Source organism: Neltuma alba, unplaced genomic scaffold, assembly GCF_004799145.2.
Source record: "Neltuma alba isolate B1F8T4 unplaced genomic scaffold, ASM479914v2 tig00013354_pilon, whole genome shotgun sequence".
NCBI classification, from domain to species: Eukaryota; Viridiplantae; Streptophyta; class Magnoliopsida; order Fabales; family Fabaceae; genus Neltuma; species Neltuma alba.
Genome location: NW_021637620.1, coordinates 1 through 113,475, shown reverse-complemented (window position 1 = coordinate 113,475; position 113,475 = coordinate 1). Strand labels below are relative to the sequence as shown.

Here is a 113,475-nt window from a genome sequence, read left to right as displayed (position 1 = left end):
AGGAATCGATGATGGTGCTTTTTTTTTTTTTGGGACCAAAGGTGATGGTGCTTTCTACTTATTAGCAATAGAAGGCCACAGTATTCTCTTCCATTATTTTCTTCGATTTCAATTTGTTTATATTTGTTTTAATTTACTAGTTATTAAGTTATGTTGTTTCTACCTAAAACTTCTTGATTATTATAATTTTACAGATCTAGTATTCAATCAAATGTTGATGATGGATAACCAACCTCTAGTCTTTGATATTCAATTTGGTCATTCCCAATTTACGACCTTTCGGTGAAATTCAGCTAATGGCATATAGGGAAAAAAGCTTTATAAAAATGATTTGGAAAAGGCCTCATCATGTTCTGTCAATGCTGCTGATCATTTGTTTTTTAATTGTTTGTGCACTGCAAATGATATTGTTGCTTTAAATGCAGGAGGTATGATGCAGCAATTGTTTGATTAGATTGAAACTTTGGGGCCAAGATTATGGGACGAGATGGACAGAGAAAAATGACCGAAATGGTTCAAGGCTTCTCCTCAGCTGCTGTAGGAGTGAAGGATTGATTTTAGTGTTTTCACTGTTTTAGTAGGGATGAACGTGATTCTGCACATTTGGTTGGTTTGCTTTGCAAATGCTGTATTGCACGGTTCTAGTCCTTCAAGATCATTGTATGGTTGATCATATGTATTTTGTAACATGACAAAGTTAATTCAATTAATTGAAATGTTGCTTTGCTCTCCCGATTTGACACGAGATGAATTTCTGCGCAGTTATTCCTTCACTTTTGGAACTCTTTGTTATGCATTTTGGCATAACTATTTGGAAGAAGAATCAACTATCTGAACACCAAAACAAAGGCATTCCATTGAAACAATCAACTGTCATGTTACTGCACCAATTTAATTGAAACATGACATACATGCATGAAACATTTTTGGACAGCAAGTTACATGTACTAAATAGCGGCAACCTATACCAACAACTAACTAGTCAGCACCAAGCTCATCGAAGTCAAACTGAAGTCATTATCCCCTTCAATTCTCAAAAGCTTTCCACGTCAAAATCACATTGTTAGCCATTATGCCTCCTGTAATGAAAGATTTCAGCAAGGCCACGTCCTCCTCTCACCTACCCAGCTTGCCATGATGCATATAAATCTCCTCCCTTGAAGTTTCATACCTACACGAAACCATAATGCCAATGCCACATTTTGATGAGGTGACCAAAAGAAGGTTTAACACTGATTGTTAATTACAATGAAAAAGCAAAGGCTGTCAAGCCAGAAAGCCATACAGACACTAACTAGGTAAGTTTCTTTATGATCTTCATAGACAACTCACTCAAATGGAATTTAGGCCTACAAATTCTGCAAAGAGTCAGAAACAAAATAAACATCACAAAATTTCCAAAAAAAATTATCACCAGTCTTGACAACCATGACAACCACATCATATAATATTTTGGAACAACCCACCTCGTATTTTCAAAAGCAAGAGGAATTTATGTGCTTGAAGTACGAAATCAAAAACAATCTATGCGTGCAGGTTGGATAGAAATTATTACAAACATAAGTAAAATGATTTAACATAAACAAAACAAGGTAGCTGAAATTACAAATATAGTTAAACTCACCATCCATGAAGATGCCTTGTAGAAGATATAAACAATGATATTGGTTCAAGGCCCAATAATCTAAAAATATTCAACAGCATTTTGGACCGGCAAAATACAAATACTTGGAAAAATAATAAATAAACTGAATCAAATGCGTTGATGATAGGTAGGATTTGTCTTATTGTACCTCAATTCACTATCAATTAAGTCAAATAACAAACATCTCATCTCAGTGAAGCCTCAAGAATCGCAGTGAAATTATTTTTATTGACAGAGGCTCTGGTGATTGCAAGGTTTAGACTTTTGAATTAACGACACAGGGACCGTAAAAGTGTTCTTAAGAGCTCCGAAAATTGATTTTAAGTTAGGGTTCTGGGCTTCAAAAATGATTTCATTACTTATTTGTAACAATAAATAATAGCTTACCAGCAACAAATCGAAGCAAAACATGATCAGAAGAGGATTGTCAAGAGACCTTCAGCTTTCAGAGCTCAAACTTCGTCTCTAATTTATAAGACAGCCACCAGGAAGAGGAAGATAAGGATAAATAGCCTCTTGTTCAATCAAAAATAAGAGAAAAAGGAAGGCACATATTAACTTACCCACCAGGAAGAGCTCAAGCTTCGTCTCAAGTCACCAGGAAGAGGGCAATCATCATTGAATGTAGAGATTAGGGTTCTTCTATGGGAATTTTCTGATGCAAGTTGGAAGCCCTGAGTTTAACTTATAATTATATTTTAATTAAAATCTTAACAATTAGAGATGACCTAGCAGCCACCTAATAAATTAAAATGTGGTTACTTGTTTTATTCTAATTGGCTAGAGCATAGATGAGGTGGTGTACCCAAGAATTCCTCTTATATTATCATCAAAATCCATATGAGTAACATTAAACTAATTTTTCTTCCTATTTTGGGGAGACACAATCAAGGTGCATATTTACTTCTGATACCCAAATGCCATATATGAATCAGATGCATATACAATGATGTACATATAAACATATGTATGGATGTATGTATATTCAACAGGTCGACATTTTCATTTCTTAAAGAGTATAAGATACGATACTTCTAGGATGCGTTTATATATTCATGAAAAAAAAAAATATAGTTGGAATTCAAACCAATGTAGACTAGAATATAGTCCTTTGTTACTACTGAATACCAAAAAATACATAATTTAATATAAGAACAAGTTGGGAGTTTAAATTTGATCCTAAATATAAAATCTTAATTTATTTTGTTTCTTAAATTTATAATTTTCCCCCCAAAATATTCTTAAGGAGTTCCTATCAAAAATCAATTCAAATATATTCCTTTAGTCGTAAATATAAGATCTATTTCTTAAGGTAACCTATTTCGTAGTATAATTTTCACTACAAAATAGATCTTATATTTAGAAGAGGAGGAGTATATAATTAAAAATGATAGTTTAAAAAATCAAGGCGCATTTATTATAAATAATAAACCTGACTAATTTTCTTAATATCTATTAGTTATCTAGTTCTTCCATTAAAAAAATGGAGGTAATATCAATCTTTTTTTGGAGCCTTTTGAAATAGTTTATAAATAACTTTTTAATCGTGATTTATGAAATACAAGATAAATATACGAGAGAAGTTTTGTTATATGAATTGTGCTTATAAGTTATTTTAAAACCATCTTCCCTTGCTTGACGTCATACGCAAGCAAACATAATAGTATTCTAAAATTTTCTAGCGCCATCAAAGTAATTCCGTGCATCCCCCCTTTTTGCCAGGTAATTCCATGAATTTCCGCTTATTCTTTTCCCTCCTATATAAAATGAAAAGCTTTAACATCATAATCTTTAGCTCAGGCAAAAAAAAAAAAACATCATAATCTTTAGCAGAATTTAATTTCTATATAAAAATTTCTTGAAGTATCCACTAAGATTCTAGGAGTATCCGACATGTATAAAAAATTTTAAATTTTTTCTTAAAAAAGTATTTCAATTTCGATAGTATGTATCTGCTCCCTTGATCTTATAACTATATGAATATTAAGTAAATTAATTATTTATAATAAATAGGTGTTGTCTTTCCTACAATATCATTATTAATCATGTGTATTGAAACTACTACCTCTGGTCCTTAATATAAGATCTCATTTGATTTTTATTTTGATCTTAATTATGAGACTCTAATCCACTTTGTCTCTCATATTTATGCATTTTTTCCAAGATAGTCCTTCTAATAATAGTAGTTCTAGCCAATACACTTGATTGGCAAGGATATTTTAGGAAAGACAACATCTATTTATTACAAATAACTAACTTAACTTATTTTCTTAATCTCCTCAAATTAGTCAACTAGCTCTTATAATTAGGACCGGAGGTAGTATCATTTAATATAAATTCTTTAACACATGCAATCAATATAAGGATTACTTTGAAGAAAAAAAGGACAAATATGTGAAATGAGGTGGATTTATGTCTTATATTTAAGATTAAAGTATTGTGGTGTATGATTATCTAGTATAATACAATACCAATACATCAAACAATTTGAAGTATTGATGCTTCATTGGAGTGTTCTTTTAATTTACTCTGAGTACAAAAGGCAAACAATAGACCGTTCCCAATTATGTTACTACATGTACAGGGTTGACATCTAAACTCACAATCGCTTGATTAAATATTTTGGCCAATTTTACTATTTATAAATTATACCCTATGTAACCTATTACTTAGTAATCAGAAAAAGTAATCTAGCAAAAATGTAAAAACAATTGTTGTATAATTAATTTATTTTTTTAAAATAAAGAATACGGGCTAGATATGCATCCGAATATGTAACAATTAGCGGCTTTAAGGAATGACTCAAAACAATGGCAAACTGCCTTAATGGTAATAATGTCACCTTTAGATAAAGTTTTGAGTTTGAGTTGAGTGTTGATATTGTGGTTTTTTTTTGTGTGCGTGGTATTTGAATTGTATAAACCAAACAAAAAAGGGAAGGCACTAAAATAAGAGAACCTAAAAAGGAATTATAATATACATATTTTTGCCAAAAAAGTGAATTATAATATATGATTTTTAATTAATTATTATATATAAAACTAGTGCTAAATTTTAGTAATATCATACGCATGCTATTTATAAAAATTATAGTATATAAAGCTAATATATGTGTGGTTCACATATAACTGATAATTCAAGTATGTTGTCAAAAAAGTTGTATATTTAACACTTAGAAACCGTCAAATATTTAAATCTAATTTAAAGTTTGTTTTATTTGACAGTTAAAAATACTAAAATAAAATTATTTTACATGACGATGATATATTTTACCAAAAAAAACTGTCAAACATAGTTACTTTATTTGAAAGTTTTTCTTATGTGAAACACTGATCAAGGCAAATGACCTGCCCAAGAGTTAATCAACGCTATCTAGTTGACTAGTATTTATATTTTTACTTTTCAAGTGGGATTGAACACTTCTCTATATCATATAGAGACAATTATAATAAAGTCTTAAAATAAATTACTAGTAAGTCTTTGAAACTTATCTTTGTAGCCTGTTTTGCTATTAATAGAACTTTTTAGTAATTATACTTCTTATTTGGAACTTCATAATAATTATCCCTATTATATATTGTCAAGAGCAGTTAAATTATACAGTAAATAATGAACATTGGTTGATCGGATGGGTTACTACTATTTTTATTTTCTTCATGAATAATAATAAAAAACAGCACAGTTCCACCACTTCACTGCAGCCCAGGAACAGCTAAGTTGAAACAACTACACACAGCTATACACTTCCATTATTGTACAACCACTATTCATAATGTTTTTCACAAAACTTCAACAAAAAAAAAAATCTACTGCACTTCTTCCTTCAGAAGCTTTAATTTCATTCAGGGAAACAGTAACCTGCGATTCAGTAAATAAAATAACGATTAATGAAACTTGATAATCTTAATTGTTTAGAGTTTTAAACTGATCAAACTCACCCACATGGATTGCAAATAATTCATGTAAGCCACAGGACTTAACACTAAAAACTTCATCGTCATGGACAACTACTACATTAATGAGGTTAACAATATCATCTCAAATGTACAGAGACACGCAAATGTAGGTTGTTGAGTACTAACAAGTTGTAGAAAGTGAAGCTTATCTAGAGCACTTGGCCCATTCAAAGCATAATCTAATAAAATGATCTTAAATATATATAAGTACTAGATAATTAATTTACAGTTATTGAGAATGATTAACGAGGTTTGTTTTCTATAATAAATGTGTTAGTTTACCTAAAACACCAGATTCATTCATTTGCATTGAAAATTACCTTCATCAATAAACAAATAAAAATAAAAAGCCCCTTAGTATTGCAACCAATATGATTGTTTAAAAAAGAATTATAAATTTGTAAAATAAAATGGATTTAGGACTTACAGTTAAAACCTAAACCATGCTCTTAACTAACTTCTATATTTAGGACAAAATACTTTTGAGGGAGCAAAATAACTAATCTACAGTAACCGGAGATCAAACACCGCTCTCTCATCAGTGGCGTTTATAGCAACTTACCTTGTTGTGGGAGGCGCGTCTGATGGTTGATCTTGTTCATCCACAAGCCATCGGGCCTATCAACACATAATTTCATTTCCCAGTTCGATACAATTCCCAGATCAGTACTGACAAAAACAAAGACCATAAGAATCTGAAACCTGTTCATTACCTGATCTAATCTCTGGTTTTCTTCCATGGATTTGGTGAACTGGGTTGGCATTAAGTTTAAAAACATGGAAAGTGAGACATTATATTATCACTATGAAGACACATTAATGAGAAATTAATTGACAAGAGAATTAGTGACAAGAATCTGACAACCTTCTTTAGCCTCTCGTTTTCTTCCTTGAGTCCGTCTTCCTTTATTGACATCAAAATTAAAACGCATTATTAAAACAAATATGAGACATGAATGAAGACTCACAACGTGCTACAAAGATTAACAAATATTTTATTAATGTAAGATGTTACTATAACTAAAATATGGGATGGAGGAAGTGCCTTAGACATTACTACATTGCATATTATATTACCACAAGACATTAAATGCTGTAAATATAAACTCAAAGTTATGGTTAAACTTAATCAGATGTGCTAAGTTCATTTTTTGTGTGTGTTTAAGTTGTTGACATTGGTAAGTATAGACTTTTTGATAAAGTTATGTGTTTAAAATTTTTTAAAAAAATCTGCTTTAGTTCTGTACGAGTTTATGTATGTTGAATTTACGTGTCTTTAATTTGAGGCATGTCGTTTGTGGTTTTTTGTAATCTCTATTAACTATGGGCTTATTTGAAGGCTCACGGAAATTACTCGCTCCATTCCTTTTTGATGGTCACTTTTTAAGAAAATTCTTGTTTATATTTATCTGTCATTATAAAATTTGAAGATAAAAATAATTACTATTTTCTTCATTCTACCCTTGTCTTTACTAACTTCAGAATTCCAAAGGCAGCATTAATTACTAAAATAAAAGGTTAAGTTAGAAGGAATTAATTCTGATCAATACTTTCTCATTATAACACTGAGGAAAAGGCTGAATATAATGCATAGGATTCTTTTGATAAACAAACATAACGCTAACCTTTTTCTTTAGAACATTGATCTCCTGCTCAAATACTTCGACCTGAAACATATAGAATTAGTTTCTATCTGTTCTAAATATTGCAAGCTGCGTTTTACCCATACCATGGAATCGAAGAACAGATAGAAAGAACAAACGCATCATAACTGTTTACTATCGCTAAATAGTAAAGAAACAAATGAAAAAAAAGAAGAGGCAACGTTATAGTGAACAGAAAACAGTATCAATAAACTCTAATCTTTATAACATAGTGAATAACATTGCATATCATCTCTCCAAAAAATGCTTTTTTGAATCAAACCCATATGAAGCTCGGAAAAGCAAGAAGCCTCAGGCAAGCCACTTACAATTCTTAGTTGTCTAGCTATGTTTAGGTTAAATTTCATTCTTGAATTGACGAAAAATAGGGGGAAAAAAACTAAATTTTAAATTGGCTAGAGTAGTCAAACCAAAGCGTGTCATCTGTATAATCTTACAAGTGTTAAAGTAATAGTTAGCAGGAATATTGTATCCAATGAAGAGGCTAGTTGGGAATGGAATATAACAAGGGAGCCATTCTTATTTGAATCCCTATAGACTGAGTTTGACAATGGGCAAGCAACGCCAACCTCCATTGTCAAGTCCATATTCTTTCTCATTTTCCTCACCTAGTGAAAGAAGTACCACAAGATCAACAGTTCTTCAGCATGAAGATCCTCTAGTGAAATACCGCCAAAAAATTCAATGTCTACTAAAAGCAAATTTATGCATTTTGTAGTTTTTCTGTGTATGTTTCAAACGCCAACACCCAACTTCTTTAGAAGCAATAGAAAAATTTGAGGGCAAAGTGCTACGACGGAGGAGATTCAAGCCATCCATAAAACTCAACATGCGTGGGAGTTAGATGTTCATGAAGGCCAAAATGTTATAAGGTCCCGAGGGGTAGAGCTGTTAGAGCCCAACACATTTAAACCAGCAGGCTTAACAATTAGGTCCCAAAATGAGTAAATGGGCTAAACGTTGGGCCCATTTCGGTCAAATAATTAAAAGGCCATCCCTTAAATATGTTTTTAAATTATTAACTACTAGAGACCAAGAGAGCTTCAGTCCTTCCATCCTCACACCAACTGCCTTCTGATCTCATTGTCAAGCTTCAACTCTTCAATCTTCCTTCAACTCTCAAAGTCTCACTTAGCTTGGTTGTTCTATGCGGGGTAAATTGTTTGTGGTTTTATCCTTCCCCATTCCTCTGCTGACAATGCAGTGTCCTTGACTTCTTTCTCCTAGGTACTCCTTCCTTCCTCTTGTGCTCTACTCTATCCTACTCCTCTTGTTCTTTCATTTAACATGACTAATGTTCTGTTAACATAGAGAAGTTATTATGAACTGGATCAGAGCATGTTTGAATCAATTATTTGTGCTTAATGTTAATTTTGTTTGTTCAAACACGCATGTATTTGTTTAGTTGCTGCTTGGCCAATATTAATTATGAATTAGGAGGATTAGGTTTTCCTTGACAAAGGGAATCTTGATTATGAATATAGATTGGGAAAGTGGGATTAGATGTGTTCTAATTTGCCATTAGGATAAACATATACCTAATGCACCCCATAAAATCATTAAAGAGTAACTTTGGATTTTATTGCCTCTGGAGTAATTATGCTGGGAATGGCATGTTTAAAACATTAAGAGAGGAGTATATGTGAATCAAGAGACATTAATAGCCACTAAAACTTCATATTAACTAAAAGGGGTTACCATTATAGGGTATGTGGTTTTGGAACAAGAACATTACCATTATGGCTTATACATTTTTAATTTGAAAATGTTAAAAAAATAGCTTTTTTGGCCCGGCCCTTACTAATGGAAGCATTTAAGAGTATAAAGCTCGATTTGTTTTCAAGGGATACTAACAACAAGGTATGAATTTTGAGGAGACTTCTCCAACTGCTCAATTTGAAATTGTGAGGGTTGTTTCATTTTTGCTTTCTTAGTTGCAGTTACCTGTTATTAATTTGATTCAAATTCTGCTTTTTAAATGATGAGTTAGAAGACGAGGTTAATGTGACATCCTATAATTTAGAAGGAACTCACATGAAAATTTTGTAGGGACCAACTTGTAAAGAAATATATAGTTTTGAGGTTTTATCCTAATTATGTATAGTGAAGGAGAAGTTGTGGCAGAAATATATAACTTCAAAACTATGGTACAAAACAGTCCCCTCAACATTAGAATGTATAATAAGGGAAAGTAAGAGATTTACAAGAGATTAAACCATATCTTTCTACAAAAGATGTATTTTGATATATTTACCCCTTCATTAAAAAAAATATTTTAAAATATTAATCCTTTTATGGAGCAACTCCTACACATTATAAACCCTAATTTTCTTTTGCCGCTAGGCCAAAAAAAAAAAACAAGGCAATGATAGCTTTACTAAGATGCAAGGAAGGAGAAAGCAAAATGAAAATTGAGAAAGTTATCTACATCACTAACCTAAACTTCTCTCCTCTAATTCTACACACTTGTTGTTGTAAAACACATAGTAAGGAAATCTCTTATGAGTACAAGCCAAAGGAGAGCTCAATCCCAAAAGACTAGTATATTAGAAGAAAGAGCTCATTAAACTCATAAACCACACTACACTTGCAAGACTCCCCAATATGGGAATCACAACAAAATCCTTGATATTGTCAATTCTGCACAAGATAGCAATCCTACTCTTCTTATATGTCTGTCTTGTTTGCGTGCCTAGTTTATTTTACTCAAAGTTAGAGCCTTGAATAGTTAAATATTGCCTCTTTGGCAAAGAATTATACCCTTGTGGTAAAGAAACTTGAAGGCAGAGCCTGTATAGTAAGAAAGCCTTGTGGCTAAGAGATGTCTTTATGGCATAAAAAGCAGGATAGGTAAAGGGGAGAGTGCAGTGGTTCTCTAATAATGAATTCTAGGTGTTTGTGATATCATCTAATTAATATGTATGTCATCTTTTATATAGTGATTCATTTTATGTTATTATATATGTTCATTCCCTTCCTATTGGGATTTTCCCCAAAATATCATCCCATCTTGTCAACCCATACTTGGCGAAGTTAGTGGAACATACAATGACAGGCAAGTTGTCAATGAGTTTTGAGAAGAATAAAGAGGATCTAATTCAATTATGATTCAGTTACGTTTGGAATAATTAAGGGATGAAAAGCATCCCGTAATTGGGTTAGATTTATCAGGTTTCTCATATTGGAGTTATAATGGTCAACCTAAGTCATATTTGGCATATTCGGTAAATTATAGTTATAAATATATAAAATGATTTATGAACAGAGATTTGAGAGGACTATGAATGATTTTCCTATATCTGTACCATTTGGATATATAGGATATGAGGATTATGAGACTGCTCATTATCAATTATAAAAGGAATGCGGATAAGGTTAGTTAGTGTCTTAAATCGGTCATTGTGAGCATTCTTTAATTTGTATCTTACACAGTTGAAGGGTCAAATGAGCATCAAACAGGAAAAATCATTTCCTATAACTAAAGGACATGTAGAGCATTAAAACTAGAATTTATTTAGGTTACGTCGATCCCTGTAGCAAGAGGCAAAGTTGAAACACAATACAAGAGAAAATGTTTAAATTATGCATTTTATTATGAGGATATAGTTGCTTTTTGATCCGCGATTTAAAATTATGTTCACAAAAGGGGAAAGAATTATAGATCATTACTAACATTCTTTGTGGAACCATGGATTAAGGTAGCCTTATGGTAGCCCCCAAAAAAAAAAAAAAAGTAGCCTCATGGTAGCCAAAAAACAAAGAACAAAAAGGTGGCAGTATAAAGAGACTTTAATTGACCTTTCTAATGATAAAAGAATAGGGAGATCTTGACCTTATCTAATTTTTATTTCATTCACTTCCTATTTTTTATGCCGCAATGAATATTTGAAATATAATATATAGTTTTGTCATTATAAAAGGGACAAATCGAATATTATGAGCTAAACAAGATGAATAACTGTCAAATAAGCCTCTGCATATGAGACAGTTGGGAAAACGACCAGAAAAAAAAACATGTTGAATTTCAAAAAGACAAATAGGCCATGGTTACTATTCTTGTAATGGTTTGGACTACTCTTCTAATGACTTTAGCAAGTCAAAATCAATCAAAATCACTTAGCTGTCATTTTGAAATTCAACAGGTATTTTTTTTGTTATTTTTCCTCTTTCTCAAATAAGCCATTGTTTAATTGACAGTTGATAACTGTAATTTACGGGATAAAAAAATCATAAAATATTTCAATTTTTGTATTACTGTCATAAAAGGAAAAGACAAACCTTTGCTTTTGAAACACGATGCAAGCTTGTGCTAAGTAAATCTTCTAGCTTCCTCAGATCTTTTACAGACAGCCCTTGTAGATCTTCTCCATTGAGCTGTCTATTATTAGATGTAGAGCAACATATTTGAATCTATAATAAACACATTGTACATCCCCCATAATAAAATCTTTAACACCATTTAATAATGGTAATAGTAATACCTTATTTCAAGAGTCTTCTCTTCTATTTCCTTGTTTAGCTTAAAATATTCACCTTCAACCTGTCCAATTACCATATGCTTTCCACATTCAATGACAAAAGTTTTGGTATACTCCAAGCATTTTCATATTAGGTATGTATATGGTCCATCATACCCTTGAAAAAAAAAGAAGTAACTGTTGAATAATTATTGCAGTAATATAATATACTTCCTAAATATTAGTTAAGAGGTTTCTTTTGGTTCTAATTGAAGTAGACCTCTCACTTTTTATTCCAAATTTATAATTTTTTGTGAAATTATCTCTATTTTTATAGGCATTAATATCCTCTAGTAGAGACAATCCTAATTACACAAATAAAAGGAGTTTTCATCAATGAGTGTAGTTTCCAATGTCAGTGACTAGAGGGGATATTTCAGGATAACCAACACACATTTTTTAACAAATAACTAATTTAATTTTCTTAATATATGTAAATTACTTATCTAACTCGAATATTTAGGGTGAGGGAAGTATATTGTACTTCCCCTGATCCATATTATAAGACGTTTCTAACTAATTTCCAAGTCCTAAAAAAATAGTTAAAAGCATTAAATTTGTCATAAAATTTAAGAGATTTCTAATATTATCCTTATTAATCACACTAAATTCCAATATCATACTAATTTTTATTCTCTCTCACTATCCTTATTAAATATGGGCATATATGGGAAGAAATATTTAATGCTCATTGAAACTATCAAAATGTCTTATAACCAAAAATATTTTTGTAAGATTTTTTTATATACAGACACACAGACAGAGATGGGAAAAAGAAAGATGAATCAAAACAGCAACAGATGAAGGGGTAGAGAGCAGAAGAAAAATTATACCTGTAGCTCTTGAGATGGCTGGTATGACTTCACAAGGTTCACATCTGAGTATAGGTTTCTCCTTTCAATTACTTGCCTCGTGCTTAAAACAACAAAAATATTGAAAATTAAAATGGAAGTCGTACTTTAAAACTATTTCTAACCGAATTATATAGCATAAATTATCATTTGATGAATTAAAATTATTTATGGAATTTAAATTTTAATGGAAGTCATACTTTTGCTGTGGGGAGGGGCACAATGGAAGTCATAGTTAAAATAAGTGAATTTAAATACAGCATTAAATTTGCTTATGTATCCAATCAGTCATGTATATATATACCAATGAATTTATTCTTAGTGGCTTCCATGGCCAAACATTACAGATGGGTGTTTTATTTAGAGATATATATGTGACAATAATGTGTAATATAATAGCATTTGTTTAATTAACCGAATCTTAACTCTAGATAGACTCATTCAAAATTATAACATTTAAATATTGCCATTAATGGATATCAAAATATGAAGACAACAAGGAAAACGTCAAGAGCAATCTGTGATAAGCTGATAGCCTTACAAAACTTTTAGTATCTTCAAAGCAAAAGTGACCCGACTGTTCTAGTAGCATGTTCTCATAATCCTCTTTAAACTGTTTTAATCCACCTAATTAATCAATAAAAAATACAAAGTAAAAAAAATTATGAACTAAAAGTTAATTTGGGATGTTCTCTATTGCCCAAAAAAAGAAAACATCCCTGCCTCTTAAAAGTATGCCGTATTTGTACTTCTCCAGACCATTTAAATTAAACTAGAAGATTTAAATCTTCTTTTGATATTTTTTATTTTGAAAGCAACATAGTAAAAAAAATATATACAATTTTCCAACACCATTGAAAGTGATTTTGAATAAAAATAGAATTAAAATATTAAGATAAAAACCATCTCATATACAGCCTATATCTCCCTAGAGATGAAGAGAGGACATGCAGTACCGCTTGAACAGCGTATTGTGGGCCTTTTTTTTTTCCCCCCCTGTTTCCAAAAGAAATCAAAGACGAATACATTATTCTTGACTTGTGAATAGCGTAGTTTCTTGTAGATTTTAAATAATTGATATAACTATATTGATCGTTATGGAAAGGATCATATTTTTTTTACAGAAGAAAAATAGCATCTTGACATTAACAAAAGCCTCTGGAACTGAAGCAGCTTCATGAAATCTAATATTCCTCCATATATGTGTCGTTTTCGTTATTTTCAAACCACTATTTTGTACTGTTTTAAGTTTTAAACGTTGATTATTGTACATATTATTCACATCAACGTTGAACAAATTCCATAGTCTCTTCCAAGACTATCAAGATTTCAGTGTTCAAACTATTTTAGCAGCAACCTCAAGACATTGTGTAAAAAGTTAAAGGTATAAGCAAAACACAGTTATGATGAGATTACTCATTATTTTCAATTATACCCACATGATTAATTCTCAGATACACACATATATAAAAGCACACAAAAGGACTATATCACAACTTTTTGGTCAGCACGTCTAGTTCAAGTTTTCTTCTTACAGCAAGAGAAGTACTGTGTGGAAGCAACTTGAACCTAAATCATTTCAATTAGAGAGAGAGAGAGAGAGAGAGAAGATACCTTGTACTGGCACAACAGAAGGTAATTTTCGCCGAAACATGAACATGGTAATTGATGATCAAACAGATGAGATACATAAATGCTGACACTTAAAAAAGAATAGACAAATGAATCATGGGTCAAACTTGGTATGCTAATAATCTGGATTCTAGGTTGAGTATTGTGCTTTTTAGAGCCATTTCATGTGAAATCTCACTCTATCAAAACTGAAGGAGATTATATAGACAAATTTAGAAGAGAGCACAAATGAGACGAATAAAAGCATAGGCTATCACAGCTTCTTTATCAGCAAATAAAGATCAGGATTTATTTTCCTCTAAACAAAAACGAAAATCCCAGACGTGATTAAAATTCAGATTATTCTGATTCCTAGTGATAGAACACACATATACATTATATACAGAGAGAAAAGATACCTTGTACTAGCATAATCAAAGAGTTTGCCCGAAGCTGAAAATACTAAGAGAGCAATCTCAGCATCACAGAGAGTTGACAGCTCCATAGCCTTCTTGAATAGACCTTTCCTTCTCTTTGAGAAAGCCACCTGCCTCGCAGCTACGTTCTCGATCTTCTTTATTGCTATCTTCCTTCTCGTCATTTCAACCAATCTCTCCTTCAAACTAAAACCAAGTTAAATCAAAGAGAAAGAATTAGGGAAATCTAAAGATTTAATCCAGTCTCAGACAAAAATTAATTACGCAGAAGAATATTATCTGCGTGTTAAACGAAAAAGACAAGCATAAAATGAAGAGAACTTGGATTGGGCGTAGGTGGAACAACAAGATAAAAAGAGTTTGAGGCTTGGATAGGATAGATTAGGAAGGATAAGTGCAGATCTAAGTAAGAAATACAGAGAGAAGGGGAGGTTTCTTCTTGAGAAGGAGAGCGAAGTGTTGTTACCTGCAAGAATATTCTGAAATGTGATGACTGAAGAAAGGATGAAAGATAGAGTCTTGGTGAGCAGGAAATTATTAAGGAGGAGACAGGCTTCCCTAAATTAAAAAAAAAAAAAAAAAAAAAGAAGAAACTCTTGCGGTGGGTAAATTGATTGCATTAATTGCAGCTTTATACATGGGCACACGCATTCGCTATTTAGTACGAGTTTGGGATCACTAATTCACTAAAAAAAAAAAAAAAAAGCTACCACTCTACTCCTCATGAAGAAATTTTTTTGTCAAAAACATCGGTAATTTGTAGGGTATTTAACGATTATTTTCTAATTTTGTGAGCTCTTATTTAATTTTTATTGAAAAAAGAGAAAAGAGAGATAACAGGTAAGAATGATTTGTAGATAAAGAGAAATAGAAAATTTTAATGAGGGTGTGTTTAAAAAATTTTATCCATAAATACAGTTTTTGGTATGTGAGAATAAGTTATAAGTAACTTATAATAAAAACTCGAGTAGTATTATATTTTGAGACAAAATTCTCTTTACATATTTATTTTATATAATATAAAATTACTAAAAATAAATTGTGTTAAATTATATTTAGTATTCTAAAGTATTTTTTATGTATTTAGTATCAAAAACTAATTTTTTTTATATTCATTTAGCATTTTAAAGTATTTTTATAGTAGCTCCTAATGTTCTAAAATAAATTTTAGTACAATTTTGTATCTAAAGCATTTTTCTAATAGCAAGTAGTACTCTCTACACTTATGATACTGAATATTACTAAAAATATATATTAATTATGGTGATAGATATACCAAAAATTATTTTAAGATACTATATGTTATTGAAAAATTGTTTTAGAGTGTTGGAGGAGGGGTGAGGGAGGAGGTATTTGGTTATTTTTGAGCACATTGTTCATCCCTCCTGTGCTATAGGATGCATTTTGAAAAATAAAAGTTTAAATTATAAGCTGCCTAGTAAATGTAACGGCTCATTGGGACAGATAAACAATACACCCCTTTAGAAACATATAAGAAGTTTTCTCCTTGTACAGCAAGAAAAATTCAAAATTCTATCTATGTATAGAATTATGATGTCAAATAGATTCATAAAATCATCAAATCCATTAGACTATGATTTAAATTAAATACTTTTTTCTTATTCTTTCCCGAAAAAAGAAAATCACTTGTATTCGCAACCTCACGACTCAAGCTGGATAACTCTCAAATAACTCAAAGGAAAACAAAACCTTTAATTAGGCATTTTATTTCATTTATTGAGGGGTCTCTTCCCCTTTTCTTGTCTGTCTATTAAATTATAAGCTGCCTGGTAATTGTTGGAATATTTTTAAAATGAAAAGATGTGTTTTTGAAAAGTCATGTTCTTATATAAATTTATTAAATTAATAAATTTATATGAGGGGTTCTGTCTTCATATAAATTAATAAATTTATTTGAAGAGTTGTATTCTCACATAAATTAATATATTTATATGAAAAATTGTGTCTTCATGTAAATTAATATATTTATATGAAAGGCTATGTAGGTAGTTACAATACTAAAAGACCCTACATATTAAATACATTTTATTTATTTAAATTATGTTAGTTCATGAACCAACATATGGGACTTGTATTTAATAAAGTATTATTTCAAAAGGCATCTCTTCAAGACATCATTCATGGTCTCTATAAACCCGTCACCATCACTTCATTTGGATACAACACAATTCAAACACAAAGATCAAACTCACTGCCTTTGTCTTTGAGTGAACATAGAGATAGAGTCAAATTATCACCTTGTAAAGGCTATTGTTTTATTCGCTTGAATCTTGGAAGTGCAATCTATATTCAAGAGTCTTCATTGTATCCTGAAAGAAATTTGCCAATCAACCCCACTTGCATCCTATAAGATAAGAATAGGTAGAGACGAATTAAGCCTAAAGAAAAGTGCTGCCCATACCTTGAAACATCGTACACCACTTTCTTTTTCCTCTCTTCTTCTTGTACTCTTCACAAAACCATCCCTACCAGCAGTAATAATATTAGATGATTTTTTATTTTATTTTTATAATTTTAATAGCGACTTCATTTCTCTTTAATTTAATTGAAATGTTACAATATTTTCAAATCAATTAAAAATTTAACAACTTTTTTATTTTGGATAAGAAAGTGGATAAATGACGAGACGGGAACACTTGTCATTTGAGGGGGAAAAAACTAATTATAATTCTTTCTAATTGATAATTATGTCAGATCATATTAACAATTAATATTAAATAAAGTGAGTATTAAAGTATGTATAAAACTATTAAAGTTATTAACAATTTTTAGATAAGATATCGAAATATTATTTTCTAAAAATCCCTTTGACAATTCATATATTTTTGTCCAATGTTGATGACTGAATATATTAAATTTTATTATGTTTGATGTACAGATATTTTCTTATTGGAAGCAATTCTATTTGAGGTATTGGCAGACACTAAACGTTAGAAGACAGTGCTTTGAATATGATTATTTTTAATAGGAGAATACTGATGCCCAGAGGAAAAAAAATACCTTGATTCAAAAAGAAAATAACTTTAAAAAAATATCTAATATCTAGTTTTGAATGAATTCAATAATGTGTATTAGTTTTAAGAGATAGGATGAATGAAAAAATTTACCTATTATACTATCAAAAAGAAACACCAGGCACCGTAATAAAATGTCAGGGGTAAAAATACTCATTAATTTTTCAAAACGGGGCAAAAATGCTATTTTTGTTGACTACCCTTAACATCCATCACTTTTTCTTTTGTGAATCCCACTAAGCATACACGTGTTTCTTTCTCACTACTCACTTTGTCATCTACTCACACATTATCACACACCCTCACTTTTTCTTTCATTTCTCTATCTCTCCCCTCCCCTCTCTTCTTCGCCTTTTATTTTCTCCAAAGTTGGACACACACAGTCATCGGAATCTAAAAGCCATGAACACTAGCATTGCTAACTTCCAATCCATTCTCGACAAACCCCTTAGTTAGCTCACTAGTGAAGATTGTCAAAAGTTCTGTCTTTCTTTCTCTCTCGTACATTTTTTATTTCACTACAAAAAAACAGCTCATTACTGACAAAAAATTATTCCATCGCTAACTTCTAACAGATTACTAATAGAAATTTTGTCACTAAATTTAGCAATGGATTAGTGACAAAATTTCTGTCCGTCGATAATCCATCAATAAATATTTAGCGACATAATTTTTTTCATCAAAAATTTTCATTGCTAATTCTATCACTAAATTGTTTGTCATAGAAGTTTTCATCACTAATTCTGTCACAATTCCGTCGCTAATTTTAAATTTCTTTATTTTAGATTATAACCTTACAACAATTTATATAATAACATGATTAAGAATATAATGATTTAAATATATTTTTAATTGTAAAATAAATTGATATATTTGCAGAGTTGGTGTTAATGAAGGTATCATCATCATTCATGTCATCATTAGGTACATATTGAGAATAGGAAGACAATTTCTTAGAAAACTTGTTTATATTCATTAAAATCAATTCCTCTTGATTATTAATAATAATTAAAAATAAAAAGAATATTAATAATTTTCTTATACAAACTGATACAAGAAAGAAATAATTTTATCATATGTACAATATATTGAAAGATATAATATATAATAGAAATTCAAAACCAAAAAATGAGTTTATATGAACACAAACTAATATTGAAGTGAATTTTGAATTTCAATCATTAAACAATAAAATTTAATTGTGATATAATTAATACGGATAATATAGATTGGTTTTGGTCTTCTATGCAAAAACAAATGATATAAATAAAGAATTTTAAGAAAATAAATTACATAGGATATATACATATACAAGGAGGAGAATATTGTTTATTATAATCTATTCAAATCATTTAATTTTTTAATAGAATAATTTATTAGATTTTATTATAGTAGTTATTTTTTGAATAACTAGATTTTTTTGCTAACTATAAATGGTTTTCATCAAATATATAAAACATATATAGATAATATAATATAATGTAATATAATATATATATATATATAATTAAATTGGATATCTTATCAATGTTAATTAAAAAATAAATTTTAAGAAATATTTAAGAAAAAATTATTTATGATTTAAAATTCAAAATTAGTTTCATTGGAAATTAAAATTATATTAAAAATATTTTTTTAAAATAAAACATTATAATATAAATAGTAAAAAATATTTAAAAATTATTTTGTCATTAAAATAGCTATGATAAAAATTATCATATAGTTTATTTTTAGTTTTTAATAATATATATGTATATAATTTTGTTTGTGTAAAAGAATATTATATATATTTAATTTTGCATAATAAGTCAATAGGTTCGTTGCAGCTCAACTAGTAAAGGCGTATGCGGTGGTAGGCAGAGGTGAGGTGACAGTGACACATGTCAATCATCGCTGAGGTGGTAAGGACACATGTTTAGAGAAGTTCTTTGCTAGGATTTAGAGGTTTTAAAGCTTAGGAGCTTTAAGCTTGAAGTTTGAAGAAGATTTGGAGCTTCATTTCTCATTTTCCTTGGTTTTCTTCTCTCTTCTCATTTGTCTTTGTAATGGCTGGGAAATACCCTTGTATTTGTGGCTCTTTACTGAACATATGTAGCTTGAGTAGTCATTTTAAGATTATTTTGATCTATTGTATGGATTAAAACTTATTTTAACTCTTTCTTTAATATTAATGATAATGTTATTTTGTTTTTACCTTGAGTTTAGTGCTTTCTTGTAATTGGCCACCACTTGAAGTGATTTGTTTAATTGGTTGAAACTTGAGAAAGTTAAATTGATCTTTGATCTAGGGTAAAAACCTGCTATATTGAAAGTTTATTCTATTAAATGGATGGTTTGTTAATAGAATAGAGATATATCTATTAATCTAGCATTGGTCAAAAAAGATTTTGATTTTCAAAGTGTAATGTTGTCAACAAAAGCAAGAGATTGTAAAGGTTTATTAAGATTACAAAATTTGGTTTTGACTTGAGAAAGCTTAATTAACATTTGTAAACCTTAGACTGACTTAACTTATCATTAAAACACTAAATGAGAAGTTTTTAATCAAGTTTTATGAAATACAATAGTGAGAAATAATCCTAGATTCTTATTTGTCTCAAAGTTAAGTTTTTAGCTTCGATTTTAAGCTTTATTTTCAAAGTACCTTTCTGAGACAACTTCATTTACACATTAATTTCACTTAACCTAATCATAGACATAATTGTGATTTTTAACTTGTCTGGCCTTAACCTCTAAGGGAACGATATTTTTTATACTACTAGCGACTCGTGCACTTGGAGTTAAACTAAATGGCGAACAGTAGTGATGATGATATACTGTTGCTTTGATGGTGGGGAGATGACAATCATGGAGATACTTTTTATTTTTTGTCTAACTTAAAATATTATTTTGCCACATCTACCTCTATGTCACTATTTTGAGTCAAAGTATTCTTTCTAAAAAGTCAACATTCATAGTAATGACATTTTAGGCCCCTTTTTGAATCATCATGGGTATTTTTGGTCCTGCCATTCTATTATGGTACTTGGTGCTTTTCTTCAATATTATAATAAGTAAATTTATCCCTTTACCTGATGACATAATATATATGAAGCAAATTAAGAAGGAAAAATTACACACACGTTCCAAGGAGTAGAATTTATTCACCTAAGGTCACAAAAAATGTTAAGATTAATAGCAGGTCCTAAGAGACCTTAGAGTACTATATTGCCATTTTAACATGACATCCCTATTCCTCCTAATCTAAGGGTCCCAATTCAAAGTTCAAACACTCTCTCCCTCTCACCTCAGCGTTTGAACAACTTCCTGCCTCTCGCGTTGGCATCTAAAGTGAAGGAATCAGCCACTAGTAATATACAACTCTCTGATGAATAAACATTTATATGTTTCTATTTGAATAAAGACAACCTGCAATACACGGAAGGCCAAACTCATATTAGTGATATGAAGAATGAACTAATGGCCACATAAAAATCAGTCCCAACCAAGGTAAAAAAACATAATGCTGTATCCTTTTCCCCCCCTAATTTCACAGAATTAATGGACTGTATGCTTCTTAGGAAGTATCCCACTCGAAAATTGATCAGAATTATTTTAAAGAATTGAAATCTTCCTGCAAATGCTAAAAGACAGCAGAGTCCATATTCAATCCAAACCACCAAACATCAAATGCAGATAGTTCAAATTACATTAAACAAAAGCTATCTAATATATAAACATGTATCAGTAGCTAGATAATCTAGTTAATTACCCCAGCCTGAGAGATGCATCAGAACTATCAGTGCCTTGAGGAGGATTGTCAGATGAACTGCAAATGACGATGGAGTCAGAAGATGGCCTCGTTCACGTGCAAGTCTCTGTAAGTGTGTTTGTGTTATGAGATTTTCAATTCTCAACATTTGAGAAGAAAGGCAATACTTTATAATAAGAAAAGAATATAAATCTTTGATCACCTGCTTCAATGTTCGATTTTCTTCCATGAGTTGGATTCCCTGTACATGAAAGCCAAACAATGTAGCAAAGGTGACCGAGAGCGTAGAACATCGTTAGTGTCATAAAATATGCAGCAAATATAGCTTGGATATTTTCTTGAAATCCATCATACTATTTCAAGCCTTTAATATAACACCCAGTTGACTAATTTAGAGAAATTAAGAAAGTTACTAAATTATTTAATTATAGTATATGTTATATGATCTCTCTAAAATACTTATGGGTATCATTAGATTATATAACAATTTATAAGTGAGGGAAATTAGTTGGGAGAAAAACGATAAATATAAATAGTTTAAAATAATTTAGTAATTTTCTTAATCTCTTCAAATTAGTCAATTGAGTCTTATATTAAGAACCAAATGTAGTATCTATGATAGTGAAATCACATACACAAGTTTGTTAGAATGTGGATATGAATCTTCTCATGGGCTAGTTTCAAATTGAAGTGTCATGTGAAGAAAAGAACGAGCATCAAATCTCTTGGAATATATGTATTCAGAAAGGGATTCACATAGAACTGATCATTCAAGTGAAACCTCAAGTGACGCTTTGTATTATATTCTTTTTAAGACATGAAACTTCTCTCATTTCTCTATAAGTAAAACCGTTCAGTCAATTGAGAGAGTTAGTCCTCCTGGGCCATCTTCTTTTTATCCCTTTAACATACATTAACTGTCAAGTGTGAGCCCCTCACATTTAGAAGATTCAGATCTTGTCTTGTGTCAGAAGATAGAGACTACTATATTTTTTTTTAAAAAAAAAGAATGATCTTCTCATCTCTTTATTATGTCGTCACACTTGTGGTTTTTCTTTATGGGGCTAATCACTAAATGGGAAAAAGTGAGGAATGAATTGAACCTAATTGCTATTACAGAGATAGAATAAAGATGTAAAGTCGAGTAGTTTCTAATCGATCGCTCTTCAATCATTTTGTTTTCTCCAATTATACCTACTCTGAAAGACTCATTTTTATGTTTGGAACTACGTTTTAAGTGATTTTATGTATTGACTAAACTTTTGTGCGATTGACATAAAAGTTTTCCCTGCTTCTGGACGTATAGATTATATACAATGAGATTTCCACACACCAATATTAATTGCTTGTATACGAGGAATTAAGTGAACATGACCAGTTGATGAAAGGCCAAATCTGTAGATGAATAATATCTTGCATATGCATAAATAGCATATCCTAACATTCTAAGTTTGGTTTTGTATCTACCTTTCTCTTTAGTGCGTTGATGGGTTTCATGAATCTTTCATCCTGAAACAATAATCATAGTAAACATGTCAAACTCAAAATCTTGAACGCAATAACTACACAAAATCACAACTCACATAGCTAATCGGACAAGGAAGAAAACAAGCCAATTTGTTGTCAGGATGAAAATTAACTAACAGTTTTAATCACTAATTAAATTAGATTTTTTCTATGCACGGTAAAGGCATATCACTTTAAAAATGTAAAAATAAAGAAGTTTGATAAGTACCAAAACAGTGTCTTATAGCTGAAAATGCACACATCAGGTAGATTCCACACCAGCAATGTAGAAGGTTTAAAGAAATATACTGAATCTTGTCATAGAGCATTAAATGATAGTAAAGAAAAGAAAAGATACAATAGATAAAGAAGTTGCTGGCCTCTGAAAATTTATAAGATAAAGAAGTCTGTGCTTTTTGGGCTGTTTTCTTATTTTGGACTAAACCTCGGGGCCCGTTTGATCCATGGAAAGCACGAAAATGGAATCGAATGTTAATAACCATAAATTCAGCAGGTATGATACTGAAAATGATGGAAGAATTTTATGTTTTATATTTGATTAAATAAAATAAATTAAAATCGAATGAACCAAAATCCCCCCCATTGTGGTTTCTCGGGTGAAGGGTATTAAAATAGTGTGATTCTAGCATTTGGGAATCAGGATTGGTCACATTTTTATGGAGAATCATCCTCCCAGCAGTGTGATAATTAGACTACCCATAGAATCAAGATTCATACAACAAAAACCAAACCAAACACATTAACAATGCAATTGAGATTATTAGGAATTGGGGTTCTAAGAATCCAATCAAAGAAGCCCTCACAGTTCAAAAAATTCTATGCAAAATACTAGAATAATACATTTTAATTTCTTTGCATGTAAAATACAAAATCTATAAAACAAAATCTTACTCTTTCTGTCCCAAAATGCAAGTCACTTTGAACTACTTTACGCAAACCAGTAAAGTTGGTTAAAGTTAATTAGACATCTTGTACCTTTCAAAAAGTACTTGAACATTCCAAAATAACCCTTATTAAACTGTACTCTCATATCAATCATATCTCTCTTAGTGTCTCTCGTAAATAGGGGGCAAATTTGGAAGGAAAACATTTAATGCTCACTACATTCTATGAAATATGACTTACGTTTTGAGTATCCCAAATCTTCCAAAACGTGATTTACATTATGAGACGGACAACGGTAGTATTTTGCATAGAACTTCACAAATTTTAGAAAGCCCAAACTTCAGAGGATCAAGGGTCAAGCATAAAAAGATCAAATAAAAACCTTTGTTTTTGAAACGCGGGACAAGCTCTTTGAAGTCTTTCCTCTAGTTTCTGCAATTCTTCAAGTTATTCCCCATTCAATTGCCTTTAGAATTTAGTGCAAGTCATGTGTCTCGTTAACATAATCTTCTCAACATTTATTCGTGGTAGGTATGAATTAAAGTTGCGTGCCTCAATCCACGAGTCCTTTCTGCTACTACCTTGTGCAGCTTATTCTCATCACCTCCAAGCTTGTACATATTTCAAAAAACAAAAAGGATTAACCTTCCATGATTTTCCATTCCTTCATATGTTATCATAAATTGATTTCAATATTATGTCAACCCTCAAAGTAATTCTCCCATCTTTTCAGTTCTCCTGTGGAGTTAATTCAAGACCTAGGGTTTTCTGCAGGGCAATGCAGCCTGATCACTTACTGTTAACGCATATTATGGAGTATGCATAAGATTGGCCCCTATTCAAAGGAATCTATGAAGTATGAACAAGACAAATAGTCAAACGGGATAGCTCAATTTCTTCAATGAGTTAAAATCTTCCCAAGAAGCGGATCCCTTTTCCCATCTGATTCATTTGGTAAGTACTTCCGTAGATATTCAGTTGTCAAATTCCATAATGAATTAAACAAGAAACCATTTGTGCGCCCACGCGTGTGTGAGTCACAATGTGAGAGTAACTAACCAGAAAAGAAGTCAAGTATGTTAACCAAAAAAGAAAAGAAAAGGAATCAAGTTAATTAAAAGGAGCTATGTGCATTGACACAAAACTTGAGATAAGTCATGCTGTGTGATTGATATTAATATATTGATTACCCGCAGATCAGCAGATGATTGGCCTAGTCTTTGAACAGCAGAATGTTGATCGTACCTTTCAATTACCCGCTGCATACTGAAACAACAGAAATAGTAACTCTTTTGAGTGACTTTCTATTTCCCTTTAAGATCAATCAGTGGAAAAGATCTGATCAGATCAATCAAGCACAGTTTTATGTCAAATTGTATGGAGTAACGAAATTCTTTCAGAATCCCAATGGGAAAACTCAGAACCTTCAACTGTGGATATCAATCATGATTCCGTTACTTCAAGTCTATCAAGTTACTTTCTCATTGGTTGACCTTTTAAGTTATTAATTACCAACAGAAACAGAAGTACTGAAACATACACATATAATAATCTTTAAGGTTACAAATGCAACAAGAATTATATAGATTCCAACTAGTGTTTATCAACTGCCAAGCTGGCTAGCTAGTTTAATAGACTACAGAGAATGAGATAATATGAGTTTAAATATAGATAGTTAATGATAATGAGCTGTGCACTTGTGCAGTTTCATATTTCATTCTTAAATCGACCACTGTGATATCATGTAAATCTCTCTCTCTCTCTCACACACCTATAGAAATGCCTGTTTATGTATGTATGTATGAGAAATTGAGACTGATAATATGATATATAAGAACCTTGAGCTAGCATAATCAAAGAGCTTGCCAGTAGAAGAGAAGACTAAGAGGGCAATCTCAGCATCACAAAGAGTCGAGAGTTCCTGTGCCTTCTTGAAGAGACCTTTCCTTCTCTTTGAGAAAGTCACTTGTCTTGCTGTTATACCGTCAATTTTCTTTATCTGTATCTTCCTTCTCGTCATTTCCCTTCTCCTTCTCAGAATCATCAATAACGCGAGGTTATTATATACGGTAAATTATACAGTGAAAAATCCAACACGCACGCACATGCAAAGTTGAATTGGGTGGAAAACTGTACTTGAACTGAACAATAGAGAGGCTATACAGACAGTAAATCCAGTGGGTTTCACATGAGAGAGAATCCCTCCAAGAACCGACATATCGAATATGAAAATCGGGGGAGAAGAGAGAAAAGGATAATGCTTTTGCTGTTAAATATATTAAACTAGAAAGATTAGTGATCTTGAAAGAAGAAATAATTAAAAACAATTCCAAAGGAAAGATATGTAGAACTATATGAGAATTTCAAACTGGGCGACCAAATTGGGTAAAGGGAAATTCATCCGTCTTTAAGGATGTGAAAAATGGAAAGCCAGAAAAAAAATAATGTTTTTGGCCAAGAACCTCGAACTACCAAGTTACTGGGGCAAATAAGAAAACAATTGATAAAGCATTTTCAGAAAGAAGAAGAGTTAAGCTGGAGCTCATGAAAACATGGAACCCTACCTGGAAGATTGTAAGAGATTTCTTGAATATTGTAGGCTTCTAGCTGTTGTCCTCCTTTTATCTTCTCAGCTTTGGTGGTTCCCACGTTAATGGCATTTCAAAGGAAATTGATACATGCGCCTTTTTCTTTTATGGGCAAGTTGATGTGTTCCCTATAGCCACCACTTCTATTTCATTTTCTTCTATTTCCCGTTTTACACAGTTGGCCGTCATAAATCTTTCTGGCTTAGTTTTATAAAGGGAAAGTAAAGGGTAAGCTTTTTAACTACGAGAACTTTGGTTTATGCCTTTTCCTCGTTTTTTTCCCAGTTAAGCATGAAAGGAATTATTTCAGATCATGTTGAGTAGACATATAATCTGATGAGTAATTTCAAGTGACTACCTTGACATGGGTTGTTCAAAGTGATCTTAATCCAAGATCTCAAATTATCAAAGAAATCATAAGAAATTTTGACAGACAATATCCCAAAACAAACAACTGGAGAAAAAGGGCAGTTAACAAAAAAATATGTAGTAAAGATTCCTCTTCTTCACAACCAAATAAACAGAGATCCGAGACATGAAGATGGTGTAGTATTAGAAGAATATCATCAGAAGGCAAATTTTCCAATTTATTCATGAGAAATTATTACAAAATTATCATGGTAATTATTTTTATCTTTATCTCTCATTCAAATGCATTTTTTTAAAAATGTATAAATACTAAAGAGAATGGTAGTTATTAGTCAAGGATCGCATAAAAAATTTAATACTTCCTCCAATTCTCAATATATACAAGAACTATTTCATTTAAGGCATCATATTTGGACTATTTAAATATGAATTTGAATGGTTAGATTTAATTTCTTCTTAATTTTGTTATTTGTTATTAGCTAACATCATCATTTTGCTTTCTATTTTAATTTCATTTTAGACTTAGAAGACTCTAATAATACGTCAGAATGTTTTAAAACTTGTTTTTAATAAAGTCCCATCATTAATAGGACTTAAGTAAGGCAAATTTACCTATATATTGCAAATAGTAAAAAAAAATTACCCAAATCTTATAAAATAAAAAGTATTTATTAAAATGTTATACTTGAAATCGTTCATACAAAAAAAACGATTCTAAATTTGTGAAGAAGTTGTTCTTAGATTTTAACTTAATATTAACTTTTTTTGTTAAGTTGAAAAGCTAAAATCATTCACTTGGTGAATGACTTTCCCATTCCTTCCTCTTTTTTTCCTGTCCTGTCTCTTACTTTTTATTTTTTTCCCCTTTCTCTCCCATCCCACTCTCCCACATTTAGATAAAATGAATAAATGAGGTATGAAAATAACAAAATATGAAGATTCATAAGATAAAGGATTAAAAAAAATATAAAAATGTAAAAATCAGAAAAACAATCAAAAAAATATTTATCAATTTTTTAAATCAATTTATTTAACTTATACATTAACATATAATTTAATATTACGTATGAGTATTTTAAGAAAATCAAATCATATTTGTTATAATTAATTAATTAGGTGATAGATGTTAGTTGTCACCCCACTATTATTGTCTTTTTCAGGGTAACAGAGTAAACATGGACTTGCTAATGTCACTTTCAGCACCTGTATAGGATCCTCGTATTGTGATATATTTATTTGAAACTTTTTCACACTATAATATTTTGACCTTTTTCTTTTCTTTTCCGTCTAATTTTTTGTAGCGTATGGCTTAATCTATAAGCCTGATGTGATCTTCATTTGAACGTTCATGAGTTGAAATAACTGTGTCTGGTCCCCATGTCAGATCTTTTTAAGGTGAGAGAGAGAGAGAGTCCTTTACTCATCACATTTATATTTATAGTTACTAGTTAAGAGTTAATATCATGAATTTTCTTCTACCAAAAAAATGTCCCCCTAATCTAATTCATTAAAAATAGTTAGAAATATTTTCCAAAAAAAATCAGAAATAGTATTTATTAAATAAATTTTAATTTATTATTTTCTTTAGTTCAAAATATAAGAACCATTTTATAGTATAATTTACACTATAAAATGAGGTTTATATTTAGGATCGGAGGAATCTAGTTACTTACCTTTTGGTAAATCTTATTTTGGTAGTACTCCGCTGATCCTTAATATAAGATTTATTTAATTAATTTGATTAGATTAAGGAAGTTAGGTAAGTTAGTTAATTATAAGGAATATGACATGTTTTTCTTAAAACATCATAATCATCTTCCTTAATATCCTCTCTCTCTCTTCTACTTGATTATGGTTGAGGAAAATTCACAAGGATAATTTAGAAAAAATTTATAAATATGAGAAATAGGTCTTATATTTAAGACTAAAATTAACTCAACAATTAGGTCATATATTAAGAACCGGAGGAGTATCATCTATTTGAGCATACTGAAATAGAAAATATAAGGAAAAATTACATGCAGGTCCCATAGAAGACAATTAATTTTGAAAAGGTTCCTAAAAATCCCCAAAGCTTCCTAAGTCCCCAGGGACCTTAGAGCAAAAAATTTAACTTGTGGAATTACCTACTTGCCTTCACCGAATAACAACATGCACAGCTACAATCACAACCTACACAGCAGCCAATCACAACCTACATTAAGCCATTCACAACATGCACAGCAGCCAATCACAACCCACACTCAATCGAATGACAACATACACAGCATACAGTCACAACCTACACAGCAACTAATCACAACCTTTTCCATCAGTGAGGGCAAGTAGGTAATTTCACAATTTTAATTTTTTGCTCTGAAGTCCCTTGGGACTTAGGAAGCATTTGGAAATTTTGAGGGATTTTTTCAGAATTAATTGTCTTCTATGAGACCTGTGTGTGATTTTCCCAAAATATAATAACATGATATTGTTATGTTGATTATGAATAACATGTGTGTTGGGAGGGAGGGAGTACGCAATTCATTTTGGGAAAATCATATTGGAGGTACTTATACTTTTTTCAATTTTCAATTTGGTACCTATGTTTTTGTTCTTAACTAAATCTTTATTTTTCCTCTATTAACATCATTAATCCTTATGTAGAGATTAAAAATATCAATAGAACAAAGTTATAAGAGCTAATATTGCTAAAAAATAAAAAATGTTTAATTAAAGGGAAAAACACATAGGTACCAAATTAAAAATTGAGAGAAAGTATGGGTACCTTCAATATGGTTTTCCCATTCATTTTTATGCAATAAAATTTTAATGTTCTAATGAGAAGGATTTTTTTTTTTTTGGGGTCCAACTGATGAGAAGGACTTTAGTAAGATAGTAAATCTTGATTAAAGAAAAAAGGTTTTCGGACGAGTTCTTCAAGGAAAAGAGAAATAATTACATCAAAAAAAAATTTTTCTTTTTTTTTTTCAAAAAGAGTGCTAGGGAGCGAGAATGACGTGATTATATATTTATGATAGATTATCTCCACCAAAAGCAGCAAAGCTACCAGTACGAGAGTACATCAATGTCAATGACGAGTACATCTGCGCTCTTCCAAATAATAATTCACCACCATTGCTAAATAAATATTTACAATATTATATTATCAATAAATTCTTGCATGCACATGCTGCACCATCTCACTTGTGATAAGCAATCAGAATATATCAACTCACGACATTATAAGTAAATAAGTTTCAATTAAAATACTACCTCCAATCTTAATTATAAAAACTAATTGATTAATTTAAAAATATTAAAAAAATAAATTAAGTTAGTTATTTATAATAAATAGATATTGTCTTTTCTAAAATATTCTTACTAATTAAGTGTATTGATTAGAACTATTATTATTAAAAGAACTATTTTAAAAAATATATATAAATACGAGAGATAAAATAGATTAGGATATTATATTTAGGATTAAAATAAAAATTTTATTAAAAAACGGAGGTAGTAATAATTACAGGGAAAGACTCGGCGATTTCAACTTCCGTCAAGAAATTTCAAAATTTCCATCGAAGAACCCTAACCTCTACACTGCAGCCAACGCTTTTCTTCGTCCGTGAAACTCCGCCGCTGTAGCCAACACTCTTCTTCGTCCATGGAGCTCTGCCGCTCAACGCACTCGCCGTCGATTACTTAGGGAATTGGTTGTCGGCCTCGCCTTTGCCGGCAACTACGTCAGCCCAAAGGTTCCCTTCTCTTCCTCTCCTCTATTCTTTTTCCAATCCAACCTCACGCCAATCCCTTCCTAAATTATCCGCAGGATATTGTCGTTGAAGGATTGAAGGCCACAAGATTAGGACCATTAGTGTCTGGTGAAGTTGAATGAGGAATCGACGATGGTGCTTTTTTTTTTTTGGACCAAAAGTGATGGTGCGTTCTAACTCATTAGCAATGGAAGGCCACAGTATTCTGTTCCATTATTTTCTTCGATTTCAATTTGTTTATATTTGTTTTAATTTACTAGTTTATTAAGTTATGTTGTTTCTACCTAAAACTTCTTGATTATTTTATAATTTTACAGATCTAGTATTCAATCAAATGTTGATGATGGATAACCAACCTCTAGTCTTTGATATTCAGTTTGGTCATTCCTCAAATTACGACCTTTCGGTGAAATTCAGCAAATGGCACATTCTTGAACATATGGGAAAAAAGCTTTATAAAAATGATTTGGAAAATGCCTCATCATGTTCTGTGTCAATGCTGCTGATCATTTTTTTTTAATTGTTTGTGCACTGCAAATGATATTGTTGCTTTAAATGCAGGAGGTATGATGCAGCAATTTTTGGATTAGATTGAAACTTTGGGGGCAAGATTATGGGACGAGATGGACAGAGAAAAATGACCGAAATGGTTCAAGGCTTCTCCTCAGCTGCTGTAGGAGTGAAGGATTGATTTTAGTGTTTTCACTGTTTTAGTAGGGATGAACGTGATTCTGCACATTTGGTTGGTTTGCTTTGCAAATGCTGTATTGCACGGTTCTAGTCCTTCAAGATCATTGTATGGTTGATCATATGTCTTTTGTAACATGACAAAGTTAATTCAATTAATTGAAATGTTGCTTTGCTCTCCCGATTTGACACGAGATGAATTTCTGCGCAGTTATTCCCTTCACTTTTGGAACTCTTTGTTATGCATTTTGGCATAACTATTTGGAAGAAGAATCAACTATCTGAACACCAAAACAAAGGCATTCCATTGAAACAATCAACTGTCATGTTACTGCACCAATTTAATTGAAACATGACATACATGCATGAAACATTTTTGGACAGCAAGTTACATGTACTAAATAGCGGCAACCTATACCAACGAACTAACTAGTCAGCACCAAGCTCATCGAAGTCAAACTAAAGTCATTATCCCCTTCAATTCTCAAAAGCTTTCCACGTCAAAATCACATTGTTAGCCATTATGCCTCCTGTAATGAAAGATTTCAGCAAGGCCACGTCCTCCTCTCACCTACCCAGCTTGCCATGATGCATATAATCTCCTCCCTTGAAGTTTCATACCTACACGAAACCATAATGCCAATGCCACATTTTGATGAGGTGACCAAAAGAAGGTTTAACACTGATTGTTAATTACAATGAAAAAGCAAAGGCTGTCAAGCCAGAAAGCCATACAGACACTAGCTAGGTAAGTTTCTTTATGATCTTCATAGACAACTCACTCAAATGGAATTTAGGCCTACAAATTCTGCAAAGAGTCAGAAACAAAATAAACATCACAAAATTTCCGAAAAAAATTATCACCAGTCTTGACAACCATGACAACCACATCATATAATATTTTGGAACAACCCACCTCGTATTTTCAAAAGCAAGAGGAATTTATGTGCTTGAAGTACGAGATCAAAAACAATCTATGCGTGCAGGTTGGATAGAAATTATTACAAACATAAGTAAAATGATTTAACATAAACAAAACAAGGTAGCTGAAATTACAAATATAGTTAAACTCACCATCCATGAAGATGCCTTGTAGAAGATATAAACAATGATATTGGTTCAAGGCCCCAATAATCTAAAAATATTCAACAGCATTTTGGACCGGCAAAATACAAATACTTGGAAAAATAATAAATAAACTGAATCAAATGCGTTGATGATAGGTAGGATTTGTCTTATTGTACCTCAATTCACTATCAATTAAGTCAAATAACAAACATCTCATCTCAGTGAAGCCTCAAGAATCACAGTGAAATGATTTTTATTAACAGAGGCTCTGGTGATTGCAAGGTTTAGACTTTTGAATTAAAGACACAGGGACCGTAAAAGTGTTCTTAAAAGCTCCGAAAATTGATTTTAAGTTAGGGTTCTGGGCTTCAAAAATGATTTCATTACTTATTTGTAACAATAAATCACAGCTTACCAGTAACAAATCGAAGTAAAACACAATCAAAAGAGGATCTTCAAGAGAGACCTTCAGCCTTTAGAGCTCAAACTTCGTCTCTAATTTATAAGACAGCCACCGGGAAGGGGAAGATAAGGATAAATGGCCTCTTGTTCGATCAAAAATAAGAGAAAAAGGAAGGCACATATTAACTTACCCACCAGGAAGAGCTCAAGCTTTGTCTCAAGTCACCAGGAAGAGGGCAATCATCATTGAATGCAGAGATTAGGGTTCTTCTATGGGAATTTTCTGATGCAAGTTGAAAGCCCCGAGTTTAACTTATAATTATATTTTAATTAAAATCTTAACAATTAGAGATGACCTAGCAGCCACCTAATAAATTAAAATGTGGTGACTTGTTATATTCTGATTGGCTAGAGCATAGATGAGGTGGTGTACCCAAGAATTCCTCTTATATTATCATCAAAATCCATATGAGTAACATTAAACTAATTTTTCTTCCTATTTTGGAGAGACACAATCAAGGTGCATATTTACTTCTGATACACAAATGCCATATATGAATCAGATGCATATACAATGATGTACATATAAACATATGTATGGATGTATGTATATTCAACAGGTCGACATTTTCATTTCTTAAAGAGTATAAGATACGATACTTCTAGGATGCGTTTATATATTCATGAAAAAATTTATAAAGCAAAAAAAAAATATAGTTGGAATTCAAACCAATGTAGACTAGAATATAGTCCTTTGTTACTACTGAATACCAAAAAATACATAATTTAATATAAGAACAAGTTGGGAGTTTAAATTTGATCCTAAATATAAAATCTTAATTTATTTTGTTTCTTAAATTTATAATTTTCCCCCCAAAATATTCTTAAGGAGTTCCTATCAAAAATCAATTCAAATATATTCCTTTAGTCGTAAATATAAGATCTATTTCTTAAGGTAACCTATTTCGTAGTATAATTTTCACTACAAAATAGATCTTATATTTAGAACAGGAGGAGTATATAATTAAAAATGATAGTTTAAAAAATCAAGGTGCATTTATTATAAATAATAAACTGACTAATTTTCTTAATATGTAAGTTAGTTATCTAGTTCTTCCATTAAAAAAATGGAGGTAATATCAATCTTTTTTTGGAGCCTTTTGAAATAGTTTATAAATAACTTTTTAATCGTGATTTATGAAATACAAGATAAATATACGAGAGAAATTTTGTTATATGAATTGTGCTTATAAGTTATTTTAAAACCATCTTCCCTTGCTTGACGTCATACGCAAGCAAACATAATAGTATTCTAAAATTTTCTAGCGCCATCAAAGTAATTCCGTGCATCCCCCTTTTTGCCAGCTAATTCCATGAATTTCCGCTTATTCTTTTCCCTCCTATATAAAATGAAAAGCTTTAACATCATAATCTTTAGCTCAGGCAAAAAAAAAAACATCATAATCTTTAGCAGAATTTAATTTCTGTATAAAAATGTCTTGAAGTATCCACTAAGATTCTAGGAGTATCCGACATGTATAAAAAATTTTAAATTTTTTCTTAAAAAAGTATTTCAATTTCGATAGTATGTATCTGCTCCCTTGATCCTATAACTGTTGAATATTAAGAAAATTAATTATTTATAATAAATAGTGTTGTCTTTCCTACAATATCATTATCAATCATGTGTATTGAAACTACTACCTCGGTCCTTAATATAAGATTTCATTTGACTTTTATTTTGGTCCTAATTATAAGACTCATCACTTTGTCTCTCATATTTATGCATTTTTTCCAAGATAGTCCTTCTAATAATGGTAGTTCTAGCCAATACACTTGACTAGCAAGGATATCTTAGGAAAGACAACATCTATTTATTACAAATAACTAACTTAACTTATTTTCTTAATTTTTTCAAATTAGTCAACTAACTTTTATAATTAGAATCGGAGGTAGTATCATTTAATATAAATTCTTTAACACATGCAATCAGTATAAGGATTACTTTGAAGAAAAAAAGGACAAATATGTGAAATGAGGTGGATTTATGTCTTATATTTAAGATTAAATTAAATTTCCAATTAACTTTTATATTAAGGACTAAAAATAGTATAAAGTATTGTGGTGTATGATTATCTGGTATAATACAATACCAATACATCAAACAATTTGAAGTATTGATGCTTCATTGGAGTGTTCTTTAATTTACTCTGAGTACAAAAGGCAAATGATAGACCGTTTCCAATTATGTTACTACATGTCAGGGTTGACATCTAAACTCACAATCACTTGATTAAATATTTTGGCCAATTTTACTATTTATAAAGAATACGGGCTAGATATGCATCCTAATATTTAATAATTAGTGGCTTTAAGGAATGACTCAAAACAATGGACTAACTGCCTTAGTGGTAATAATGTCACCTTTAGATAAAGTTTTGAGTTTGAGTTGAGTGTTGATATAGTGGGGTGTGTGTGTGTGGTGTTTGAATTGTATAAACCAAACAAAAAAAGGAAGGCACTAAAACTGGCTAATGATATGTTTACTATGTTGAATAAATTTAAACAAGAGAACCTAAACATGAATTATAATATATATTTTTGCCAAAAAAGTGAATTATAATACATGATTTTTAATTAATTATTATATATAAAACTAGCACTAAATTTTAGTAATATCATATACATGCTATTTATAATTATAGTATATAAAGGCATTGTATATAAAGCTAATATATGTGTTCGATTAATGGTGATATAATGTGAAAATAATTGTTCTTCATATATGTTTTTACTTTTCAAGTGGGATTGAACACTTGTCTATTATATAGGGAGAATTACAATAAAGTCTTAAAAGAAAATTACTAGTAAATCCTTAAAACTTGTCTTTGCAGCTTTGTTATTACTGGGACTTTTTAATAATTATATTCCTTATTTAAAACCTCATAACAATTCCCCGTATTATATATTGCCAAGAGCAGTAAAATTATACAGTAATAATGAACATTAGTTGATCGGATGGATTACTACTATTTTTATTTTCTTCATGAATAATAATAAAAAACTTCACTGCAGCCCAGGAACAGCTAAGTTGAAACAACTACACACAGCTACACACTTGCATTATTGTACAACCACTATTCATAAATTTAAAATCTAGCACTGTGCTTTTCAGTCAAGAACGGTTTTCACAAAACTTCCAAAAAAAAAGATCTACTGCGCTTCTTCCTTCAGAAGCTTTAATTTCATTCAGGGAAAGAGTAACCTGCGATTCAGTAAATAAAATAACGATTAATGAAACTTGATAACCTTAATTGCCAGAGTTTTAGACTAATTAAACTCACCCACATGGATTGCAAATCATTCATGTAAGCCACAGGGACTTACCATTAAAAACTTCATCGTCATGGACAACTACATTAATGGGGTCAACATATCATATCAAATGTACACAGACACGCAAGTGTAGGAAGTTGCAGTACTAACAAGTTGTAAAAAGTGAAGCTTATTTAGAGCACTAGGCCCATTCAAAGCAAAATCTAATAAATCTCATCTTAAATATAAGTGCCAGATAATTAATTTACAGTTATTGAGAATGATTAATGGGGTTTGTTATCTGTAATAAATGTGGTAGTTTACCTAAAACACCACATTCATTCATTTGAATTGAAAATTACCTTCATGGATTTTTTTTTTTTTAAAAGCCCTTTAGTATTGTAACCAACATGAATGTTTGAAAAAGAATTATAAATTTGTAAATAAAATGGATTTAGGACTTACAGTTGAAACCTAAACAATGCTCTTAACTAACTTCCATATTTAGGACCAAATACTTTTGAGGGAGCAAAATAACTAACCTACAGTAACCGGAGATAAAACACAGCTCTCTCATCAGTGGCGTTTATAGCAACTTGCCTTGTTGCGGGAGACGTGTCTGATGGCTGATATTGTTCATCCTCAAGCCACTGGGCCTATCAACACATTATTTCATTTCCCAGTTCGATACAATTCCCAGATCAGTACTGACAAAAACAAAGACCATAAGAATCTGAAACCTGTTCATTACCTGATCTAATCTCTGGTTTTCTTCCATGGATTTGGTGAACTGGATTGGCATTAAGTTTAAAAACATGGAAAGTGAGACATTATATTATCACTATGAAGACACATTAATGAGAAATTAATTGCCAAGAGAATTAGTGACAAGAATCTGACAACCTTCTTTAGCCTCTGGTTTTCTTCCTTGAGTCCGTCTTCCTTATTGACGTCAAAATTAAAACGCATTATTAAAACAAATATGAGACATGAATGAAGACTCACAACGTGCTACAAAGATTAACAACTATTTTATTAATGTAAGATGTTACTATAACTAAAATATGGGATGGAGGAAGTGCCTTAGACATTACTACATTGCATATTATATTACCACAAGACATTAAATGCTGTAAATATAAACTCAAAGTTATGGTTAAACTTAATCAGATGTGCTAAGTTCATTTTGTGTTTTTAAGTTGTTGACATTGGTAAGTATAGACTTTTTGATAAAGTTGTGTGTTTAAAATTCAAAAAAAAAAAAATCTGCTTTAGTTCTGTACGAGTTTATGTATGTTGAATTTACGTGTCTTTAATTTGAGGCATGTCGTTTGTGGTTTTTTGTAATCTCTATTAACTATGGGCTTATTTAAAGGCTCACGGAAATTACTCGCTCCATTCCTTTTTGACGGTCACTTTTTAAGAAAATTCTTGTTTATATTTATCTGTCATTATAAAATTTGAAGATAAAAATAATTACTATTTTCTTCATTCTACCCTTGTCTTTACTAACTTCAGAATTCCAAAGGCAGCATTAATTACTAAAATAAAAGGTTAAGTTAGAAGGAATTAATTCTGATCAATACTTTCTCATTATAACGCTGAGGAAAAGGCTGAATATAATGCATAGGATTCTTTTGATAAACAAACATAACGCTAACCTTTTTCTTTAGAACACTGATCTCCTGCTCAAATACTTCGACCCATATAGAATTAGTTTCTATCTGTTCTAAATATTGCAAGCTGCGTTTTACCCATACCATGGAATCGAAGAACAGATAGAAAGAACAAACGCATCATAACAGTTTACTATCGCTAAATAGTACAGAAACAAATGAAAAAAAAGAAGAGGCAACGTTATAGTGAACAGAAAACAGTATCAATAAACTCTAATAACATAGTGAATAACATTGCATATCATCTCTCCAAAAAATGCTTTTTTGAATCAAACCCATATGAAGCTCGGAAAAGCAAGAAGCCTCAGGCAAGCCACTTACAATTCTTAGTTGTCTAGCTAGCATCTGTTTAGGTTAAATTTCATTCTTGAATTGACGAAAAATTGGGGGGAAAAAACTAAATTTTAAATTGGCTAGAGTAGTCAAACCAAAGCGTGTCATCTGTATAATCTTACAAGTAATAGTTAGCAGGAATATTGTATCCAATGAAGAGGCTAGTTGGGAATGGAATATTAACAAGGGAGCCATTCTTATTTGAATCCCTATAGACTGAGTTTGACAATAGGCAAGCCACGCCAACCTCCATTGTCAAGTCCATATTCTTTCTCATTTTCCTCACCTAGTGAAAGAAGTACCACAGATCAACAGTTCTTCAGCCTGAAGATCCTCTAGTGAAATACCGCTAAAAAATTCAAATGTTTACTAAAAGCAAATTTATGCATTTTGTAGTTTTTCTGTGTATGTTTCAAACGCCAACACCCAACTTCTTTAGAAGCAATAGAAAAATTTGAGTGGCAAAGTGCTACGACGGAGGAGATTCAAGCATCCATAAAACTCAACATGCGTGGGAGTCAGATGTTCATGAAGGCCAAAATGTTATAAGGTCCCGAGGGGTAGAGCTGTTAGAGCCCAACACATTTAAACCCTTTTAAATTGATGACCAGCAGGCTTAACAATTAGGTCCCAAAATGAGTAAATGGGCTAAACGTTGGGCCCATTTGGGTCAAATAATTAAAAGGCCATCCCTTAAATATATGTTTTTAAATTATTCAACTACTAGAGACCAAGAGAGCTTCAGTCCTTCCATCCTCACACCAACTGCCTTCTGATCTCATTGTCAAGCTTCAACTCTTCAATCTTCCTTCAACTCTCAAAGTCTCACTTAGCTTGGTTGTTCTATGCGGGGTAAATTGTTTGTGGTTTTATCCTTCCCCATTCCTCTGCTGACAATACAGTGTCCTTGACTTCTTTCTCCTAGGTACTCCTTCCTTCCTCTTGTGCTCTACTCTACTCTACTCCTCTTGTTCTTTCATTTAACATGACTAATGTTTTGTTAACATAGAGAAGTTATTATGAACTGGATCAGAGCATGTTTGAATCAATTATTTGTGCTTAATGTTAATTTTGTTTGTTCAAACACGCATGTATTTGTTTAGTTGCTGCTTGGCCAATATTAATTATGAATTAGGAATCTTGATTATGAATATAGATTGGGAAAGTGGGATTAGATGTGTTCTAATTTGCCATTAGGATAAACATAAAACTAATGGACCCCATAAAATCATTAAAGAGTAACTTTGGATTTTATTGCCTCTGGAGTAATTATGCAGGGAATGGCATGTTTAAAACATTAAGAGAGGAGTATATGCGAATCAAGAGACATTAATAGCCACTAAAACTTCATATTAACTAAAAGGGATTACCATTATAGGGTATGTGGTTTTGGAACAAGAACATTACCATTATGGCTTATATATTTTTTATTTGAAAATGTTAAAAAATAGCTTTTTTGGCCCGGCCCTTACTAATGGAAGCATTTAAGAGTATAAAGCTCGATTTGTTTTCAAGGGATACTAACAACAAGGTATGAATTTTGAGGAGACTTCTCCAACTGCTCAATTTGAAATTGTGAGAGTTGTTTCATTTTTGGTTTCTTAGTTGCAGTTACCTGTTATTAATTTGATTCAAATTCTGCTTTTTAAATGATGAGTTAGAAGACGAGGTTAATGTGACATCCTATAATTTAAAAGGAACTCACATGAAAATTTGTAGGGACCAACTTGTAAAGAAATATATAGTTTTGAGGTTTTATCCTAATTATGTATAGTGAAGGAGAAGTTGTGGCAGAAATATATAACTTCAAAACTATGGTACAAAACAGTCCCCTCAACATTAGAATGTATAATAAGGGAAAGTAAGAGATTTACAAGAGATTAAACCATATCTTTCTACAAAAGATGTATTTTGATATATTTACCCCTTCATAAAAAATATTTTAAAATATTAATCCTTTTACTAAGATGTTAGGTAGGAAAAAAGACATGAAACTAGACAATTTTTTGTGTAGGCTTATAAGATTATTGATATAATCTTCATTTGGAACACTTGTTATTGTAAAACACATAGTAAGGAAATTTCTTATGAGTACAAGCCCAAAGGAGAGCTCAATCCCAAAAAACTAGTATATTAGAAGAAAGAGCTCATTAAACTTATAAACCACGCTACACTTGCAAGACTCCCCAATATGGGAATCACAACAAAATCCTTGATATTGTCAATTCTGCACAAGATAGCAATCCTACCCTTCTTATATGTCTGTCTTGTTTGCGTGCCTAGTTTATTTCATGTAATTTTATGTGATAAGTGTATCTGTACTCAAAGTTAGAGCCTTGAATAGTTAAATATTGCCTCTTTGGCAAAGAATTATACCCTTGTGATAAAGAAACTTGAAGGCAGAGTCTGTATAGTAAGAAAGCCTTGTGGCTAAGAGATGTCTTTATGGCATAAAAAGCAGGATAGGTAAGGGGGAGAGTGCAGTGGTTCTCTAGTAATGATTCTAGGTGTTTGTGATATCATCTAATTAATATGTATGTCATCTTTTATATAGTGATTCATTTTATGTTATTATATATGTGTATTCCCTTCCTATTGGGATTTTCCCCAAAATATCATCCCATCTTGTCAACCCATACTTGGCGAAGTTAGTGGAACATACAATGACAGGCAAGTTGTCAATGAGTTTTGAGAAGAATAAAGAGGATCTAATTCAATTATGATTCAGTTACGTTTGGAATAATTAAGGGATGAAAAGCATCCCGTAATTGGGTTAGATTTATCAGGTTTCTCTTATTGGAGTTATAATGGTCAACCTAAGTCATATTTGGCATATTCGATAAATTATAGTTATAAATATATAAAATGATTTATGAACAGAGATTTGAGAGGACTATGAATGATTTTCCTATATCTGTACCATTTGGATATATAGGATATGAGGATTATGAGACTGCTCATTATCAATTATAAAAGGAATGCGGATAAGGTTAGTTAGTGTCTTAAATCGGTCATTGTGAGCATTCTTTAATTTGTATCTTACACAGGTGAAGGGTCAAATGAGCATCAAACAGGAAAAATCATTTCCTATAACTAAAGGACATGTAGAGCATTAAAACTAGAATTTATTTAGGTTACGTCGATCCCTGTAGCATGAGGCAAAGTTGAAACACAATACAAGAGAAAATGTTTAAATTATGCATTTTATTATGAGGATATAGTTGCTTTTTGATCCGCGATTTAAAATTATGTTCACAAAAGGGGGAAAGAATTATAGATCATTACTAACATTCTTTGGTGGAACCATGGATTAAGGTAGCCTTATGATAGCCCCCCAAAAAAAAAAGTAGCCTCATGGTAGCCAAAAAACAAAGAACAAAAAGGTGGCAGTATAAAGAGACTTTAATTGACCTTTCTAATGATAAAAGAATAGGGAGATCTTGACCTTATCTAATTTTTATTTCATTCACTTCCTATTTTTTATGCCGCAATGAATATTTGAAATATAATATATAGTTTTGTCATTGTAAAAGGGACAAATCGAATATTATGAACCAAACAAGATGAATAACTGTCAAATTAGCCTCTGCATATGAGACAGTTATTTCAAAGGGAAAACAACAAGGACAAAAAACATGTTGAATTTCAAAAAGACAAATAGGCCATGGTTACTATTCTTGTAGTGGTTTGGACTACTCTTGTAATGACTTTAGCAAGTCAAAATCAATCAAAATCACTTAGCTGTCATTTTGAAATTCAACCGGTATTTTTTTTGTTACTTTTCCTCTTTCTCAAATAAGCATTGTTTAATTGACAGTTGATTGTTTAATTGACAGTTGATAACTGTAATTTAACGGAATAAAAAAATCATAAAATATTTCAATTTTTGTATTACTGTCATAAAAGGAAAAGACAAATTTCCTTTGCTTATTCACCTTCAACCTGTCCAATTCCATATGCTTCCACATTCAATGACAAAAGTTTTGGTATATTCCTCCAAGCATTTTCATATTAGGTATGTATATGGCGCATCATACCCTTGAATAAAAAAGAAGTAACTGTTGAATAATTATTGCAGTAATATAATATACTTCCTAAATATTAGTTAAGAGGTTTTTTTTGGTTCTAATTGAAGTAGACCTCATTTTTTATTCCAAATTTATAATTTTTCAAAATTATCTCTATTTTTATAGACATTAATATCCTTCTAGTAGAGGCAATCCTAATTACACATAAAGGAGTTTTCATCAATGAGTGTAGTTTCCAATGCAATGACTAGGGGGATATTTCAGGATAACCAACACACATTTTTTAACAAATAACTAATTTAATTTCTTAATATATGTAAATTACTTATCTAACTCGAATATTTAGGGTGAGGGAAGTATATTGTACTCCCCCTGATCCATATTATAAGACGTTTCTAACTAATTTCCAAGTCCTAATAAAAATAGTTAAAAGCATTAAATTTGTCATAAAATTTAAGAGATTTCTAATATTATCCTTATTAATCACACTAAATTCCAATATCATACTAATTTTTATCTCTCTCACTATCCTTATAAAATATGGGCATATATGGGAAGAAATATTTAATGCTCATTGAAACTATCAAAATGTCTTATAACCAAAAATATTTTTGTAAGATTTTTTTATATACAGACACACAGACAGAGATGGGAAAAAGAAAGATGAATCAAAACAGCAATAGATGAAGGGGTAGAGAGCAGAAGAAAAATTATACCTGTAGCTCTTGAGGTGGCTGGTATGACTTCACAAGGTTCACATCTGAGTATAGGCTTCTCCTTTCAATTACTTGCCTCGTGCTTAAAACAACAAAAATATTGAAAATTAAAATGGAAGTCGTACTTTAAAACTATTTCTAACCGAATTATATAGCATAAATTATCATTTGATGAATTAAAATTATTTATGGAATTTAAATTTTAATGGATGTCATACTTTTGCTGTGGGGAGGGGCACAATGGAAGTCATAGTTAAAATAAGTGAATTTAAATACAGCATTAAATTTGCTTATGTATCCAATCAGTCATGTATATATATACCAATGAATTTATTCTTAGTGGCTTCCATGGCCAAACATTACAGATGGGTGTTTTTTTACAGATATATATGTGACAATAATGTGTAATATAATAGCATGTTTTTTAATTAACCTAATCTTAACTCTAGATAGACTCATTCAAAATTATAACATTTAAATATTGCCATTAATAGATATCAAAATATGAAGACAATAAGGAAAACGTCAAGAGCAATCTGTGATAAGCTGATAGCCTTACAAAACTTTTAGTATCTTCAAAGCAAAAGTGACCCGACTGTTCTAGTAGCATGTTCTCATAATCCTCTTTAAACTGTTTTTAATCCACCTAATTAATCAATAAAAAATACAAAGAAAAAAACAATTATGAACTAAAAGTTAATTTGGGATGTTCTCTATTGCCCAAAAAAGAAAACATCCCTGCCTCTTAAAAGTATGCCGTATTTGTACTTCTCTAGACCATTTAAATTAAACTAGAAGATTTAAATCTTCTTTTGATATTTTTGATTTTGAAAGCAACATAGATTTTTGAAAGCAAAAAAAATACATACAATTTTCCAACACCATTGAAAGTGATTTTGAATAAAAATAGAATTAAAATAATAAGATAAAAACCATCTCATATACAGCCTATATAGGACATGCAGTACCGCTTGAACAGCGTATTGTGGGCCTTTTTTTTTTTTTTTCCCCCCTGTTTCCAAAAGAAATCAAACACGAATACATTATTCTTGACTTGTGAATAGCGTAGTTTCTTGTAGATTTTAAATAATTGATATAACTATATTGATCGTTATGGAAAGGATCATATTTTTTTTCCAGAGGAAAAATAGCATCTTGACATTAACAAAAGCCTCTGGAACTGAAGCAGCTTCATGGAATCTAATATTCCTCCATATATGTGTCGTTTTCGTTATTTTCAAACCACTATTTTGTACTGTTTTAAGTTTTAAAACGTTGATTATTGTACATATTATTCACATCAACGTTGAACAAATTCCATAGTCTCTTCCAAGACTATCAAGATTTCAGTGTTCAAACTATTTTAGCAGCAACCTCAAGACATTGTGTAAAAAGTTAAAGGTATAAGCAAAACACAGTTATGATGAGATTACTCATTATTTTCAATTATACCCACATGATTAATTCTCAGATACACACATATATAAAAGCACACAAAAGGATTATATCACAACTTTTTGGTCAGAACGTCTAGTACAAGTTTTCTTCTTACAGGAAGAGAAGTACTGTGTGGAAGCAACTTGAACCTAAATCATTTCAATTAGAGAGAGAGAGAGAGAGAAGATACCTTGTACTGGCACAACAGAAGGTAATTTTCGCCGAAACATGAACATGGTAATTGATGATCAAACAGATGAGATACATAAATGCTGACACTTAAAAAAGAATAGACAAATGAATCATGGGTCAAACTTGGTATGCTAATAATCTGGATTCTAGGTTGAGTGATTGTGCTTTTTAGAGCCATTTCATGTGAAATCTCACTCTATCAAAACTGAAGGAGATTATATAGACAAATTTAGAAGAGAGCACAAATGAGACGAATAAAAGCATAGGCTATCACAGCTTCTTTATCAACAAATAAAGATCAGGATTTATTTTCCTCTAAACAAAAACGAAAATCCCAGACGTGATTAAAATTCAGATTATTCTGATTCCTAGTGATAGTACACACGTATACATTATATAGAGAGAGAAAAGATACCTTGTACTAGCATAATCAAAGAGTTTGCCCGAAGCTGAAAATACTAAGAGAGCAATCTCAGCATCACAGAGAGTTGACAGCTCCATAGCCTTCTTGAATAGACCTTTCCTTCTCTTTGAGAAAGCCACCTGCCTCGCAGCTACGTTCTCGATCTTCTTTATTGCTATCTTCCTTCTCGTCATTTCAACCAATCTCTCCTTCAAACTAAAACCAAGTTAAATCAAAGAGAAAGAATAGGGAAATCTAAAGATTTAATCCAGTCTCAGACAAAAATTAATTACGCAGAAGAATATTATCTGCGTGTTAAACGAAAAAGACAAGCATAAAATGAAGAGAACTTGGATTGGGCGTAGGTGGAACAACAAGATAAAAAGAGTTTGAGGCTTGGATAGCATAGATTAGGAAGGATAAGTGCAGATCTAAGTAAGAAATACAGAGAGAAGGGGAGGTTTCTTCTTGAGAAGGAGAGCGAAGTGTTGTTACCTGCAAGAATATTCTGAAATGTGATGACTGAAGAAAGGATGAAAGATAGAGTCTTGGTGATCAGGAAATTATTAAGGAGGAGACAGGCTTCCCTAAATTTAAAAAAAAAAAGAAAGGAAAAAAGAAGAAATTCTTGCGGTGGGTAAATTGATTGCATTAATTGCAGCTTTATACATGGGCACACGCATTCGCCGTTTAGTGCCACGAGTTTGGGATCACTAATTCACTAAAAAAAAAAAAACCAGATAAGAATGATTTCTAGATAAAGAGAAATAGAAAATTTTAATGAGGGTGTGTTTGAAAAATTTTATCCATAAATGTAGTTTTTGGTATGTGAGAATAACTTATAAATAACTTATAATAAAAACTCGAGTAGTATTATATTTTGAGACAAAATTCTCTTTACATATTTATTTTATATAATATAAAATTACTAAAAATAAATTGTGTTAAATTATATTTAGTATTCTAAAGTATTTTTTATGATATGTAGTATCAAAAACTAATTTTTTATATATTCATTTAGCATGTTACAGTATTTTTTTAGTAGCCCCTAATGTTCTAAAAATTATTTCGTCGCTAATTTCTAACAGATTACCAATAAAAATTTCGTCACTAAATTTAGCAATGGATTAGTGACAAAATTTCTGTCCGTCGCTAATCCGTCAATAAATATTTAGCGATGAAATTTTTTTCATCAAAAATTTTCATTGCTAATTCCATCACTAAATCGTTTGTCATAGAAGTTTCCGTCACTAATTCCGTCACAATTCCGTCACTAATTTTAAATTTCATTATTTTAGATTATAACCTTACAACAATTTATATAATAACATGATTAAGAATATAATGATTTAAATATATTTTTAATTGTAAAATAAATTGATATATTTGTAGAGTTGGTGTTAATGAAGGTATCATCATCATTCATGTCATCATTAGGTACATATTGAGAATAGGAAGACAATTTCTTAGAAAACTTGTTTATATTTCATTAAAATCAATTCCTCTTGATTATTAATAATAATTAAAAATAATAAGAATATTAATAATTTTCTTATACAAACTGATACAAGAAAGAAATAATTTTATCATATGTAAAATATATTGAAAGATATAATATATAATAGAAATTCAAAACTAAAAAATGAGTTTATATGAACACAAACTAATATTGAAGTGAATTTTGAATTTCAATCATTAAACAATAAAATTTAATTGTGATATAATTAATATGGATAATATAGATTGGTTTTGGTCTTCTATGCAAAAACAAATGATATAAATAAAGAATTTTAAGAAAATAAATTACATAGGATATATACATATACAAGGAGGAGAATATTGTTTATTATAATCTATTCAAATCATTTAATTTTTTAATATAATAATTTATTAGATTTTATTATAGTAGTTATTTTTTGAATAACTAGATCTTTTTGCTAACTATAAATGGTTTTCATCAAATATATAAAACATATATAGATAATATAATATAATGTAATATATATATATATATAATTAAATTGGATATCTTATCAATGTTAATTAAAAATAAATTTAAGAAATATTTAAGAAAAAATTATTTATGATTTAAAATTCAAAATTAGTTTCATTGGAAATTAAAATTATATTAAAAATATTTTTTAAAATAAAAAATTATAATATAAATAGTAAAAAAATATTTAAAAAATATTTTGTCATTAAAATAGCTATGATAAAAATTATCATATAGTTTATTTTTAGTTTTTAATAATATATATGTATATAATATTGTTTGTGTAAAAGAATATTATATATATTTAATTTTGCATAGTAAGTCAATAGGTTCGTTGCAGCTCAACTGGTAAAGCTGTATGCGCCCACAGATGAGGTCTTGGGTTCAAGCCATGGAGAAGTCACTTTGAAGAGGAATTATGTGGTGGTGACATGTGGTAGGCAGAGATGAGGTGACAGTGACACATGGCGATCATCGCTGAGGTGGTAAGGACACATGTTTAGAGGAGTTCTTTGCTAGGATTTAGAGGTTTTAAAGCTTAGGAGCTTTGAGCTTGAAGTTTGAAAGAGATTTGGAGCTTCTTTTCTCATTTTCCTTGGTTTTCTTCTTCTCTTCTCATTTGTCTTTGTAATGGTTGGGAAATACCCTTGTATTTGTGGCTCTTTACTGAACATATGTAGCTTGAGTAGTCATTCTATGTATGGATTAAAACTTATTTTAACTCTTTCTTTGGTATTAATGAAATGTTATTTTGTTTTTACCTTGAGTTTAGTGCTTTCTTGTAATTGGCCACCACTTGAAGTGATTTGTTTAATTGGTTGAAATTTGAGAAAGTTAAATTGATCTTTGATCTTGGGTAAAAACCTATTATATTGAAAGTTTATTCTATTAAATGGATGGTTTGTTGATAGAATAGAGATATATCTATTAATCTAGCATTGGTCAAAAAAAGATTTTGATTTTCAAAGTGTAATGTTGTCAACAAAAGCAAGAGATTGTGAAGGTTTATTAAGATTACAAAATTTGGTTTTGACTTGAGAGAGCTTAACTAACATTTGTGAACCTTAGACTGACTTAACTTATCATTAAAACACTAATGAGAAGTTTTTAATCAAGTTTTATGAAATACAATAGTGAGAAATAATCCTAGATTCTTATTTATCTCAAAGTTAAGTTTTTAGCTTCGATTTTAAGCTTTATTTTCAAAGTACCTTTCTGAGACAACTTCATTTACACATTAATTTCACTTAACCTAATCATAGACACAATTGTGATTTTTAACTTGTCTGGCCTTAACCTCTAAGGGAACGATATTTTTTATACTACTAGCGACTCATGCACTTGGAGTTAAACTAAATGGCGAACAGTAGTGATGATGATATACTGTTGCTTTGATGGTGGGGAGATGACAATCATGGAGATACTTTTTATTTTTTTGTCTAACTTAAATATTATTTTGCCACATCTACCTCCATGTCACTATTTTGAGTCAAAGTATTCTTTCTAAAAAGTCAACATTCATAGTAATGACATTTTAGGCCCCTTTTTGAATCATCATGGGTATTTTTGGTCCTGCCATTCTATTATGGTACTTGGTGCTCTTCTTCAATATTATAATAAGTAAATTTATCCCTTTACCTGATGACATAATATATACGAAGCAAATTAGGAAGGGAAAATTACACACACGTCCTAAGGAGTAGAATTTATTCACCAAGGTCACAAAAAATGTTAAGATTAATAGGAGGTCTTAAGAGACCTTAGAGTACTATATTGTCATTTTAACATGACATCCCTATTCCTCCTAATCTAAGGGTCCCAATTCAAAGTTCAAACACTCTCTCCCTCTCACCTCAGCGTTTGAACAGCTTCCTGCCTCTGGCGTTGGCATCTAAAGTGAAGGAATCAGCCACCAGTAATATACAACTCTCTGATGAATAAACATTTATATGTTTCTATTTGAATAAAGACAACCTGCAATACACGGAAGGCCAAACTCATATTAGTGATATGAAGAATGAACTAATGGCCACATAAAAATCAGTCCCAACCAAGGTAGAAAACATAATGCTGTATCCTTTTTTCCCCCTAATTTCATAGAATTAATGGACTGTATGCTTGTTAGGAAGTATCCCACTCGAAAATCGATCGGAATTATTTTAAAGAATTGAAATCTTCCTGCAAATGCTAAAAGACAGCAGAGTCCATATTCAATCCAAACCACCAAACATCAAATGCAGATAGTTCAAATTACATTAAACAAAAGTTGTCTAATATATAAACATGTATCAGTAGCTAGATAATCTAGTTAATTACCCCAGCCTGAGAGATGCATCAAAACTATCAGCGCCTTGAGGAGGATTGTCAGATGAACTGCAAATGACGATGGAGTCAGAAGACTGGCCTCGTTCGCGTGCAAGTCTCTGTAAGTGTGTGTTTGTGTTATGAGATTTTCAATTCTCAACATTTGAGAAGAAAGGAAATATTTTATAATAAGAAAAGAATATAAATCTTTGATCACCTGCTTCAATGTTCGATTTTCTTCCATGAGTTGGATTCCCTGGGCATGAAAGCCAAACAATGTAGCAAAGGTGACCGAGAGCGTAGAACATCGTTAGTGTCATAAAATATGCAGCAAAATGTAGCTTGGATATTTTCTTGAAATCCATCATACTATTTCAAGCCTTTAATATAACACCCAATTGACTAATTTAGAGAAATTAAGAAAGTTACTAAATTATATAATTATAGTATATGTTATATGATCTCTCTAAAATACTTATGGGTATCATTAGATTATATAACAATTTATAAGTGAGGGAAATTAGTTGGGAGAAAAACGATAAATATAAATAGTTTAAAATAATTTAGTAATTTTCTTAATCTCTTCAAATTAGTCAATTGAGTCTTATATTAAGAACCAAATGTAGTATCTATGATAGTGAAATCACATACACAAGTTTGTTAGAATGTGGATATGAATCTTCTCATGGGCTAGTTTCAAATTGAAGTGTCATGTGAAGAAAAGAACGAGCATCAAATCTCTTGGAATATATGTATTCAGAAAGGGATTCACATAGAACTGATCATTCAAGTGAAACCTCAAGTGACGCTTTGTATTATATTATTTTTAAGACATGAAACTTCTCTCATTTCTCTATAAGTAAAACCGTTCAGTCAATTGAGAGAGTTAGTCCTCTTGGGCCATCTTCTTTTTATCCCTTTAACATACATTAACTGTCAAGTGTGAGCCCCTCACATTTAGAAGATACAGATCTTGTCTTGTGTCAGAAGATAGAGACTACTATATATATTTTTTTAAAAAAAGAATGATCTTCTCGTCTCTTTATTATGTCGTCACACCTGTGGTTTTTCTTTATGGGGCTAATCACTAAATGGGAAAAAGTGAGGAATGAATTGAACCTAATTGCCATTACAGAGATAGAATAAAGATGTAAAGTCGAGTAGTTTCTAATCGATCGCTCTTCAATCATTTTGTTTTCTACAATTATACCTACTCTGAAAGACTCATTTTTATGTTTGGAACTACGTTTTAAGTGATTTTATGTATTGACTAAACTTTTGTGCTATTGACATAAAAGTTTTCCCTGCTTCTGGACGTATAGATTATATACAATGAGATTTCCACACACCAATATTAATTGCTTGTATACGAGGAATTAAGTGAACATGACCAGTTGATGAAAGGCCAAATCTGCAGATGAATAATATCTTGCATATGCATAAATAGCATATCCTAACATTCTAAGTTTGGTTTTGTATCTACCTTTCTTTTTAGTGCGTTGATGGGTTTCATGAATCTTTCATCCTGAAACAATAATCATAGTAAACATGTTAAACTCAAAATCTTGAACGCAATAACTACACAAAATCACAACTCATAGCTAATCGGACAAGGAAGAAAACAAGCCAATTTGTTGTCAGGATGAAAATTAACTAACAGTTTTAATCACTAATCAAATTAGATTTTTTCTATGCACGGTAAAGGCATATCACTTTAAAAATGTAAAAATAAAGAAGTTTGATAAGTACCAAAACAGTGTCTTATAGCTGAAAATGCACACATCAGGTAGATTCCACACGAGCAATGTAGAAGGTTTAAAGGAATATACTGAATCTTGTCATAGAGCATTAAATGATAGTAAAGAAAAGAAAAGAAAAGATACAATAGATAAAGAAGTTGCTGGTCTCTGACAAATTTATAAGATAAAGAAGTCTGTGCTTTTTGGGCTGTTTTCTTATTTTGGACTAAACCTCGGGGCCCGTTTGATCCATGGAAAGCACGAAAATGGAATCGAATGTTAATAACCATAAATTCAGCAGGTATGATACTGAAAATGATGGAAGAATTTTATGTTTTATATTTGATTAAATAAAAATAAATTAAAATCAAATGAACCAAAATCCCCCCCATTGTGGTTTCTCGGGTGAAGGGTATTAAAAATAGTGTGATTCTAGCATTTGGGAATCAGGATTGGTCACATTTTTATGGAGAATCATCCTCTCATCAGTGTGATAATTAGACTACCCATAGAATCAGGATTCATACAACAAAAACCAAACCAAACACATTAACAATGCAATTGAGATTATTAGGAATTGGGGTTCTAAGAATCCAATCAAAGAAGCCCTCACAGTTCAAAAAATTCTATGCAAAATAGTAGAATAATACATTTTAATTTCTTTGCATGTAAAATACAAAATCTATAAAACAAAATCTTACTCTTTCTGTCCCAAAATGCAAGTCACTTTGAACTACTTTACGCAAACCAGTAAAGTTGGTTAAAGTTAATTAGACATCTTGTACCTTTCAAAAATTACTTGAACATTCCAAAATAACCCTTATTAAACTATACTCTCATATCAATCATATCTCTCTTAGTGTCTCTCGTAAATAGGGGGCAAATTTGGAAGGAAAATATTTAATGCTCACTACATTCTATGAAATATGACTTACATTTTGAGTATCCCAAATCTTCCAAAACGTGATTTACATTATGGACGGACAGTGGTAGTATTTTGCATAGAACTTCACAAATTTTAGAAAGCCCAAACTTCAGAGGATCAAGGGTCAAGCATAAAAAGGATCAAATAAAAACCTTTGTTTTTGAAACGCGGGACAAGTCTCTTTGAAGTCTTTCCTCTAGTTTCTGCAATTCTTCAAGTGTGCATTCTTGAAGTTCTTCCCCATTCAATTGCCTTTAGAATTTAGTGCAAGTCATGTGTCTCATTAACATAATCTTCTCAACATTTATTCGTGGTAGGTATGAATTAAAGTTGCGTGCCTCAATCCACAGTCCTTTCTGCTACTACCTTGTGCAGCTTATTCTCATCACCTCCAAGCTTGTACATATTTCAACAAAAAAAAAAGGATTAACCTTCCATGATTTTCCATTCCTTCATATGTTATCATAAATTGATTTCAATATTATGTCAACCCTCAAAGTAATTCTCCCATCTTTTCAGTTCTCCTGTGGAGTTAATTCAAGACCTAGGGTTTTCTGCAGGGCAATGCAGCCTGATCACTTACTGTTAACGCATATTATGGAGTATGCATAAGATTGGCCCCTATTCAAAGGAATCTATGAAGTATGAACAAGACAAATAGTCAAACGGGATAGCTCAATTTCTTCAATGAGTTAAAATCTTCCCAAGAAGCGGATCCCTTTTCCCATCTGATTCATTTGGTAAGTACTTCCATAGATATTCAATTGTCGAATTCCATAATGAATTAAACAAGAAACCATTTGTGCGCCCACGCGTGTGTGAGTCACAATGTGAGAGTAACTAACCAAAAAAGAAGTCAAGTATATTAACCAAAAAAGAAAAGAAAAGGAATCAAGTTAATTAAAAGGAGCTATGTGCATTGACACAAAACTTGAGATAAGTCATGCTGTGTGATTGATATTAATATATTGATTACCCGCAGATCAGCAGATGATTGGCCTAGTCTTTGAACGGCAGAATGTTGATCGTACCTTTCAATTACCCGCTGCATACTGAAACAACAGAAATAGTAACTCTTTTGAGTGACTTTCTATTTCCCTTCAAGATCAATCAGTGGAAAAGATCTTATCAGATCAATCAAGCACAGTTTTATGTCAAATTGTATGGAGTAACGAAATTCTTTCAGAATCCCAATGGGAAAACTTAGAACCTTCAACTGTGGATATCAATCATGATTCTGTTACTTCAAGTCTATCAAGTTACTTTCTCATTGGTTGACCTTTTAAGTTATTAATTACCAACAGAAACAGAAGTACTGAAACATACACATATAATAATCTTTAAGGTTACAAATGCAACAAGAATTATATAGATTCCAACTAGTGTTTATCAGCTGCCAAGCTGGCTAGCTAGTTTAATAGACTACAGAGAATGAGATAATATGAGTTTAAATATAGATAGTTAATGATAATGAGCTGTGCACTTGTGCAGTTTCATATTTCATTCTTGAATCGACCACTGTGATATCATGTAAATCTCTCTCTCTCTCTCACACCTATAGAAATGCCTGTTTATGTATATATGTATGAGAAATTGAGACTGATAATATGATATATAAGAACCTTGAGCTAGCATAATCAAAGAGCTTGCCAATAGAAGAGAAGACTAAGAGGGCAATCTCAGCATCACAAAGAGTCGAGAGTTCCTGTGCCTTCTTGAAGAGACCTTTCCTTCTCTTTGAGAAAGTCACTTGTCTTGCTGTTATACCGTCAATTTTCTTTATATGTATCTTCCTTCTCATCATTTCCCTTCTCCTTCTTAGAATCATCACTAACGCGAGGTTATTATATGGTAAATTATACAGTGAAAAATCCAACACGCACGCACACGGCAAAGTTGAATTGGGTGGAAAACTGTTCTTGAACTGAACAATAGAGAGGCTATACAGACAGTAAATCCAGTGGGTTTCACACGAGAGAGAATCCCTCCAAGAACCGACATATCGAATATGAAAATCGGGGGAGAAGAGAGAAAAGGATAATGCTTTTGCTGTTAAATATATTAAACTAGAAAGATTAGTGATCTTGAAAGAAGAAATAATTAAAAACAATTCCAAAGGAAAGATATGTAGAACTATATGAGAATTTCAAACTCGGTGACCAAATTGGGTGAAGGGAAATTCATCCGTCTTTAAGGATGTGAAAAACGGAAAGCCAGAAAAAAAATGTTTTTGGCCAAGAACCTCGAACTACCAAGTTACTGGGGCAAAAAAGAAAACAATTGAATAAAGCATTTTCAGAAAGAAGAAGAGTTAAGCTGGAGCTTATGAAAACATGGAACCCTACCTGGAAGATTGCAAGAGATTTCTTGAATATTGTAGGCTTCTAGCTGTTGTCCTCATTTTATCTTCTCAGCTTTGGTGGTTCCCACGTTAATGGCATTTCAAAGGAAATTGATATATGTGCCTTTTCCTTTTATGGGCAAGTTGATGTGTTCCCTGTAGCCACCACTTCTATTTCATTTTCTTCTATTTCCCGTTTTACACAGTTGGCCGTCATAAATCTTTCTGGCTTAGTTTTATAAAGGGAAAGTAAAGGGTAAGCTTGTTAACTACGAGAACTTTGGTTTATGCCTTTTCCTCGTTTTTTTCCTAGTTAAGCATGAAAGAGCAGACATATATTCTGATGAGTAATTTCAAGTGACTACCTTGACATGGGTTGTTCAAAGTGATCTTAATCCAAGATCTCAAATTATCAAAGAAATCATAAGAAATTTTGACAGACAATATCCCAAAACAAACAACCAGAGAAAAAGGGCAGTTAACAAAAAAAATATATGTAGTAAAGATTCCTCTTCTTCACAACCAAATAAACAGAGATCCGAGACATGAAGATGGTGTAGTATTAGAAGAATATCATCAGAAGGCAAATTTTCCAATTTATTCATGAGAAATTATTACAAAATTATCATGGTAATTATTTTAATCTTTATCTCTCATTCAAATGCATTTTTTTAAAATGTATAAATACTAAAAAGAATGGTAGTTATTAGTCAAGGATTGCATAAAAAATTTAATACTTCCTCCAATTCTCAATATATACAAGAACAATTTCATTTAAGGCATCATATTTGTACCATTTAAATATGAATTTGAATGGTTCAGATTTAATTTCTTCTTAATTTCTGTTATTTGTTATTAGCTAACATCATCATTTTGCTTTCTATTTTAATTTCATTTTAGACTTAGAAGACTCTAATAATAACAGAATGTTTTAGTTGTCACCCCACTATTATTGTCTTTTTCAGGGTAACTAACAGAGTAAACATGGACTTGCTAATGTCACTTTCAGCACCTGTATAGGATCCTCGTATTGTGATATATTTATTTGAAACTTTTTCACACTATAATATTTTGACCTTTTTCTTTTCTTTTCCGTCTAATTTTTTGTAGCATATGGCTTAATCTATAAGCCTGATGTGATCTTCATTTGAACATTCATGAGTTGAAATAACTGTGTCTGGTCCCCATGTCAGATCTTTTTAAGGTGAGAGAGAGAGAGAGAGAGAGAGAGAGAGTCCTTTCCTCATCACATTTATATTTATAGTTACTAGTTAAGAGTTAATATCATGAATTTTCTTCCACCAAGAAAATGTCCCCTTAATCTAATTCATTAGAAATAGTTAGAAATATTTTCCAAAAAAATCAGAAATAGTATTTATTAAATAAATTTTAATTTATTATTTTCTTTAGTTCAAAATATAAGAACTATTTTATAGTATAATTTACACTATAAAATGAGGTTTATATTTAGGATCGGAGGAATCTAGTTACTTAACTTTTGGTAAATCTTATTTTGGTAGTACTCCTCTGATCCTTAATATAAGATTTATTTAATTAATTTGATTAGATTAAGGAAGTTAGGTAAGTTAGTTAATTATAAAGAATATGACATGTTTTTTTTAAAACATCATAATCATCTTCCTTAATATCCTCTCTCTCTCTTCTACTTGATTATGGTTGAGGAAAATTCACAAGGATAATTTAGAAAAAATTTATAAATATGAGAAATAGGTTTTATATTTAAGACTAAAATTAACTCAACAATTAGGTCATATATTAAGAACTGCAGGAATATCATCCATTTGAGCATACTGAAATAGAAAATATAAGGAAAAGTTACATGCAGGTCCTATAGAAGACAATTAATTTTGAAAAGGTCCCTCAAAATCCCCAAATGTTTCCTAAGTCCCCTGGGACCTTAGAGCAAAAAATTTAACTTGTGGAATTACCTACTTGCCTTCACTGAATAACAACATGTACAGCTACAATCACAACCTACACAGTAGCCAATCACAACCTACATTTAAGTCATTCACAACATGCACAGCAGCCAATCACAACCCACACTCAATCGAATAACAACATGTACAGCATACAGTCACAACTTACACAGCAACCAATTACAACCGTTTCCATCAGTGAGGGCAAGTAGGTAATTTCACAATTTTAATTTTTTGCTCTGAAGTCCCTTGGGACTCAGGAAGCATTTGGAAATTTTGAGGGACTTTTTCAGAATTAATTGTCTTCTTTAAGACCTGTGTGTGATTTTCTCAAAATATAATAACATGATATTGTTATGTTGACCAATCAGAACATGTGTGTAGGGAGGGAGGGAGGGAGGGAGTACGCAATTCATTTTTATGTAATAAAATAATGTTGTGAGTTGATATATTTTGATTGGTCAGACCACCTCACTTGTGATCTGACCAATCAGAATATATCAACTCACAACATTATTAAGTAAATAAGTTTCAATTAAAATACTACCTCCAATCTTAATTATAAAAACTAATTGATTAATTTAAAGATATTAAAAAAATAAATTAAATTAGTTATTTATAATAAATAGGTGTTGTCTTTCTTAAAATATCCTTACTAATTAAGTGTATTGATTAGAACTATCATTATTAAAAGGACTATTTTAAAACAAAAATATGTATAAATATGAGAGATAAAATAAATTAGGATATTATATTTAGGATTAAAATAAAAATCAAATGAGATCTTGTATTAAGAAGCGGAGGTAGTAATAATTACAGGGAAAGACTCGGCGATTTCAACTTCCGTCAAGAAATTTCAAAATTTCCATCGAAGAACCCTAACCTCTACACTGCAGCCAACGCTTTTCTTCGTCCGTGAAGCTCCGCCGCTGCAGCCAACACTCTTCTTCATCCATGGAGCTCTGCCGCTCAACGCACTCGCCGTCGATTACTTAGGGAATCGGTTGTCGGCCTCGCCTTTGCCGGCAACTACGTCAGCCCAAAGGTTCCCTTCTCTTCCTCTCCTCTATTCTTTTTCCAATCCAACCTCACGCCAATCCCTTCCTAAATTATCCGCAGGATATTGTCGTTGAAGGATTGAAGGCCACAAGATTAGGACCATTAGTGTCTGTGGTGAAGTTGAATGAGGAATCGATGATGGTGCTTTTTTTTTTTTTGACCAAAAGTGATGGTGCGTTCTAACTCATTAGCAATGGAAGGCCACGGTATTCTCTCCCCTTATTTTCTTCGATTTCAATTTGTTTATATTTGTTTTAATTTACTAGTTTATTAAGTTATGTTGTTTCTACCTAAAACTTCTTGATTATTTTATAATTTTACAGATCTAGTATTCAATCAAATGTTGATGATGGATAACCAACCTCTAGTCTTTGATATTCAGTTTGGTCATTCCTCAAATTACGACCTTTCGGTGAAATTCAGCAAATGGCACATTCTTGAACATATGGGAAACAAGCTTTATAAAAATGATTTGGAAAATGCCTCATCATGTTCTGTGTCAATGCTGCTGATCTTTTTTTTTTAATTGTTTGTGCACTGCAAATGATATTGTTGCTTTAAATGCAGGAGGTATGATGCAGCAATTGTTTGGATTAGATTGAAACTTTGGGGGCAAGATTATGGGACGAGATGGACAGGGAAAAATGACCGAAATGGTTCAAGGCTTCTCCTCAGCTGCTGTAGGAATGAAGGATTGATTTTAGTGTTTTCACTATTTTAGTAGGGATGAACGTGATTCTGCACATTTAGTTGGTTTGCTTTGCAAATGCTGTATTGCATGGTTCTAGTCCTTCAAGATCATTGTATGGTTGATCATATGTATTTTGTAACATGACAAAGTTAATTCAATTAATTGAAATGTTGCTTTGCTCTCCTGAATTGACACGAGATGAATTTCTGCGCAGTTATTCCCTTCACTTTTGGAACTCTGTTATGCATTTTGGCATAACTATTTGGAAGAAGAATCAACTATCTGAACACCAAAACAAAGGCATTCCATTGAAACAATCAACTGTCATGTTACTGCACCAATTTAATAACATTCAATTGAAACATGACATACATGCATGAAACATTTTTGGACAGCAAGTTACATATACTAAATAGCGGCAACCTATACCAACGAACTAACTAGTCAACACCAAACTCATCGAAGTCAAACTAAAGTCATTATCCCCTTCAATTCTCAAAAGCTTTCCACGTCAAAATCACATCGTTAGCCATTATGCCTTTCCGTAATGAAAGATTTCAGCAAGGCCACGTCCTCCTCTTTTGGCATGATGCATATAATTCTCCTCCCTTGAAGTTTCATACCTACACGAAACCATAAAGACGATGCCACATTTTGATGAGGTGACCAAAAGAAGGTTTAACACTGATTGTTAATTACAATGAAAAAGCAAAGGCTGTCAAGCCAGAAAGCCATACAGACACTAGCTAGGTAAGTTTCTTTATGATCTACATAGACAACTCACTCAAAGGGAATTTAGGCCTACAAATTCTGCAAAGAGTCAGAAACAGAATAAACATCACAAAATTTCCGAAAAAAATTATCACCAGTCTTGACAACCACATCATATAATATTTTGGAACAACCCACGTCGTATTTTCAAAAGCCAGCGGAATTTTTGTGCTTGAAGTACAAGAGGAAAAACAATCTATGTGTGCAGGTTGAATAGAAATTATTGCAAACATAAGTAAAATGATTTAACATAAACAAAACAAAGTAGCCGAAATTACAAATATAGTTAAACTCACCATCCATGAAGATGCCTTGTAGAAGATATAAACAATGATATTGGTTCAAGGCCCCAGTAATCCACAAATATTCAATAGCATTTTGGACTGGCAAAATACAAATACTTGGAAAAATAATAAATAAACTGAATCAAATGTGTTGATGATATGTAGGATTTGTCTTATTGTACCTCCATTCATTATCAATTAACTCAAATAACAAACATCTCATCTTAGTGAAACCTCAAGAATCACAGTGAAATGATTTTTATCGACAAAGGCTCTGGTGATTGCTACGCTCTAGGTAGGAATTCTAAAATAGTTTCAAGGTTCAGACTTTTGATTTGAAGACACAGGGACCGTAAAAGTGTTCTTAAAAGCTCCAAAAATTGATTTTAAGTTAGGGTTTTGGGCTTCAAAAAATGATTTCATTACTTATTTGTAACCATAAATCACAGCTTACCAGCGACAAATCGAAGCAAAACACGATCAGAAGAGGATCGTCAAGAGACCTTCAGCCTTCAAAGCTCAAACTTCGTCTCTATTTATAAGACAATCACCACGAAGAGGAAGATGAGGATAAATAGCCTCTTGTTCGATCAAAAATAAGAGAAAAAGGAAGGCACAGATTAACTTACGCACCAGGAAGAGCTCAAGCTTCGTCTCAAGTCACCAGGAAGAGGGCAATCATCATTGAATGTAGAGATTAGGGTTCTTCTATGGGAATTTTCTGATGCCAGTTGAAAGCCCCGAGTTTAACTTATAATTATATTTTAATTAAAATCTTAATTGCTTAAGAAATAGAGATGACCTGGCAGCCACCTAATAAGATTAAAATGTGGTGACTTGTTACATTCTGATTGGTCAGAGCATAAACGAGGTGGTGCTCCAGGTGTACCCAAGAATTCCTCTATAAGAGGTTATCATCAAAATCCCTATGTATAACATTAAACTAATTTTTCTTCCTTTTTTGGGGTGACACAATCAAGGTGTATATTTACTTCTGATACACAAATGCCATATATGAATCAGATGTATATACAGTGATATACATATAAATATAGAGTATGTATGTATGTATGTATATCCAATACGTCGACATTTTCATTTCTTAAAGAGTATAAGATATGATGCTTCTAGGATGTGTTTATATATTCATGAAAAAATTTATAAAGCAAACAAAAAATATAGTTGGAATTCAACCAAATGTAGACTAGAATATAGTCCTTTGTTACTATTGAATACCAAAAAATACATAATTTAATATAAGAACAAGTTGGGAGCTTAAATTTGATCGTAAATATAAAATCTTAATTCATTTTATTTCTCAAATTTATAATTTCCCCCCAAAATATTCTTAAGGAGTTCCTATCAAAAGGTAATTCCAATATACTCCTCCAGTCATAAATATAAGACCTATTTCTTAGTGTAATTTACAATACAAAATGGGTCTTATATTTAGAACCAGAGAAGTACATTATTAAAAATGATAGTTTAAAAAAATCAAGACGCATTTATTATAAATAATAAACTTAACTAATTTTCTTGATATTTGTTAGTTAGTTATCAAGCTCTTCTATTATTGTGACTTGAGAAATACAGGATAAATATATGAGAAAAGTTTTGTTATATGAAATGTGCTTTTAAGTGATTTTAAACCCATCTTCCCTTGCTTGACGTCATATGCAAGCAAAGATAAGATAATAGTATTCTAAAATTTTCTAGCGCCATCAAAGTAATTCCGCGCATTTCCCTTTTTTGCCAGCTAATTCCATGTATTTCCGCTTATTCTTTTCTCTCCTCTATAAAATGAAAAGCTTTAACATCATAATCTTTAACAGAATTTAATTTCTGTATAAAAATGTCTTAAAGTATCCACTAAGATTCTAGGAGTATCCGATAAAAATGTCTTAAAAAAGTATTTCAATATCAATATAAATTAATTATTTAGAATAAATAAGTGTTGTTTTTCCTATAATATCATTATTAATCATGTGTATTAGAACTATCATTTAATATAAATTCTTTAACGCATGCAATCATTATAACGAATACTTTGAAAAAAAAAAGGACAGATATGTGAGATGAGGTGGATTTATGTCTTATATTTAAAATTAAATTAAATCTCCAACTAACTTTTATATTAAAGACTGGAGATAGTATAAAGTATTGTTGTGTATGATTATATGATATAATACAATACCAATACATCAAACCATTTGAAGTATTGATGCTTCATTGGAGTGTTCTTTTAATTTACTTTGAGTACTAAAGGCAAACGATAGACTGTTCCCAATTATGTCACTACATGTACAGGGTTGACATCTAAACTCACAATCACTTGATTAAATATTTTGGCCAATTTTACTATTTATAAATTATACCCTATGTAACCTATTACTTAGTAATCAGGAAAAGTAATCTAGCAAAAATGTAAAAACAATTGTTGTATAATTATTTTTTTTAATAAAGAATACGGGCTAGATATGCATCCTAATATTTAATAATTAGTGGCTTTAAGGAATGACTCAAAACAATGGCTAACTGCCTTAGTGGTAATAATGTCACCTTTAGATAAAGTTTTGAGTTTGAGTTGAGTGTTGATATAGTGGGGTGTGTGTGTGTGGTGTTTGAATTGTATAAACCAAACCAAAAAAGGAAGGCACTAAAACTGGCTAATGATATGTTTACTATGTTGAATAAATTGAAACAAGAGAACCTAAAAATGAATTATAATATATATATTTTTGTCAAAAAAGTGAATTATAATATATGATTTTTAATTAATTATTATATATAAAACTAGCACTAAATTTTAGTAATATCATATACATGCTATTTATAAAAATTATAGTATATAAAGGCATTGTATATAAAGCTAATATATGTGTTCGATTAATGGTGATATAATGTGAAAATAATTGTTCTTCATATATGTTTTTACTTTTCAAGTGGGATTGAACACTTGTCTATTATATGGGGAGAATTACAATAAAGTCTTAAAAAAAATTACTAATAAATCCTTAAAACTTGTCTTTGCAGCTTTGTTATTACTGGGACTTTTTAATAATTATATTCCTTATTTAAAACCTCATAACAATTCCCCGTATTATATATTGCCAAGAGCAGTAAAATTATACAGTAATAATGAACATTAGTTGATCGGATGGATTACTACTATTTTTATTTTCTTCATGAATAATAATAAAAAACTTCACTGCAGCCCAGGAACAGCTAAGTTGAAACAACTACACAGCTATACATTTGCATTATTGTACAACCACTATTCATAAATTTAAAATCTAGCATTGTGCTTTTCAGTCAAGAACGGTTTTCACAAAACTTCCAAAAAAAAAAGATCTACTGCGCTTCTTCCTTCAGAAGCTTTAATTTCATTCAGGGAAAGAGTAACCTGCAATTCAGTAAATAAAATAACGATTAATGAAACTTGATAACCTTAATTGCCTAGAGTTTTAGACTAATTAAACTCACCCACATGGATTGCAAATCATTCATGTAAGCCACAGGGACTTACCATTAAAAACTTCATCGTCATGGACAACTACATTAATGGGGTCAACAATATCATATCAAATGTACACAGACACACAAGTGTAGGAAGTTGCAGTACTAACAAGTTGTAAAAAGTGAAGCTTATTTAGAGCACTAGGCCCATTCAAAGCAAAATCTAATAAATCTCATCTTAAATATAAGTGCCAGATAATTAATTTACAGTTATTGAGAATGATTAATGGGGTTTGTTATCTGTAATAAATGTGGTAGTTTACCTAAAACACCACATTCATTCATTTGAATTGAAAATTACCTGCATGGATTTTTTTTTTTAAAAGCCCTTTAGTATTGTAACCAACATGATTGTTTGAAAAAGAATTATAAATTTGTAAATAAAATGGATTTAGGACTTACAGTTGAAACCTAAACAATGCTCTTAACTAACTTCCATATTTAGGACCAAATACTTTTGAGGGAGCAAAATAACTAACCTACAGTAACCGGAGATAAAACACAGCTCTCTCATCAGTGGCGTTTATAGCAACTTGCCTTGTTGCGGGAGACTGTGTCTGATGGCTGATATTGTTCATCCTCAAGCCATTGGGCCTATCAACACATTATTTCATTTCCCAGTTCGATAAAATTCCCAGATAAGTACTGACAAAAGCAAAGACCATGGGAATCTGAAACCTGTTAATTACCTGGTTTTCTTCCGTGGATTTGATTAACTGGATTGGCATTAAGTTTAAAAACATGGTAAATGGGACGTTGTATTATCACTATGAAGACACATTAATGAGAAATTAATTGACAAGAGAATTAGTGACAAGAATCTGACAACCTTCGTTAGCCTCTGGTTTTCTTCCTTGAGTTCGTCTTCCTTTATTGACATCAAAATTAAACGCATCATTAAAACAAACAAGAGACACGAATGAAGACTCACAACGTACTACAAATGTTAACAAATATTTTATTAATGTCACATGTTACTATAACTAAAATATGGGATGGAGGAAGTGCCTTAGACACTACTGCATAGCATATTATATTACCACAAGACATGAAATACTGGAATTATAAACTCAAGTTTATGGTTAAACTTAATCAGATGTGCTAAGTTCAGTTTTGTGTGCATTTAAGTTGTTGACATTGGTAAGTATAGACTTTTTGATAAAGTTATGTGTTTAAAATTTAATAAAAAACATGTGCTTTAGTTCTATATGAGTTTATGTAAGTTGAATTTACGTGTCTTTAATTTGAGGCATGTCGTTTGTGGTTTTTTGTAATCTCTATTAAATATGGGCTTATTTGAAGGGTTATGGAAATTACTCTCTCCATTCCTTTTTAATGGTCACTTTTTAAGAAAATGCTTGTTTATATTTATCTGTCATTACAAAATTTGAAGATAAAAATAATTACCATTTTCTTCATTCCTTGTCTTTACTAACTTCAGAATTCCAAAGGCAGCATTAATTACTAAAATAAAAGGTTAAGTTAGAAGGAATTAATTCTGATCAATACCTTCTCATTATAACAGAGAGGAAAAGACTGAATATAATGCATAGAATGCTTTTGATAAACAAATATAACGCTAACCTTTTTCTTTAGAATATTGATCTCCTGCTCAAATACTTTAACCTGAAACACATGGAATTAGTTTCTATCGGTTATAAATCTTGCAAGCTGCTTTTTACCCATGCCATGGAATCAAAAAACAGATAGAACTTACAAGCGCATCATAGCTGTTTACTATTGCTAAATAGTATAGAAACAAATGAAAAAAGAAGAGGCAACGTTATAGTGAACAGCAAACAGTATCAATAAATTCTAATTTATATAACAAGGTAAATAACATTGCATATTATCTCTCCAAAAAATGCTTTTTTGAATCAAACCCCATATGAAGCTCGGAAAAGCAAGAAGCCTCAGGTAAGCCACTTACAATTCTTAGTTGTCTAGCATATGTGTAGGTTAAATTTCATTCCTCAATTGATGAAAAAAAGAACTAAAGTTTAAATTGGCTATAGTAGTCAGACCAAAGCATGTCATCTGTATAATCTTGTAAGTGTTAACGTAATAGTTGGCAGGAATATTCTATCCAATGAAGAGGCTAGTTGGGAATGGAATATTAACAAGGGAGGCATTCTTATTTGAATCCCTATAGACTAGAGTTTGACAATAGACAAGCAACACCACCCTGCATTGACAAGTCCATATTCTTTCTCATTCACCTCACCTAGTGAAAGAAGTACCAAAGATCAACAAGTTCTTCAGCATCAAGATCCTCTAGTGAAATACCACCAAAAAATTCAAGCGCTTACTAAAAGTAAATTTATGCATTTTGTAGTTTTTCTGTGTATGTCTCGAATCCCCACACCCAACTTCTTTAGAAGCAATAGAAAAATTTGAGCGGCAAAGTGCTACGATAGAGGAGATTCAAGCCATTCAAAAAACTCGACATGCATGGGAGTTAGCTGTTCATGAAGGCAAAAAATGTCATAAGGTCCCCAGGGGTAGAGCTGTTAGAGCCCAACCTATTTAAACCCTTTTAGATTGAGGACCAGCAGGCTTAAAAATTAGGTCCCAAAATGAGTAAATGGGTTAGACGTTGGGCCCATTTGGGTCAAATAATTAAAAGGCCATCCCTTAAATATATGTTTTTTAATTTTTAAACTACTAGAGACCAAGAGAGCTTCAGTCCCTCCATCCTCACACCAACTGCCCCCAGATCTCATTCTCAAGCTTCAATTCTTCACTCTTCCTTCAACTCTCAAAGTCTCACTTAGCTTGGTTGTTCTCCATCTAGATTTGATGCGGTGTAAATTGTTTGTGATTTTATCCTTCCCCATTCCTCTGCTGACAACGCAGTGTCCTTGACTTCTTTCTCCTAAGCTCTCCTTCATTCCTCTTGTGCTCTACTCTATCATACTCCTCTTGTTCTTTCATTTAACATGGCTAATGTTCTATTAACATAGAGTAGTTATTATGAACTGGATCACAGCATGTTTGAATCAATTATTTGTGCTTAATGTTAATTTTGTTTGTTCAAACATGCATTTATTTGTTTAGTTGATGCTTGGCCAATATTAATTATGAATCAGGAGGATTAGGGTTTTCCTTGACAAAGGGAATCTTGATTATGGATATAGATTGGGAAAGTGGGATTAGATGTGTTCTAATTTGCCATTAGGATAAACATATACCTAACGGACCCTGTATAATCATTAAAGAGTAGCTTTGGATTTTATTGCCTCTTGAGTAATTATGCTGGGAATGGCATGTTTAACACTTTACGAGAGGAGTATACCTGAATCAAGAGACGTTAATAGCCACTAAAACTTCATATTAACTAAAACGGATTACCATTATAGGGAATGTGGTTTTGGAACAAGAACATTACCATTATGGCTTATATATTTTTTATTTCAAAATGTTAAAAAATAGCTTTTTTTGGCCCGGACCTTACTAATGGAAGCATTTAAGAGTATAAAGCTCGATTTGTTTTCAAGGGATACTGACAACAAGGTATGAATTTTGAGAAGACTTCTCCAACTCCTCAATCTGAAATTGTGAGAGTTGTTTCATTTTTGGTTTCTTAGTTGCAGTTACCTGTTATCAATTTAATTCAAATTCTGCTTTTCAAATGATGAGTTAGAAGAAATTGTGACATCCGATAATTTAACAGGGACATACATGAAAATTTGTAGGGACCAACTTGTAGAGAATTATATAGTTTTGAGGTTTTATCCTAATTATGTATAGTGAAGGAGAAGTCGTGGCAGAAATATATAACTTCACAATTATGGTACAAAACAGTCCCCTCAACATTAGAATGTACAACAAGGGAAAGTATGAGATTTACAAGAGATTAAACCATATCTTTCTATAAAAGATGTATTTTGATATATTTACCCCTTCATAAAAAAAATCTTTTAAAATATTAATCCTTTTATGGAGTAAATCCTACACATTATAAACCCCAATTTTCTTTTGCCGCTCGGCCAAAAAAAGGCAACGATAGCTTTACTAAGAGGCAGGGAAGGAAAAAGCAAAATGAAAATTGAGAAAGTTATCTACATCACTAACCTAAACTTCCCTCCTCTAATTCTACAAGATCTAATCCCTCCATATATGGAAAATTCAAAATTTAAGGCAACTTGTTGAGATAGGGAGTTATGATTAGGATAAAAGATATCAAATAGACAAGAGGCGAGTCTCCCATCAATTTTAATGTAAGTTCCTTCTTCTAAAATTAAAGATTTCAAGACTTTGGATTTTGCATCAATAACTTCAAGAATTTCTTTCTTGAGAAGCCCTGGTGTACTAAGATGTTAGGCAGGACAAAAGACATGAAACTAGACAGGATTTTGAGTAGGCTTGTGAGATTATTGATACAATCTTTATTTGGAGCGCTTGTTGTTGTAAAACAAATAGTACGGAAACCTCTTATGAGTAAAAGCCCAAAAGGAGAGCTAAATCCCAAAAGACAGTATATTAGAAAAAAGAGCTCATTAAACTTGTAAATCACGCTACACTTGTGAGGCTTCCCAATACCCTTGATATTGTCAATTCTGCACAAGATAGCAATACTGCTCTTCTTATATGTCTGTCTTGTTTGAGTGCCTAGTTTATTTTATGCAGTTTTATGTCATAAGTAGATCTGTACTCAAAGTTAGAGCCTTGAATAGTTAAATATTGCCTCTTTGGCAAGAATTATACCCTTGTGGCAAAGAAACTCGAAGGCAGAGCCTGTATAGTAAGAAAGCCTTGTGGCTAAGAGATGTCTTTTTGGCATAATAAGCAGGCTAGGTAAGGGGGAGAGTGCAGTGGTTCTTTAATAATGAATTCTAGGTGTTTATGATATCATCTAATTAATATGTATGTCATCTTTTATATGGTGATTCATTTGATGTTATTATATATGTGTATTCCCTTCCTATTGGGATTTCCCCCAAAATATCATCCCCTCTTGTCAACCCATGCTTGGTGAAGTTAGCGGAACATACAATGACAGGCAAGTTGTCAATGAGTTTTGAGAAGAATAATGAGGATCTAATTCAATTTAATTCAATTATGATTCAGTTACATTTGGAATAATTAAGGGATGAAATGCATCCCATAATTGCGTCAGATTTATCAGGTTTCTCTTATTGGAGTTATAACGGTCAACCTAAGTTATATTTGGCAGATTCGGTAACTTATAGTTATAAATATATAAAATGATTTATGAACAGAGATTTGACAGGACTATGAATGATTTTCCTATAGGATATGAGGATTACGAGACTGTTTATTATCAATTATAAAAGGAATGCAGATAAGGTTAGTTAGTGCCTTAAATCGGTCATTGTGAGCACTCGTTAATTTGCATCTTGCACAGTTGAAGGGTCAAATGAGCATCAAACAAGAAAAATCATTTCTTATAACTAAAGGGCATGTAGTGCATTAAAACTAGAATTTATTTAGGTTACTTCGATCCCTGTAGCATGAGGCAAAGTTGAAACACAATACAAGAGAAAATGTTTAAATATATGCATTTTATTATGAGGATATAGTTGATTTTTAATCTGTGATTTAAAATTATCTTCACAAAAGGGGAAAGAATTTTAGAACATTGCTAACATTCTTCGCTGGAACCATGGATTGCGATAGCCTTATGGTAGCCCCCTTTAAAAAAAAAAAAAAAAAGTAGCCTTATGGTAGCCAAAATACAAAGAACAAAAAGGTAGCTTTATAAAGAAACTTTAGTTGACCTTTCTAATGATAAAAGAATAGGGAGATCTTAACCTTATCTAATTTTTATGTCATTCACTTCCTACTTTTTAAGGGATAAATCGAATATTTTGAGCTAAACAAGATGAATAACAATCAAATAGCCTCTGCATATTAGACAGTTATTTCAAAGGGAAAACGACAAAAAAAAAACATGTTGAATTTCAAAAAGACAAATAAGCCATGGTGACTATTCTTGTAATGGTTTAGACTACTCTTGTAATGATTTTAATAAGCCAAAATCGGTCAAAATCACTTATCTATCATTTTGAAATTCAACAGATATTTTTTTTGTTAATTTTTCCTTTTTCTCAAATAAGCCATTGTTTAATCGACAGTTGATAAATGTAATTTAAGGGATAAAACAATCATAAAATATTTCAATTTTTGTAATACTGTCATGAAAGGAAAAGGCAAACCTTTGCTTTTGAAATGCGATGCAAGCTTGTGCTAAGTAAATCTTCTAGCTTCCTCAGATCTTTTACAGATAGCCCTTGCAGATCTTCTCCGTTGAGTTGTCTATTATTAGAGTAGAGCAACATATTTGAAGCTATAATAAACACATTGTAGATCCCCCATTATAAAATCTTTAGCACCATTTAATAATGGTAATAGTAATACCTTATTTCAAGAGTCTTCTCTTTTACTTCCTTGTTTAGCTTAAAATATTCACCTTCAACCTGTCCAATTGCCATATGCTTTCCACATTCAATAACAAAAATTTTAATATACTCCAAGCATTTTCATATTAGGTATGTATATAGTCCATCATATCCTTGAATTAAAAAAGAAGTTACTGTTGAATAATTATAGCAGTAATATAATATACCCTCCGCTTTTAAATATTAGTTAAGAGGTTTCGTTTGGTTCTAATTGAAGTAGACCTCAGTTCACTTTGTATTCCAAATTTATAATTTTTCTTGAAATTATCTCTATTTTTTATAGGCAATCCTAATTGCACAAATAAAAGGAGTTTTCATCAATGAGTGTAGTTTCCAATGCCAGTGACTAGAGGGGATATTTCAGGATAACCAACACACATTTTTTAACAAATAACTAATTTAATTTTCTTAATATATGTAAATTAGTTACTTAACTCATATATTTAGGGTGAGGGAAGCGTATTGTACTCCCTCATATTCATATTATAAGACGTTTCTAACTAATTTGCAACTACTAATAAAAATAGTTAAAAGCATTAAATTTGTCATAAAATTTAAGTGATTTCTAATATTATCCTTATTAATCACACTAAGTTTCAATATCATATTAATTTTTATTCTCTCTCACTATCCTTGTTAAATATGGGCATATATGAGAATAATATTTAATGCTCATTGAAACGATCAAAATGTCTTATAACCAAAAATATTTTTGTAAGATTTTTTATGTACAGACACACAGACAGAGATGGGGAAAAGAAAGATGAATCAAAACAGCAATAGATGAGGGGGTAGAAAGCAGAAGAAAAATTATACCTGTAGCTCTTGAGATAGCTGGTATGACTTCACAAGGTTCACATCTGAGTATAGGTTTCTCCTTTCAATTACTTGCCTCGTGCTTAAAACAACAAAAACATTGAAAATTAAAATGGAAGTCATACTTTAAAACTATTTCTAACGAATTATATAGCATAAATTATCATTTGATGAATTAAAATTATTTATCGAATTTAAATTTTAACGGAAGTCATACTTTTGCTGGGGGGAGGGGCACAATGGAAGTCATGGTTAAAATAAGTGAATTTAAATACAGCATTAAATTTGCTTGTGTATTCAATCAGTCATGTATATATACACCAATGAATTTATTCTTAGTGGCTTCTATGGCCAAACATTACAGATGCGTGTTTTATTTAGAGATATATAGATATGTGACAATAATGTGTAATATAATAGCATCTGTTTAATTAACCGAATCTTAACTCCAGATAGACTTATTCAAAATTATAACATTTAAATATTGCCATTAATGGATATCAAAACATGAAGACAACAAGGAAAACGTCAACAGCAATCTGTTATAAGTTGATAGCCTTACAAACTTTTTAGTATCTTCAAAGCAAAAGTGACCTGACTGTTCCAGTAGCATGTTCTCATAATCCTCTTTAAACTGTTTTAATCCACCTAATTAATCAATAAAAAACACACAAAAAAATTATGAACTAAAATTTAATTTGGGATGTTCTCTATTGACCTAAAAAAGAAAACATCCCTACCTCTTTAAAATATGCCGTATTTGTACTTCTCTAGACCATTTAAATTAAACTAGAAGATTTAAATCTTCTTTTACATTTTTTATTTTGAAAGAAACAAGGTAAAAAAATATATACAATTTTCCAACACCATTGAAAGTGATTTTGAATAAAAATAGAATTAAAATGTTGAGATAAAAACTATCTCACGTACAGACTATATCTCCCTAGAGATGAAGAGAGGACATGCTGTACTGCTTGAACAGCGTATTGTGGGCCTTTTTTTTTTTTTTTTAAGAAATCAAAGACGAATACATTATTCTTGACTTGTGAATAGCGTAGTTTCTTGTAGATTTTATATAATTGATATAACTATATTGATTGTTATGGCAAGGATCATATTTTTTTTACAGAAGGAAAATAGCATCTTGACATTAACAAAAGCCTCCGGAACCGAAGCAGCTTCATGAAATCTAATATTCCTCCATACATGTGTCGTTTTCGTTATTTTCAAACCACTATTTTGTACTATTTTAAGTTTTAAACGTTGATTATTGTACATATTATGGACATGAACGTTGAACAAATTCCTTGGTCTCTCTTCCAAGACTATCAAGATTTCAGTGTTCAAACTATTTTAGCAGCAACCTCAAGACATCGTAGTAAACAGTTAAAGGTATAAGCAAAACACAGTTATGATGAGATTACTCATTATTTCCAATTATACCCACATGATTAATTCTCAGATACACACATACATAAAAGCACACAAAAGGACTCTATCACAACTTTTTGGTCAGCACATCGTGTTCAAGCTTTCCTCTTACAGCAAGAGAAGTACTTTGTGGAAGCAACTTGAATCTAAATTATTTCAATTAGAGAGAGAGAGAGAGAGAGAGAAGGTACCTTGTACTGGCATAACAGAAGGTAATTTTCACCAAAACATGAACATGGTAAGTGATGATCAAACAGATGAGATACATAAATGCTGACACTTCAAAAAGAATAGACAAATGAATTATGGGGTCAAACTTGGTATGCTAATAATCTAGATTCTAGGTTGAGTTATTGTGCTTTTTAGAGCCATTTCATGTGAAATCCCACTCTATCAAAACTGAAGGAGATTATATAGACAAATTTAGAAGAGAGCACGAATGAGATGAATAAAAGCATAGGCTATCACAGCTTCTTTATCAACAAATAAAGATCAGGATTTCTTTCCCTCTAAACAAAAACGAAAATCCCAGACGTGATTAAAATTCAGATTATTCTGATTCCTAGCGATAGAACACACATATACATTATATACAGAGAGAAAAGATACCTTGTACTGGCATAATCAAAGAGTTTGCCCGAAGCTGAAAATACTAAGAGAGCAATCTCAGCATCACAGAGAGTTGACAGCTCCAGAGCCTTCTTGAATAGACCTTTCCTTCTCTTTGAGAAAGCCACCTGCCTCGCAGCTACGTTCTCGATCTTCTTTATTGCTATCTTCCTTCTCGTCATTTCAGCCAATCTCTCCTTCAAACTAAAACCAAGTTAAATCAAAGAGAAAGAATTAGGGAAATCTAAAGATTTAATCCAGTCTCATACAAAAATTAATTACGCAGAAGAATATTATCTGCGTGTTAAACGAAAAAGACAAGCATAAAATGAAGAGAGCTTGGATTGCGTGTAGGTGGAAAGACAAGATAAAAAGAGTTTGAGGCTTGGATAGGATAGATTAGGAAGGATAAGTGCAGATCTAAGTGAGAAATACAAAGAGAAGGCGAGGTTTCTTCTTGAGAAGGAGAGCGAAGTGTTGTTACCTGCAAGAATATTCTGAAATGTGATGCCTGAAGAAAGGATGAAAGATAGAGTCTTGGTGAGCAGGAAATTATTAAGGAGGAGACAGGCTTCCCTAAATTAAAAAAAAAAAAAAGGGAAAAAAGAAGAAACTCGTGCGGTGGGTAAATTGATTGCATCAATTGCAGCTTTATACATGGGCACGCGCATTCGCCATTTAGTGCCACGAGTTTGGGATCACTAATTCACTAAAAAAAAAAAAAAAAAAGCTACCACTCTACTCCTCATGAAGAAATTTTTTTGTCAAAAACATCAGTAATTTGTAGGGTATTTAACGATTATTTTCTAATTTTGTGAGCTCTTATTTAATTTTTTTTTGAAAAAAGAGAAAAGAGAGATAACAGGTAAGAATGATTTCTAGATAAAGAGAAATAGAAAATTTTAATGAGAGTGTGTTTGAAAAATTTTATCCATAAATGCAGTTTTTAGTATGTAAGAATAAGTTATAAGTAACTTATAATAAAAACTTGAGTAGTATTATATTTTGAGAAAAAATTCTCTTTACATATTTATTTTATATAATATAAAATTACTAAAAGTAAATTGTGTAGATTCCAACTAGTGTTTATCAACTGCCAAGCTGGCTAGCTAGTTTAATAGACTACAGAGAATGAGATAATATGAGTTTAAATATAGATAGTTAATGATCATGAGCTGTGCACTTGTGTAGTTTCATATTTCATTCTTGAATCGACCACTGTGATATCATGTAAATCTCTCTCTCTCTCTCTCTCTCACACCTATAGAAATGCCTGTTTATGTATGTATGTATGTATGAGAAATTGAGACTGATAATATGATATATAAGAACCTTGAGCTAGCATAATCAAAGAGCTTGCCAGTAGAAGAGAAGACTAAGAGGGCAATCTCAGCATCACAAAGAGTCGAGAGTTCTGTGCCTTCTTGAAGAGACCTTTCCTTCTCCTTAAGAAAGTCACTTGTCTTGCTGTCATACTGTCAATTTTCTTTATCTGTATCTTCCTTCTCGTCATTTCCCTTCTCCTTCTCAGAATCATCAGTAATGCGAGGTTATTATATACGGTAAATTATAAAGTGAAAAATCCAACACGCACGAACACGGCAAAGTTGAATTGGGTGGAAAACTGTACTTGAACTGAACAATAGAGAGGCTATACAGACAGTAAATCCAGTGGGTTTCACACGAGAGAGAATCCCTCCAAGAACCGACATATCGAATATGAAAATCGGGGGAGAAGAGAGAAAAGGATAATGCTTTTGCTGTTAAATATATTAAACTAGAAAGATTAGTGATCTTGAAAGAAGAAATAATTAAAAACAATTCCAAAGGAAAGATATGTAGAACTATATGAGAATTTCAAACTCCGCGACCAAATTGGGTGAAGGGAAATTCATCCGTCTTTAAGGATGTGAAAAATGGAAAGCCAGAAAAAAAAAATAATGTTTTTGGCCAAGAACCTCGAACTACCAAGTTACTGGGGCAAATAAGAAAACAATTGATAAAGTATTTTCAAAAAGAAGAAGAGTTAAGCTGGAGCTCATGAAAACATGGAACCCTACCTGGAAGATTGTAAGAGATTTCTTGAATATTGTAGGCTTCTAGCTTGTCCTCCTTTTATCTTCTCAGCTTTGGTGGTTCCCACGTTAATGGCATTTCAAAGAAAATTGATATATGCGCCTTTTCCTTTTATGGGCAAGTTGATGTGTTCCCTGTAGCCACCACTTCTATTTCATTTTCTTCTATTTCCCGTTTTACACAGTTGGCCGTCATAAATCTTTCTGGCTTAGTTTTATAAAGGGAAAGTAAAGGTAAGCTTGTTAACTACGAGAACATTGGTTTATGCCTTTTCCTCGTTTTTTTTCCCAGTTAAGCATGAAAGGAATTATTTCAGATCATGTTGAGTAGACATATAATCTGATGAGTAATTTCAAGTGACTACCTTGACAGGGGTTGTTCAAAGTGATCTTAATCCAAGATCTCAAATTATCAAAGAAACCATAAGAAATTTTGACAGACAATATCCCAAAACAAACAACCGGAGAAAAAGGGCAGTTAACAAAAAAAATATGTAGTAAAGATTCCTCTTCTTCACAACCAAATAAACAGAGATCCGAGACATAAAGATGGTGTAGTATTAGAAGAATATCATCAGAAGGCAAATTTTCCAATTTATTCATGAGAAATTATTACAAAATTATCATGGTAATTATTTTTATCTTTATCTCTCATTCAAATGCATTTTTTAAAAATGTATAAATACTAAAGAGAATGGTAGTTATTAGTCAAGGATTGCATAAAAAATTTAATACTTCCTCCAATTCTCAATATATACAAGAACAATTTCATTTAAGGCATCATATTTGTACCATTTAAATATGAATTTGAATGGTTCAGATTTAATTTCTTCTTAATTTCTGTTATTTGTTATTAGCTAACATCATCATTTTGCTTTCTATTTTAATTTCATTTTAGACTTAGAAGACTCTAATAATAAAACTTGTTTTTAATAAAGTCCCATCATTAATAGGACTTAAGTAAGGCAAATTTACCTATATATTGCAAATAGTAAAAAAAAAAACCCAAATCTTATAAAATAAAAAGTATTCATTAAAATGTTACACTTGAAATCGTTCATGCAAAAAAACAATTCTAAATTTGTGAAGAAGTTGTTCTTAGATTTTAACTTAATATTAACTTTTTATGTTAAGTTGAAAAGCTAAAATCATTCACTTGGTGAACGACTTTCCCATTCCTTCCTCTTTTTTTCCTGTCCTGTCTTTTACTTTTTATTTTTTCCCCTTTTCTCTCTCCCATCCCACTCTCCCACATTTAGATAAAATGAATAAATGAGGTATGAAAATAACAAAATATGAAGATTCATAAGATAGAGGATTAAAAAAATATAAAAATGTAAAAATCAGAAAAACAATCAAAAAAATATTTATCAATTTTTTAAATCAATTTATTTAACTTATACATTAACATATAATTTAATATTACATATGAGTATTTTAAGAAAATCAAATCATATTTGTTATAATTAATTAATTAAGTGATAGATGTTAGTTGTCACCCCACTATTATTGTCTTTTTCAGGGTAACAGAGTAAACATGGACTTGCTAATGTCACTTTCAGCACCTGTATCGGATCCTCATATTGTGATATATTTATTTGAAACCTTTTCAAACTATAATATTTTGACCTTTTCTTTTCTTTTCCGTCTAATTTTGTGTAACGTATGACTTAATCTATAAGCCTCCTGTGATCTTCATTTGAACGTTCATGAGTTGAAATAACTGTGTCTGGTCCCCATGTCAGATCTTTTTAAGGTGAGAGAGAGAGAGAGAGAGTCCTTTCCTCATCACATTTATATTTATAGTTACTAGTTAAGAGTTAATATCATGAATTTTCTTCCACCAAAAAAATGTCCCCTTAATCTAATTCATTAAAAATAGTTAGAAATATTTTCCAAAAAAATCAGAAATAGTATTTATTAAATAAATTTTAATTTATTATTTTCTTTAGTTCAAAATATAAGAACCATTTTATAGTATAATTTACACTATAAAATTAGGTTTATATTTAGGATCGGAGGAATCTAGCTAGTTACTTACCTTTTGGTAAATCTTATTTTGGTAGTACTCCTCTGATTCTTAATATAAGATTTATTTAATTAATTTGATTAGATTAAGGAAGTTAGGTAAGTTAGTTAATTATAAGGAATATGATATGTTTTTCATAAAACATCATAATCATCTTCCTTAATATCCTCTCTCTCTCTTCTACTTGATTATGGTTGAGGAAAATTCACAAGGATAATTTAGAAAAAATTTATAAATATGAGAAATAGGTCTTATATTTAAGACTAAAATTAACTCAATAATTAGGCCATATATTAAGAACCAGAGGAGTATCATCTATTTGAGCATACTGAAATAGAAAATATAAGGAAAAATTACATGCAGATCCCATAGAAGACAATTAAGTTTGAAAAGGTCCTTAAAAATCCCCAAATGCTTCCTAAGTCCCCAGGGACCTTAGAGCAAAAAATTTAACTTGTGGAATTACCTACTTGCCTTCACCGAATAACAACATGCACAGCTACAATCACAACCTACACAGCAGCCAATAACAACCTACATTTAAGCCATTCACAACATGCAAAGCAGCCAATCACAACCCACACTCAACCGAATGACAAGATGCTAAGCATACAATCACAACCTACACAGCAACCAATCACAACCTTTTCCATCATGAGGGCAAGTAGGTAATTTCACAATTTTAATTTTTGCTCTGAAATCCCTTGGGACTTAGGAAGCATTTAGGAATTTTGAGGGACTTTTGCAGAATTAATTGTCTTCTATAAGACCTGTGTGTGATTTTCCCAAAATATAATAACATGATATTGTTATGTTGATTATGAATAACATGTGTGGAGGGAGGGAGGGAGGGAGCGAGTACGCAATTCATTTTTATGCAATAAAATTTTAATGTTCTAATGAGAAGGATTTTTTTTTTTTTGGGTCCAACTAATGAGAAGGACTTTAGTAAGATAGTAAATCTTGATTAAAGAAAAAAGGTTTTCGGACGAGTTCTTCAAGGAAAAGAGAAATAATTACATCAAAAAAAAATTTTCTTTTTTTTTTTAAAAAAAAGAGTGCCAGGGAGCGAGAATGACGTGATTATATATTTGTGATAGATTATCTACACCAAAAGCAGCAAAGCTACCGGTACGAGAGTACATCAATGTCAATGACGAGTACATCTGCGCTCTTCCAAATAATAATTCACCACCATAGGTAAAAAAATATTTACAATATTATATTATCGATAAATTCTTGCATGCATATGCTGCACCGTCTCACCAATAAAATATATCAACTCACAATATTATTAAGTAAATAAGTTTCAATTAAAATACTACCTCCAATCTTAATTATAAAAATTAATTGACTACTTTAAAGATATTAAAAAAATAAATTAAGTTAGTTATTTATAATAAATAGGTGTTGTCTTTTCTAAAATATCTTTACTAATTAAGTGTATTGATTAGAACTATCGTTATTAAAAGGATTATTTTGAAAAAAAAATATGTATAAATATGAAGGATAAAATAGATTAAAATATTATATTTAGGATTAAAATAAAAGTTAAATGAGATTTTGTATTGAAAAGGCGAGGTAGTAATAATTACAGGGAAAGACTCGGCGATTTCAACTTCCGTCAAGAAATTTCAAAATTTCCATCGAAGAACCCTAACCTCTACACTGCAGCCAACGCTTTTCTTCGTCCGTGAAGCTCCGCCGCTGCAGCCAACACTCTTCTTCGTCCATGGAGCTCTGCCGCTCAACGCACTCGCCGTCGATTACTTAGGGAATTGGTTGTCGGCCTCGCCTTTGCCGGCAACTACGTCAGCCCAAAGGTTCCCTTCTCTTCCTCTCCTCTATTCTTTTTCCAATCCAACCTCACGCCAATCCCTTCCTAAATTATCCGCAGGATATTGTCGTTGAAGGATTGAAGGCCACAAGATTAGGACCATTAGTGTCTGTGGTGAAGTTGAATGAGGAATCGATGATGGTGCTTTTTTTTTTTTTGACCAAAAGTGATGGTGCGTTCTAACTCATTAGCAATGGAAGGCCACAGTATTCTCTTCCATTATTTTCTTCGATTTCAATTTGTTTATATTTGTTTTAATTTACTAGTTTATTAAGTTATGTTGTTTCTACCTAAAACTTCTTGATTATTTTATAATTTTACAGATCTAGCATTCAATCAAATGTTGATGATGGATAACCAACCTCTAGTCTTTGATATTCAGTTTGGTCATTCCTCAAATTACGACCTTTCGGTGAAATTCAGCAAATGGCACATTCTTGAACATATGGGAAAAAAGCTTTATAAAAATGATTTGGAAAATGCCTCATCATGTTCTGTGTCAATGCTGCTGATCATTTTTTTTTAATTGTTTGTGCACTGCAAATGATATTGTTGCTTTAAATGCAGGAGGTATGATGCAGCAATCGTTTGGATTAGATTGAAACTTTGGGGGCAAGATTATGGGACGAGATGGAAAAAATGACCGAAATGGTTCTAGGCTTCTCCTCAGCTGCTGTAGGAGTGAAGGATTGATTTTAGTGTTTTCACTGTTTTAGTAGGGATGAACGTGATTCTGCACATTTGGTTGGTTTGCTTTGCAAATGCTGTATTGCACGGTTCTAGTCCTTCAAGATCATTGTACGGTTGATCATATGTATTTTGTAACATGACAAAGTTAATTCAATTAATTGAAATGTTGCTTTGCTCTCCCGATTTGACACGAGATGAATTTCTGCACAGTTATTCCCTTCACTTTTAGAACTCTTTGTTATGCATTTTGGCATAACTATTTGGAAGAAGAATCAACTATCTGAACACCAAAACAAAGGCATTCCATTGAAACAATCAACTGTCATGTTACTGCACCAATTTAATAACATTCAATTGAAACATGACATACATGCATGAAACATTTTTGGACAGCAAGTTACATATACTAAATAGCGGCAACCTATACCAACGAACTAACTAGTCAGCACCAAACTCATCGAAGTCAAACTGAAGTCATTATCCCCTTCAATTCTCAAAAGCTTTCCACGTCAAAATCACATTGTTAGCCATTATGCCTCCCGTAATGAAAGATTTCAGCAAGGCCACGTCCTCCTCTCACCTATCCAGCTTGCCATGATGCATATAATTCTCCTCCCTTGAAGTTTCATACCTACGCGAAACCATAGTGCCAATGCCACATTTTGATGAGGTAACCAAAAGAAGGTTTAACACTGATTGTTAATTACAATGAAAAAGCAAAGGCTGTCAAGCCAGAAAGCCATACAGACACTAGCTAGGTAAGTTTCTTTATGATCTTCATAGACAACTCACTTCAATGGAATTTAGGCCTACAAATTCTGCAAAGAGTCAGAAACAGAATAATCAAAATTCCCGAAAAAAATTATCACCAGTCTTGACAACCATGACAACCACATCATATAATATTTTGGAACAACCCACCTCGTATTTTCAAAAGCAAGAGGAATTTATGTGCTTGAAGTACAAGATCAAAAACAATCTATGCGTGCAGGTTGGATAGAAATTATTACAAACATAAGTAAAATGATTTAACATAAACAAAACAAGGTAGCTGAAATTACAAATATAGTTAAACTCACCACCCATGAAGATGCCTTGTAGAAGATATAAACAATGATATTGATTCAAGGCCCCAGTAATCTACAAATATTCAATAGCATTTAGGACCGGCAAAATACAAATACTTGGAAAAATAATAAATAAACTGAATCAAATGCGTTGATGATAGGTAGGATTTGTCTTATTGTATCTCAATTCATTATCAATTAAGTCATATAACAAACATCTCGTCTCAAGTGAAACCTCAAGAATCAAAATGAAATGATTTTTATCGACAGAGGCTCTGGTGATTGCAAGGTTCAAACTTTTGAATTGAAGACACAGGGACCGTAAAAGTGTTCTTAAAAGCTCCAAAAATTGATTTTAAGTTAGGGTTATGGGCTTCAAAAATGATTTCATTACTTATTTGTAACCATAAATAATAGCTTACCAGCAGCAAATCGAAGCAAAACATGATCAGAAGAGGATTGTCAAGAGACCTTCAGCTTTCAGAGCTCAAACTTCGTCTCTAATTTATAAGACAGCCACCAGGAAGAGGAAGATAAAGATAAATAGCCTCTTGTTCAATCAAAAATAAGAGAAAAAGGAAGGCACATATTAACTTACCCACCAGGAAGAGCTCAAGCTTCGTCTCAAGTCACCAGGAAGAGGGCAATCATCATTGAATGTAGAGATTAGGGTTCTTCTATGGGAATTTTCTGATGCAAGTTGGAAGCCCCGAGTTTAACTTATAATTATATTTTAATTAAAATCTTAACAATTAGAGATGACCTAGCAGCCACCTAATAAATTAAAATGTGGTTACTTGTTTTATTCTAATTGGCCAGAGCATAGATGAGGTGGTGTACCCAAGAATTCCTCTTATATTATCATCAAAATCCATATGAGTAACATTAAACTAATTTTTCTTCCTATTTTGGGGAGACACAATCAAGGTGTATATTTACTTCTGATACACAAATGCCATATATGAATCAGATGCATATACAGTGATGTACATATAAACATATGTATGGATGTATGTATATTCAACACGTCGACATTTTCATTTCTTAAAGAGTATAAGATATGATACTTCCAGGATGCATTTATATATTCATGAAAAAATTTATAAAGCAAACAAAAAATATAGTTGGAATTCAAACAAATGTAGACTAGAATATAGTCCTTTGTTACTACTGAATACCAAAAAATACATAATTTAATATAAGAACAAGTTGGGAGTTTAAATTTTATCCTAAATATAAAATTTCAATTTATTTTGTTTCTTAAATTTATAATTTTCCCCCCAAAATATTCTTAGGGAGTTCCTATCAAAAGGTAATTCAAATATATTCTTCTAGTTCTAAATATAAGATCTATTTCTTAGTGTAACCTATTTCGTAGTATAATTTACACTACAAAATACATCTTATATTTAAAACAAGAGGATTATATAATTAAAATGATAGTTTAAAAAAATCAAGGCGCATTTACTATAAATAATAAACTTGACTAATTTTTTTAATATTTGTAAGTTAGTTGTCTAGTTCTTCCATTAAAAAAATGGAGGTAATATCAATCTTTTTTTGGAGCCTTTTGAAATAGTTTATAAATAACTTTTTAATCGTGATTTATGAAATACAAGATAAATATATGAGAGAAGTTTTATTATATGAATTGTGCTTATAGGTTATTTTAAACCCATCTTCCCTTGCTTGATGTCATATAAAAGCAAACATAATTCCGTGCATCCCTCCTTTTTCCCAGCTAATTCCATGCATTTCCGCTTATTCTTTTCCCTCCAATATAAAATGAAAAGCTTTAACAACATAATCTTTAGCTTGGGTTAAAAAAAAAACATCATAATCTTTAATAGAATTTAATTTCTGTATAAAAATGTCTTGAAGTATCCACTAAGATTCTAGGAGTAGCCGACATGTATAAAAAATTTTAAATTTTTTCTTAAAAAAGTATTTCAATTTCAATAGTATGTATGTGCTCCCTTGATCCTATAACTGTATGAATATTAAGAAAATTAATTAAATTAATTATTTATAATAAATAGGTGTTGTCTTTCCTACAATATCATTATTAATCATGTGTATTGAAACTACTACCTCTGGTCCTTAATATAAGATCTCATTTGACTTTTATTTTGGTCCTAATTATAAGACTCCAATCTACTTTGTCTCTCATATTTATGCATTTTTTCCAAGATAGTCCTTCTAATAATAGTAGTTCTAGCCAATACACTTGATTAGCAAGGATATTTTAGGAAAGAAAACATTTATTTATTACAAATAATTAACTTAACTTATTTTCTTAATCTCCTCAAATTAGTCAACTAGCTCTTATAATTAGGACCGGAGGTAATATCATTTAATATAAATTCTTTAACGCATGCAATCAATATAAGGATTACTTTGAAGAAAAAAAGGACAAATATGTGAAATGAGGTGGATTTATGTCTTATATTTAAGATTAAATTAAATTTCCCATTAACTTTTATATTAAGGACAGGAAATAGTATAAAGTATTGTGGTGTATGATTATCTGGTATAATACAATACAAATGCATCAAACAATTTGAAGTATTGATGCTTCATTGGAGTATTCTTTTAATTTACTCAGAGTACAAAAGGCAAACGATAGACCGTTCCCAATTATGTTACTACATGTACAATGTTGACATCTAAACTCACAATCACTTGATTAAATATTTGGCCAATTTTACTATTTATAAATTATACCCTATGTAACCTATTACTTAGTAATCAGAAAAAGTAATCTAGCAAAAATGTAAAAACAATTGTTGTATAATTATTTTATTTTATTTTTTATAAAGAATACGGGCTAGATATGCATCCGAATATGTAATAATTAGTGGCTTTAAGGAATAACTCAAAACAATGGTAAACTGCCTTAATGGTAATAATGTCACCTTTAGATAAAGTTTTGAGTTTAAGTTGAGTGTTGATATTGCGGTGGGTGTGTGTGTGTGTGGTGTTTGAATTGTATAAACCAAACAAAAAAGGGAAGGCACTAAAATAAAAGAACCTAAAAAGGAATTATAATATATATATTTTAAATAAAAAACTGTCAAATATAGTTACTTTATTTGAAAGTTTTTCTTATGTGAAACACCGATCAAGGCAAATGACCTGCCCAACAATTAATCAACCCTATCTATTTGACAAGTATTTATGATTTTACTTTTCAAGTGGGATTGAACACTTCTCTATATTATATAGAGACAATTATAATAAAGTCTTAAAATAAATTACTAGTAAGTCTTTGAAACTTATCTTTGTAGCCTGTTTTGCTATTACTAGAACTTTTGGTTGATCGGATAATTATCTTAATAATTATCCCTATTATATATTGTCAAGAGCAGTTAAATTATACAGTAAATAATGAACATTGGTTGATCGGATGGGTTACTACTATTTTTATTTTCTTCATGAATAATAATAAAAAACAGCACAGTTCCACCGCTTCACTGCAGCCCAGGAACAGCTAAGTTGAAACAACTACACACAGCTATACACTGCCATTATTGTACAACCACTATGCATAAATTTAAAATCTAGCACTGTGCTTTTCAGGCAAGAATGTTTTTCACAAAACTTCAAAAAAAAAAAAAGATCTACTGCGCTTCTTCCTTCATAAGCTTTAATTTCATTCAGGAAAACAGTAACCTGCGATTCAGTAAATAAAATAACGACTAATGAAACTTGATAATCTTAATTGTTTAGAGTTTTAGACTAATCAAACTCACCCACATGGATTGCAAATCATTCATGTAAGCCACAGGACTTAACACTAAAAACTTCATCGTCATGGACAACTACTACATTAATGAGGTTAACAATATCATATCAAATGTACATCGACACGCAAATGTAGGAAGTTGGAGTACTAACAAGTTGTAAAAAGTGAAGCTTATCTAGAGCACTTGGCCCGTTCAAAGCATAATCTAATAAAATGATCTTAAATATATATAAGTACTAGATAATTAATTTACAGTTATTGAGAATGATTAAAGAGGTTTGTTATCTATAATAAATGTGTTAGTTTACCTAAAACACCAGATTCATTCATTTGCATTGAAAATTACCTTCATCAATAAACAAATAAAAATAAAAAGCCCTTTAGTATTGCAACCAACATGATTGTTTAAAAAAGAATTATCAATTTGTAAAATAAAATGGATTTAGGACTTACAGTTAAAACCTAAACCATGCTCTTAACTAACTTCTATATTTAGGACAAAATACTTTTGAGGGAGCAAAATAACTAATCTACAGTGACCGGAGATAAAACACAGCTCTCTCATCAGTGGCGTTTATAGCAACTTGCCTTGTTGTGGGAGGCGCGTCTGATGGTTGATCTTGTTCATCCTCAAGCCATCGGGCCTATCAACACATAATTTCATTTCCCAGTTCGATACAATTCCCAGATCAGTACTGACAAAAACAAAGATCATAAGAATCTGAAACCTGTTCATTACCTGATCTAATCTCTGGTTTTCTTCCATGGATTTGGTGAACTGGATTGGCATTAAGTTTAAAAACATGGAAAGTGAGACATTATATTATCACTATGAAGACACATTGTGGTAATTCAGAATCTCTTGTTATTGGCATTAGGGTAAGCCCAAATATAAAGGTAAACAAGGTGGAGGATCCACAAAATCAGGAAATTCAAAAAATCATAAATGCTATGATTTCCTAATCCCTTATAATCTGGGTTACAAATAAAACAGAATCATTTAAGTAAACTAGGTCTAGATTAAAGCTTCTTGGGCTTAGGATTGAGGCCCAATATGCTAACCAACACTCCCCCTCAAGCTGGTGAGTAGATATCCAGCATCGCCAGCTTGTCTACTAGCTCATCAAATCGCTTTCTGTCAAGTGGTTTGGTGAGAAGATCAGCCACTTGTTGCTCTGTCTTTACATAAGTGAGGTTGACAATGCCTCCTTGAATTTTTTCCCTGATGAAATGCCTATCGATTTCAATGTGTTTTGTCCTGTCATGCTGAACAGGATTAGTTGCAATTTCCATTGCTGATTGACTATCACACCATGCTTGAATTGGAGTTTGCAACTTCAATTTAAGCTCCTTTAAGAGCAATATCAGCCAAATTCCTTCACATATACCAAGTGCCAAGGCCCTGTACTCAGATTCAGCACTACTACGGGAGACTACTGGTTGTTTTTTGCTCTTCCAAGTGACCAAATTACCCCATAGGAAGGTGAAATACCCTGTAGTGGACCTTCGTTCATTCACAGATCGACCCCAATCTGCATCAGTATATAATTCCAATCCTCTTGAACTATGTTTCTCAAAAAATATCCCTTTTCCAGGATTCATCTTCAAGTACCTTAGAATTCCATATACAGCTTCCATGTGTTCCTCTTGTGGGTTGCTTGAAAACTGACTTACAACCCCAACTGGATATGCAATGTCAGGCCTTGTGTGGGTGAGGTAAATTAATTTTCCCACAAGTCGCTGGTACCTTTCTTTGTTCACAGAGACACCATCCTTCTTGAATTCTAAGTTTGTTGCTGTATCCATAGGTGTTCCGGATGGGCTTGCACCTAGCATACCTGTTTCCCTTAGAAGATCTAAGGTATATTTGCGTTGTGAGACAGCAATACCTTTCTTGGATCTAGCCACTTCCATTCCAAGAAAGTATCTTAGACTTCCCAAATCCTTTACCTCAAATTCTTGTGCTAGAGACTTCCTTAGGTCTGATATTCCTTCATAATCATTGCCTGTCACAATTATATCATCCACATACACAATCAAGACTGTCATTTTCCTACCAGCATGTTTAACAAATAATGTATGATCAGTTTGACATTGTGTAAAACCATATTTCACCACACAATTTGTGAACCTATCAAACCAGGCCCTTGGAGATTGTTTTAAGCCATATAATGACTTATAAAGTCTACACACGACATTAGGCACATTTGGCTTTCTCACTCCTTCTGGAACAGTCATATATACTTCTTCCTTTAGATCACCATTGAGGAAAGCGTTTTTAACATCTAATTGATGTAATGGCCAATCTAGATTTGCTGCAATAGAGAGTAGTACCTTGATGGTATTTAGTTTTGCAACCGGTGAGAATGTCTCTTCATAATCTATACCTTGAGTTTGGGTGAATCCCCTAGCTACCAACCTGGCTTTATGTTTGTTTATGCTTCCATCTGGATTGTACTTTATAGTAAACACCCATTTTGAGCTAACCACAGACTTTCCCTCAGGTAACTTGGTCAGCTTCCAGGTTCTGTTTTTCTCTATTGCTTGGAGTTCATCATTTATGGCTTCCTCCCATCTAGGTTGCACAATGGCTTCTTTATAGGTGGCTGGCAGTTTTTCACTATCTACACTAGCCACAAAAGCTTTATAAGTAGATGACAAGTTGCTATAGGAGACAAACCTCTGAATGGGATGTTGAGTACATGATCGTACTCCTTTCCTGATTGCAATTGGCCAGCTTAGATCATCAGAAACTGGTTCAGATTCAGACTCTTGGTTTTGCTCTTGATTGTTAGGGGTTATATTATCTCCTCCTTGCTGCTGGTGTATTTCTGCATCTTGTGAATCTGCTTCTGGTTCCCTTACCTCACCATTATTAACAGCTTCTGTCATTATATTATCTGTTTCAGCATCAATTGTACTGACTTCAGGTCTGATTTCAGATTCAGATTGCATCCCAGGGTGCGTTTCAGCTTCAGGTTGATTGTGTGTCACAGGTTCTGGTTCAAGTAAGGTTGGTATGTGTGTTTGAGACAGAGGTTTGTGAGATTGGGCTCCTAAAAGGTCCAGTTCCCCTAGATGCTCCCCCTGAATTGGACTTTTAGGGTAGTAAGAGGTATCTTCAGCGAAGGTTACATCCATAGAGACAAACAGTTTCTTGAGTGTGGGTGAGTAACATTTATAGCCTTTTTGGGTTGAGGAGTAACCAAGGAAAATGCATTTAAAGGACTGAGGATCAAGTTTGCCTCCATGATAGTTGTGAACATAGGCCACGCAACCAAAAACTTTTTGAGGGATAGTGGATAGCAGGTGGGTGTTTGGATAGGTTTGAGATAGGATGTGAATTGGAGAGTGGAATTTTAGGGTCTTAGAAGGCAGTCTATTTGCAAGGTAGGTGGCTGTGAGAATAGCTTCTCCCCAAAAAATGTGTGGGACACTGTGAGTGATCATAAGGGCTCTAGCAATCTCAAGTAGTTGTCGATTTTTGCGTTCTGCAGTGCCATTCTGTTGTGGTGTGTAGACACAACTAGTTTGATGTATAATTCCCTGTTCATTTAAGTATTGCATGAATTGAGAACTAAGATACTCTCTCCCATTGTCACTCCGAAGGATTTTGATAGATGTGTTGAATTGGGTCTTAACCATTTGGTGAAATTGTTTAAAGGTGGTAAACAGATCAGATTTTTCCTTTAATAGATACACCCAGGTTGTGCGTGTGTGGTCATCTATGAATGTGACAAACCATTTTGCCCTAGAAGGTGTTAAAACTTTTGAAGGTCCCCAAATATCACTGTGTATCAAGGAGAAGGGATGTGAGGGTTTATATGGTTGAGGTGAGTAGGAGTTCCTTGTGTGTTTAGCAATCTGACAAGTGTCACAATGAAGGAGTACATCCTTTTTATTCAGAATATTTGGAAACAACTTCAACATATAATCAAGACTTGGATGTCCTAATCTACAATGCAGTAACATCAAATCTTTATTAGAAATAGAACTACTTGCAGAAAGCATGATCCTCCTCTTGCACTCTGGTTGTCCATCAAGATAATATAACCCTTCACTCTCCAAAGCATTGCCAATCATCCTCCTTGATCCCAGTTCCTGAAAAGTACAATTAGTGGCAGACATGTTAACAGTGCAGATTCTAGTCTTAGTAACCTTTGTCACAGATAATAGATTGCATTTAAGGCCAGGTGCATAAAGAACATCATAGAGAGTTATTTCAGGGGTAACATGTACTGTTCCAATTCCAAGAGCCTTGGTATGATTCCCATCTGCAATTTTAATGTTTATTCCAGTACAGGGTTTAATTTCACTGAATAGGGATAAATTGTCTGTCATGTGGTCTGTAGCTCCTGAATCCACAATCCAGGAGTTAGGTTTTGATGCTGTAACCTTCATTGCTTGGACATATTTACCTGCTTGGGCCAAATTACCCATAGTTACTGTGCGTTCAGGCAAAATGCCACCTTGGCTGCATTTTTCAAGCACCTTCCTTAAGTGATCAACCTCTGCAGCACTCAGGAAACTTGATTCTTTATCATTACGATCATCTGGGTTTGTAGCATAGCCCTTTGCATCTGGTCGTGAGTTTCCCCTACCATTTGGAGGCTTCCCATGCAATTTCCAGCATATTTCTCGTGTATGACCACTCCTGTTACAGTGATCACACCATCCTTTGCTTGACCGCTTACCACGACCTCCTGTATTCGAGTTCTTTGCAACCAAAGTAGAAGATTCAGGGTTAGAAAAAACTCCTTGGGTTAGGGATTTTCTACTTTCCTCGAATTTCACCATGTTTAGGGCTTCACGTAGTGATGGTAGAGGGCGAGTTCCCATGACTCTCCCACGGACGTCCTCGAATTTTGGATGCAGACCAAGTAGGAACTCGTATGTGCGCTCTCTGTCCAGCAACTTTTTGTACAGCATTCGATCAGCTGCACATGACCACTCCTGAGTGTCATACAGATCGATTTGCTGCCAGATTTTCTGTAATGTTGAGTAGTATACCACCACCTTTTGATCACCCTGCTTCAAGTCTTTGATCATGCCTTTCAATTGGAATAAGGCTGCAGTGTTTTCTATTGAAGAATAGGTCTCCCTGGCTGAGTCCCATATCTCCTTTGCTGTAGTTGCCAGCAAATATTCTTCGCTAATATCCAGATTCATTGAATTGATGAGCCAGGCCATTACCATGGAGTTTTCTGCATACCAGGTTTCAAACTTGGGGTCATTTGCAGCAGGTTGAATAGCAGCTCCAGTCAGATACTTTTCCTTCCTTTTTCCTCTAATGAACATTAATACGCTTTGAGACCACTGTAAGTAGTTATCTCCATTTAGTTTATGCCCTACAATTGAAGTAGGAGTAGCATCGACAGGAGCTCCAAGGTTTGAGCTGCCATTGGTTCTGCTCAAAGATGCATCAAGTTGTTCTGTTTCATGCGATTCTAGATCAGTGGTTTCACTGCCACCATGGTGGGCACCATATGTGCCAAACTGAAGTGTATTTCGAGCCATAGCTCTGATACCATGTGGTAATTCAGAATCTCTTGTTATTGGCATTAGGGTAAGCCCAAATATAAAGGTAAACAAGGTGGAGGATCCACAAAATCAGGAAATTCAAAAAATCATAAATGCTATGATTTCCTAATCCCTTATAATCTGGGTTACAAATAAAACAGAATCATTTAAGTAAACTAGGTCTAGATTAAAGCTTCTTGGGCTTAGGATTGAGGCCCAATATGCTAACCAACACACATTAACGAGAAATTAATTGCCAAGAGAATTAGTGACAAGAATCTGACAACCTTCTTTAGCCTCTGGTTTTCTTCCTTGAGTCCGTCTTCCTTTATTGACGTCAAAATTAAAACGCATTATTAAAACAAATATGAGACATGAATGAAGACTCAACGTGCTACAAAGATTAACAAATATTTTATTAATGTGAGATGTTACTATAACTAAAATATGGGATGGAGGAAGTGCCTTAGACATTACTACATTGCATATTATATTACCACAAGACATTAAATGCTGTAAATATAAACTCAAAGTTATGGTTAAACGTAATCAGATGTGCTAAGTTCATTTTGTGTGTGTTTAAGTTGTTGACATTGGTAAGTATAGACTTTTTGATAAAGTTGTGTTTAAAATTCAAAAAAAAAAAAAAATCTGCTTTAGTTCTGTACGAGTTTATGTATGTTGAATTTACGTGTCTTTAATTTGAGGCATGTCGTTTATGTTTTTTTGTAATCTCTATTAACTAAGGGCTTATTTGAAGGCTCACGGAAATTACTCGCTCCATTCCTTTTTGACGGTCACTTTTTAAGAAAATTCTTGTTTATATTTATCTGTCATTATAAAATTTGAAGATAAAAATAATTACTATTTTCTTCATTCTACCCTTCATTACTAACTTCAGAATTCCAAAGGCAGCATTAATTACTAAAATAAAAGGTTAAGTTAGAAGGAATTAATTCTGATCAATACTTTCTCATTATAACACTGACGAAAAGGCTGAATATAATGCATAGGATTCTTTTGATAAACAAACATAACGCTAACCTTTTTCTTTAGAACACTGATCTCCTGCTCAAATACTTCGACCTGAAACATATAGACTTAGTTTCTATCTGTTCTAAATATTGCAAGCTGCGTTTTACCCATACCATGGAATCGAAGAACAGATAGAAAGAACAAACGCATCATAACAGTTTACTATCGCTAGATAGTACAGAAACAAATGAAAAAAAAGAAGAGGCAACGTTATAGTGAACAGCAAACAGTATCAATAAATTCTAATCTTTATAACATAGTGAATAACATTGCACATCATCTCTCCAAAAAATGCTTTTTTGAATCAAACCCATATGAAGCTCGGAAAAGCAAGAAGCCTCAGGCAAGCAACTTACAATTCTTAGTTGTCTAGCTAGCATATGTTTAGGTTAAATTTCATTCTTGAATTGACGAAAAATAGGGAAAAAAAAACTAAATTTTAAATTGGCTAGAGTAGTCAAACCAAAGCGTGTCATCTGTATAATCTTACAAGTGTTAAAGTAATAGTTAGCGGGAATATTGTATCCAATGAAGAGGCTAGTTGGGAATGGAATATTAACAAGGGAGCCATTCTTATTTGAATCCCTATAGACTGAGTTTGACAATAGGCAAGCCACGCCAACCTCCATTGTCAAGTCCATATTCTTTCTCATTTTCCTTACCTAGTGAAAGAAGTACCACAAGATCAACAGTTCTTCAGCCTGAAGATCCTCCAGTGAAATACCGCTAAAAAATTCAAATGTTTACTAAAAGCAAATTTATGCATTTTGTAGTTTTTCTGTGTATGTTTCAAACGCCAACACCCAACTTCTTTAGAAGCAATAGAAAAATTTGCGTGGCAAAGTGCTACGACGGAGGAGATTCAAGCATCCATAAAACTCAACATGCGTGGGAGTCAGATGTTCATGAAGGCCAGAATGTTATAAGGTCCCGAGGGGTAGAGCTGTTAGAGCCCAACACATTTAAACCCTTTTAAATTGATGACCAGCAGGCTTAACAATTAGGTCCCAAAATGAGTAAATGGGCTAAACGTTGGGCCCATTTCGGTCAAATAATTAAAAGGCCATCCCTTAAATATATGTTTTTAAATTATTCAACTACCAGAGACCAAGAGAGCTTCAGTCCTTCCATCCTCACACCCACTGCCTTCTGATCTCATTGTCAAGCTTCAACTCTTCAATCTTCCTTCAACTCTCAAAGTCTCACTTAGCTTGGTTGTTCTATGCGGGGTAAATTGTTTGTGGTTTTATCCTTCCCCATTCCTCTGCTGACAATGCAGTGTCCTTGACTTCTTTCTCCTAGGTACTCCTTCCTTCCTCTTGTGCTCTACTCTATCCTACTCCTCTTGTTCTTTCATTTAACATGACTAATGTTTTGTTAACATAGAGAAGTTATTATGAACTGGATCAGAGCATGTTTGAATCAATTATTTGTGCTTAATGTTAATTTTGTTTGTTCAAACACGCATGTATTTGTTTAGTTGCTGCTTGGCATATTAATTATGAATTAGGAGGATTATGGTTTTCCTTGACAAAGGGAATCTTGATTATGAATATAGATTGGGAAAGTGGGATTAGATGTGTTCTAATTTGCCATTAGGATAAACATATAACTAATGGACCCCATAAAATCATTAAAGAGTAGCTTTGGATTTTATCGCCTCTGGAGTAATTATGCCGGGAATGGCATTTTTAAAACATTAAGAGAGGAGTATATGTGAATCAAGAGACATTAATAGCCACTAAAGCTTCATATTAACTAAAAGGGATTACCATTATAGGGTATGTGGTTTTGGAACAAGAACATTACCATTATGGCTTATATATTTTTTATTTGAAAATGTTAAAAAATAGCTTTTTTGGCCCGGCCCTTACTAATGGAAGCATTTAAGAGTATAAAGCTCGATTTGTTTTCAAGGGATACTAACGAGAAGGTATGAATTTTGAGGAGACTTCTCCAACTGCTCAATTTGAAATTGTGAGTTGTTTCATTTTTGGTTTCTTAGTTGCAGTTACCTGTTATTAATTTGATTCAAATTCTGCTTTTTAAATGATGAGTTAGAAGACGAGGTTAATGTGACATCCTATAATTTAAAAGGAACTCACATGAAAATTTGTAGGGACCAACTTGTAAAGAAATATATACTTTTGAGGTTTTACCCTAATTACGTATAGTGAAGGAGAAGTTGTGGCAGAAATATATAACTTCAAAACTATGGTACAAAACAGTCCCCTCAACATTAGAATGTATAATAAGGGAAATACAAGAGATTAAACCATATCTTTCTACAAAAGATGTATTTTGATATATTTACCCCTTCATAAAAAAAATTTTAAAATATTAATTCTTTTACTAAGATGTTAGGTAGGAAAAAAGACATGAAACTAGACACTTTTTTGTGTAGGCTTATAAGATTATTGATATAATCTTTATTTGGAACACTTGTTGTTGTAAAACACATAGTAATGAAATCTCTTATGAGTACAAGCCCAAAGGAGAGCTCAATCCCAAAAGACTAGTATATTAGAAGAAAGAGCTCATTAAACTTGTAAACCACACTACACTTGCAAGACTCCCCAATATGGGAATCACAACAAAATCCTTGATATTGTCAATTCTGCACAAGATAGCAATCCTACCCTTCTTATATGTCTGTCTTGTTCGCGTGCCTAGTTTATTTTATGTAATTTTATGTGATAAGTGTATCTGTACTCAAAGTTAGAGCCTTGAATAGTTAAATATTGCCTCTTTGGCAAAGAATTATACCCTTGTGGTAAAGAAACTTGAAGGCAGAGTATGTATAGTAAGAAAGCCTTGTGGCTAAGAGATGTCTTTATGGCATGAAAAGCAGGATAGGTAAGGGGGATAGTGCAGTGGTTCTCTAATAATGAATTCTACGTGTTTGTGATATCATCTAATTAATATGTATGTCATCTTTTATATAGTGATTCTTTTTATGTTATTATATATGTGTATTCCCTTCCTATTGGGATTTTCCCCAAAATATCATCCCATCTTGTCAACCCATACTTAGCGAAGTTAGTGGAACATACAATGACAGGCAAGTTGTCAATGAGTTTTGAGAAGAATAAAGAGGATCTAATTCAATTATGATTCAGTTACGTTTGGAATAATTAAGGGATGAAAAGCATCCGGTAATTGGGTTGGATTTATCAGGTTTCTCTTATTGGAGTTATAATGGTCAACCTAAGTCATATTTGGCATATTCGGTAAATTATAGTTATAAATATATAAAATGATTTATGAACAGAGATTTGAGAGGACTATGAATGATTTTCCTATATCTGTACCATTTGGATATATAGGATATGAGGATTATGAGACTGCTCATTATCAATTATAAAAGGAATGCGGATAAGGTTAGTTAGTGTCTTAAATCGGTCATTGTGAGCATTCTTTAATTTGTATCTTACACAGTTGAAGGGTCAAATGTGCATCAAACAGGAAAAAACATTTCCTATAACTAAAGGACATGTAGAGCATTAAAACTAGAATTTATTTAGGGTACGTCGATCCCTGTAGCAAGAGGCAAAGTTGAAACACAATACAAGAGAAAATGTTTAAATCATGCATTTTATTATGTGGATATAGTTGCTTTTTGATCCGCGATTTAAAATTATGTTCACAAAAGGGGGAAAGAATTATAGATCATTACTAACATTCTTTGGTGGAACCATGGATTAAGGTAGCCTTATGGTAGCCCCCAAAAAAAAAAAAGGTAGCCTCATGGTAGCCAAAAAACAAAGAACAAAAAGGTGGCAGTATAAAGAGACTTTAATTGACCTTTCTAATGATAAAAGAATAGGGAGATCTTGACCTTATCTAATTTTTATTTCATTCACTTCCTATTTTTTATGCCGCAATGAATATTTGAAATATAATATATAGTTTTGTCATTATAAAAGGGACAAATCGAATATTATGAGCTAAACAAGATGAATAACTGTCAAATTAGCCTCTGCATATGAGACAGTTATTTCAAAGGGAAAACAACAAGGACAAAAAAACATGTTGAATTTCAAAAAGACAAATAGGCCATGGTTACTATTCTTGTAATGGTTTGGACTACTCTTGTAATGACTTTAGCAAGTCAAAATCAATCAAAATCACTTAGCTGTCATTTTGAAATTCAACAGGTATTTTTTTTGTTATTTTTCCTCTTTCTCAAATAAGCCATTGTTTAATTGACAGTTGATAACTGTAATTTACGGGATAAAAAAATCATAAAATATTTCAATTTTTGTATTAATGTCATAAAAGGAAAAGACAAACCTTTGCTTTTGAAACACGATGCAAGCTTGTGCTAAGTAAATCTTCTAGCTTACTCAGATCTTTTACAGACAGCCCTTATAGATCTTCCCCATTGAGCTGTCTATTATTAGATGTGGAGCAACATATTTGAATCTATAATAAACACATTGTACATCCCCCATAATAAAATCTTTAACAGCATTTAATAATGGTAATAGTAATACCTTATTTCAAGAGTCTCCTCTTCTATTTCCTTGTTTAGCTTAAAATATTCACCTTCAACCTGTCCAATTGCCATATGCTTTCCACATTCAATGACAAAAGTTTTGGTATACTCCAAGCATTTTCATATTAGGTATGTATATGGTCCATCATACCCTTGAATAAAAAAAGAAGTAACTGTTGAATAATTATTGCAGTAATATAATATACTTCCTAAATATTAGTTAAGAGGTTTATTTTGGTTCTAATTGAAGCAGACCTCTCATTTTTTATTCCAAATTTATAATTTTTCACGAAATTATCTCTATTTTTATAGGCATTAATATCCTTCTAGTAGAGGCAATCCTAATTACACAAATAAAAGGAGTTTTCGTCAATGAGTGTAGTTTCCAATGCCAGTGACTAGAGGGGATATTTCAGGATAATCAACACACATTTTTTAACAAATAACTAATTTAATTTTCTTAATGTATGTAAATTACTTATCTAACTCGAGTATTTAGGGTGAGGGAAGTATATTGTACTCCCCCTGATCCATATTATAAGACGTTTCTAACTAATTTCCAAGTCCTAATAAAAATAGTTAAAAGCATTGAATTTGTCATAAAATTTAAGAGATTTCTAATATTATCCTTATTAATCACACTAAATTCCAACATCATACTAATTTTTATTCTCTCTCACTATCCTTATTAAATATGGGCATATATGGGAAGAAATATTTAATGCTCATTGAAACTATCAAAAATGTCTTATAACCAAAAATATTTTTGTAAGATTTTTTTATATACAGACACACAGACAGAGATGGGAAAAAGAAAGATGAATCAAAACAGCAATAGATGAAGGGGTAGAGAGCAGAAGAAAAATTATACCTGTAGCTCTTGAGATGGCTGGTATGACTTCACAAGGTTCACATTTGAGTATAGGTTTCTCCTTCCAATTACTTGCCTCGTGCTTAAAACAACAAAAATATTGAAAATTAAAATGGAAGTCATACTTTTGCTGTGGGGAGGGGCACAATGGAAGTCATAGTTAAAATAAGTGAATTTAAATACAGCATTAAATTTGCTTATGTATCCAATCAGTCATCGATATATATACCAATGAATTTATTCGTAGTGGCTTCCATGGCCAAACATTACAGATGGGTGTTTTATTTAGAGATATATATGTGACAATAATGTGTAATATAATAGCATTTTTTTAATTAACCGAATCTTAACTCAAGATAGACTCATTCAAAACTATAACATTTAAATATTGCTATTAATAGATATCAAAATATGAAGACAATAAGGAAAACGTCAAGAGCAATCTGTGATAAGCTGATAGCCTTACAAAACTTTTAGTATCTTCAAAGCAAAAGTGACCCGCCTGTTCTAGTAGCATGTTCTCATAATCCTCTTTAAACTGTTTTAATCCACCTAATTAATCAATAAAAAATACGAAGAAAAAAATTATGAACTAAAAGTTAATTTGGGATGTTCTCTATTGCCCAAAAAAAGAAAACATCCCTGCCTCTTAAAAGTATGCCGTATTTGTACTTCTCTCGACCATTTAAATTAAACTAGAAGATTTAAATCTTCTTTTGATATTTTTTATTTTGAAAGCAACATAGCAAAAAAATATATACAATTTTCCAACACCATTGAAAATGATTTTGAATAAAAATAGAATTAAAATAATAAGATAAAAACCATCTAATATACAGCCTATATAGGACATGCAGTACCGATTGAACAGCGTATTGTGGGCCTTTTTTTTTTCCCACCCTGTTTCCAAAAGAAATCAAAGACGAATACATTATTCTTGACTTGTGAATAGCGTAGTTTCTTGTAGATTTTAAATAATTGATATAACTATATTGATCGTTATGGAAAGGATCATATTTTTTTTCCAGAGGAAAAATAGCATCTTGACATTAACAAAAGCCTCTGGAACTGAAGCAGCTTCATGGAATCTAATATTCCTCCATATATGTGTCGTTTTCGATATTTTCAAACCACTATTTTGTACTGTTTTAAGTTTTAAACGTTGATTATTGTACATATTATTCACATCAACGTTGAACAAATTCCATAGTCTCTTCCTAGTGATAGAACACACATATACATTATATCGAGAGAGAAAAGATACCTTGTACTAGCATAATCAAAGAGTTTGCCCGAAGCTGAAAATACTAATAGAGCAATCTCAGCCTCACAGAGAGTTGACAGCTCCATAGCCTTCTTGAATAGACCTTTCCTTCTCTTTGAGAAAGCCACCTGCCTCGCAGCTACGTTCTCGATCTTCTTTATTGCTATCTTCCTTCTCGTCATTTCAACCAATCTCTCCTTCAAACTAAAACCAAGTTAAATCAAAGAGAGAGAATTAGGGAAATCTAAAGATTTAATCCAGTCTCAGACAAAAATTAATTACGCAGAGGAATATTATCTGCGTGTTAAACGAAAAAGACAAGCATAAAATGAAGAGAACTTGGATTGGGTGTAGGTGGAGAAACAAGATAAAAAGAGTTTGAGGCTTGGATAGGATAGATTAGGAAGGATAAGTGCAGATCTAAGTAAGAAATACAGAGAGAAGGGGAGGTTTCTTCTTGAGAAGAAGAGCGAAGTGTTGTTACCTGCAAGAACATTCTGAAATGTGATGACTGAAGAAAGGATGAAAGATAGAGTCTTGGCGAGCAGGAAATTATTAAGGAGGAGACAGGCTTCCCTAAATTAAAAAAAAAAAAAAAAAAAAGGAAAAAGGAAGAAACCCTTGCGGTGGGTAAATTGAGTGCATTAATTGCAGCTTTACACATGGGCACACGCATTCGCTATTTAGCGCCACGAGTTTGGGATCACTAATTCACTAAAAAAAAAAAAAAAGCTACTCCTCATGAAGAAATTTTTTGTCAAAAACATCGGTAATTTGTAGGGTATTTAACGATTATTTTCTAATTTTGTGAGCTCTTATTTAATTTTTATTGAAAAAAGAGAAAAGAGAGATAACAGGTAAGAATGATTTGTAGATAAAGAGAAATAGAAAATTTTAATGAGGGTGTGTTTAAAAAATTTTATCCATAAATACAGTTTTTGGTATGTGAGAATAAGTTATAAGTAACTTATAATAAAAACATGAGTAGTATTATATTTTGAGACAAAATTCTCTTTACATATTTATTTTATATAATATAAAATTACTAAAAATAAATTGTGTTAAATTATATTTAGTATTCTAAAGTATTTTGTATGGTATTTAGTATCAAAAACTAATTTTTTTTATATTCATTTAGCATTTTAAAGTTTTTTTTTAGTAGCTCCTAATGTTCTAAAATAAATTTTAGTACAATTTTGTATCTAAAGCATTTTTCTAATAGCAAGTAGTACTCTCTACACTTATGATACTGAATCTTATTAAAAATATATATTAATTATGGTGATAGATACACCAAAAATTATTTTAAGATACTATATGTTATTGAAAAATTATTTTAGAGTGTTGGAGGAGGGAGCGAGGGAGGAGGCATTTGGTTATTCTTTGAGCACATTGTTCATCCCTCCTGTGCTATAGGATGCATTTTGAAAAATAAAAGTTTAAATTATAAGCTGCCTAGTAAGTGCAACGGCTCATTGGGACAGATAAACAATAAACCCCCTTAGAAACATATAAGAAGTTTTCTCCTTGTACAACAAGAAAAATTCAAAATTCTGTCTTTGTATAGAATTATGATGTCAAATAGATTCATAAAATCATCAAATCCATTAGACTACGATTTAAATTAAATACTTTTTTCTTATTCTTTCCTGAAAAAAGAAAATCACTCGTATTTGCAACCTCACGACTTAAGCTGGATAACTCTCAAATAACTCAAAGGAAAACAAAACCTTTAATTAGGCATTTTATTTCATTTATTGAGGGGTCTCTTCCCCTTTTCTTGCCTGTCTATTAAATTATAAGCTATCTGGTAATTGTTGGAATATTTTTAAAATGAAAATATGTGTTTTTGAAAAGTCATGTTATTAAATTATAAATTTATATGAGGGGTTATGTCTTCATATAAATTAATAAATTTATTTAAAGAGTTGTATTCTCACATAAATTAATATATTTATATGAAAAATTGTGTCTTCATGTAAATTAATATATTTATATGAAAGGCTATGTAGGTAGTTACAATACTAAAAGACCCTACATATTAAATACATTTTATTTATTTAAATTATGTTAGTTCATGAACCAACATATGGGACTTGTATTTAATAAAGTATTATTTCAAAAGGCATCTCTTCAAGACATCATTCTATGGTCTATATAAACCCGTCACCATCACTTCATTTGGATACACACAATTCAAACACAAAGATCAAACTCACTGCCTTTGTCTTTGAGTGAACATAGAGATAGAGTCAAATTATCACCTTGTAAAGGCCATTGTTTTATTCGCTTGAATCTTGGAAGTGCAATCTATATTCAAGAGTCTTCATTGTATCGTGAAAGAAATTTGCCAATCAACCCCACTTGCATCCTATAAGATAAGAATAGGTAGAGGCGAATTAAGCCTAAAGGAAAGTACTGTCCATACCTTGAAGACATCGTACACCACTTTCTTTTTCCTCTCTTCTTGTACTCTTCACAAAACCATCCCTACCAGCAGTAATAATATTAGATGATTTGTTATTTTATTTTTATAATTTTAATAGCGACTTCATTTCTCTTTAATTTAATTGAAATGTTACAATATTTTCAAATCAATTAAAAATTTAACAACTTTTTTAATTTTGGATAAGAAAGTGGATAAATGACGAGATGGGAACACTTCGTCATTTGAGGGGAAAAAACTAATTATAATTCTTTCTAATTGATAATTATGTCAGATCATATTAACAATTAATATTAAATAAAGTGAGTATTAAAGTATGCATAAAACTATTAAAGTTATTAACAATTTTTAGATAAGATATCAAAATATTATTTTCTAAAAATCCCTCTGACAATTCATATATTTTTGTCCAATGTTGATGACTGAATATATTAAATTTTATTATGTTTGATGTACAGATATTTTCTTATTGGAAGCAATTCTATTTGAGGTATTGGCAGACAATTCTATTTGACAGTGTATTAGTTTTAAGAGATAGGATGAACGAAAAAATTTACATATTATACTATCAAAAAGAAACACCAGGCACCGTAATAAAATGTCAAGGGTAAAAATATTCATTAATTTTTCAAAACGGGGTAAAAATGCTATTTTTGTTGACTAACCTTAACATCCATCACTTTTTCTTTTGTGAATCCCACTAAGCATACACGTGTTTCTTTCTCACTACTCACTTTGTCATCTACTCACACATTATCACACACCCTCACTTTTTCTTTCATTTCTCTATCTCTCTCCTCCCCTCTTTTCTTCACCTTTTATTTTCTCCAAAGTTGGACACACACAGTCATTGGAATCTAGAAGCCATGAACACTAGCATTGCTAACTTCCAATCCATTCTCGACAATCCCCTTAGTTAGCTCACCAATTAAGATTGTCACAAGTTCTGTCTTTCTTTCTCTCGTACATTTTTTATTTCACTACAAAAAAACAGCTCATTACTGACAAAAAATTATTCCGTTGCTAATTTCTAACAAATTACCAATAGAAATTTCGTCACTAAATTTAGCAATGGATTAGTGACAAAATTTATTTAGTGACGAAATTTCTGTCCGTCGCTAATCCGTCAAAAAATCTGTCAGTAAATATTTAGCGACGGAATTTTTTTCATCAAAAATTTTCATTGCTAATTCCATCACTAAATTGTTTGTCACATAAGTTTTCATCACTAATTCCGTCACAATTCCGTCGCTAATTTTAAATTTCATTATTTTAGATTATAACCTTACAACAATTTATATAATAACATGATTAAGAATATAATGATTTAAATATATTTTTAATTGTAAAATAAATTGATATATTTGTAGAGTTAGTGTTAATGAAGGTATCATCATCATTCATGTCATCATTAGATACATATTGAGAATAGGAAGACAATTTCTTAGAAAACTTGTTTATATTTCACTAAAATCAATTCCTCTTGATTATTAATAATAATTAAAAATAATAAGAATATTAATAATTTTCTTATACAAACTAATACAAGAAAGAAATAATTTTATCATATGTACAATATATTGAAAGATATAATATATAATAGAAATTCAAAACCAAAAAATGAGTTTATATGAACACAAACTAATATTGAAGTGAATTTTGAATTTCGATCATTAAACAATAAAATTTAAGTGTGATATAATTAATACGGATAATATAGATTGGTTTTGGTCTTCTATGCAAAAACAAATGATATAAATAAAGAATTTTAAGAAAATAAATTACATAGGATATATACATATACAAGGAGGAGAATATTGTTTATTATTATCTATTCAAATCATTTAATTTTTTAATAGAATAATTTATTAGATTTTATTATATTAGTTATTTTTTGAATAACTAGATTTTTTTGCTAACTATAAATGGTTTTCATCAAATATATAACACATATATAGATAATATAATATAATGTAATATAATATATATATATATATAATTAAATTGGATATCTTATCAATGTTAATTAAAAAATAAATTTTAAGAAATATTTAAGAAAAAATTATTTATGATTTAAAATTCAAAATTAGTTTCATTGGAAATTAACATTATATTAAAATTATTTTTTAAAATAAAACATTATAATATAAATTATTTTGTCATTAAAATAGCTATGATAAAAATTATCATATAGGTTATTTTTAGTTTTTAATAATATATATGTGTATAATATTGTTTGTGTAAAAGAATATTATGTATATTTAATTTTGCATAGTAAGTCAATAGGTTCGTTGCAGCTCAACTGGTAAAGCCGTATGCGCCCATAGATGAGGTCTCAGGTTCGAGTCATGGAGAAGTCACTTTGAGGAGAAATTATGTGGTGGTGACATGTGGTAGGCAGAGGTGAGGTGACAGTGACACATGGCGATCATCGCTGAGGTGGTAAGGACACATGTTTAGAGAAGTTCTTTACTAGGATTTAGAGGTTTTAAAGCTTAGGAGCTTTGAGCTTGAAGTTTGAAGGAGATTTGGAGCTTCATTTCTCAATTTCCTTGGTTTTCTTCTTCTCTTCTCATTTGTCTTTGTAATGGCTGGGAAATACCCTTGTATTTGTGGCTCTTTACTGAACATATGTAGCTTGAGTAGTCATTCTAAGATTATTTTGATCTATTGTATGGATTAAAACTTATTTTAACTCTTTCTTTAGTATTAATGATAATGTTATTTTGTTTTTACCTTGAGTTTAGTGCTTTCTTGTAATTGGCCACCACTTGAAGTGATTTGTTTAATTGGTTGAAACTTGAGAAAATTAAATTGATCTTTGATCTTGGGTAAAAACCTGCTATATTGAAAGTTTATTCTATTAAATAGATGGTTTGTTAATAGAATAGAGATATGTCTATTAATCTAGCATTGGTCAAAAAAAGATTTTGATTTTCAAAGTGTAATGTTGTCAACAAAAGCAAGAGATTGTGAAGGTTTATTAAGATTACAAAATTTGATTTTGACTTAAGAAAGCTTAATTAACATTTGTGAACCTTAGACTGACTTAACTTATCATTAAAACACTAAATGAGAAGTTTTTAATCAAGTTTTATGAAATACAATAGTGAGAAATAATCCTAGATTCTTATTTGTCTCAAAGTTAAGTTTTTAGCTTTGATTTTAAGCTTTATTTTCAAAGTACCTTTCTGAGACAACTTCATTTACACATTAATTTCACTTAACCTAATCATAAACACAATTGTGATTTTTAACTTGTCTGGCCTTAACCTCTAAGGGAACGATATTTTTATACTACTAGCGACTCGTGCACTTGGAGTTAAACTAAATGCGAACAACAGTGATGATGATATACTGTTGCTTTGATGGTGGGGAGATGACAATCATGGAGATACTTGTTATTTTTTTGTCTAACTTAAATATTATTTTGCCACATCTACCTCTATGTCACTATTTTGAGTCAAAGTATTCTTTCTAAAAAGTCAACATTCATAGTAATGACATTTTAGGCCCCTTTTTGAATCATCATGGGTATTTTTGGCCCTGCCATTTTATTATGGTACTTGGTGCTCTTCTTCAATATTATAATAAGTAAATTTATCCCTTTACCTGATGACATAATATATACGAAGCAAATTAAGAAGGGAAAATTACACACACGTCCCAAGGAGTAGAATTTATTCACCTAAGGTCACAAAAAATGTTAAGATTAATAGCAGGTCCTAAGAGACCTTAGAGTACTATATTGCCATTTTAACATGACATCCCTATTCCTCCTAATCTAAGGGTCCCAATTCAAAGTTCAAACACTCTCTCCCTCTCACCTCAGCGTTTGAACAGCTTCCTGCCTCTCGCGTTGGCATCTAAAGTGAAGGAATCAGCCACCAGTAATATACAACTCTCTGATGAATAAACATTTATATGTTTCTATTTGAATAAAGACAACCTGCAATACACGGAAGGCCAAACTCATATTAGTGATATGAAGAATGAACTAATGGCCACATAAAAATCAGTCCCAACCAAGGTAGAAAACATAATGCTGTATCCTTTTTTCCCCCTAATTTCACAGAATTAATGGAGTGTATGCTTCTTAGGAAGTATCCCACTCGAAAATTGATCGGAATTATTTTAAAGAATTGAAATCTTCCTGCAAATGCTAAAAGACAGCAGAGTCCATATTCAATCCAAACCACCAAACATCAAATGTAGATAGTTCAAATTACATTAAACAAAAGCTATCTAATATATAAACATGTATCAGTAGCTAGATAATCTAGTTAATTACCCCAGCCTGAGAGATGCATCAGAACTATCAGTGCCTTGAGGAGGATTGTCAGATGAACTGCAAATGACGATGGAGTCAGAAGATGGCCTCGTTCACGTGCAAGTCTCTGTAAGTGTGTGTTTGTGTTATGAGATTTTCAATTCTCAACATTTGAGAAGAAAGGCAATACTTTATAATAAGACAAGAATATAAATCTTTGATCACCTGCTTCAATGTTCGATTTTCTTCCATGAGTTGGATTCCCTGTACATGAAAGCCAAACAATGTAGCAAAGGTGACCGAGAGCGTAGAACATCGTTAGTGTCATAAAATATGCAGCAAATGTAGCTTGGATATTTTCTTGAAATCCATCATACTATTTCAAGCCTTTAATATAAGACCCAGTTGACTAATTTAGAGAAATTAAGAAAGTTACTAAATTATTTAATTATAGTATATGTTATATGATCTCTCTAAAATACTTATGGGTATCATTAGATTATATAACAATTTATAAGTGAGGGAAATTAGTTGGGAGAAAAACGATAAATATAAATAGTTAAAAATTTTCTTAATCTCTTCAAATTAGTCAATTGAGTCTTATATTAAGAACCAAATGTAGTATCTATGATAGTGAAATCACATACACAAGTTTGTTAGAATGTGGATATGAATCTTCTCATGGGCTAGTTTCAAATTGAAGTGTCATGTGAAGAAAAGAACGAGCATCAAATCTCTTGGAATATATGTATTCAGAAAGGGATTCACATAGAACTGATCATTCAAGTGAAACCTCAAGTGACGCTTTGTATTATATTCTTTTTAAGACATGAAACTTCTCTCATTTCTCTATAAGTAAAACCGTTCAGTCAATTGAGAGAGTTAGTCCTCCTGGGCCATCTTCTTTTTATCCCTTTAACATACATTAACTGTCAAGTGTGAGCCCCTCACATTTAGAAGATTCAGATCTTGTCTTGTGTCAGAAGATAGAGACTACTATATTTAAAAAAAAAAAAAAGAATGATCTTCTCATCTCTTTATTATGTCGTCACACTTGTGGTTTTTCTTTATGGGGCTAATCACTAAATGGGAAAAAGTGAGGAATGAATTGAACCTAATTGCTATTACAGAGATAGAATAAAGATGTAAAGTCGAGTAGTTTCTAATCGATCGCTCTTCAATCATTTTGTTTTCTCCAATTATACCTACTCTGAAAGACTCATTTTTATGTTTGGAACTACGTTTTAAGTGATTTTATGTATTGACTAAACTTTTGTGCGATTGACATAAAAGTTTTCCCTGCTTCTGGACGTATAGATTATATACAATGAGATTTCCACACACCAATATTAATTGCTTGTATACGAGGAATTAAGTGAACATGACCAGTTGATGAAAGGCCAAATCTGCAGATGAATAATATCTTGCATATGCATAAATAGCAGATCCTAACATTCTAAGTTTGGTTTTGTATCTACCTTTCTCTTTAGTGCGTTGATGGGTTTCATGAATCTTTCATCCTGAAACAATAATCATAGTAAACATGTCAAACTCAAAATCTCGAACGCAATAACTACACAAAATCACAACTCATATAGCTAATCGGACAAGGAAGAAAACAAGCCAATTTGTTGTCAGGATGAAAATTAACTAACAGTTTTAATCACTAATTAAATTAGATTTTTTCTATGCACGGTAAAGGCATATCACTTTAAAAATGTAAAAATAAAGAAGTTTGATAAGTACCAAAACAGTGTCTTATAGCTGAAAATGCACACATCAGGTAGATTCCACACCAGCAATGTAGAAGGTTTAAAGAAATATACTGAATCTTGTCATAGAGCATTAAATGATAGTAAAGAAAAGAAAAGATACAATAGATAAAGAAGTTGCTGGTCTCTGACAAATTTATAAGATAAAGAAGTCTGTGCTTTTTGGGCTGTTTTCTTATTTTGGACTAAACCTCGGGGCCCGTTTGATCCATGGAAAGCACGAAAATGGAATCGAATGTTAATAACCATAAATTCAGCAGGTATGATACTGAAAATGATGGAAGAATTTTATGTTTTATATTTGATTAAATAAAAATAAATTAAAATCGAATGAACCAAAATCCCCCCATTGTGGTTTCTCGGGTGAAGGGTATTAAAAATAGTGTGATTCTAGCATTTGGGAATCAGGATTGGTCACATTTTTATGGAGAATCATCCTCCCACAGTGTGATAATTAGACTACCCATAGAATCAGGATTCATACAACAAAAACCAAACCAAACACATTAACAATGCAATTGAGATTATTAGGAATTGGGGTTCTAAGAATCCAATCAAAGAAGCCCTCACAGTTCAAAAAATTCTATGCAAAATACTAGAATAATACATTTTAATTTCTTTGCATGTAAAATACAAAATCTATAAAACAAAATCTTACTCTTTCTGTCCAAAATGCAAGTCACTTTGAACTACTTTACGCAAACCAGTAAAGTTGGTTAAAGTTAATTAGACATCTTGTACCTTTCAAAAATTACTTGAACATTCCAAAATAACCCTTATTAAACTGTACTCTCATATCAATCATATCTCTCTTAGTGTCTCTCATAAATAGGGGGCAAATTTGGAAGGAAAACATTTAATGCTCACTACATTCTATGAAATATGACTTACATTTTGAGTATCCCAAATCTTCCAAAACGTGATTTACATTATGAGACGGACAGTGGTAGTATTTTGCATAGAACTTCACAAATTTTAGAAAGCCCAAACTTCAGAGGATCAAGGGTCAAGCATAAAAAGGATCAAATAAAAACCTTTGTTTTTGAAACGCGGGACAAGCCTCTTTGAAGTCTTTCCTCTAGTTTCTGCAATTCTTCAAGTGTGCATTCTTGAAGTTCTTCCCATTCAATTGCCTTTAGAATTTAGTGCAAGTCATGTGTCTCATTAACATAATCTTCTCAACATTTATTCATGGTAGGTATGAATTAAAGTTGCGTACCTCAATCCACGAGTCCTTTCTGCTACTACCTTGTGCAGCTTATTCTCATCACCTCCAAGCTTGTACATATTTCAAAAAAAAAAAAGGATTAACCTTCCATGATTTTCCATTCCTTCATATGTTATCATAAATTGATTTCAATATTATGTCATCCCTCGAAGTAATTCTCCCATCTTTTCAGTTCTCCTGTGGAGTTAATTCAAGACCTAGGGTTTTCTGTAGGGCAATGCAGCCTGATCACTTACTGTTAATGCATATTATGGAGTATGCATAAGATTGGCCCCTATTCAAAGGAATCTATGAAGTATGAACAAGACAAAGAGTCAAACGGATAGCTCAATTTCTTCAATGAGTTAAAATCTTCCCAAGAAGCGGATCCCTTTTCCCATCTGATTCATTTGGTAAGTACTTCCTTAGATATTCAGTTGTCGAATTCCATAATGAATTAAACAAGAAACCATTTGTGCGCCCACGCGTGTGTGAGTCACAATGTGAGAGTAATTAACCAGAAAAGAAGTCAAGTATGTTAACCAAAAAGAAAAGAAAAGGAATCAAGTTAATTAAAAGGAGCTATGTGCATTGACACAAAACTTGAGATAAGTCATGCTGTGTGATTGATATTAATATATTGATTACCCGCAGATCAGCAGATGATTGGCCTAGTCTTTGAACGGCAGAATGTTGATCGTACCTTTCAATTACCCGCTGCATACTGAAACAACAGAAATAGTAACTCTTTTGAGTGACTTTCTATTTCCCTTCAAGATCAATCAGTGGAAAAGATCTGATCAGATCAATCAAGCACAGTTTTATGTCAAATTGTATGGAGTAACGAAATTCTTTCAGAATCCCAATGGGAAAACTCAGAACCTTCAACTGTGGATATCAATCATGATTCCGTTACTTCAAGTCTATGAAGTTACTTTCTCATTGGTTGACCTTTTAAGTTATTAATTACCAACAGAAACAGAAGTACTGAAACATACACATATAATAATCTTTAAGGTTACAAATGCAACAAGAATTATATAGATTCCAACTAGTGTTTATCAACTGCCAAGCTGGCTAGCTAGTTTAATAGACTACAGAGAATGAGATAATATGAGTTTAAATATAGATAGTTAATGATAATGAGCTGTGCACTTGTGCAGTTTCATATTTCATTCTTGAATCGACCACTGTGATATCATGTAAATCTCTCTCTCTCTCTCACACACCTATAGAAATGCCTGTTTATGTATGTATGTATGAGAAATTGAGACTGATAATATGATATATAAGAACCTTGAGCTAGCATAATCAAAGAGCTTGCCAGTAGAAGAGAAGACTAAGAGGGCAATCTCAGCATCACAAAGAGTCGAGAGTTCCTGTGCCTTCTTGAAGAGACCTTTCCTTCTCTTTGAGAAAGTCACTTGTCTTGCTGTTATACCGTCAATTTTCTTTATCTGTATCTTCCTTCTCGTCATTTCCCTTCTCCTTCTCAAATCATCAATAACGCGAGGTTATTATATACGGTAAATTATACAGTGAAAAATCCAACACGCACGCACACAGCAAAGTTGAATTGGGTGGAAAACTGTACTTGAACTGAACAATAGAGAGGCTATACAGACAGTAAATCCAGTGGGTTTGACATGAGAGAGAATCCCTCCAAGAACCGACATATCGAATATGAAAATCGGGGGAGAAGAGAGAAAAGGATAATGCTTTTGCTGTTAAATATATTAAACTAGAAAGATTAGTGATCTTGAAAGAAGAAATAATTAAAAACAATTCCAAAGGAAAGATATGTAGAACTATATGAGAATTTCAAACTGGGCGACCAAATTGGGTGAAGGGAAATTCATCCGTCTTTAAGGATGTGAAAAATGGAAAGCCAGAAAAAAAAAAAGTTTTTGGCCAAGAACCTCGAACTACCAAGTTACTGGGGCAAAAAAGAAAACAATTGATAAAGCATTTTCAGAAAGAAGAAGAGTTAAGCTGGAGCTCATGAAAACACGGAACCCTACCTGGAAGATTGTAAGAGATTTCTTGAATATTGTAGGCTTCTAGCTGTTGTCCTCCTTTTATCTTCTCAGCTTTGGTGGTTCCCACGTTAATGGCATTTCAAAGGAAATTGATACATGCGCCTTTTCCTTTTATGGGCAAGTTGATGTGTTCCCTGTAGCCACCACTTCTATTTCGTTTTACACAGTTGGCCGTCATAAATCTTTCTGGCTTAGTTTTATAAAGGGAAAGTAAAGGGTAAGCTTTTTAACTACGAGAACTTTGGTTTATGCCTTTTCCTGTTTTTTTTCCCAGTTAAGCATGAAAGGAATTATTTCAGATCATGTTGAGTAGACATATAATCTGATGAGTAATTTCAAGTGACTACCTTGACATGGGTTGTTCAAAGTGATCTTAATCCAAGATCTCAAATTATCAAAGAAATCATAAGAAATTTTGACAGACAATATCCCAAAACAAACAATTGGAGAAAAAGGGCAGTTAACAAAAAAAATATGTAGTAAAGATTCCTCTTCTTCACAACCAAATAAACAAGATCCGAGACATGAAGATGGTGTAGTATTAGAAGAATATCATCAGAAGGCAAATTTTCCAATTTATTCATGAGAAATTATTACAAAATTATCATGGTAATTATTTTTATCTTTATCTCTCATTCAAATGCATTTTTTTTTTAAAATGTATAAATACTAAAGAGAATGGTAGTTATTAGTCAAGGATCACATAAAAAATTTAATACTTCCTCCAATTCTCAATATATACAAGAACTATTTCATTTAAGGCATCATATTTGGACCATTTAAATATGAATTTGAATGGTTCAGATTTAATTTCTTCTTAATTTCTGTTATTTGTTATTAGCTAACATCATCATTTTGCTTTCTATTTTAATTTCATTTTAGACTTAGAAGACTCTAATAATATGTCAGAATGTTTTAAAACTTGTTTTTAATAAAGTCCCATCATTAATAGGACTTAAGTAAGGCAAATTTACCTATATATTGCAAATAGTAAAAAAAAAATTACCCAAATCTTATAAAATAAAAGTATTTATTAAAATGTTACTCTTGAAATCGTTCATACAAAAAAACGATTCTAAATTTGTGAAGAAGTTGTTCCTAGATTTTAACTTAATATTAACTTTTTTTGTTAAGTTGAAAAGCTAAAATCATTCACTTGGTGAACGACTTTCCCATTCCTTCTTCTTTTTTTCCTGTCCTGTCTCTTACTTTTTATTTTTTTCCCCCTTTCTCTCCCATCCCACTCTCCCACATTTAGATAAAATGAATAAATGAGGTATGAAAATAACAAAATATGAAGATTCATAAGATAAAGGATTAAAAAAATATAAAAATGTAAAAATCAGAAAAACAATCAAAAAAATATTTATCAATTTTTTAAATCAATTTATTTAACTTATACATAAACATATAATTTAATATTACATATGAGTATTTTAAGAAAATCAAATCATATTTGTTATAATTAATTAATTAGGTGATAGATGTTAGTTGTCACCCCACTATTATTGTCTTTTTCAGGGTAACAGAGTAAACATGGACTTGCTAATGTCACTTTCAGCACCTGTATAGGATCCTCGTATTGTGATATATTTATTTGAAATTTTTTCACACTATAATATTTTGACCTTTTTCTTTTCTTTTCCGTCTAATTTTTGTGTAACGTATGGCTTAATCTATAAGCCTTATGTGATCTTCATTTGAACGTTCATGAGTTGAAATAACTGTGTCTGGTCCCCATGTCAGATCTTTTTGAGAGAGAGAGAGAGAGAGAGTCCTTTCCTCATCACATTTATATTTATAGTTACTAGTTAAGAGTTAATATCATGAATTTTCTTCCACCAAAAAAATGTCCCCTTAATCTAATTCATTAAAAATAGTTAGAAATATTTTCCAAAAAAATCAGAAATAGTATTTATTAAATAAATTTTAATTTATTATTTTCTTTAGTTCAAAATATAAGAACCATTTTATAGTATAATTTACACTATAAAATGAGGTTTATATTTAGGATCGGAGGAATCTAGTTACTTACCTTTTGGTAAATCTTATTTTGGTAGTACTCCTCTGATCTTTAATATAAGATTTATTTAATTAATTTGATTAGATTAAGGAAGTTAGGTAAGTTAGTTAATTATAAGGAATATGACATGTTTTTCTTAAAACATCATAATCATCTTCCTTAATATCCTCTCTCTCTTCTACTTGATTATGGTTGAGGAAAATTCACAAGGATAATTTAGAAAAAATTTATAAATATGAGAAATAGGTTTATATTTAAGACTAAAATTAACTCAACAATTACGTCATATATTAAGAAACGGAGGAGTATCATCTATTTGAGCATACTGAAATAGAAAATATAAGGAAAAATTACATGCAGGTACCATAGAAGACAATTAATTTTGAAAAGGTCCCTAAAAATCCCCAAATGCTTCCTAAGTCCCCAGGGACCTTTAGAGCAATTTAACTTGTGGAATTACCTACTTGCCTTCACCGAATAACAACATGCACAGCTACAATCACAACCTACACAGCAGCCAATCACAACCTACATTTAAGCCATTCACAACATGCACAGCAACCAATCACAACTCATACTCAACCGAATGACAACATACACAGCATACAATCACAACCTACGCAGCAACCAATCACAACCTTTTCCATCAGTGAGGGCAAATAGGTAATTTCACAATTTTAATTTTTTGCTCTGAAGTCCCTTGGGACTTAGGAAGCATTTGGAATTTTGAGGGACTTTTTCAGAATTAATTATCTTCTATGAGACCTGTGTGTGATTTTCCCAAAATATAATAACATGATGTGATTATGTTGATTATGAATAACATGTGTGTAGGGAGGGAGAGGGAGTACGCAATTCATTTTTATGCAAAAAATTTTAATGTTCTAATGAGATGGATTTTTTTTTTTTTGGGTCCAGCTGATGAGAAGGACTTTAGTAAGATAGTAAATCTTGATTAAAGAAAAAAGGTTTCGGACGAGTTCTTCAAGGAAAAGAGAAATAATTACATCAAAAAAAAATTTCTTTGTTTTTTTTTTTTAAAAGAGTGTTAGGGAGCGAGAATGACGTGATTATATATTTATGATAGATTATCTCCACCAAAAGCGGCAAAGCTACCATACCAGTACGAGAGTACATCAATGTAATGACGAGTACATCTGCGCTCTTCCAAATAATAATTCACCACCATTGGTAAATAAATATTTACAATATTATATTATCAATAAATTCTTGCATGCACCTGCTGCATCACCTCACTTGTCATCTGACCATTCAGATATATCAACTCACAACATTATTAAGTAAATAAGTTTCAATTAAAATACTATCTCTAATTTTAATTATAAAAATTAATTGACTAATTTAAAGATATTAAAAAAATAATTAAGTTAGTTATTTATAATAAATAGGTGTTGTCTTTCTTAAAATATCCTTACTAATTAAGTGTATTGATTAGAACTATATTAATAAAAGGACTATTTTAAAAAAAATATGTTAAATATGAGAGATAAAATATATTAGATATTATATTTAGGATTAAAATAAAAGTCAAATGAGATTTCTATTAAGAAGCGGACGCAGTAGTAATAATTACAGGGAAAGACTCGGCGATTTCAACTTCCGTCAAGAAATTTCAAAATTTCCATCGAAGAACCCTAACCTCTACACTGCAGCCAATGCTTTTCTTCGTCCGTGAAACTCCGCCGCTGTAGCCAACACTCTTCTTCGTCCATGGAGCTCTGCCGCTCAACGCACTCGCCGTCGATTACTTAGGGAATTGGTTGTCGGCCTCGCCTTTGCCGGCAACTACGTCAGCCCAAAGGTTCCCTTCTCTTCCTCTCCTCTATTCTTTTTCCAATCCAACCTCACGCCAATCCCTTCCTAAATTATCCGCAGGATATTGTCGTTGAAGGATTGAAGGCCACAAGATTAGGACCATTAGTGTCTGTGGTGAAGTTGAATGAGGAATCGATGATGGTGCTTTTTTTTTTTTTGGACCAAAGGTGATGGTGCGTCTAACTTATTAGCAATAGAAGGCCACAGTATTCTCTTCCATTATTTTCTTCGATTTCAATTTGTTTATATTTGTTTTAATTTACTAGTTTATTAAGTTATGTTGTTTCTACCTAAAACTTCTTGATTATTTTATAATTTACAGATCTAGTATTCAATCAAATGGTGATGATGGATAACCAACCTCTAGTCTTTGATATTCAATTTGGTCATTCCGCAATTTATGACCTTTCGGTGAAATTCAGCTAATGGCACATTCTTGAACATATGGGAAAAAAGCTTTATAAGAATGATTTGGAAAATGCCTCATCATGTTCTGTGTCAATGCTGCTAATCATTTTTTTTTAATTGTTTGTGCACTGCAAATGATATTGTTGCTTTAAATACAGGAGGTATGATGCAGCAATTGTTTGGATTAGACTGAAACTTTGGGGGCAGATTATGGGACGAGATGGACAGAGAAAAATGACCGAAATGGTTCAAGGCTTCTCCTCAGCTGGTGTAGGAGCGAAGGATTGATTTAGTGTTTTCATTATTTTAGTAGGGATGAACGTGTTTCGTTGGTTTACTTTGCAAATGCTGTATTGCATGGTTCTAGTCCTTCAACATCATTGTATGGTTGATCATAAGTATTTTGTAACATGACAGAGTTAATTCAATTAATTGAAATGTTGCTTTGCTCTCGCGATTTGACACGAGATGAATTTCTGTATAGTTATTCCCTTCACTTTTGGAACTCTTTGTTATGCATTTTGGCATAATATTTGGAAGAAGAATCAACTATCTGAACACCAAACCAAAGGCATTCCATTGAAATAATCAACTGTCATGTTACTGCTCCAAATTAATAACATTCAATTGAAAGATTACATACATGAAACATTTTTGCACAGCAAATTACATATACTAAATAGCGGCAACCCATACCAACGAACTAACTAGTCAGCACCAAACTCATTCAAGTCAAACTAAAGTATTATCCCCTTCAATTCTCAAAAGCTTCCACGTCAAAATCACTTTGTTAGCCATTATGCCCTCCTGTAATGAAAGATTTCAGCAAGGCCACGTCCTCCCCTCACCTACCCAGCTACCCAGCTTGCCATATCATATATTCTCCTCCCTTGAAGTTTCATGCCCATACGAAACCATAATGCCAATGCCACATTTTGATGAGGTAACCAAAGAAGGTTTAACACTGATTGTTAATTATAATGAAAAAGCAAAGCCTGTCAGCCAAAAAACCTACAAACCACTAGCTAGGTAAGTTTCTTTATGATCTACATAGACAACTCCCTCAAACGGAATTTAGGCCTACAAATTCTGCAAAGAGTCAGAAACAGAATAAACACACAAAATTTCCAAAAATAATTATCATCAATCTTGACAAC

The 113,475-nt window shown here is 31.7% G+C and overlaps 1 protein-coding gene, 1 long non-coding RNA gene and 1 pseudogene across 2 annotated transcripts; all 3 read right to left on the bottom strand.

The window, feature by feature from the left end:
* Window positions 1-7,194: 7,194 nt before the first annotated feature.
* Window positions 7,195-11,781, bottom strand: LOC114736663 (uncharacterized). The gene is made up of 3 exons (XR_003739365.1): window positions 11,747-11,781; window positions 11,544-11,643; window positions 7,195-7,268 (listed from the first exon to the last, which is right to left on the bottom strand). It is a non-coding gene; the product is annotated as an uncharacterized LOC114736663 (long non-coding RNA).
* A 2,772-nt stretch (window positions 11,782-14,553) lies between these two features.
* LOC114736662 (MADS-box protein JOINTLESS-like) lies at window positions 14,554-25,899 on the bottom strand (annotated as a pseudogene).
* A 10,703-nt stretch (window positions 25,900-36,602) lies between these two features.
* Window positions 36,603-71,868, bottom strand: LOC114736661 (MADS-box protein JOINTLESS-like). Its single transcript, XM_028924535.1, has 9 exons — window positions 71,687-71,868; window positions 69,647-69,728; window positions 68,790-68,848; window positions 68,588-68,687; window positions 63,993-64,034; window positions 63,238-63,276; window positions 41,986-41,990; window positions 36,812-36,845; window positions 36,603-36,716 (listed from the first exon to the last, which is right to left on the bottom strand). Exons 1-9 carry the CDS (start codon window positions 71,866-71,868, stop codon window positions 36,603-36,605), a joined length of 657 nt encoding a protein of 218 aa, XP_028780368.1.
* Between the last annotated feature and the right edge of the window lie 41,607 nt (window positions 71,869-113,475).

Bases quoted from the DNA above. Each gene is read 5' to 3' on its own strand.
- LOC114736661 (XM_028924535.1), bottom strand. From the start codon at position 71,868: ATGACGAGAAGGAAGATAGCAATAAAGAAGATCGAGAACGTAGCTGCG. The intron at 69,729-71,686 runs GTATCTTTTCTC...TGTTGTTTTAAG, and splicing joins TTTGATTATGCCAGTACAAG to CACGAGGCAAGTAATTGAAA. The intron at 36,717-36,811 runs GTAATGAACAGG...ATGTGTTGATAG, and splicing joins AAAACCAGAGATTAGATCAG to GCCCAGTGGCTTGAGGATGA.